Source organism: Lytechinus pictus, chromosome 9 (genome assembly GCF_037042905.1).
Source record: "Lytechinus pictus isolate F3 Inbred chromosome 9, Lp3.0, whole genome shotgun sequence".
Lineage (NCBI taxonomy): Eukaryota > Metazoa > Echinodermata > Echinoidea > Temnopleuroida > Toxopneustidae > Lytechinus > Lytechinus pictus.
In genome coordinates this window covers 12,051,253-12,192,109 of record NC_087253.1, presented here as the reverse complement: position 1 = coordinate 12,192,109, position 140,857 = coordinate 12,051,253, and the positions used below count along the sequence as shown (strand labels likewise).

Below are 140,857 nucleotides of genomic sequence, written 5' to 3'. Positions count from 1 at the left end.
GTTATGTCAGGGCCTAGCTCAGGCAAGATAACATAAAACTCCATAATTACATCATTGTGATATTTTCTACAAAATAGCCTTATCTGAAAAAAATAAATCATAGATACTTCTGTGTATTGATACAATGAGGATTTTAAATCTAAGATCTATACTAAATTAATGAAATAATATAAAACAAAAGAAATGTTCTGTTGCTAAGTTCTGAGATACAATTCTTGAAAACATTTTTTAGACTAATGAATTACTTTTTTTATTTTATAAATCTCAACTGCTTTCAAAGGAGTCACAATTACTGTAATATTACAACAGAAACTTTTCATTACTGTGTTCAGTTTAAGATTTCATACTGCTTTAACATTTCTCAATATCTCAACTCTTTAATAACCCTAAAGGGATTTCATCAGCTATGTATGCAGCTCTGGATATTTCTGTGAAAAAAAAAGGAATCACAAAATTATAATCAAACTTGCATGAAAAAGGGGGGGAAAGAGCACAACTAGAACAAAAATGCATAAATAAAGGTGAACAATTGAAGTCTTCTATTTACGTCTGGAACGACAAAAACAAAAACAAATTTTAGTCTGACCTCATTCAACTGTCTCGACATTGGCATCCATCTGAATAAGTGAAAAGGCCTAATATGAAAGCAATGTAGTGGGATACCACTCAGATTGAAATTCAAAGGGAAAAGGGTCTACTCTTTGGCCAGTATTCTGAAATGCAGTTTAACTTGTACCATGGTCTAACTGTTCTATGGTAAATGGGAAGCAGTAAACGTCAAATTTGTTTGCATTATATTATTTTGTTTACTTTGCTCTTTCACCATGAAAGCATGGTGAAAGAAAACTATCCTACTGATTATTCCCTGACAGTCATAAATAATTTGAGTGTCAAATGAGAGGATAACTGAAACTGTACTATTAGTGATTTGTGTCCCGTTTGGCTATCCATAGTTAAACCACAACTTTACACCAGAATTTGAATTAAACCTGGGTTCAGAATATGAGCCTTAGAATCTTAGAACTTGTGAACAAAGAAATGTGAGGACTTTCTTGCGGCATATGGGTCACATATCAATGTCAGCTTCTAATTATTCTTTTGAGTGCAAAATAAGCTGATAACTGAAATTTACTATTAGAGGTTTGTGTCCAAATTAGCTATCCATCGTTAAACCACAACTTTAAACCAGAGTTTACATTAAACCTAGGTTCAGAAAAGGAGCCTATACCTGCACGTCTAAAAAACCAATAAGAGCAATATTTTCATACACCGCCATCATTAAAATGGCTCAAAATTTTTAGACCATATCTCGACCAGATCAAGTGGTACAGGTTCTAACAGCACTACAAAAATAGACAACATAACCTATATGTCCTACATTATATCCTTGAATAATTCTGGCAGAATTCTGTCTTTGCATGCACTAGGAGAGTATCCAACCTCTAATATATCTGTGACCTGACCTTATGTTTGCAAGTCCAATTCCCTGGTTTTTTGGAATCATGCTGCGTAGGTCTGAGATTGAAGACTAGAAGAGAGGAATGGAGATTATGTACTGTAGCTGTTCCAACCCTGAGTCGACACAGCAAATTCGAATTTTTCTTAGACTTCACCCTAGACCCACTTGAGAATTTAAGCATCATATAGGGTCTGTGCCAGCAGACTAACTTGATCTTGCCTCATGCACACTTAAAAATAGACTGTCCTGATGTACATGTATAGGGCCACTTGCAACTAGCCAGGGAGCTACAGAAAGACCTCAAAAAGCTCATACAATATGCAGCATTATGTTTAAAGGGGAATCCAGCCTTGGCCATAAAATGTTGTGGTGGGAAGGAGAAAAATAAATTAAACAGAATGGTGAAAGTTTGAAAGAAATTGGACAAGCAATAAGAAAGTTATAGCGGCTTTAAAATTGAGATCACTAATACTATGTAGATTTCAAATTGGCAAATGAGTAAGTAAATTATGACAAGGGGCAAGGACAACTTTCCCATAGGCCATGTACTTTATTATCAGGGATTTGTGGTTTTCTCCTAAGTACCCATTCCCCTGGGGCAGTAATCTAAATATAGCCCAGGTAGTATATTGTTTCATGTCCTCATGAAAGAAAAATACAATTTGAAATAAAACTTTTGGGAAAAATGACATTTTAGCCATAATATGTATTGGAGTACATGGAAGAGTAGTCCTTGCCTTACATCACTATGACATCCCATATGCGGCCAATTTGAAGTCTCCATGGATATAGTGATTACCAATATTTACAACTTTTAAAAATTCATAACTTTCTTGTTGTTTGTCCAATATTGTTCAAACTTTCACCTACCAACTTGTCTGATTTTTCTTTTCCTTATAAAAACAAGTTTTTATTTGGGTTGGATTCCCCTTTAACTGTAATTCATAAATTCTGGAAGGGCATAGTCCAAAATGACTAGAATTCCAGGGACCTTGCCCTTTCATCCCTGACTGGTGTCAAAGGTCAATAAAGCCTAGTAGGGGTCCAAGATGAATGAACCCTGGATGAGGACAATGATCTAGACTGTGGTGAAATATGAGTCATCCCTGGCTCAAGATAAAGGGTCAATTATCCTGACTAGAAAGGTCAGTGATCCTGGCAGGGGTCAGAAGTCAATGACCTTGATAAAGGTGAAAGATCCCAGGTAGGGTCAAATGTCAATGATACCCTACAGCTGGGGTCAAATGTCATTGTCTCCTGAAGCACTTGTATAGATAAGAATACAAACAAGTTTCTTCACATATAAATAGTTTACTTTATGAACTAAGGATAGATTTAAGTTACCTATTACCTGATTGGTGATTGATACGCTGTTCAAGGCAAAGTACTCTTGCCAAGATCACTTCAATATGCTGCAAAATGTCTACAGATCTAACCTCGAATCATCAATAGGCTGGGTTATTTGGAACATGGAGAGCTCTGAGAACTTGGTCGATGTCTAGCACCCCTAAAAGACATCGGCACGCACTTCACCTATGATGATATCTACAAGAGTATAATGAGTTACTTTTTGGTACTACTTGGTACAAAGGAAAATTTCCAATAGTACCAATATCAGAAACATTAGTATTCCCTGGCTTAAGTGCAAATTCCCTGACAGAGGTCAATCAGTCAGTCAGATGCACCTGGCGATGGCTGTCGACGGTTGACGGAGCGTCGTTCTCATTGTCGAACTCTTTCTGCAAGCGATCCCCGACCTCGCAACCGCTTCCGAATTAAATGTTTAAATAAATAAATAGAATATACGTAGGTGATATAACACACATATACACACACTATATCACCCAGCTATTGCAGAGAAAGCGGCATATGGGACTGAGAGGATCGTGGAAAGGATGTCTCTTTGGGCTCAACAGAGGGCGCTACAGATATATAGAGGCTGTGATGCAGCAAAAAATATTCTGTGAAGCTGCAAGGTCTTTTTTTTTTTGCTCTGAAAAGATCAAGAATGGCTATGGCAAAGTGTTCAAATTATTGATTGTTTCCATGAGAAATTACACTTTTACCCCCGTGCCATTAATACTATACAGGGCAAAATAAAGAAGAAAAAAAATCAAGCATGTACATCCTAATTAAAGATTTCATTTTTTTTTGCCTCATAAATGGCAACCCCTATTCACAAAATGTATTTTTTAAGAAAAAAAAAGCACACTTTACAAATTCAGAACAATAAATTGCAATAACCTGCCTTACTTAAAAACGGGCTTGTGGAGCCACTACTGACAACTTCCTAGAGTATGCTCTTTCATGCAGTGCTGAAAGAGAGAGGGCTCTGGCGCTTGTTTCATAGAGCTGTTCCCAAGTTACAAATGACTTTGCGCAAGAGTGGTGATCCTTTCTCATGCTTTGACATATCCCTTTGTCGATGACTTGGCACTTAAGAACATGTTCCAGACTTGCGTAACTTTATGAACAGCTATGTGAAATGACCATCAGGGGAGTGTTTCATCAACATTTTCATCCGACAAGTTGTCAGATCTGACATCTTTCTCTGATGTAGATTGGCTGAGAGGTACTGTTACTATGGTAACTGTCGGATAAAATGGGACTTGTCGGATAAAACGTCCGACAAGTCCTTTCATGAAACGCCCCCCTGGACTACAAAGTAATGTTCCCAAGCACACAGACTATAAAGTGCCCAACCATCCTTCTATAGTGTGGCCTGCTTCCTTTGATCTCGAAGATTTCTCAAAGACTTCTGAGATTCTGGCAGACTTCTGGAATATGCTGCTTAAGTATACTACTAACTTAGTACGGAAAACACTGTAACGCAACAGTCACACTAGCGAATTCGACTCCAAACAGACTAAATATATTACGTTATTCCAGTGACATGCCATCAGTCGGTTCAGAGTCTGTTTTGTTGGCGTGATTATCTTATCACAGTTCCTAGGCTATCCCTTTTCTTCCAAGTGCAGAGAATGATGGATAACTCTGAGAGGTACAACTGACCAAGAACCCTGCACGAACTATCTTCCCCAAGCCCAGCATATAGCACCACCAACCTTTAAAGATACCTTTGCTCCTGGCTATATATTTCAGAATGGACCTTCTTGTCAGGTGTTATAACGTACGTTTCACAATGGGTGATTTCAAGTCCGGTGTTGGCCTTGGTGTTGGTGTTGAAATTTGGACTGCGTCACATAGCTCCAAAACTTATTCGGAGTTTGTAAAACTGATCCAGATCACATAATTGACATCTCAACAACTAGTGAGTGACTTTTCAGGACCATCTTCATTTTATGTTTTGTGTTATAATCGAGTAAAAATCAACACCATTACCTGCGCTACCAACGTTCACTATCAGTGCCCTGTTACACAAAGTTTAATAATCATCGTAGAAGAATATTTTCATAATTGATTGCATTGATTACAATGTACAATCAATTGCGAAAATCAAGCGTACGATCAATCACTAACTTTTGTGTCACAGGACCCAGGAGAGGCCAACAACAGGTGCACACTGCGAGTAAGGATTGAATTTTTTAAAAAGAAATACCTAAGTGAACGAGGGATCCCAAGGGCAGGAATAAGGATTGATCAGGGGAATTAGCAGAGAGATCCCTGGAAAATGGGAGGTTTGTAACTGCTAAGAATTGGAGAGAAATACAGCGATTAATGCAGGATGTGGAGTACACTGCTTGTTGACCAATCTTTCAAAACGTTCAACCTCGCATTCCACCTACATTTGAATGCGCGCAGGCCTGGTAATCACTGTTGGTAATAATGATACAAGGGCGCCCAGTAAGGACACCGATGCAGCTTTTGTGGATTAACAAAAAAATACAGCAGTTTCATATGGCTTTGGCAATCTAGCACAGTGACTTGTCAAGTCAGCGCCAACTGACCCGCATAAGAGACATCCTCCGCAACGACCAACGATCACTCCTCACACCTTACGCTTAATTAAATCTTTGTCATGGATTTGTGTTTAAGTTTGACGACGACTGTGAATTGGATGCCGTCGAGGTCGACGATGAAGATGTTGTTGACGCCGAGGTGGAAGCGGGGTTGGAGGAGAGTGAGAGGCTAATGTGGAGTGCTTCCTTGAGGTCTTCAAGCGATGCCGAGATCTCCTTCTGTTCCAGGAGTTTGAACTCCTGCGCAAAGAGAACCATGTGGGTGAAGATGGTGTTGAGATGATGGTGAAGGTCTAGTCTTGTCATCTGCTCGTAGTGGGCGAAGTAGATGTGCTCGAGGACTTGGAATAGAAGCCGCAGTATCCGCTGGATCACTGACTCAAACTCTGCGGGGAAGACATTGCCTGCAAGGTAGAAGAAAAGGAAAGTAATACAAAATTGTCAAGAAATACTGTATGCGGATGTAAAAGAAACTGGCATGCCACTGATAAAATGTATGAAATAATCGACAAGATTAAAACCATGATTTATGCAGATTGCAGGCTTTGATTATATTGAGAAAGTATCCATAAATGAATGTGCATTTTGACCATGGGACCTATCAGTATTAAAGGTTTCTTCATTAATGAGCACACTGTTTTTATTAATGCTGTCACCTTATACCAAAACTCATTTTAGCACATGTGGCAAAAGTGCGCATACATTATTAAACGCTTTCTGGATATACATGTACCCATTGAATTGAACATAATCAATGCGTGAAATCTGCATATGACCATGCTTTTGAACCATAGATTCAAAACCAAATGTTAATTTGTACAAACAGGTTTAACCATAAAGATGTCAGGCAGTCTGGGGTTGGACCAACTGGATTTCTAGACTACTCTGGTTTTAAATTCCATAGGAAGGGTTTCCTGCAATAGATAGCATGGGCCATATGCCTGCGCACAGGTCTAAAAATTTGACTTAAAGGTATTGTTTAACTTTGTGAGCAGCCGATTTAAAAAATTCTCAAACCAAGATGAAACATGTGTACAAGTGCATGTATTAGAACTAATAAACCCTGAAAACAACCATTATTGAGAATGAAAAGCTAAAACTACAAGGCAAACCCCGATTTTGTAAATAGACGTCTTATAGACGCCTACATAGTACACATAAGTGTATGGGATGAAATTAAGATGGTGTTTTCGGTCACTTTATATTTCAATTTTTGAAGCACTAAATAATTATTTTCGAACGCAATTTTTTCTGGGCTTCATTTTTGTAACATATCACAGACACAGGTGACAAGTGTGACCTTCTAGCTCAGATTTTTTAAAAGTCAAACCAATGTTAACCAATCACTTTAATATTAAACATGCATTTCTTTAACGCTTATTAACTGGGAGGGGGGAATCAATATGACCCCCCAAAATATTGTCACTTACCGCCGCGTGACATTTTTTGACGGCGCCGCTCTTCGACTTTTTACTTACAAGTATTGTGCATCTTTTGAAACCAAATTTGCGATGCCTGGCTACGCGATTCCAGGATTTCTTTAATAATTACATACCGGGTATTTGTCTATTTATTGCAGGTGTAAATTTTGCTGTTGTTGTGAGTGGTCGTTAACATTATAATCACATAGTTACGCGCAGGCGCAGACAAGGGGCACCGCATAGACTTAGGGCATAGGGAACCACGCCATACAGCTGATAACTCACCATATTTGGTTGGGAATACACTCTCATCGTCTATGTGTTTCTGTGCAAATACCATGGAGAACTCAATGTACTGTGGAGCTGAACATTTCACTTTCTTCCCCTTATCATCATGCCATTGATATATTCTATGGAAAAAAAATGAAAAAATACTGTAAATCAGTACACGTAAATGATAATTGAGAAAATAGGGTAATTATTGTATGTTAATCTATCAAGACTGTACTAGCCTACATGATGAGCAGTTTCAAAGAATGTCTTCTTTGCTATTAAAGCAAATTAAAGTGAAAGAAATGTTCCTACAAGCAGTAAAAGGAAGGAATGAACTTCAAAATCTCGCCAGGAAAGCAGCAAGTGCTTTCTCTGGAGCAAACTTTTCCACACTCTCCGCTGTCATTTGTCCACTAGAAATGTCACCCAAGTATCGGTCCACATCCAGAGATATTTCCCATAGTTTCTGCATTTAGGCATCATCTGCCCAGCATTGGGTCACTTCACAGAAAGATCCCATTTATCAAATTAATTGTTAAATTGTTAAATACCTCTATTATTTGTAAAGTTGTAACAATACAAGTAAGTCATATCTTTGGCATTCAATGTGAGCATTAAATGAAAGTGTGCGAAAGTGTGCATTCAGAACCAGAAATTTACATCACAAGAAATAAAAAAATTAGAGGCAGCCAGATTGCTGTACACAATGCCCAAGAGTGTGCCCAACCGTATTTTTATACATTGATAGACCATGGAGCTACTATAGATAGACAGCCTAAGTAAATAAATATTACAGCTATGGTTCAGTCACCAAAATAAAACAAATAATCTACAGGTCTGGAGTTCTAAATAAAAAACTTGCCACTCTGCTATTTAACCCCCTGTACTTTATACTCATTTACTTATTGCCTAGTGCCATCGTACTCAGGCACATTTCAATAGCAAAGATCTGTCCTGCTCTTACATTATATTGTCACCAAAATAAAACAAATAATCTACAGGTCTGGACTTTTGAAGGGAAAACTTGCATTGTGATCACCCCCTCCCTGTACTTTATATACATTGCTTGGTGCCATCATACCCAGGCAAATTTAAACAGCACAGAACAGTCCTGCTAGAAAACTACATGTATATTGTCAACAAAATAAAACAAATAATCTACAGGTCTGGATTTTTGAAGCAATAACTTGCCAGTGTGATAAAAACACCTGTACTTACACATTGCCAGGTACATGCACCATCATACTCGGGCACATTTCATATAGTACAGAACTGTCCTCCTAGAACACTATATTGTTCCCAAAATAAAACAAATACTCTACCAGTCTGGATTTTTGAAGCAAAAACTTGCCGGTGTGTGAAGAACACCTGTACTTACACATTGCCAGGTGCCATCATACTCGGGCACATTTCATTAGTACAGAACTGTCCTGCTAGAACACCGTATAGTAGATTTACATTGTTGAAGAATGATAGGGCTGCAAAATAGAAGATCAAAGAAAAAGATTTGGTAAAGAATGAAATAATTACTGTGAGCTACATGTACAATGTAAAATGATTCTTTTAGACACAAAACAGAGTTGGCAAAAAGAAGCTGCTGAAAACTGCTTATCTAATAAAAGAGAGCCAATGGAGTAAATTAGAAAGTCAAAAAGGGGCCTAAGCTTTCGATCCTAGCAGAATCTTCGTCGGAGGCAAAATGACAAACATATAAAGTGGAACAACCATAATATAGACCACAAACAAGCTACAGCAACACTAGAAACAAGGAGACAAAAGGGGCATTAGTGAGTAGAGAAGACCAATCAGGTTAGTGAAGGGGATGAAAGAAAAGGAGTAGGCAGACACAAAGGGAAGTTAGTGGAAGTAAGGCCAGTAAAAGACCTCAAGCCAAGAGGGATTAAAATAATGAGGCAGGCAACATCAAACAGGATCTGGAACAAAACAGTGATAATGGGATGAAAAACAAGAGAATTAGTGAGAGGTGGGTCAAACAGGTTACAAAGAAAGGCTTAATAAACTGGTGCATAAGAGTGGGGGAAAAAAGAAAAAGAATGGGGAACAACTGATAATGTGCAAAAGACATATAAGTATATATGATAAAGCATTAAACAAACTAAGAGAAGAAGGTAAGTGTAAATATGTGTCTATGAGTGATATGTATATAAATATATCCAAAAAAGAAATGTATATGAAAAAATATATAAATACACATATGGTGTAACTGATATTGTGATCCGCTAGGTGTGACGGGAAAAAAACATAAGACTATATAGTGGGGGGAAAAAAAAAAAAAAAAAAAAAAAAAAAAAAACCTGATTATGTGAAATGGAGGAAGCATATTGCCTAAAAAGGTAAAAGCAAATATAGAAGAGAGGTGGTGTATTATGAAGAAACCATATTAATAATGAGACAGCTTGGATGTAAGTTTCAAGGGAAGGAACTCTATTCTTAGGTGGGATCCATGTGCTTTTCTTGTAGAAGGGCTCGGGATCAGAAGGGGGTGCATCTAAAAAGAACTCTTTGAGACGTATCCTGTGATAGAATGTAGAGAGGTCTTGGCTGAGAGCTATCTGTTCAACTTCTGGTGGCGTGGGGCAAAACTTGAGACCTTTAGAGAGAAGAGAGGTTTCTGCTTGGGAGAGAGGGGAGGATGAGAGATTAACAACCAAATGGGGGGATACATCATTGTTGTTGGTATGTCGTCTAAATCTGTTTGACCGTTGTCGCTTCTTTGTGAGGTTGCCTATTTTCTTGTTCCTGCGTTCAGTGAGGAGAGACCTGTGTTTAGAGAGATCAGATTCAATTTCATCATTATACTGAAGCCATTGGGTTTGGGTACAGCAAGAACGTAGTTCGTCTTCCAGGCTACTGATGTCAGCTGAAAAAGAATCAAGAGAAGCAATACACTGTTCAGAGAGGATGTTAATTAATCGAACTGAAGCTCCATGTAAGGTCTGGTTCCATCGTTTGCGAAGTTCAGGTGTGAGCGTACCGAGACCGGGAGTGCAATGAAGTTGGAGGCCTGTGGGTATAATGCGATTGAGGGAATAAAATCTGTAATTGTCCTGGTGAAAAGAGGTCTTGAGGGCCTTCAGCTTGATCTTCCTGAGCTGGTGAAATAAAGATAGATGGTTAGTCATGGTAGAAAAGAGACCTAGAATAAAAAAAAGTGTAAAACAAAGAAAATGGATATTCATAACAAATCAAAATATAAAGAAGGAGAAAAGTCGAGTAGATTTGAACTGGACCTAAAACAGAATGATAATAAGAATACACAAAGTTAATTAAATCAAGCTGAAAGAGACCTAGAATAAAAAAATAAAAAAGGTGTAAAACAAAGAAAATGGAAATTCAAAACAAATCAAATATAAAGAATGAGAAAAGTCGAGTAGATTTGAACTGGACCTAAAACAGAATGATGATAAGAATACACAAAGTTAATTAAATCAAGCTGAAAAGTAAAATCGACCAGACAAAGATACCAGAAAAAAACAAAAAACAAAGTTATGCAAGTTTAACTATGGAAGGAAAGTAAACAAGAAAACACTAAAATACAAATACAAAAAATCAAACATACATGGATAAAACAAGACAAATTAGATAAGGAGGATCACATGGGAGTGATACAACAGCAGAATAGGAGATCAATGGCAAAAAGAAGCTGCTGAAAACTGCTTATCTAATAAAAGAGAGCCAATGGAGTAAATTAGAAAGTCAAAAAGGGGCCTAAGCTTTCGATCCTAGCAGAATCTTCGTCGGAGGCAAAATGACAAACATATAAAGTGGAACAACCATAATATAGACCACAAACAAGCTACAGCAACACTAGAAACAAGGAGACAAAAGGGGCATTAGTGAACAGAGTTGTTATATTTGAAGACTAAAAACTCTTAACAAGGAAAGTTCCAACAGACAATAAATTAACTGTAAGCAAGTCTTTATGTTGAGTTACTGGTACTCTTTTTGTAAGAAAGAGGTACGTGTATTTGGTTTTATGAAGCAAATGGGAGTGAACTTAATACATGTATAATCGCTTGGAACTCAACTGCAAGCAATGATTTGGACATTGAATTAAGTTCTTTACATTAAAAATTAAAGTCTATATGTTGGATTTCAAACAGATTCTTTTATTGACTTACCTTTTGTACAGAGCCATTCATTTTTATCAAGCCCGTGCGGTAACCTGACAATCTCTCGTATATCAAACTCAATAATTTGGGCCTTCACGTTCTGAGCATCTAAGTACAGTTTCGGCTCTTCCGTCGGGCTTGGGGCGGGCTTACTTTTCTCTTTGTTTCGACCAGCTTTCCTACAAAACAAGAAAAATGATACATAATGATCAATATTTATAAAGCGCCATTTATCTAGAGATATTCTACTTTGAGACTCACTATTATTTATTACCCCAGCTTTAGCTCGAGCTCCCACTTTCAGCGCATTCAAGGAATTAATCCTGCCGGTACCCATTCACATCACCGGGGTTGAGTGCAGCACGATGTGGGTACATTTCTCACTGAAGGCAAACATTCTGTGGCTGGGATCTGAAGCCATAACCCTGTATATTTGATATTTTTTTAAAAGAGTTAGAAACACCAGACTACGATACAACCACAAACAATATGCAGTGTTAATTGTTAAGACACACAAACAAATGACACTTCAAATTAGTTTCTAGTTTCACTCTCCGTTTGGATTCGGAGTGCCTTCTTTTTCTTATTTCTCAGAATGGTTTTAGGGGTTTTCATATGTGATGAATGCTACATGTAAAATGGAATAGTCACATAATTCTTTTTTGTATGTGAAAACCCCTTTTGTCAGAATGATCTGGAGTGGTCTGAATTTACAGACTACACAAGATGAATCTGGATTGTGCACGGTATATGTACCTGCTATTTGAACAGAAAACAGGGACAAATGGTTCTGACAAAAAGAGAAATTCAACATTTTCTCCCTATGAACAGTTGGTATAAAAAGAACAATACATGTAGACGATAGATAGAGTCACTCAGGGCGAAAGTCAGTCTTTCTTTACAAAAAAAGACAAAAGACAAAAAAGGGGACTGTCCCTAACATGGCTGGTTTATGTGTATCCATACAACTGTTGTCTAAGGACATAAATGTATTATTTCCTTAAAAAATAGATTAATTTGCACATTGACTATTAAAAACAAATATGTTTGCATATTTGCAAAAATGTGAACTGGACAGACACCCCAAAACATTATGTCTGATTCAATAGAGGTGGAGGCATTCATACACTGTGATGCCTATAGACAGCACAAACGTCAGACAAAAATAAATACAGACACTTTGGTCTATATTTTCTTTTGTATGTACGGCGTATTGAACATCTGCACCCGACAGGAATGGGGCTACCACGTCATTGAAAGGTGGGAATCAAATATACAATAGAGGCATTTCATAAAGGAATCTTTTGATTGGCATATCAAAATTCTTTTGATAGCAGGTGGACATCATTATCTACAATATGAAAAACTGTGTAATGTATAGATCCTACAGAACGACATGGACGGGCTGTTAACTAAGATTTTCAGCTGCCCTTTCATAACACTTTTTTATATTGCCTTTTTGCTATCACAACTTTATACAGTGTTGTCTTTTCTCAATATATGATATCAAAAGTTTGAGCATAAAATGATACCAAGTATCAAGTGCAGTAAACTGTGTTATAGAAATGGACCATATCATAATTATTATAAATAAGAAAGAAAATTTTGAAATTTCAATGTCAAAAGTACCGGTATAGAATTAAGATGTTTTAATGACATAATGACCTTGTGTATTAAAGAAAGGAATGGCTCATTAGCAATTCTTGATATTGTGTGTACTGTTTCACATACTGTACATTATCTCTGAATGATCATAAAAACAGGTTCACACTTTTCAAATACATACCAGTACATGGAAATTGTTTAGAAATACATGTATCTATTCTCACAAGCCTCAACTCTTATTGTTTGTAATTGTATTTTCTAATCTGCAATGCTGCGAGGTTTGCTAGCAGTTGGCCCAAAATCTAGGAAGAAATCTTCATTATAACTATTAGTGTCAAATTTTAAAATGAAAACATATTTGATGATTGTAATGTACACGTAGGCACATATCTACATGTACTGTATATACATACAGGTATGTCTCTGAAAACAGGTTTCCCTTTATAAAATCAGACACACTTGTGTTTCAATGTGTAGTGAATAAATGTATATGATGGGAAGAAATGCATCTGTAAAACTGTAAAGCAAATATTCACAGACCAATATTAAGCTCTTTACAACATGTTTAAATTGTATTGAGTTTAATATTACAACATTAAACTTTTTGAGCAGGTGTCATTTCTCACATACATATGTAAATGACAAACTTCATTTCCATTTTCATGTACATGTACATGTACACACAGAAAATTTGTCTCAATTTTATTATATATTTCAATCATATTTGCCCCAGAAAAATAAATTACTCACTGCATGTGTATCCCATTGGGAAAAAGGGAGAAATTCTTCAATAAAGGTAAAGTCCACCCCAGAAAAATCTTGATTTGAATAGAGAAAAATCAAACAGGCATCGGATGTAGAATAAGAAAGTTATGACATTTTAAAGTTTCGCTTGTTTTTCACAAAACAGTGATACTGGTATGCACACCTCAGTGACATGACAGTCAATGATGTCCGTCACTCACTATTTCTTTTGTTTTTTTATTGTTTGAATTATAGAATATTTCATTTTTTACAGACTTGACAATAAGAACCACCTTGACTGAAATATATAGTATTAAACAATACTAATTCCACACATTTTAATAGAGAGGAAATAATCATTGTTTCACTTGATGAGAAAATAAGAATACATGTAGTTCATATTTCATATAATGAAATACAAAAGAAATAGTGAGTGGATGACATCATCAGTCTCCTCATTTGCATACCAACCAGGATATGCATATATTACTGTTTTGTGAAATTATTAAAGCGGAAATATAAAATGTCCTCAGTTTCTTATTTTACATACGATTTTGATGAAATTTTCAGTGTTATGCTTGTTGGATTTTCCTCGTTTTATTCAAATCAACTTCTTGCTGGGGTGGACTTTTTCTTTTTTAAATTAAACAGCCACAAACATCCAAGGAATGAGGGGATGTTTCATGAAGCAGTTCACTAATTTGTTCTGAGCCAATCAGATGCAAGGATTTCAGTAGCTTTTAACAGGTGTCAGTAAAAATCAATATTAGTTTCATGACATGCTCCCCATTATAATCAGTGAAAACAATCAGACAATAAAAGAGAGAATTTTTTTTAAATCTAGATACAATTTTCTATTAATTCCATGAGTACAAAAAGCAAGCTTACAATGTGTACAATGTGTATGAAACCAAACACAGGATTACTGATCAATCTAAATTCAAAGACATATTCATCTGCAGTTTCAGTTTCAGTACAATTCTATGGGATTGAAAAGATATCAATATCAAAGCTCAATATTGGGTACATGTAGTCATTACACACATATCAACCTGTTCAAGGTGCCCTGGCAGCGAAGCTAACGACCGATTTGGTGCTCATTGCTTTTTGAGGAATTCCTTCCTGCCGTTACCAAGTTACGGTTTAGTTTAATACCTAACGTGGGTTGAGTGCAGTAGGATGAAGATGAATTTGTTGCTGAGGGAAACAATGCAATGTTTACTATCATCTTTACCATTAATTCCATGAAACATCATTCAAAAGTTTGTTGAAAAAATAGAAAAAAAGAAAGGGCAGAGAAAATCCATGAACATACATGTACAGTATACAAATAATACACGTATTAAATCGCGTGCATGCAGGGCCAAAATAAAGAACGATGTGCGAGAAGAATCAATGGATATACCGCAACGAGGTCCGCAGGACCGAGTGCGGTATATCCATTTGGCGAGTCAAGCACAGATTTCCTTATTTACGCACAAGAATGCGTGTATTGTTTTATACACCCCCCCCCCCCCCACCACCCATGTTACTGAGTTGCCCCGAATGCTATATTTGATCTAAATTCTATTTGATCTAAAATTCTAGACGTCAAAGCAAATGCACTATCCTGCACTCTGACGTACTGTAGTGCAGGATAGTGCATTTGCTTTGACGTCAGAGTGCAGGATAGTGCAATTTGCTGAATATCATGTGATCCTATTTGGACCAATAAGATTACAGAACATTCTTGGGAGTTGTATAATACGTAATAGGAGAATATTGTCGATAATTCTGGACGCATGATTACATACCTGTTAAGGATAAGTTGCAAAATGGTGGGTAATATCCCACTGCTTCGTGCTTTTTTTTCCTCTCCGATCATAACTGTTTGCTTCATCAGTTTTTAATTTCCTTTGAATGAACTCTATAATTTTCACTGGTTATTGTTTTTAAGGTATCAGAATAAGATAAAACAATATATAACAAATGTTTGATGAAAATTGATACTCCAATGTTTTGCTAATCCTCAAAGATGCATCTATTGCAGCTTCACATCACGAGAACATCCAACGAAATACAGCATGCAGATCAAAAGGAATTCTGCAAAAAATCTGACCAGTTATCGCATGTGATCTAGACAAAGAATAATTCAGTCACATCAAATGCATGTCCATTGAAGAACGATCATATGCATGTCCATTGAAGAACGATAATACTCCAGTGATTTGCTAGTTATCAAGACACAAAGATACTATGTACACCTACTGCAGCCTCGGATCAAGGGAGCACCCTACAGTACATGTACCCAAATCTGATCAAGAAATTCTGCAGGAAATCTGACCCAGCTATCACATGTGATCTACATGTAGACAAAGTATGTTTCAATTACATCTTGTCCATTGATGAACGATGATACTCAAGTGATGTGCTAATCCTCAAGACCCAAAGATACACCTACTGCAGCTTCGGATCAAGGGAGTGCCCTACAGTACCCAAATCTGATCAAGGAATTCTGCAAGAAATCTGACCAGTTATCACATGTGATCTACATGTAGACAAAGTATGTTTCAATCACATCATGTCCATTGATGAGCGATGATACTAAAGTGATGTACTAATCCTCAAGACTCAAAGATACACCTACTGCAGCTTCGGATCAAGAGAGCGTCCTACAGTACTGTACATGTAACGAACAAGTTCTGCAAGGAATCTGACCAGTGACATGTGATGTCGATTGAGGTATGATTCCATCGCATCATACATGTATGTATGTCCATGAGCTCATGATATTACAAATGACCTAGCTATGAAACTATTTCATGCTTGTGTGAAGTCAAACAAAGCTGTGTTTGCCAACAAGTTTGATTTTGCCATTGATTATTTCCGTATAAACACTTCAGCCGGATAAGTCCCTATTCCAAAGAGAACATAGGGTTCAAAGTCTACATGGGCTCCACCAATATCCAGGATATCATTTTTATAGTTTTTTTTAATTTTAATTCTTTCCATGTCCAAAATATTTGGTTTATTATTTAATAGCTAATCGTAATTGATGTTTGCTCATCTGAAATTTAATAGACAGATGGTCTTGCTTTTTATCATTCCAGGCCCTGTTTACATGAGGAGATAAAATCAATATTTACAACTGATTGATATCAATATTTAAAATTGAATGAAATCAGTGTTATTTCTTGTTAAATTACAGGTGTAACTTTAATAAAAATATCAATTCTTTATCAAACTGACTATAGTATGGGACAGCACCCTCTAGTACATCAAGCCCTGGCCGGTTCATAAAACTGTACAGTATAAAAGCAAATCAGTTAAAAGCTGCTGAAATCACTGATTTTCATTGGTTAATTTGTTAAAGTAATTTTGATTTGTTACCGAATGCATAACAGGTCTTTATAAGGGCCCGTTTAAAGTTTATAGCTAATCATAAAAGTTACAATCAATTATTAAGTATTTTATAATCAATTTTTATATCTCTTTATGTGTACATCCCTTGGTATAAGTTTTAAAACCAATCAAATCTAAACAAATATTGTAGAACTGGACCTTTGTTTGAATATGTTCATGTACATTTCCTTTGCAAAACCAGACTATGAAGTTGGGATTCAAATGAATATATAGACGGAGTTGAGGTCTCCAGAGTGTCAACTCAACTACAGGCATACTCAAATCGACTCAAAGTTGGAGAATACCAAGTACTCTCTGATCGGGAAATTTACCCTGATCTACCCTGATCAGAGAAATACATGTACAAGGTACTTTTGTCAGTGTGATAGCAAGTTACGAGTAATATTCCAGATAGAAAATTACCCCCTACAAAGTAGAAGGTTCTCATCAAAATAACAAGAAATGTCACAGGTACAGTGTATTTTCCTACGGTCACGTGTATTATTTCTTGCAGTGTGGAAGCAAATTACAGGAACTTTCTTCTCCCAGTGAGCAGTTGGGCGCACATACCGTGGCCTCGCCTCCTAATCTGGGGCCCCGTTTCATAAAGGACTTGCAACTGTTGTAACTTTGCCATAATGGCAACTACCATGGTAACAGGGCTCAGCAGCTATTAAATCAGAATCAAGGTTACCATGGTACATGTAGTTGCCATAATGGCAAAGTTGAACAGTTGCAAGTCCTTTTATTTTTTGATAAAATGGGCCCCAGATCTTACCCCGCATGCTCAGGATATATGCCCATTTGAGAACTTACCATGAAATTATCTGCTTCGGGTTGGTGTGAATGCAGAAAATTATCAGGTATTTCAAGGCCTGAACAAATTCTAGGCAGTTCCACGGTTACGGAGTGACATTCAGAAACAAGTTTTTAGCATTCAAACAAAGATATCACCCATATTTAAATAGTTATTTGCAAAGAAATGGTACCTGACAGTAGTTGCTGAAACCTACTTTTCAAAATAATATCATTTGTTATTTTGATCCACTGAATTATTGAGATATGAATATTCATAATCATGGTTACGGAGTGACGTAAAATGGACATGCATATTTGAGGAGAAAACATATTGCTCAAACTCTGTGAACTTTTATGGCTATCACAATGTTGAGTTATTGATTGGATTCTATGTTGTTCTAGCTTTAATATGCAGTATTGCATTAAAAAATTTGTGTATTTTTTCATTAATTACAACTTAAAACATAAACCCATACTCAGTTACGGAGTGACATCTGAAATATTCACACACAGGCAACGTGAAATGATCTTATTTTTTAAAATTTTCTTTTGATATGATGTAAAATGATGACCTTCAGATTATCCAAAAGAAAATTTTACAAAACAAGCAATAGCTTTCTGTTAAATTGAAATTAAGTAAAAAACAATATATGTAGTCCCATGTATAGATTTTTTTTTGTATGGTTTGGATTCTCCTATAAGGAGATGCGTAAGAAAAAAAAATTGTGGCTAATTATGTTCCCCTTTTGTATTTATAAAATTCCATATGAGTTTTAATAGAAAAATTTGATCCATATTTAAAATAGAGCCAATATAATTTTTTGGAAAATGTCCACTTTTGCTTGGAATTGCCCTTCTTGTAATTTAACAGGTATTCTGGAGATTGAGTTGGTCTGAATACACCAACCACGTACATGTACCTCCCTTGACTATAAAAACCAGGCTGGCAAGTCAGAGAGTAGACAGTTTTTGACCTTTCAGATTCATAACATATTTATATAATGCTCAATGGGAATTCCCCGAGCAGCTACATGTAGTGTATGAAGGTTTGATAAAGCATTCTAGAATATAAATGTATCATGATTTCCCTGCTTTTAATAGTGGAGTATGTGTATGTACACGCACTGATACTACATTCCTGCCAGGTCTGCCTCACCTGGGTTGAGTGCAGCACAACATGGATATTTTCTTGCAGAAGAATATGACCTGTAATGAGAACAAAGGTACACCAATATGCTTCCACTGATGGGCCTACATCGTATGTAAGATTATTGTTTATAAATCCAAAAAAAAGTTGAAACATGGGCATCAATTTTTCTGGCACCAATTACATGAGCAGGGCAGGTTTTCAAGAATTTGGAAAGCACTTTATAATTGAATGCGATATTAGGTGATATTGAATTTTAGATGTATTGGAAAAATATTGAATACTGACCTTGGTGTATAAACTGAACATGACTTGATAAATATTGACACTAGAGCAGGCCCGAAAATGGCACTCAAATCACAATCTGTCACTACTCTTTATGCATACCTGTACATGTACTCTAATAGGCAATACCATTACCTGTGAAATAGCTCCAGGATGCACTATAAGCCACCTCACATTCATCCATCACTCTCTGAAGTCTGATGACACCGGTGGCCTATATATCAATCTCAGCCATAGCCTGTTGTGTTCACACAAATATTTAATATCACTCTTTGACAATGGTGGAATGCACGTCTCAGCCATACATGTACTGTACATGTAGCTTGTTGTGTTCAAATGAATATCACTCTTTGACAATGGTGGAATGCAGCGTGTTGAGTTCACACAAGTATTAAATATCATTCTAGGACACTGGTGGCCTGCATGCCTCAAACATAGCTTGTTGTGTTCACACAAATATTTAATATAACTCTTTGACAGTGGCCTGCATGTCTCAGACATAGTTTGTTGTCTTCACACAAATATTTAATATAATTCTTTGATAATGGTGGAATGCATGTCTCAGACATACAGTTGTGTTCACATAAATATTTAATATCACTCTCTGACAGTGGTAGTATGCTAAAACCTTAATAGATGAAAGCCAATCGTCGACAAAATTATAAACTGAAATCATCGACTGATTATCTCTAGAAATTAAGTCATTTTTACTGGTCACCTGATATCTAATACCCTTGCTTTTCGAATCACGTGACATATAAATAGCCAGTAAGCTGGTATTCCGGCTATTCAGGAATTTTTTTTTGTTATATGATTTATAATTCACTTTTGTTTGTATAAATTTCTTGTGTTCTACACATACATTGTAAAGTGCTATGATATGGATTTCATGACGAGCACTACATGTATATATCATTATAAAGACTGTTATTATTATCAATATTATATTATGTGCATGCATGGTGGAGCCGGTATTCCGGCTTTTTGGGTTCAAAGGGTTAAAATAAAGTGGTGGTCAGTGAAGACCATTATCTGTGGGTATTATTTTTTTTTAAGTAGTGATAAAGAGTAAAAAAAAAAGAGAGGAAGAGGGGGAAAGTTCACACATTTTAATTGCATTTCTTGAGTGTGTTTACACTCCCAGAAGCCTTAACAGACCCCCTTTCCTAAGCGACCCTTTACACATTTTGATTGCCTTCTGAGTGTGAACACTGGGTCTGCGTTCACACTCAGATGCCTGAACACACTCCCCTCCCCACCTATCCTTGACACGTTTTGATTGCCTTTCTTGAGTTTGCTTTACATTGAACCTGTGGTCACACTGTCAATATCTTGAACAGACCCGCTTCTATCAGAAATCTTTCACGTTTTGACCGTCTTTCTTGAGTGTGCATTGCATGTACAGAGCCTGTGTTCACACTGTCAGAAGCATGAACACACCCCCTTTCCTCAACGATTACATGTCTTAATCGAGTGTTTACATGTACACTGAACCTGTGTGTGTTCACACTCTCAGGACACCTGATCAGATCACCCCTCTCTCAGCATCCCTTCACAGCATCAATCCCTAAAGAAATAGGTCAACCATCAAAATGTCAGCTGTATACTTCCACTATAGTCTGCACAGCGGAGGAAAGTGGGGCGGAGCACATTAGGGATGGCAATGCGACATTATTAAATAATAGGCATAAATACTGAGTGAACCTATTTTTACAGCATTTTACATGTGGGCATGTGGGGAAGAGGACCAATATGTTTCTTCATCCGGTCAGCTTGAAGCACAGAAAACCATAGTTGCCATCTACTATTTGTTTTCTTCATTTTTTTTTTAATTTTCAATTTGTATTTCAAAACACATGAGGGTTTTTCTTAATATATTTTGAAAAGAAAATATTGATGGGATTTGAAAGTTGATATTTTTTTTAGTTTCAGTCTTCTAGATCACCCGAACAAAAACTTGGATTTGAATAAAAAGAGAAAAATCCAACGAGCATAACACTGAAAATTTCATCAAAATTGGATGTAAAATAAGAAAGTTATGACATTTTTAAGTTTCGCTTAATTTCACAAAATAGTTATATGCACATCCCGGTCGGTATGCTAATGAGGGCAATGATCACATCACTCACTATTTCTTTTGTATTTCATTATATGAAATATGAAATATTCTAATTTTAACCCTCATTGTCCTGTGAAACAAAGTTTTATTTTTCCCTGAACATGGGGAATTACCACTGTTTAACATTTTATGGTTCAGTCAAGTTGGTCCTTATTGTCAAATCTGTAAAAATTGAAATATTGTATAATTCAAACATTAAAAAACAAAAAGATAGTGAGTGAGGGACATCATCGATTCTCTCATTTGCATGTGACAAAATTGTGCATTTAACTATATTTTGAAAAATAAGCAAAACTTTAAAATGTCATAACTTTCTTATTTTACATCCGATTTTCATGAAATTTTCAGCATTATGCTTGTCTGATTTTCCTCTATTGATTCAAATCAACATTTTTAAGAGGTGGACTTGACCTTTAAGCAAATTTCTGTACTCTAACATATGTATCTCTAAAATTTGAAATAGAAATGTTGTTTGTGTGAGTGGAAACAAAAAAATAAAAAGATAATTCAATACAAGGGCTGCCTGAAACACATCTCCCATCGTACAGTATGTGAATGAATGTCAAGAAAATAAAAAATAAAAGGGATTTTTTTTAAGCTTCATACATGTAGTTCGAGCCCTAATTTTGATAGGAAATGCTTGAAAGTAATCCTATTTTGTGTTTTTATCATACATATACACCAGAATCCTTATTTAGAACAGAAAATGTAATGTATTACTATTGTTACTACTGGGGGTATGTAATTATAAATTACATTTTCCTGAATAATCTTTCGGCAGATATCATTCATTAAGTTTTAAAATAATTCTGTGCAAGTTTATTACATTCAATTCTGTGAAGAAGTTCTGTTGTTACCAGTACCATCAGTAGTTTAGATTAACAAAAGCTGGACAAAATACATCCAAAGCGACCTAGATAAAGTGCACGGTATGTGAATAGAAGTCAAGAGAAAAGCAATCAGTCGACCCAATTTGATCTCGTTAACCAATTTGGGCAAGACAAAACGTCCTCTGACAATGTTCACTGCAACGACCATGGACCTACTTGTATGTAAAGAATACTTTATAGGTCCATGCAAGGATATGTACATGCAGTACATACATGTATAAGGGGTAGAAAATCATTTTTATTTTTAGGGGCTATTTTTTCTTTTCTACATTGGGGCGGTTGCTGAAATTTGGGGGCTATTTTTTTATTTGAAGGGCTACTTTTTTAGCGGTAAAAAGTAATTGTGCAGTAAACGCAAATTGTACATGTACAGTATATTATTCTTCTGCCAGTTAGAATATAGATTTTCTATAATAATCTCAAATTTTGTTTGGCACAGATATTGGGGCGATTCTAGAAATAATGGTCGCCCCAAAGCATTCAGTTTGGGGGAATTTTAGGGGCAATTTGCAAAACTGCCTGTCACCCTCATCGTACATGTATTTCCTACATGTACAGTGAGTACATACATGACCAGGTACATGTACATGTACAGTACTATAAAATAAGACCCATCTTTCAAGTAATACAGTAAAATTGGTTTTCATGTCTAATATGTCTTGGGATATTTGTCTTTTAAAAAAATCTGAGTGATTTTTAATCACAGTACATATTGTTTTAGAACTACATGTAGGCCTTCGGCTTCGGATTATTATTTTTTTTTTCCTAAGTTGATTGGTTTTCAATTCTACTGTTATTGATCTTCAAATCATGAGATCAAACTTCACTATCATAAAGTGTATAAAATGTAAAATGCAACCACCAAATATATATTTTTTGAAATCATAAACTTTAAATGTTACATGTATGTAACCCTAGAGCATACTGTGCGATAACAGACAGATATCAAGTCAATAAAACCATTTTTTAAATTCCATTAGATACCTGTACATTAAAGATACAACTCTGGTATTGGTAACAACAGAAAATAAAATGTTCACAGAATTGAACAAAACCTACACAGAGTTATTATAAATATATATCTGCCAAACAAATTTTAAGAAAAATATGATTACATAAATGTACAGAGTAATAAGCAAATGAAGATCTGAAAAATTCCTGAAAATGCAGTCTCTTCATAGTGTGGTCCAACATGTTGTTTCCTGTGTTAGCTACACAAAGAAAGGCATGTGGTAATGAAATTAATGTATAGATTCTAGAAAGCCTGAATTATTTAGCCTATAAAAGTATAATCAAACTTTGTTGAAAATAGGCATTCAAGCGTATAAAAACAAGTAAGGATTGCTCCTAACCATATCTCATCGAAATTTGATAAATCACTGGAACGGGAACTTACATGTAGCTTTAACTTTAAGATTGGGCCAAAGCACAGAAATAGAATTTCACAGAATAGTTCTCTTATTCTTAAATTGCAAATCAGGTCAGCAACAAATAATTTTTTTTTTCATTATTTACTATAGTAATAAAAAAATAAATTTTAAAGCTTGACTCACCAAAGAAAACTCATCATTGAAGGGAAAGAGGCCAACTATAACACCGAATCCAAAATCTGAAATATCAGTCACAATTCACTACACATCTACAGCCTTTGCATTGTACTTGAAACAGGTTACGACACAACTATAGTAAGTGATATTGAAAAGGCTCTGTGAATTTTTTTGATATCAATCGCCTAGAACTACTCATAGCCATAATGACAGTTTATTTTCCTGGCGACTTGTCTTTATATACATGTAGATTTAGAAAGCAGCGCTTTGTTTCATCACAAATTCCCCGGCAATAAAAAGTAATAATGGGCTTCTTATATCAGGTTAGAGCAATATCAAAGCAATTGACTAGCTCTATTTTTAGAACAGCCTCATTTCAGGACCACATTGCTTTTTTTTTCTCTGGAGAAAAGAAGTAAGAGAGAGTCTGAAGAGAAAGAAATAAATTTGCATAAGTTTTTTAGGAGAAGGGGACTGACAGAAGCGAGAGATAGGGAAAAATAATTTTTCTGCAAAAAATGATTTCTCTATCAGAAAAACAATTACATAATCAATTTCTTATCAATTTCTATTGCCAAAAACTCTTCTACACTAATTGTTTCACATCAGGCTGGAACCCAAACTATCAAATATATCTCGGAACATGTGCCAAGTTTTCCAAATAACTCATTGATAACTTCAGGGACGAGAAACGCAAATTGAGCGGCACATTCAATTTCCCCCACGAGAATTTGGAAGACGGAAATTATCGCTAACCAAACAGGGAATGAAAAGCTTCCTATACTTGTTTACCAAAATCAGATCAGAAGCCCCTAGGATTCGGCTTGCTTATTTAGAGTTTAAAGTAACTTGGAGTTGCAATAAAACAGAGACAAACTATTCCTTTCTCACATGTTTCATATACAGATTTGAGTTTAAAGCAATGACATAATTTGGATTATAACACAAGTTTTAACAAAATTCTATTGTTCTAAATAATTTGGATACTTAGCTATCAAAATGGGAGAAAAGTTATGTTTTTTTCCTGTTTTCCATAATTTTGCCGAAATTGATTGGTACACAATAAAATCTGGGTTATAAATATTTGAAATTGTTTTTTGTTAATGCCAAATAAATATTGATGGAAGCAGCTTTAGTATATGCACTGTAATTACCCCCCCCCCCTAAAAAAATGAACAAATTGGAAATAAACTTTTCACCTTGCCTTCCAAATATTGGAAATTTGATAAATAGTTTGATCATATCTGAGAAATATTGAGGTAAATGTTGCACAAGCAAATAGATTTGGGGGTGTCGTGGTCTAGTGGTTATGAGTCTCATCTTTCAATCTGAGGATGTGGGTTCCATTCCAAGCCATGGCGTGATTTCCTTGAGCAAGAAATTTACCAATGTGCTGCACTCAACCCAGGTGAGGTGAATGGGTACCTGGTAAGAATTTATTCCTTGAAACGCAGCACGCGTAACAGCTGCTCTGCTAAAGCCAAAAATGGTAATTATGCAGCATTACTGGAGAGCACATTATAGAGACTTCTGATAAAGTGTTAAGTGCTACAAAGTATAATAATTATTATTATATCTTATTCTCTTTAATTTCTAGAATATAACAATGATTAAAAATCAGAAGATACAAGATTGGGAGAACAAGCATGGTGAAATAAATGTACAATATATGTATTACAGCTAATTATTGTTTAACCATTCAAATTTTAATTTGAAGGTTTATAGAACTTTGAGAAGAGAGGGGGAAGGGGTTTATGAAAGATGGGGTATGGCCTTAGGGCCTAAAGGATGTTTACTTCAAATCAATATCCTTCATCATAATTTCGAAACTAAGTACATTCATATACATGTACATGTCTGTAAATTTTGGTAATTTGACCAGGGGATAGCTTTAGGTTACAAGAGGTGATTTCAGATGAATGTTGATTTTTATGAAAGATTTTGAAGGATGTTTATTTCAATCAATGTCCCTCTACTCCAAATCAAATCCTAATGAGCAGGTATCATTTTGTCCCAGAAAGTGGAACTCTCGTTTCTTGTATTTTGCCTTTGAAAATTATGATTTCTTATATTTTCTGCACAGCATTGGTGAAAAACATCTTCCTACTGAAAAAAACAATCCAAATAATAATTTGGTACATTCTAAAAATTTTTGAATTTCTTTGTATTCTCGTTTTTGGTAACATATTTTGAACTTTTAAAAATAACATTTCAGTTTCACTTTCCAATTCATCCATAATCTATAAATTCATTCACAAAGTAGTGCCCCTTTTCCATACTTGTTTCAATGTAGTTTAGAAGACAATACTGTTTCTATGTTTAAGGAGCTGGAACGAAGGATGTTTATTTCAACTAATTTCCCTCTATTTTTTCTGGGACTCCTTGTGTACAACAGGGGGCTTGCATGACAATCCATGTTTAAGGATCTGGAACAAAGGATGTTTATTTCAACTAATTTCCCTCTATTTTTCCTGGGACACCTTGTACATGTATGTATACAACAGGGTCTTGTATGACAATCCATGTTAAAGGAGTTGGAACAAAGGATGTTTATTTCAACTAATTTCCCTCTATTTTTTCTGGGACACCTTGTATACAACAGAGGCTTGTATAACAATACATGTTTAAGGAGCTGGAACGAAGGATGTTTATTTCAACTAATTTCCCTCTATTTTTTCTGAGACACCTTGTATACAACAGAGGCTTGTATGACAATCCATGTTTAAGGAGCTGGAACGAAGGATGTTTATTTCAACTAATTTCCCTCATGGACAAGTCCAATTTCCATGGTGGAGTACAAGGCAGGTCACTTTGCATTCGACCAGGAAAACGTATATCAACAGCAGCTTTGAACGGCAAAACAAGTTCTCCACAAATAACTTTTATTGATCTGGTCCCTGCAACATATTAAGCTTTATACTAAAGTAACAAAATGATCATGGGGCGAATTTTTGAGTGATCATACACAATATTCATTGCAATCAATTGTAAGAAAGAGCCCCACGAACGATCTCTATAAAAAGCTTTAAGCTTTAAGGTGAAACAATGGATCATGTTATACATGTGTATATGGGTCACTGGATTTATCAGCAAGACCGCCCTCACAGTTAAAGTTGAGACAGTTTTGACAAATCACATGTTTGCATTGGGCTTTCATTTTTTTTTTGGGGGGGGGGGTGGTGTCATGCATGCACAGCACATGGATACATGGAATGACACACATACAGTCCTAGACGTTGGATCAGACTAAAAAATCTTCATGACCATCATTTGATTTTGAGCAGTTGATTCAGGATTCTATTATGTTGGAACGGAAGGGGGGGGGGGCGGGGGTTAATACAGAAAATAAATTCACTTTTTTTCAACATTGCTTTCAAAAGAATGTGAAAATAGAGAGAGCACTTGTATTTACTATTAAATCGCATGGTTATAATTGAGGCCTCCATGTACAGTGTAGGCCCTATACAAATTTGAGCCAAAGACAGACAAGGGCACATCGATCCCCCTGCGGGTGCCTTAACACCCCGCCCCACCCCCCGATGATCAACTACCGTTATGCTCATACATGCGTGTACTTTAAATAGGGCTTATTAATTTTCTCCAGATAATAATTCTCAGTAGCCAGGAAGACACAAATCTAACACAAACACCATCCACAAACAACAGGAAGACATGGGAGCAATGAATTCACAAAATTTCAGCATTGTCAATCGTTTGTGAGTCTATAAAATAACATAAGAAGACATAAATACATCTATTTTGGGGTTGTTTTTTCCCAGAGTCTCTTAAAACATGTCTTCCTGTTTATGAATTTTAGAAGCTGACTGGATGCAAAGACAGATCAGGGAATATTATTGTGGAGCGGCAAGACAAAACTGATTTATTTTTTATCGTCCCCTTTAGATGTCCAAGGAATTCACAGGGATGATAGCTAGATGACAGACAAGTACCCCCATTCAGACAGGAGAAAACTGACATAAATGTCTCTTTTTTTTCTAGAAATATGTTAAAGGCAAGTAGCCATTCAGACAAGAGAAAGCTTGCATCAATAATAATGGGTAATAATATCCAAGTCCTTTGGAAGTGCGTAGATACATTATAATCATAATATGCAGTATACAAGAACTGTATCATCATCATTTTTATTATTATTACAATTAATATCATTATTATTAGTAGTAGAAGTAGTAGTAGTAGCACGATCGTTATTATTATCAATATCATTATTACTATTATTATTATTATCATTACACTGTTCCCCTCAAATGTGTATGTAAGGACCAGAGAAGAATGACAAAACAAAACAAAATTGGTCAAGTACATGTAACTTTATAAATTCAGGCTGGCGAAAAAAGTCAAAAACTTGTTAAGTGGAAAAATTTCTTATACAAGGACAAGTAGTTCATTCAGACTGTACAAAACTGACACAATAATGTTTACTGCACATGCATGTTTATTCAGTTTTAGAATTTGTAGGTCATGATTGCACATTGCATGCTCTACAGGGTACTGAGAATAAAGAATAAATTACAATTTTTATAACTAAAGTATCAAAATTATCTGGATAGGAGCATCTTAAGGTTGTTTATGATTGAACTACATCATACATGTATGTACGTGTATGTCACTCTACAAAAAGAATTCCTTGACGAGTGACGACATGTACTTGAGCACCTGATGATGGTGGCCACAAGCAAGAATGGTATGCATCAAGAGTGTACGTGCATGAAGTGTACAACATTCAGAACTGATAAAAATATACACTACATGTAAAATTACATCTTCCTGTTAATGATACATGTACATGGACATACAGCGATGCTCAAATGTTAGTAAACCCCATCAGAAAATCTACATGTATGGTAGTGTGACCTTAATTTGCGCGTTACCTAATTTTGCTCACGGTCGAATATCTCAATATCTAATTAATATCTTGAAAAACTGATATCACCAACAGAAAGAGCAACTTCCAATTACTCAGTATGGTAATTTTCTTGAAGGTAAGGTCTCTATTTGTGACAATATTGGCGAAACAGCAGATTTTGTTACATTTTTCGTCTGGCCCGAGTAAATCCTATCTTCTCGACAAGCATCAAGAAATCGCCAGTTTGCAAGCAGACTCTAGCAGAGGTCTCCAAATAAGTAAAATGTGACACCAACTTAATTTATGGCATTCTAACCTCCGTCTGATATAATTATCTTGCCTTTGCTTGATTTCTTTTCTAAAGCTTTGCAAAACGATCGTGCGCAAATTAAGGTCACACTTTTTATGACACTTTTTCAGCCGGGCGCGCACTAGTCAATCGCCATGGAATTTTGAAATCGCGATACCAGCAAAACCCTTGACCTACTTTATAATTCCGTCAAGTGAATTTGACTTTGGAATCTTGCCTTCCGTTTGGTATTAATGGTTTGGATTAATTTTTTTTTTGTGAGCTGTGAGAAATTTTTGATTGAAAATCAACTTTATAATTTGTAAAATGTGCGCACATTATGGTCACCCCATCATACATGTAGTTCTGCCATGAATTGTGAAGTCAAGTGATAAAATATTACATGATTCAATAAAGTTTGTTTCTCTGGGCTCACTGAACATTGTGCAGTGTAGAGTTGTTGTCCACACGCACAATCAACACTCAGCATGAAGGAGTGCATTTTGTGGTGGGCTTCACAAACTTTTGACCACATTTGTACACTGTATGCATTTATATTCAGATTGGAATGGAACTAGTACATGCATGTTTGAATGAAAAGATGCCTTTTGTTTCATTGGTTTTTTTTTTAGCAAATGAGTGCAAAATTAAAACTTTAATTAGTATCTAGACTCGAGCAAACCATAATCATGTCAACCAGAACAGGGCAGTTCTAATACTAGCTTTGGCCTCTGCAAGCAGGCATTGTCCACTGAATACACTTGAAAGAGCAAGAACTGGATGAATGTCATCCTTGATGCTTTGGTTTAATATTAGACTGCACTGCTTGGAATGTGTTTATATCCTATACGAATATGTACATGTACAGAATGTTTAATAAACATGTACCGTAACATGTACATGTACAGATAATGATATGGGTCAGTTTTCTAGCCTTCATCATGGATTGGCATGTTATAAAGCTTCTACATGTAAATGTAACTCGTTTTGTCGTCCCTAATTCCCATAAAAATTGTTTGTATCGGGTGATTATATTTCCTTGTATTCTTTTAATACCTTTAGGATGGGGGGTCGGGTGTCCGGACACTTTATATTTTTGAAGCCTTCTTTTTTGTCTTTGGATTACACTAAAAATACGAATTCAATAGTTGTAATCATCTTCTATTTTGTTCTCTATAATATTTCCTGACATTTTGTACTAAAAAATTGATGAAACTTCCCTTGTGAATGTTTCCAAATGACTTTCTAAAATTGATCGTCCGGACACACAACCTGTCTGGACACACAACAACTGGGTATAATAGTTTTATATTTCCTCCTATCTTATACATTGTACGGTATGTATGTGTTACTTTCTTAGATCTTGCATTAAAACAAAGCTTGGTGTGAAACTGTCATAATTTTGTAGATTGCCTTGCCATTCAATTATTAAAAGTGATATCAATGAGCATAATGAATCAGCTTATTACACTTCAGAACTTTTGTTACGCTACTCCACAATTACATTGTAGTTTACAAGTAGATAAGGCCTACATGCAGTCTGCAAGCACAGACTCATATTTTGCACTACATATAAACCAATTATGCCATGTATAGAATGAAGAGTAGATGCTAAACTCTCTGTCTGTGTCGAATATAATTAAAGAAGCATTGGTAGAGGCAGCCACAGTACTGTACATAGTGAATCTAGCCTCACTACTTCAGACCCTGCCCTAAGCACTACATGTAGATGCCAATTGTGTGTAAACAAAAGGTCTGTTCCTGAAGACTAGGGTAGGCTGGGGCCCATTTCAATAATGAGTTACAGTTGTTTTTTTATTTTGTTTCTTTGGGCCTGATGTTGACATCAGAAAATGATGAAAAGTGGCCAATGACTGTCATGTAAAAACCATAATTAAATTAAAAGTACAAGGTTTGACATGAAAATGAAAATTCCATATTTTATTGTTCGAAATAGACATGAAATGAAATACTCTGAAAATTTGCTTTGCCCAATTGATCGTGGGCCCGGCAGCCACTGTGCAGCACCAGATCGACGAGGCTCTATCCCTATAATCGTTGAACGCCAAACAGGGTAGCAGATCTTTTAACGTTTTTTTGTCTGACGCGGCCGGGGTTTGAACCCCCGACCTCCCGGTTGTGAGACGGACGCTCTACTAACTGAACCAACACACTGGTTGAAGCTAGTTAAATATGAGTTTAAAATAGTTATACCATTTTGGTAACTACATGTACCATGGTAACAGGGTGCAACAGCCAATAAAAATCAAGGTTTCCATGGGAGTAATTAAAACTTTAAAGTTGCATTAAATCAGTCTTCATGAAAAAGGCCCCAGTTCTCAAGGATAGTTATTCTGAATTGGAAAAAAGTGAACAAATAGAGTACATGTAGGGAAGGGGGACTCCTGGGCGCCCGTCTTACAAAGAGTTGCGATTGATCCGATCGATCACAACTACATGGACGGCCAGCAACATCAACATCTAAAATGTATGTTTGTTCAAAATATATTCTACATGATATGATGTATAAATTAATCATTCTCTTGAAACCTCACTGTGATTATTTTTGTTTACTGAGGAGATTGGGCAAATTTCCTGTAGAAAGAAAATGGTATGGATGGATTTCCATAGAGTTGAGATTGATGATTGGATCAATCATATCTCTTTTTAAGACAGGGCTTTGATCTACTTGTACTGTACTTTTAAAGGTAAATGCTAGTTTTGGTGACGATATCAAAATGAGTTTGTACAGAATCCAATGAAATGACCACCAAAGTGTCTGTTTGTATAAATAAAACGTATGTGCCAAAGGATTCTGGAAGAAATCGTGTAGTTGCTGAGAAATCAGCAAATAAGCACAGGATTCGGGTAGAGCGTCGGGCCCGACATTCAAAGCAATAATTATACACTGTCCCACGTGCGCTTATCTGTGTTGGGGATCTTCAGTCTGAACATTTTTCAGCGTAGATTTCAAGATTTCACGAAGTTCAGTTTATGTAACTGTACCAGATCTAGATCTTCGATGATATACTGACAATTAAGCCTTGTTTTACAGACTTTCTCATGAAATCAGTGTTTACTGCAACTACTGGAATTTCTCTTTAAGTGCCAATTCAGTTCATACTTCTTTTGCAAAATATGACTTACATGTAGGGTTGGGTCATTCCATTAAAACAATGTTTTAACATTATGGGCGGTTATCCACTGGATCAGTGGATTGCCTATTTTTCTTTCCGGAATTCTTCTTCTTCTTCTTCTTCTTCTCTATAAGTACAGGCCACCGTCTGGCGTATTGTCGTACTGTGGCGCAATTAGGCGCAAGGTATTTCTTCTTAAGATTAGAAAGTGTTTAATAGAGTTTTTTAGATAAAAACAAACAAAATATCAATGAAGAAAACATCTTGCTTTGTCATAAAATATAAGAATTAGGACAGAAGATAATACACTAGCTGCTAAAAGCACAAAAATAAGCTCAAAACATAATTTGTGTTTTCTCGAAAACGTATGTTTCAAGGACCTGCGTTAACGGCCTTTCTGCGGGAATTAATGTCAACGATGAATGATGTCATTTTGGATAGAGTTACTTTGAAGTTGGATACAGTGGGTCAGTGAGTGATATGTTAATATTTATAAGACAAACAATTTGGAAAACATTACTCCTGACTGTTAATGAAGTGATATTTACGGACTGTTTGAATCCACAACCACAAGCACAGCACAGACGTGCTGGAGTGGAGTGACGCAGCAACTCCTAACGCCGTTACTTTAGGCTTAGCCTTTAATAGCTCCTTTCTGTCATTGTGTGGCTGAGCCCGAGACGAGAGTGAGAGACTCTGAGACAATGAGAGCTGCCGAGTGCTTAACCCAGGGAGCTCCGGAGTCATCAGTGCATAACGAGGCAGACACGGGACTGGGGTAGATTGGGGTCGCAATAGCAATCTTTATAAAATGTGGAAACAGAAATCATGCACTTACAACGATTATATGGAAGAAGGTCCATCGTGACACACAAATCCTGACATCGAGGCACAGACTGGAACCTAAAAAAACCGAAAAGTTCTGTCGCGATACCTCTCCTTCATTCAAAATTCATAACAAAATGGCCGATCAAGACAGGTACCGAGGCTGTAGGGCACATGCGCGAATTTGGTCAAGTCTTTGCCCTAGCACTATATAGCCTCGGTCTCGATCAGAACTTTCCGTTCTTTTGAGGTTCCAGTCTGTGCCTCGATGTCAGGATTTGTGTGTCACGATAGACCTTCATCCATTTAATCGTGGTAAGTGCATAATTTTGTTTCCACATTTTATTAAGATTGTTATTGCGACCCCAATCTACCCCAGTCCCGTGTCTGCCTCGTTATGCACGGACGACTCCTGGGTTACCGGGCCGAGTGCTGTGCATTTTGTGCAGTCCCATCCCGGTGCGCGAAGCCGAAGGCGATCGGCGACCATCACGTACTCATCAGGCATGCGTGCTGAGCGGAGTTACATCTATGTTAGAACACTTGGCATAGATCAAAATATTCGAAACTAGCTGCATTATCCTACTAGTTTAAATTAAGTCACCACTCCATTCACTGCCGTTCATTTCGTCAGCGGCGGTGACTTCTTTCATCTCCCATTGACTTTGTACACAACGAGCGCACACACACACACACATTGACACACGAGAAGAGAGGTGACTTATTTCAGGATAAGGCTGCATACAGTAGCTTTTAAGCCAAAATTATGTACAATACACCTCGTCAAGCTGTGGCAAGCTGCAGCTGCCGCATGCCGCCTACGCGCACGCCAGGGCCAGGCCCATGCTAGCGCCTTGCGGCCGACTCGCTCGGCCTCGGCCATGCAGTCTCACTCTCGAGCTCTCAGTGCAATGTCAATGCAAATTCACTTTCTGCGATAGATCGCGAGCTCGAGAGCCGAAAAACGAATGAAGCAAAATATTAAAACTAAGATAAATCAAATTAAAATAGACATGATCGTTTCAGGGCAAGTAAAAAGGCATGAAATTTACCCCATAAGCCAGTCCATGGTGATATTTCTTGCAAATTCCGGTAAATAATAGATCGACTTCCTCAGCAATTACAAGTTTCCATTCACAGAACACTGGCACAATATTTTGCTGAGAAAGAAAATTAGCAGTCTGAAAATCGTGTGGTCAATCTAGTAATTATTAACGATTATGATAAATTCACGTTCATATTTTTGCTCCCATTTTCGTTATTATTATTTTTTATGATATCATCATTGTTTTTTCCATTGTATAATATTATTTTCATAATCATTATAATCTCATTTTTATTCATAGATTAGACTAATAGAGCTTCTTTTTTTTTTTCTTTTTTTTAAATTTCTCTTTGGGTTGTAGACAAATTGATGGATGAATTAATGGATAGATGAATTAATGGATGGATGGATGGATGCAGGGGGCCGCGGAACCGGGGGGCTGGGGGGCTTCAGCCCCCCCCCCCCCCATTTTTTGTCAAAAACCGTGTACAAAAACGTAGAAATTACCATATGATTGTGATTTTTAGCATGGTCAGCCCCCCCCCCCTCCACACTTTTGGCTCAGCCCCCCCACTTTGAAAACCGTTCCGCGGCCCCTGGGATGGATGGATGGATGGATGGATGGATGGATAGATAGATAGATAGATATATAGAAATAGATAGATAGATAGATAATATAGATAGATAGATAGATAGAGAGAGATAGAGAGAGAGAGAGAGAGAGATATATAGATAGATAGGTAAATAGATAGATAGATAGGTAAATAGACAGATAGATATAGATAAATAGACTGATAGATTGAGAGAAGGGGAGCAGGCGTGTTTTTAATTCTTTATTTGGGGGGCTTATGGGGGCTCTGTTTTCTTCCTTTTTTTTACGTAGGTCATAACATTTCACGGAAGCTGGCCTGTTGTGGGAAGCATTTAATATGTGGAAGACTATATGTTCTGTATGTGACTTAGCAGCTGCACAGCAAAAACTGCGGTGTTAACCGGTGTACAATATAGAGGACCACACCAGTTATTTTACACCGGTGTTAAATTGTCAGTGTTAGTTTAGCACCTATAGGTGTTATTGCAACACCTTTGGTTGTTACATGTACACTCTTTGGTGTTAAATTATATTGAATCTCTAGGGTGTAATTTTAACACCAGAGGGTGTGGTCCTCTATTAACACCCACTGGTGTCAGTTTTAACACCACAGTTTTTACAGTGTGCATGGGAACTGGTGTCTGTAATCAGACCGTACCCCCCCCCCCCCCCCCTTACCACTCAGGCCCCTGATGAATTTTGTTTTTAATTAGGCCTAGGTTAAAATATGAAACAAAATTTACATTGCATGATCAAATGTTATGTAACAATATTTGAAGATAAAATCTCTTCACTGGTTACCTGTTGTACAGCCATGGGTGTCGATCACGGGGGGGATGGGGGGGATATATCCCCCCCCCCCCCCAATATTTCAAGTGGGGGGGATGGCCTGTATTATCATCCCCCCCAATAATTTAGGGTAGAAATATTATAATAATGATGATAAAAAAATGAAAAGTTTGATCATGATGATTATAGTGATGATTATAGTATGCCCTCAATCAGTTTGTTTCCCTCGCAATTTGTGTATATTGTTATTAGGATAAAAACATTCTTTTTCAGGACTATTAAACAGATGGGTGGAGGTTCAAGATGAAAAAGAATGAAATGTTTATGTATATGATATTTTTTAACACATAACATAAAGGGACCCCAACGAAAAAATACTTTTGGTGTTCCATCCCACCAATGGTGAATAAATTAATTTTAATAAATCAATTAATTCAAAAGGGTGGAAAAATAAACGGGAGTAAAAGGGTGGCAAGATAAATCGTCTAAGGAATGACCATATAGCTATTACAGTAATAGCTCTATGGAATGACGGTAAGCCCGATGGCGCACGAGAAGCCACAAAGTTTGTAATTTGTGCTAGTCTTAATTGGTCCGAATCTGCATGTTATCATCATGCATTAAGAAAAAATATATTGCCAGTCGGGTTAGATTTAAGAGAGAAGTTGTATACACAGAGGCGTCGATCCGGGGGGGGGGGGGCACGGGGGCGATCGCCCCACCAATGAAAATATTTGGGGGGAGGATTATCGTTTTGCGCCCTCCCAATAATTCCGCATGTGCAATTAAAGAATAAAATAAGATTGTAATGCTACACTGAAACCAGCAAGCGAGACTGAGATACCTACTCGATTTTGATTTAAAATCGTGCTCAAAATGTCTGCTTTTCAGATTGGAATATAAAAATTTTCAGCTCGCGCTTCGCGCTCGCATCATTTCTGTAACAAAACCCCATACTTTTCATGATTAAATATAGGTGAATAGAATGTCCCGTTTTCAGTTCTATACCTCAAAAGAACTCCCGCTTCGATTTAGTTGGATATATATCTTGTTCTTTATTAAAAGCGTCCATTAAACTGTCTTTTTTTTTCCAGATCGAAATATCAAAATTTTCAGCTCGTGCTTTGCGCTCGCATCTACTGAACTTCTAGATACCCATCTTAATCATTGGTACCAAAAATGCTTAGAATATCAAGCTTTCACGTCAGAATAAAAAGACATTTTAGCTCGCTCTCTAGTGAGATACATGTATCTATGCTCCTCATGAGTTACTACAAACAAACCTAAACAGGTACATTTTTCCTGTTTTCATGTCATACAAAAAAATTTCAGCTCGCGCTTCGCGCTCGCATTGTTGGTGAGAGTGAGATATGTGTCTCTTTCTCATGAGTCATATATATATATATATATATATATATATATATATATATATATATATAGGGGTGTATGGGTGAGTTTTTTCGTTTTGTATGATCGAGCGCCTTTGGAACGTTGATTCATGATTTTGCCCCCCCCCCTATCTGAAAAATGGATCGACGCCCATGTGTATACATCATGCTCAATAAACAGATCACTATGGTCCAGACAACTTTTGTCATTTTTTCTTTCGTATGAGTTTAGAATAGGCTTACTTGTAACACAAATTGAATTTTCAAAAAAAAAAATTATATAAGTACACTACACTACAACAATGAAGGAATTTCCAAGAACACCATGCATATCAATCACTCCCAAATGTCTTAACTTGTGATTTTAGTGGGGGTAATGTTGAAAGATCCCCATCCACAAGAACTTTTGTGTCTATCATCCCCCCCAACCAGGAATACCGATCGACACCCATGTGTACAGCGCATTACATTTAAAATCCTCCTACTTGTTTTCCATTCTATTCACAGAACTGCACCTCAATACAACTCTTCCTTGATTACTCCATACAATCCCTCTCGCAACCTTAGGTCTTCTAGTTCATTCTTACTCGCTGTACCACAATCTCATAATTCATGGGGGGATCGATCATTTCAACATGCTTATATGGAATAAACTGCCAATAGAAATCCGCAATATTTCTTGTCTCACCACTTTCACAAGTTCTCTTAAAGCCTGGTTATTCACGCAAGCTTTTAGGTAATTGTTATTCTACCCCTCTTTTTAGTAGGTTTTCTTTCTTTCTTCCTTCCTTTCTTTTTCCTTTTCCTTTTCTTTTCTTTTCTTTTCTTTATTGCGCCATGAGCATCTTTTTATGATGGATACCGGCGCATTACAAATGTTCATATTATTATTATTATTGTTATTATAATGTAATACAAACTATATGTATAGAACTCGGTATCGTATTCCGTTTCAGATTGGCTATGCCTGTAGGGCCTACACATTGATTGATTGATTGATACGATTAAGTGAATTCCTCTTCATTTCAAACTCAAACAGATTAACTTGTACAAAGCAGAATATAAATAACAAAAATGAAAAAAAAAAACTCACTGGAATGCATCGCTTGTTTATGTGAGACCCTGCAATTAATAAACTGATACAAATAGTAATTAACAATTAAGGTTCGATAGAATACAATGGAGTCGAACTTTATATGATTGGCTATGACTGTATATAGTCAATCTTTTCGCGGGACCCCTGGTGAAAAAAAATAATTAGATTAATATAATAATTTCTCTGACAATTACAAATCAATATAAAACTGCATTAACTAGGGTAAAAATGGAAAGGGAGGAAGCGCAGCGACCGAATGTAAAAAAAATCAACTGTACTCTAAATCGCAGGGATTTATATATATATAACGTAATGTAATTAGGGACCAATCGAATTCTGGATTCAGTGTTAACCCGAATATTGAATTTATAATCATAAAGGATATAAATTCAAATCCTCGAGATTTGAATTTGAAAGTTTTAGGATTAAAAATAAATCCAAAATTTGATCAGTCAACCTGCAAATCCCTGCAATCTATAATGTATTCACACTGCTTGAGAATGTATTTATTAAGCATCACCCATTTCCATGTGTCGCGATATTAGGTAGCAACTAAGGCGCTGGCATTATAGAAGGGGCTTGTCCTCTCCAGGGCTTATACGCGAGATTCAACCCCGAACCTGTTTTTCACACCGCGTGCAGTGGTATATTTAGTTCCCAAGACCCTGTACTTTTTACCTTTTTAGTCAGTTCCTTAGACCCCCATTTCAGAGTTTCGTGAGGCACAACCCCATCAAAAAATAATTTGTGTGCCCCCCCTCCTCTGGGATTCAACTTTTCAAGAGCTAAACTTCAATATGGTATTGCAGGAATGGGGTTTTAACGCAAATGACACCCCCTACCAAAATTAAAAAGGGATTTTCATCAAGGAGAACATTTCTGGGCCCCGTCTTACAAAGAGTTACGATTGATCCGATCAATCTCATATATATGGAAATCCATCATTGTCATATTTTTGTTCTTTAGGAAATTTGCTCAATGTCCATTGAAAACAAAAAGAACCATACTGATATTTGTCAAGAAAACAGTGAATGTATGAATATACGTCATTTCTAGAAAATATTTTGAACGAACATGCATGTTAGATGTTGCTGGCTATCCATAGTTGCGATTGATCGGATCAATCGCAACTCTTTATACGATGGGACCCTGAAGTGAAACTTATAGCATTGGGCGGAGCACTCAGTTATTGCGAGCCTCAAAACAAATTTAAACATACATAAATTCATAGTCATTAATAGGATTCTCTTCAAGATGAATAGACCACTGTAAAAGAAAATTATTACACCCCGGCTTCCAGGCTTTACCAATCTGCATATAACACACGAGTCTGTAATTACTGTAGAAAATAGGGTCAAATCAATATAAAATCAATTTCAAAATAAATTTAGCCCCTTTCGGGGAGATTAAAACGATCAAGCCATTTCCCAAGAGAGAAGCAAAATACTATCATGACTTGTAAGAGATGTGGAGCGATTTTTACTAAATTAGACAAAATGGTTTAAAATAATTTTGTGAATGGATAGGAGGAGGAGGAGGAGAAGTAGGAGAAAGAGGAGGGGGTTTAATCTGAAGAAAAAATTACTTCTCATTTATTATCTACTGTTGACCTGGGCCCCGTCTTACAAAGAGTTACGATTGATCCGATCAATCGCAGCTATGGACGGCCAGCAACGTCAACATGTATTATTCATGTTTGTTCAAAATATTTTCTATGATGTATATTCATGCATTCATTGTTTTCTTGAAAATTCACTATACTTCTTTTTGTTTACAAAGGACATTGTGCAAATTTCCTATAGAAAAAATTATGACATTGATGGATTTCCATATACTTGAGGAGGTTGATCGGATCAATCGCAACTCTTTGTAAGACGGGGCACAGGATTCATATCAAACAGCTGGGTATAAACGGAAGTGTATTGCAGGGAACTCATTGGCTTACTATACTCTCACTCTGTCATGTTTGATAGAGCATGAATCATTGCATTCTGAATTTATATTTTGCGAGGGAGCGTTAATTATAAAATTTGAATGGCATGATATTTAATCTTTAATTTAGAGTACTTGAAGCAGACATTCGGTATACAAGCTATGTATACATATTCCCCCCCCCCTTGTGGTCATTTTCTTTTACGTGGGGGGGGGGGCTTAAGTCCCTCTAGCCCCTGCTCAACTGCACCTCTAAAGTGGGGGCGTCGTACGTGGTCTATAGTGGTTACGAATCTCGTCTTTCAATGAGAGGGACGTGGGTTATAGAATCTCAGCCACGGCGTGTTTTCCTTCAGCAAGAAATTTATCCACATTGAGCTGCACTCAACCCAGGTAAGGTGATTGAATATGGGTACCCGGCAGGATTAATTCATTGAATGCACCATCAAGCGCCTTTAGCAGCTATTGCGCCATTGAATAGGAAACTAGATGCCGAGAGTAGTGGCAGGGGGGGGGGGGGGACAGGTGCGTAAAAGGCCGGCGTGTTGGAGGGGCCCGAGATACACATTATAGCTTTCTTCTTCCATTAAGTGGTCTCTAATTAGTGTTTAATATTTATTAGTTTAATTAAATTGATAGTCTCCTACACCCAAGTGCTTACATTGAACCAACCACTAGCGGAATGGGAAAATATATAGCGAGGTGATACAATATGGCATATGTGGTAAAAAATATCTAAAATTCCGAGCGAACAAAGCAACTTGAGCAATACTTTAGACATTTTGAAAACTAAGTGTAATTTAGGGTATTTGTGAACATTGAAAACATGGAAAACATTGTAACATTGAAAAAAAATATACCTTCCGATATTTCTCCATCTGTATACGCCAGTGCTACAAATATCGATCAGTAAAAATTTATTGAATACTCCACGCGTACATGGTGTGTGTGTGTCTAGGGGGGGGGGGGGCATGGACCCCCCCCCCGATTTTCACAGGACTCAGGACCAAAAATAAAAGGGAGAAAATAAAAGGAAAGGGAACTGGGTTAAATGCTAATTCCTGAATATTGTGTCAAAACCTATTACTAAATCATATAGATTTTTCGCATCAAAAATGGCAAAAGTTAATTCCCTCTCTCGATCGCAGCTCGTGAGAAATCGCCACATACGACATGTCTATGGCATCCTTTTTTTTGCTCATTACATTTCTTACCCACACTCTTGCCAAATGAAGATTCTCTAAAACTTTAGCCAGTCGATGTTCGAAGGCATCTCCACCCGCGCCACGGTATATTCAGCAACTTTTAGTCAATCAGCGTTCATTATGTTGGCTGGTAAAAAGATTGTAAAACTTTCAGCCAACCAGAATCGAAAGGATTGTGCACACGGCCCCTCCCCCATTTTGGGTCGGTAAGATGTTATAAACTTTTAGCCAATCAGAATCGAGAGTCTCATGTGACTATTTTAGAATCAAGGTACACTAATTTTATTCAGATCTGAAATTATTATTATCATATTCCGATAGATGTGAATCTGAGACATGAATTTGTTATTTGTTTATAAACTGTGCTACATGAAACCAGGACATGAAATAATAATCATTGAAGGCAAAGGCAAAGTAGAAAGTTGTAGACCGGCCAAGTTTACGTTTCACGTCATCCCATCTGAATTGAATTGGAACATGTCAACAACAGAGGGCGCTTTGTCAATACACGTGCGTGAGTCTGCTCCGTCTGCAAGTTATTCATGTAAGTTCGGCATTCTTCACTGATTTCATGGTTTGAATGTAAAAATTGCAATATGTGGTTATATAATTTTGAACTGGTTTGTTGGATGGTTGTAAACTTGATATTTTTGACATTTGTTGTTAATTACAGAGTGTGAAATGAGAGCGAGGAATTGTCTTTGGTCCCATGCGCTTATATCTGCGTGCTTTTCATTAATCAAACTCGGTCTCACTGGAGCTCGAGCTTTGAATCGGGTAGACAGGAATAACCGTCGTTTCTGGGGATTTATTCAACAATTTCTGACATTTTACTGTAATCCCCATTTACCGACGGTAGGGTGTACGTGTGGGCTCGCATGTGTTCTCATTCCCTCCCTTTTGACCTCAATTCACAGTCCAAAGTTTGATGTAATTTTACACATCGAATTTACAATCTAAGGATGTATAACCAACAAACTTTTAAAACTTGATATTTCATTATCAAAATACTTTAAACGATATAGATGAAAAGGCATGAAAATTATACTTTACCGATGTTTAATTGGGTTGAACACGATAAAAATGGTCAAAATGGCAGCCAAACTATGAAATATTTACAAACGAACGGAGAGGGCGTCAACAATCACGAATGTGATATCGATATTGCTTTCGATATTATACGATCTGCTCCTTATACGATACGATACACTACACGAAGATAAACGATACTAGTTATAATCGCGATATATCGAGACATTAAAAACTTAATAACGATAATGACGTCATTCAAGATGGCAACTTGCAAGAAAAACCGTCAGGTCAGGTGAAAATGTCTTAGATGACAGATTTCTCAATCATCCAGAGGATTTTTTTCAATAACTCTGGCCCAAGGTATGCAATTACTTAAGTTATTTATATTTCCCTGATAATAGAAACCATGAAACTTTTAAATTTGCTTAAAAAACAGTTCTAAATCGCGATCTATAAAACGCTACTTCACTATACGTTGGCTGTAGGTAAGGGCCCCCATCCTCTTCAGTCTATGTATTGGTCAGTGAGCCAACGCAGTTCAGCGGAACAACCAAAATACAGAGACTGAAGCTTTTGGTCTACGAATCGGGGCGAGTTGAGAATCCGGGGTTTTACTTTTGGGTAGGGCTCTCCGGACCCCCTCTAAAAAAAGCGTCAGAGGCACTTTGTTATAATATGCATGTAAACAGAAACAAGGCCTGGTCCTGGAATTGGAAAATCATGCGCTGCGCATATGAACTTTGGCCGTGTTGGGGGTATTTGTTGAATTACCATCCTAACTGTGAAAGTTTATGGATCTAGTTCATAAAACTTGGGATATAAGAGTAATCAAGCATCACTGAACATCCCCTGTGAGTTTCAGGTCACAAAACCAAGTCAAAGGTCAGTTAATAAACTTAGGCCATGTTGGGGTAATTGTTGAAGTGCCATCATAACTTTGAAAGTTTATGGATAGAGTGAATGAAATGTGGACATGGGTGTAGTTGACAGTCTTAAGTCTCCGTTCAAATGTCATTTATGGTCAATGAACGTGGTATTATGTCATTATATGAATGATTATTTTATAGTAGTTTTCAAAGTTAGCACTGCTGCTATATTAAATTGCGTAATGCAGGCGAGACTGCCAGAGGCGTTCCACTTGTTTGTCTTCTCCATTTCTATTTTTTCTCATTTTAATTTAGCAGAATAATAAGGTTTATCAAAAAGAAATAAAAGAAAACAAAAAATACATCTTACTTTAAAAATATACGTCAAAGTGTTATTGAAGATTTTTCTTGATACTTGAAAATTAAATTTCTATATTGGAAATAATTTAAATGCTGGTCCTCTTGCTTATTTGACTATTTATTCATATTTTGCAGAGACTGCTTGACCAAGACATAGCGAGGAGTTGATTTTCAAGATGGTTCGCAAGAAGATTGATAACCGCATCAGAGTACAGATAGAGAACGGCGTGACCCAGGGTCATAGGTCATTGTTTGTGGTTGTAGGAGACAAAGGCAAAGATCAGGTTAGTTCTCCAAGGGGCTGTTGACATAGTAGATTTCCTGTCATAGACTCATGTGCTCTATTGATAATCTTGATATCTGAACTTTTATATGAAATATTTTGAAAAAAAATTTAGAATTAATTTTATAGGCCTATCGAATTTCCTACTTTGATTTGTATTTACCCTCTTCCCCTTTCCTTCTTGTCATTTGAGCCCCAAAATGCAATAATATGAAGTAAACAACAAAATAATGTTGTGAAATGGAGATTATTATAATTATCATTTTATTCTGCAAAAGAAATACAATGTAAAATTACATCTGACAATTATAGAATGCATTTCTTTGGAATGCCGGGGGACAAAAAAAAGGCTAACCTTATAATAAATGGCAGTTGCCTTCTGTCCCAAAAAGGTTTATGAAAAAATGAATTAAAATGAAATGAACTAAAAAATACAAAAGAGAAAGATCAAATTTTAATAAATAAACTTGTTCAACATTTATTCAGCCAGCCCGTAGTTCAATAATTGTACCAAGTGAGCTTGAAAGAACCTCACTTCTCTGTATTTCCTTTTTATTCCTTTTCTTGTCATATACGGTATAGGTTGTGATTCTACATCATATGTTATCCAAGGCTGTGGTGAAGGCCAGGCCATCTGTACTATGGTGTTACAAGAAAGAACTAGGATTTAGCAGGTGGGTTATTGATGATGAATATGTCATTGTACATCAGGAGGGGTTTCCACAAAGAATTAAGTGGGACTTAGAGTTATGCTTAAATACTCACCTGCACATGATATAGCATGCAATCGTATTGATTAATACACAGTAGTGCGTGTCCTCTTTCATTTGACCAATAGGGTCATGCCTTCTACATGTATCCCGCACGCAACATTTAAGTGTGACTCCAGGTCACCTTTAACTCATGTGAAACACCCCCAGAATACAAGTAATTATTTAGGAACTTTAGATAAGCAATTTTGTCTTCAAAGAGTACATAAGTACTTCATGCAGCATTTATTTCTGTTAAAGTTTGATTCGTGCCTCAAACATGAATAAAATATTTTCTAAAATGCCCTCCAATCCCATAAAGGAATACATATATGAAATACATATAAAGGGATGGACTGAGCTTTGATGATGGCAACCATCTACAGACAAAAAGAACTGGATATTAGATACAACCAATAAAAAAAGTTTGGCTTACCTTACTACAAATGTTATCTTGACATACATACCAACTGCAAACTTCAACATACAGTACCCTCTTCTGTTCTTCTATATACAACTGTAGTATGCCTCGCAATTGAGTCTTGGAACTCTTGTTTGAATACTGCCCAGGGTGGAGAAAGGACTTACATTGTTTGCGGGCATGCTGGGATCTGATGACCGGGGTAATAGTAATTACATGAAAAGTGCTTAGAAACTCAAAGTAGTATTAAAGTACTATGTAACTATTATAACTATATTTCTTTGAAATATTTGCAGTCATCGGAAGAAACGCATGAAGCAGCTTCAAAAGAAAATCAAATCGGGAATGATGGATGTGAACGAGGACAATCCTTTTGAGCTCTTCATTGCGGCTACAAACATTCGCTATTGCTACTACTCTGAGACTCATAAAATCCTCGGGAACACATATGGAATGTGTGTGTTACAGGTAGGTTTTTCTTTTTGTTTTCAATTCATTAATCGTCATCATTGTTATGTTATGAAAATTTCTTAGTCAACATTGTCATTTGTATTCAATGATGTATAAACGAGAGGTACAGATCAATGTCTTGCTAAAGTTGATGTGGCTGGGGATCAATCACAATCACGGAGTGTCATATGTCTTCTCTAGCATCAGAGACCACTGGGCACGGCACCTCCCTTTGATACATACACTGTGAGCAAAACAGTGCCAAACCGGGTTGGGTGGGGGGGTGTCAACAGCTCTGTACTGCACATCAAATGTCCATTGAGGACGCTCTGCATAGAATATGTTACCTGAATTACCGGAAATTATTTTCTGCTTATGTTGACTGCTTGCATATCATTTTGCATGGGTTTGATTTGATTTTGGCAGCACCAACCTTCGTGTATAAAAATGCAAATCTGATCTAGATGCTTTCTTACACATGATCCAAACAATGCGATAATGCATTATACATGTATAACGACACGCAATAAGGAATTTGAGTGCAAGTTTTCATCACGGTTGCGTAACACCACCATTCATGGACAGAAATGAAAATTTCTTAAAAATCCTTTTTTTTCTTCACAACATTCCTCCAGGACTTTGAAGCCATGACCCCTAACCTCTTGGCCCGTACCATTGAGACGGTGGAGGGGGGTGGTATCGTGGTGATTCTTTTGCGCAGTGTGTCGTCCCTCCAGCAGCTCTATACCATGACCATGGACGTCCACTCTCGCTACCGGACCGAATCTCATCAGGACGTCGTTGCGCGCTTCAACGAACGGTGAGTGGTAAATGTTTGACTAATTTTCATCAAGAAATGTTAAACAATTGCATCAATTTATGCCAGCTGAGCACTCAAAGCCTGTCGTCTAAGCTTTGGTAATGAGCCAATGGTGTGAATTTCTCAAGTGTCATCTAATGACCGCTACACACGTTACGACTTGTGTACGACCCGGTTTAGGGACAAACATTATATTTAAGATGTTATGATAATATAAACATGTAATTTTGTTTTGTTTTGTTTAGACACATACATGAAGATCGGAAGATCGCTGCGCTCTCTCTATTTGATTTGATTTTATCCTTCAAATTTTGAATATCTGGACTTAATATCTGGAATGTTTGCCTAGAATGTGAGTAATTCATATTCTGCACTTGGAACTGCAACTACGGATTTTATGGCTTGACGGTTCATCTGAATTAGTGGCAAGTAGTATCGAACATAATTACAACTGTGTGAGTCAGTCCCATCCAGTCAAATCCGTGTTATACTTCCAGCGAAAATTCTTGCCTGTTCGTACTTAGATCTAGCCTTCTAACGTTAGGCCTACCTCACGCGCTTGCATTCTTGCCCATTATTTATTGCGACCTTCTTGCCATCAATTGACTGCCGCATTGTATCACTATCACCATTCATTATGCCTAATCTACGTTCCAATTCAACTCAGTCATCCAAGGATTCAATTGATGGTGTGAATACAACCCAAGACAATAACATTGATCTTTTGAATAACATTGAGGTTGTGGTACAGAAAGCAGTAGAAAAGGCAATGGAAAGAGAGAGTTGCAAAATTCATGAAGAGATTGAAAGGAGAGACGCAAATATGAGAGAACTTATTGAGCAGAAACTTGGTTGTTTGAATGAACTTAAAGTTTCAATTGATAAGAAGATCCAGCAGCTTCAAGAGCTCCATCAATCTACAGTTACTGCCCATGAAAAAGTTACCGAGTTGACCCGTGATCTTCACGACCTTCAACAATATTCAAGGCGTAACAACATTCGGGTCTTCGGAATTCCGGAAAAGGCCGAAGAAGATACGGACGCTCTTGTGTGCAGCATGGCTGAAAGGATCGGAGTGCGCATCACTGCTCAAGACATTGATCGCTCGCACCGAGTTGGTAGGCGTGTCCCTCAACATGATTCCTCTGAAGGCAACACGTATGCAACAGCTGCTGCGCGTAACACCCAGAAGAATCCAGATCGACCTCGCCCAATCATTGTCAAACTAATATCGTACAAGTCAAAACTAGCGTTTATTCGAAATCGACGGAAACTGAAAGGATCTGGAGTTGTAGTTGCTGAAGACTTGACAAAGTCAAATGCCAATCTCTTGTCACTGACTTCGCGTCATGAAAAAGTTCGCACAGCTTGGTCGACAGACGGTCGAATCTTCGCAATGATCAAGTGTACAAATGGTCGAGAGATTCGCAAGCTCATTACTTCGCCAGCAGCATTAACAGACCTCTAGTCAACTGATTTGTACCGTTTATCTGTACATATGCCAACTATACCCTTAAAACTTGATGCTATCTTGACTGAGTTTTCTCCAAAATGGGCCCTCAAGCCAGATTGTATTTTAGACTAAACTTATTTTATGCAGTTTCTGGTGCAATCGTATCTTTTCGATTGTCATTTTCTATTATCTTTTTCTGTAGATGTAAGTTATTTTTGTGTGTGTTTATTATATGTCTTTCAATGCCATTTTTAGCCAATGCCCAGACTTACAACAAGTGCAATTAAATTTGAAAATCTTGCATGATCATATCTCGCCAGCCAATGTAAATGATCATAATCCAGATCAGTTTTATTATTCATCTGAATATTTTAACTCTTTAATAAAAGCAAACTATAACAAAAATGATGTAGACTCGCATCTTAGTTGTTTCCATTTTAACTGCAGAAGCCTACCTCAAAATTTTGACAGCCTGTCGTCGTTTTTATCTTTGCTTTGTATGCAATCTACAGTCATAGGGTTAACAGAAACCTGGTTGAATGAGAATAGTTTTGTTGATTTTTATAATATTAATAATTATGTATTTATCAGCAATGGACGCAAATCAAAGAGAGGTGGAGGTGTAGGGATGTACATACGCAAGGATATTCATTATGTGAGACGAGTAGATATGGATCTCAGTTCTTCTTCAGCTGAAAGTATATTTGCTGAAATTGATATTGACCATCAAAAGATTTTGATAGGTGTATTGTATAGACCCCCCAACCAATCAATAGACCAATTTTTAACTTACTTAAATGAAGTTTTACATATTGTGCAATCAGAAAAGAAATTGTTTTACTTGATGGGTGATTTTAACATAAACATTTTACATGTAGGCAAAGTGCAATATGTAGATGAATTTCTTGATACAATGCTTTCCAACAATTTGTCTCCTTTAATTAGATATCCATCACGTGTTTCATCAAATTCATTTACTCTCATAGATAACATTTTTACAAATGATCCCGAAATACGTCATTCAGGGCTTTTTTTATCGGATATCAGTGACCATTTTCCGATATTTTGTATTGCTCATAAAAATCAAAACAAACCAAGAGAGGACAATTTTATTTATAAAAGAGACATAAATGATGATAACATATTGCAATTTGCGCACATTTTATATAACAATGAGTGGGACTTTTTTAATCTGAATGCCAATGAAACTTATAATAAATTTCATGATATTTTCACAAAGGCATACGAGTCGTGTTTTCCTGTAAAAGCTGTAAGAATAAAGAAAAAGGTTATTAGTGCACCTTGGTTCAATGAAGATGTTCACAAACTCATAAAAAAGAGGAACAGGTTATATAAACTATATCTGAAGAACAAATCCACGTATAGAAAGACTGTGTATAGACAAGTTAGAAATAAAACTGTTGATAAGATTAAGCAAGCTAAAAAAGAATATTATAGAAACCAACTGAATAATGCCAAAGGAAACATGACCAAAACATGGAATGTTATTAACATGGCTTTAGGAAAAGAGAATAAAAAAACCCATGTTAGTAAAATAGTTCTTGATGATGGTAGTGTTGTTAATGAAAAGATAATTTCCGATGTTTTTAATGATTTTTTTGCCAATGTTGGATTCAACCTGAATAATAAATTTGTTTCATTTGATAATAACTATGTTGGAAAGTACATTATCAGAAATACTAAATCTGCATTTTTAAATCCTACTTCTCCATGTGAAATTTTTAATATCATAAAGAATTTCAAGAGCAATACCAGTGCCGGTTATGACGATATTAGTATGAAAGTTGTTAAGAAAATCAATATTTATATATGTAAACCATTGTCTGAAATAATTAATAAATGTTTTATCTGTGGTGTTTTTCCAGATAAATTGAAATTAGCTCGTGTAATTCCAATTTTTAAAAGTGGATCTCGAGAAGTGCTTTCAAATTATCGGCCAATTTCCGTCTTGCCAGTTTTTTCAAAGGTCTTTGAAAAATGCATATACAGTCGTCTTTTATCTTTTATTCAGAAGTGCAATATTTTGTCTTTAAATCAGTATGGTTTTCGAGCCGGGAACTCCACATCTCATGCTTTAACCAATTTTATTCGCAATGTAACAAATGCTATCGATAATGAAGAAGTGATGCTAGGCGTATTTTTAGATTTAAGTAAAGCATTTGACACGCTCGATCACGATATTTTGATTTACAAATTACAACTTTATGGTATTAGAGGAGCTGTTTTAGATTTATTCAAAAGTTACTTGCAAAATAGGGAGCAGTTTGTCACTGTCAATGGTTTTAAATCTGAAAGGAGGCATCTGAGGTGTGGAGTGCCCCAGGGGTCCATTCTTGGACCTCTGTTGTTTCTTATTTATATCAATGATTTGTGCAATACATCTGAGGTTTTAAAGTACATTTTATTTGCAGACGACACTAGCATTTTTATGTCACATAAAGATCCATTTGAACTACAAAGTATTTTTAACAATGAACTTGATAACATTTCAAACTGGTTATATATGAACAAACTCACAGTTAATGTAAAGAAAACCAATTTCATGATGTTTACAAATAGAAATGTCGATATCTATCAAATAAGCATTATCCTTGCTGGATCTGAAATCAAACATGTCTCGTCTTTGAAATTTCTTGGCGTGACAATAGATGACAAGTTAACATGGAAATCCCATCTTAACATCATTTGCAATAAAATATCAAGGAATATAGGAATATTATTCAGAATTAAAATGTTACCATCTTCGATTTTAAAAATGATATACAATGCTATCATTGCTCCTTTTCTTGATTATGGTATTTATGTATGGGGAAGTGCAGCAAAAATTTATCTCGATAGACTGTTTAAATTACAAAAACGTGCAATAAGAATAGTTAATCATTCATCTTTTTTAGCCCATACTTCACCCATTTTTTATAATCTGAAACTTTTAAACATTTATGACATATATCAATACCAGCTTGGAATCTTTATGTTTTTATGTTATCGGAAACTTTTACCCATTTCTCTATTAGAATATTTTAACCTGAATTGCAATATACATTCTTATCCTACGAGAAATGCAAATAATTTTCATCTTCCTAAAATAAGAACGTCACTGTCTCAACAATCCATCATTTATCAAGGTCCTGTAGTTTGGAATTCACTAACAGATGAAATACGCAATGCAAAAACACTTAATTTATTCAAAACACAGTTCAAAAGATACCTTCTTGAGAAATACAGTGGCTGAATGATGTATAGTTTATGTATAGCACTTGTATTATTATAATTATTGTAATATTATGTTAGGGCATGGCACTTTTTGATGTCTTGGTTCATTGTTTATGTGTATTTTTAAGTTATTTTGTTTGTTTTTAGAAATGTTTTTGCTTTATCCCTGTTATTGCATTTTCTATGTCACCTTTTCGTTTTAATAATGGGTCGGCCTAATTATAAGGATTTTTTTCCTTTTTGGCTGCCACCCCTCAGTATGATTCTGAATCATAATGCAATTTTTAGACTGTCTTTTACACTGATTTGTAATACATGTATTTTAACTTTGTATTATATTTGTTTTTTATGTAAAGGTTTTACTGAGAGAATAAAACAATTTGAATTTGAAAACAATTCTATCAACTTTTTAAGTAATTGCAAATCTTTAGAGTGTAGTAATAGCCAACTTGGCTGACAATCGGAGCTAATCCTACCATTGCTGTGACATTCATACGAGTCTTAATTTCATTCGCTTTTATAACTAGGAAGAGGAATGAAATAGCCATTAATTTTAATTTGAGTATTCTTTTGATGGTTCAAAACCTTGGAATCTAGTTAGTTCCATTACATGTATTTAATCTTCCCATCAATTGCTATAACATTTTATTCAAAATTTTAGTCGTAGGCCAATTGTAAGGTGTACGGTAGCCCTAACATTTCAATAATTTTTTTTTCATTCATGATTATGTTGTGAATATTTAAATATTGAATTTTTGAATATCAAGCTCTCTTTCTTGGTAATGTTTATTAATCTTACTGAATGGTTTTATATATGCACTCCTCGATTCTGACCCTACTTGTAATTTCTCCCTACAGATCCAACCGACACTGAATGACATGAAAGAACACGAGCATCTCTCTGAGAAGGCCCACAAATTTCTCTCCCCTACTAACGCTAAACCTGCCCGCTTCTATCTCCTCCCGAAGATCCACAAACCTGGCAACCCCGGTCGACCCATCCTCTCAGGAAATGGTTCCTCAACAGAGAACATCTCCCTTTTTGTTGATTACCACATTAAACCCCTTGTCTCACGTGCACCCTCTTACATCCACGACACTCCAGACTTTCTCAGGAAACTAAATGACATCAAGGACCAGATACCCGAGACTGCGATCATCGGCACTTTCGATGTTTCTTCACTGTACACCAGCATTCCCCACGACGAAGGTATTCAAGCATCATGTGAAGCCTTGGCCGCCAGTGGCCATTCCAGTCCCCCCATATCCGATATCAAATCTCTGATGTCTCATGTACTAACAAAAAACAACTTCACATTCATGGGCAAGCACTACCTACAGATATTCGGTACAGCAATGGGCACCCAGATGGCTCCTTCATTCGCCTGTCTCTTCATGACGAAGCTGGAACAGCAGATGTTAGATTCAGCCCCCTGTCGCCCATGGATTTGGTGGCGTTACATAGACGACATTTTCTTCATCTGGACCAGGGATGAAGACAGCCTCCATACATTCATTGACCACATCAATTCCTTCCACAGGACCATCAAATTCACTTCTGATTTCTCCCAACAGGAAACCCACTTCCTTGATGTTACAGTCCAGAAAAAGTCTAATGGTATCACCACTACCCTATACTCTAAACCCACAGATACCCACCAGTACCTCCACTCATCCAGCTGCCACCCCCGTCACTGCAAAACCGGCATCGCTTACAGTCAAGCCCTCAGACTTCGCCGTATCTGCTCCGAGGACCCTGATTTTTCCTTCCATGCCAGGAATTTGCAGAAACATCTCTGTGCCAGGGGCCACGGGGCCAGGGCAGTCCAACTGGCAATTAACAAAGTTCGTTCTCTCCCCAGATCTGAAGTTCTCAAACCAAAAAGTGACAAGGAGACCACCGACAGAATACCGCTTGTGACCACCTTCCATCCCAATCTACCCCCTCTCCGCAAAATCCTGTTTGATAACCACCACATTTTACACACTTCTGATCGTCTCCAACAGGCCGTTCCCGATACTCCCCTTCTAGCATACCGACGCCCACCGAATCTCAGGGACCTCATTGTTCGTGCTGAAGTGCCCTCCCTCACTAACCATTCTTCTCCCATACAGCATGGCACCTTCAAATGCACCAGCAACAGGTGCATCATATGTGAAATACACCTTCACGAGGGCGATACTTTCACCAGCAACTCTACCAGCCTGTCTCACCAAATCAAGGGCAACATCACATGCACTACCACTAATGTTGTATATCTCATCACTTGCAGAGTTTGTAGGGTACAATACATAGGGGAAACCAAGACCACACTCAAGAAACGATTCTACGGGCACAGATCCACCGTCAACACAGCAAAGCTGGACACTCCAGTTGGCCGCCATTTTAACCTCCCCAACCACTCCATCACTGACATGATGCTACAGGGCATCGAATCTTTAGGTACCCGTCCTGACTCAGTCCGTACTAGCAGGGAGAAGCTCTGGATGAGACGACTTCGCACCACCCAACCTCATGGCCTGAACATCCAAGAGGGGAACGACTGATTTTTCTTTCCTATCCACTTTCAATTTATATACATATAATTTTTCCCCTCAGCTCTTTTGAATAGTTACATTATAGTTTCTTACTCTACTTTCCTCCCATATCTCATACAAGCTCAGCTCCAATTTTTCCTTCCTTATTCAGGCGATATAATAATTATTATATATATATATATATATTTGTTTTTTCTCCACTCACCTCATTTAGATTTACCACATTTGCTTATTTACATGTATACTATGGTTTCTTCATAATACACCCCCTCTCTTCTATATTTGCTTTTACCTTTTTAGGCAATTTGCTTCCTCTTTTTCACATATACAGGTTTTTTTTTTTTTTTTTTTTTTTCCTACTATATAATCTTATGTTTTTTCCCGTCACATCTAGCGGATTAAAATATCAGTTACACCATATGTGTATTTATATATTTTTTCATATACATTTCTTTTTTGGATATATTTATATACATATCACTTATAGATACATATTTACACTTACCTTCTTCTCTTAGTTTGTTTGATGCTTTATCATATATACTTATATGTCTTTTGCACATTATCAGTTGTTCCCCATTCTTTTTCCTTTTTTTTTTTTTTTTTTTTTTTTTTTTTTTTTTTTTCTCCACTCTTATGCACCAGTTTATTAAGCCTTTCTTTGTAACCTGTTTGACCCACCTCTCACTAATTCTCTTGTTTTTCATCCCATTATCACTGTTTTGTTCCAGATCCTGTTTGATGTTGCCTGCCTCATTATTTTAATCCCTCTTGGCTTGAGGTCTTTTACTGGCCTTACTTACACTAACTTCCCTTTGTGTCTGCCCACTCCTTTTCTTTCATCCCCTTCACTAACCTGATTGGTCTTCTCTACTCACTAATGCCCCTTTTGTCTCCTTGTTTCTAGTGTTGCTGTAGCTTGTTTGTGGTCTATATTATGGTTGTTCCACTTTATATGTTTGTCATTTTGCCTCCGACGAAGATTCTGCTAGGATCGAAAGCTTAGGCCCCTTTTTGACTTTCTGGTTTTATATAAAAAAGTATTAGATTAAATGTGCAAATATATTCATTCTTCATGCATAACATATGTTTATATCTACACTTTTATAATAGATTCTTGTTGTCACTGGCATCGTGTAATAACTCTATGGTGTTGGATGATCAGCTTCAGATACTACCTATCTCATCACATACCCTAAACATCGAGCCTGTTCCCCATAAAACAAAGGTAAAAGACTTCTGAATTCATTTATTTATTAAAACTTGACCGAGTTAGATTTAAAGTGCCTACGACTATGCCGTGTAACCACAAACAGAGCTGGAAAGTAGTATGGATTTTCCGTATTTAGTACTGAAAAATGAGAAGAATACAGAGGGTTTCATGCAAAATACTGATTTCTTATGTTTCAGTTTTATGTGTTGTCCTACGGTATTTCTTTGAAAATGCAGCTTTAAAATACTGCAATATTCTTGTTCAGGTTGGTAACTCTGCACAAAGCTTAGTGCTTGAGTTACAGCTATGGTAACCTTGCTAGAAAGTTGGCTATCATAGTCACAGGGCTCAACAGCCAATCAAAATCAAGAATGCTAATGGTACTTGCCATAACGACAAAGTAACCATATTTGAAAATCTTTATGAAATGGGTATCTGATCGCTTTCAGGTCAATTGTAATTGCTTTTTGAATCATTTATTTTCGAATGGTATCACTCTTTGTGTAAGTTATCTATTGAATGATTCTTAAAAAACTGTGAAACTCTGTAAAGACAGTTATTGTTGTGTAATTTCTAAACATCGCACCTGGATGTCTCAAAAGTTGCGTGAGACTTGGAAGGAAAGACTCGGCCAACAGCGTGGTCTAAAAATTTTGCAGTGGTGGATTTATTGCGAAAAAATGTGGAGGGTGGTGCTGAGAAGCCCCCCCCCCTTCCCAGGAAGGTTTGGGTTAATAGACAGTTTATAAGTTGTATAGAGGTGTTGTGGCTGAGTAGATAAGTCTCTGTACTTAGAACCTAAAGGTCCACTGCATTACCCACTTCTTTTGACAAGGTGTTTATCTACATTTGCCACTCTCCATCCAGGTGTAGTAAATGGGTATTTGGTAGGAAGGAATTCTTTGAATGCATGACGCCCGATCAGGGTAGATCCACAACAGTTGGGGTAATAGCATTCAGGGCTTAGAAATATTTGTGTTATGCGCTGTATACATTTTGCATATTAATTATTATTATTGAGAATAGATACCAAACTTTTTAATGGAATATTGGTTCTGTTTGCAAATATTTTGAAATCTAGGAGGAGTCCCAGAGCCCTGCAGAGATTGAACTAAAGGAGTTGAAAGCATCGCTGCAAGATACTCAACCTGTGGGAGCCCTTATCAACTGTGCTAAAACACTTGACCAGGTATGACCTAATGCATTCTTCATTTCAATTCATATAATAATTTCATAAAATATAGATTAATGATATATACAATCAAATGTTGCTGGGGAATTGCAATAAAAGTCTATGGCTTGCAACATCGATTTCCCTTGACAAGTCATATAAAATAGTGAATTTAGAAATAAAGGCTACAAATTCTACAACAAGTTCATTCAACACAGGGAATTTTATTTCCCATTTTCCCATAAAAGTACAATGTGGTAAAATGTCTTAGGAGACCTTTTTGTAGTTTCTCTGATATCCTGAATGCTAATGATCACCTATTGAATATGATTAGTAAGAAAGAGAAAAAATGTACTGCAAAAAAAAATATGTAATACCTTTTCCAATGCAGTGTGTTATGCCATTCCTGAATAAAAGTCATTTTAATTTAGTTAAGGTTATCGTTAGACACTCTGATTTAGCAACGTGATGAAAACATAAATAAAGCAAAATCACTGTTTGACAAATCCAAAGTGGCATCTATTCCATTTAAATTGTTCATTAAGAACGATCTTTCATTTTGGCTTGTATAATGTCTATATCTCTTTTTCTCCAACGTATGAAAATGAATGGGAAATTAATGATTGTTGCCAATTTAAGGAGCAAAAACATATTGATATTTTTCAGTTAAAGCAATATACTAATCTTAAGTTAAATGTCTAAATGAATTTGGTTTATGTAGTCTTTATTTAATGTAGCCATCAACATGAAATTAATGTAGATATTTGTAGGTACTTCACACATTAATATGTTACTTCATTTATCAGTTTACATAATAATTTTTGGAAAAGTATCATTTGATTTTATAAGATCATAGATTAAATTCTGTGGATGTAATTCATTCTTCTGTCCTTAGGCCAAAGCTCTGCTGAAGTTTGTGGAGTCAATCTCAGAGAAGACTCTTCGCAGTACTGTTTCTATGACAGCAGCAAGAGGGCGGGGCAAGTCGGCTGCATTAGGATTGGCTATTGCAACTGCTGTAGCATTTGGGTAAAGTATAAAACTCAAATCCCATAGTTCAAAATAAAGAAAAAAAAATCAAAGTGCATTTCACAATACATAAATGCAATAAAAGGGATAGATAATGTATTATCTATTGATACTCTCTCAATTATTGTAAATAATCCAAAACACCTAATACATCTAAAGGAATTTAAATCGTTTGAAAAGTAATTTATCTGTATTTTCTACACTGTTCACAGGTGAACTTTTTACAAATGTATGACATCACATAAAATGATAATAGTATTGGATATTTGTAAATGGACTGTACCTCTGTGGTACTATGTTCTTTCTGATAGCATACAAGGATATTTGTTTATATCATCACCTATTTACATTTGGATGGAGAGTGGTAATTGTAGGTCTTGCTAAAGGACGTATGGATTATAATGCCTTTATTTGTTTCCGTTTTATGTTTCAGATATTCCAATATCTTTGTGACTGCACCAAGTCCAGAGAATATCCGAACCTTGTTTGAGTTCATCTTCAAAGGCTTTGATGCCCTCGATTATCAGGTACCGTAAACACTGATTCAGACACACTATTTATTATTTTGTTCATACTCCTAATTTTAGAAATTTATCCAAGTCAACCAGTGCAGAATTCATTACACATTTGGCATTGTGCTCCTTAGATCTCTGGTGTGACAATCTTAGTTACTTTACGCACAGGTGCACAATTCATTAAATATTTAGTATTTTGCTCCTAATGTTTTTAAAATCCTTTGATGTGACAACTTTGTTTTCTTGATGCACAGGAATACCTTGACTGTGATGCACAATTCATTAAAGATTTGGCATTGTGCACCTTATATTTTTAATATCTTTGGTGTACCAACCTTATTTCTTGATCCACAGGAACATCTTGACTACGAGTTAGTCCAGTCAACCAACCCAGAATTCAACAAAGCCGTCATCAGAGTGAACATCTTCAGAGAACACAGGCAGACCATCCAGGTAAAGACAGTTATAAGCTACTGAAATCCTTGCATCTGATTGGCTCAGAGCAGAATTGGCAGTGAAAAAGACCAACTATTTGTTTCATGAAATGCTCCCCTTGTTTGTTTGTGAAACCATTAAAAAAAAAATTCCCAGTGGGATGATTGTTTGTCACAGGAATGAAAATGTATGTTTCTTGCAATGTTATTGCAGGGGCCTTTGCATTTTAGACAAAGTTGCATACAAATCATGTTAAAAAATATCTGTAATTTGAAAGTAAAGGTGTATTTTGTTTGCATATGTATACATGTTCATACATGTACAGGGGTGTATATGCTTTCATGTTATGGAGATAATAATTCAAATTTTTAGCTGTATTTATAAATGAATTTGTCAAAGCTACTGAAATTTTAAATATTCACAAGATATTGTGAATATTCATACGTGAACATCAAGAAAATGTAATTGACTGCTGAAAATCTATCTTATCAAACATTATTACCTGTTTATACTATGACTTGGAAGATAAATTTAGCAATTTCCTCAATCATTTCTTTTATTTAGTACATCCATCCCGGTGACGCCCACAAGTTAAGCCAAGCTGAGTTGGTTGTGATTGACGAAGCTGCTGCCGTACCACTCCCTCTTGTCAAAGAACTCCTCGGTCCTTACCTGGTCTTCATGTCTTCGACCATCAATGGGTAAGGAAATTTGGATGGGAAGTTCATCCTGTTGTAAAGAGTTATTTTAACGATGACTGCAAGTTGAGGTAACTACTTCACAAAATAAGTTAGTACAGAATCCAATAAAATAACCATCCAAGTGTCTGTATGTATGAATAAAAACATGTGCCAGTGGATTCTACTAGAAATTGTGTAATTGCTGACAAATTATCAAAATAAGCATGACATTTAAAACTTTTGTCAGGTCTTTTTCTAAGCAATGATAATATATTGTCCCACATGTGCTTATCTGTGTTGGCGATCTGCAGTAAGATTGTTTTCAGCATGATTTCAGTAGCTTGTAATAGTATTGTTTCATGAAATACTCCACAGGTATGAAGGCACTGGTAGGTCTCTATCCCTCAAACTGCTCCAGCAGCTGAGGAAGCAGAATGCAACGTTTGGTGCGAGTAGCTCTGCTGATAACAAGCCAACCAGCTCACTTTCAACTGGGTCATCTGCTTCAGGTAAGGTCGAAGGTCAATCTTAACAGTCTGTTGTGTGTCAGCTTTTATGGGGAGTTGATTATTATTCGCTCACCCCAAACTTTACGAAAAGCATTGGAAATTCCACCAACAGAAACATATTTTGGGGCAGCAAACTTGGTTTACCAGCAAGAAATTCTTCGGCCAAGCCTTAAATATTCAATAGAAATAAAACATGGAGTTTCTCTGGGATTGCCCTTTGAACCAATTTTGTTCCTTCTTTATTTGGAGCATTTTTTCCATATTGTTATCAAAGATAAGAGACCAACATCTTAATGTTTTTGTTCAGGTGAAGAATAGAAACCAGTTGAAACAGAAAAAAAAAACATTTGGGCTTGGGGAGATTTTGCCCCCGAAATGCTCCAAAGACCCCTGAAAATCCCCATTCATTGCAATGTTAAGGCTTATTCAATGTTACAGAATAAGGCAGTAAATGGTGAAAAGTAGCCCCTGAATGTGAATTAAAAAAATTGAAATATTGAATACTTTGTACCGTTTTAAAAACTAGACCTCTGCGTTTCTTTTGTATAATCGATGCGTTACAGTGAAGGCAACAGTGTTGAGAAGTGGATCGGGGAAGTCCTGTGCCTCAATGTTGTATATATGAACTAGAGCTCATGAATAGCCACATATATTCTATATAAATAAAACATTGAGTTTCTCAGGGATCGACCTTTGGACCATTTTTGTTTCTTATTTGGAACAATTTTTTCATAGTGTTATCAAAGATAAGAGACCGACAATGTAATTTCTGTTTTGATTGTTTTTGTTCAGGTAGAGAATATAAACCAGCTGAAAGCTTGATGAATAAATTGTATGTGACTGTTTTAAAAACTAGACCTTTGCGTTTCTTGTCCGTACATGTAGGTCGGGTGTTACATGAGGTGACGTTGGAGGAGTCGATACGTTACAGCGAAGGTGACAGCGTTGAAAAGTGGCTCAATGAACTCCTGTGTCTCAATGTCGCTGAGGTTCAAAGAATATCATCGGGTTGTCCTTTACCTGCAGATTGTGATTTATATCCTTTTTCATCATGACAATAACCCTTTGTTTAAAACCGAACCCCCTCCCCTGGTTGACATTCATTACATCTAGACACCCGAGGAAGGGAGCTGTCAGATCAAATAAGCAATGTGGCTAGGCAGTAAGAATTTGTAGAAGTGTAGGCATAATCCCAAACCACCGTCTCTGGGCCCTGGGGGTGTTTAAAAAGATTTAAGTGTGACTTAAAATCGCACTTAAATTCCCAGTGGTGTGTGGTGTAAAAGACATCACAGCATTGATCAATACAATTGTGCGTTATAATTCATGTTCATGCCGGCATTTAAGCATGATTCTAAGTTACACTTAACTCTTCATTAAACACCCCCTGGTTTGAACAATCAAGGTTTGCGATGAATTGCAAATATGAAAGAACCACACTGATTGGTCCCTGGTCATTATTTTAAACCTAATGCGCGTGTAACATTGATATTGATTGGTCAGTTCATTAAACGATTGATCACTAATCTTTGTGTTACGGAGCCCTGGGCACAGAAAAAGAACAAGGAGGAGGAGGAGAAGCCATTTGGTATTCAGTATTATTGAAATTGATTGTTTTTACTAGAAGGTACAGTGCACTAGGTGAATTTGTCCCATTCGTAAAATGATTTCAAAGTCAAAATGTTTTGTTAGTTTTGTGCCTCCTGGACCAGAATTTAAACCCTTTACTATCGCCCTTGACTACCTTGCACGTATTACATCAACAGAGATACATTATTCAGCTACCACAAAGCTTCAGAAGTTTTCCTACAGAGATTGATGTCTATCTATGTTGCTGCCCATTACAAGGTAAGAATGGAACTTTATAACCAGCCTGAACTGCTTTCAACTGTTATCCTGATAAAAATCATAAGTTGAAATGTCTTTTCAAAGCCCATAGACCATGCTTTGATTCAGTGTCATTAGCCAATTTATTTACCAAGAACAACTAAATTATAGTCACGTGGTGAAAAGTTCTTCAAACAATTATTTTAATACAAAAGAAGAATGGGGTAATATGAGGATACAATAAATTTCAAATACTTGTTTGGTACATTATCTTTGAGTAGAAGAAATAACCAGTTGTCTCACGATGTAGCAAACGTTGTTATGAATATTGAAGAAGTAAGATGAAACCTATCAGTCCATAGAAGTATGGTTTAAAATTCTTGTTTATTGTGGAGACAAAACCTGAGTTTGATATTCGGAATACTTTCCTATAAGTTTGTATGTGTCCTTTGTTTTTTGTTTTATAGAACACTCCAAACGATCTCCAGCTTCTCTCGGATGCTCCCGCCCATCACATCTTCTGTTTGTTAGGACCGGTGAAACCAACGCAGAGCAGTCTACCTGAAATACTGTGTGTCTTACAGGTAAGTATAGAGAAATAAGCGTAGGATAGAGAGAGAGAGAAATAGCCATGCAGTTTGAACATACCCCCTTTTGTGTCCATCTTCAAAATCTGTAAAAGTTTTTACCTATCAGGATGAGAGTGGTTATAACTGTTTCCTTGGACCAGTGCCCAGAGAGGTCACTACCATTGGAGAGTGGACAGCATCCGCAAGAATCATCCTGAAAAACAGCACCCTAAACGAGGAATCGTGGGCAGGCCACATGAATTTTGTGCAGATGTCCCCAATTTGCACACCTACCCGTGAAAACCACCCGTTTCCATGTTTTATTTTTCTTGTGGATTCTGTCCACTCTCCAATGGCAGTGATAAAACAAAGATAAAAAGATAAAAAGGGGATATTGATAGGGGAAAAATAATGCAGAAGTGCAAAGGTAACATTATATCAGAAATGGAATGGGATATTGGTGAAGAGGGGAGGGGGGGGGGGGTAGACAAATCAAGTGGGAAGAAAAGAAAGTAAATATCACAAGAGAGGAAGAACTTCTATTTTGGAATAATGATCAAATAATCTGTTTCTTTTAGGTTTGTCTCGAAGGAGAGATTTCCAAAGAAACAATAATGAGCAGCTTGAGCAGAGGCAAGAGAGCATCCGGTGACCTGATTCCGTGGACAGTATCACAACAGGTAGGCATGTTACAGTATTCATGAGATATGATTGGTTACCAGTTTAAGTAGTCTGTTGGAGGGGTGAGAGGGAGTAATTTCAGGCTGGAAGTGGTGCAGTTTATGACTTGGTGGTGGCAGGTTGTGTTGGTTTCTGATATTGTCTGGTTTTGGAGAGCATTTGGTATGGTGAAAAGATGAAGAGCTGAGCCCAGGGAGTGGAAATACTGCAGCATCTGTACTTGGGGATGATTGTTCACAAGTATAGCCGTGAGGTTCTTCACAGGATGGACAGTGCAGAGGGGCTCGACATGAAGAGAGTAGAGTGGACAGGTTATGGGTAAACAATCGTTATGATACCAGAGACCTCAGGTCTGGCATTCTTGGGAGTCTATGGTTGCGGAAGACTGGCAGACAGGGCAAGTTAAAGGGCTGTCATCTTTGGAAACCAAACTCATTTCACCAGATGGTTTTTCTAGGTTATTTTGTTTACATGAAGTGCCTGGGTAGTGGAGCGGAGAGGCAGGGCCATTGTGAGATCCAGACATGTTACTACAGGAACCACAAGTAAATTCCTCATCTAGGTGATTACAGCGATCAAGTTCAGTTTGGTTAAGCGATGTGCAAGTAAACTGTAGCCACTTATCACAGATTGCACACTGTATAGTATCCATGCAGGCATGCTTGACACAGACTGGGCAGATGGCAGTTTTGTCAGAAGGGGTGCACAGGCAGGCGTCCTGAAAGATGTTTGGATGATCTCTATGTAGGGAGGCAGAAACTGCTGGTAACACAGTGATGGCAAAGAGATCAAGGTGTCCTCCAAGGAAGCAGATTTCTCCTGAGTTATTAAAGAACTGGATTGTGAATTGTTTCAGTTTTCCTGCCCTTTCTGACTTTATTTTATTGAAGAAGGTAATATCCAAGTATTCTTCAGTTGAACTTCCTTTCAAGGACCATGTTGGAACAGCATTCAGAGGCTGGGTGAAGTTCCTTGACTTGATCAATTCCAGGGAGGCTTCCTTCCAAGATAGGAATACCCTCATGGGAATACGGCAGTGGATTTGTTTCTCACCATTTCTTAACACTGTTGTACCTTTAAATTGACAGCTGCTTGTAGATCGGTTTTACTTCCGGACCCTGGGTCAAATTGAGAACCATTGGGGGGATACATAAAAGTAAGCAGTGGGCACACTAAGGTACAGATCAAGCTAGCAGGTACAAGGATAAAGATTGGATTTGATACTGGATGAGGGACGTAGATAAGTACGAAGATGATATAAGCGAGCACAATTATAATAGCACAGACAGACATTACATGTATATTACTACAGATGGTAGAGTAGAATAAAAGATGCACTCGGTCACAAATAGCGGACGGCAAGAGAAGGATGCCAATTACAAGTGCAAGATTTGAAGAATAAACGGAAGTAGAACATGTGCTAGCATGAAGCAAGAGGGAGGTACAGACATGTAGTGAAGGTAGTAGTAGTATTTATTTTCGTATTAAAAGCATAATTATATACAATAGAATACGGGGGATAGCCCACATTCAGCATGACTGGCACGGTCACGCTGGTCTTCTGTGGGGTCCAAAAACATTTCACATTAACATATAAGTTAGACACAATAAAACCAGATTAAAATAACAGATTTACAGAAGGTAAATTGAGATAGTGACGAATATAAATGAAAAAAAAAGGTCCGATGAGTGTATGAATTATGATATTCAAGTGGTGCAGAGAAAACAAGATGGAGGGAGAATAAGCAAATCAAAATTACATGCATGCATGAAACGGGTGGTAGGATGAAGGAAGAGAAAATAACAGTTCACACAAGCAATGTAGACAATACAACACCTTAACAAGTAGATCTACATGTACATTTGCAGCTACAGAAGTACAGAGCAACTTGGAAGTGAGAAATAATATTCATGAGGCAATGAACATATACATTTAGGTTGATAGGCTATACATGTAGGCTTCCGAAGTATAATATCATATAGAATGAAGGAAGAAAAAACAAAATATACAAATATGCAAGTTGGAGGAAAAAAACGCCAACAACATGCATGAAGACGAAGAACATGAAGAGAGAGGTATGTGCCAATAATACGTTACCCAATGTCGAGTTCTAATTGACTAGGTCAACTTGTCTTCGGTGAAGGTGGGATGCTATGGGGAACATGTTGTGAAGTGTTGTAGGTTTCCATCCATTTGAGTACTGAATAGTTGTCTGTACCATTTTCCTCTGCAGATAAATGATACAGCGTAAATCCAATTAATAATCCGGTATTTAAAAAAAAAAAAATTCTATAAACAAACCAATGGAATCACAACCCTCATAACACAGTGTGACGGCAGGTGATTCAGGGGCCCGTTGCAGAAAGAGTTGCGATCAAAAGCAACTAAAAAAATCTTGCGCAACTTGATTTACAGCCAATGAAGCACTGGTATTTTGGACTTGTGCTTGATATTTTGACTTGGGTTTAAACGCATCTCTTTCTGCAACAGGCCCCTGGCCAGTCAGAACCTTGATGAAGCCTTATGTCGAAACCTATTAATTTGAGACTCTCTTTAGCAAAATACTTGGCTGTCAAGCGGTGAATATGGATAAAACTTGCATTGTTGTGCATGTACGATGTTCCTATATATTTCCCATTTGTCAATTTCACTTTAAGCTGTGTTCTGGGTCTTTAGAATATATTTGTATTATTCATTTTCTTCATAGTTCCAGGACAATGATTTTGCTAGCCTTTCAGGAGGACGAGTGGTGAGGATAGCAACGCATCCAGATTACCAAGGGGTAAGATCTTAAAATCCATATTTTCATTGTTCGAAACAGATATAAGAAACGGAAATCCTCTGAAAATTTGTTTTGCCCAATTAAAGGCCAAGTCCACCCCAGAAAATTGTTGATTTGAATCGATAGAGAAAAATAAAACAAACATAACGCTGCAAATTTCATCAAAATCGGATGTAAAATAAGAAAGTTATGACGTTTTTAAGTTTCGCTTATTTTTCATAAAACAGTTAAACGCACAACTCGGCGATATGCAAATGAGAGAGTCGATGATGTCCATCACTCACTATTTCTTTTGTTTTTTATTGTTTAAATTATACAATATTTCAATTTTTACAGATTTGACAATAAGGACCAACTTGACTTAACCATAAACTGTTAAAATAATGGTAATTCCACATGTTCAGGGAGTAATGAAATCTTGTTTCACAAGACAATGGGGAGAAAATTAGAATTGTTCATATTTCATATAATAAATTACAAAAGAAATAGTGAGTGGGTGACGTCATCAGTCTGCCAATTTGCATACCGTCCAGGATGTGTAAATAACTGTTTTTGTGAAATTAAGCAAAATTTTAAAATGTCATAACTTTCTTATTTTACATCCGATTTGGATGGAATTTTCAGTGTTTTGCTTGTTGGATTTTTATCCTTTTATTAAAATTAACTTTTTGGTGGGGTGGACTTGTCCTTTAATCTTGGGCCTGGCAGCCACTGTGCAGCCCCAGATCAATGTAGCTCTTTCCCTTGTATTATTGAACGCCAAACAGTGTAGCAGCAACTCCTATCTTTTAAAGGAGAATGAAACCCTTGAAACCAGCTGAATCCATATCAAAGAGAAAAATCAAAGAAACATATTGTTGAAAGTTTGAGGAAGATTGAATGAATAATGAGAAAGTTATGAGCATTTGAATGTCGAGATCACTAATGCCATGTAGATCCTCCCATTGGCAATGCGACCAAGATCTGTGATGTCACGCACGTACAACTCCCTCATTACTTTAGTACTTATTTCACTTATATTCTCACTTTTAGAGAGTCTATCACAAGGTGAGGTGTTCTCTTTATGAGAGGGCAAGTACAGAGGTTTCACAACATTATATCATTGATGAATCGTTTGTCATATGATTAGAATGAGCAAAAAGAGATGTTTTGGGGTATATTTTCAGTGTCCAAAAGGGGAGAGTTGTTCATCTGTGACATCATAGATCTTGGTCGCATTGCCAATGGGAGGATCTCCATAGCATTAGTGATCTCGACATTCAAATGCTCATAACTCTTCTATTGCTAGTCCTATTTTACTCAAACTTTTGTTGATCTCATTATTTGATTTTTCTGCTTTCACAAAAGCTAACTTGCTCCAAGAGTTTCATTCTCCTTTAACGTCTTTTGGTCTGATGCGGCCGGGGTTTGAAACTCCTGACCTCCCAGTTGTGAGAGAGACGCTCTTCCAACTGAGCCAACACATCGGTTGAGGATCCTTGTGAGGATACTGACAAGGATCTATTTAACCTTACAACCAGCCTACGACTTGAATTTTAAATAAATGGTATAACAATTGATGAGAAGATTAAATCATATAAAAAAGTGAAGTCCAAAGTTTTGAAATTGAATGTGAATGCATGAATGAATATTCTCGGCTATTTCATTCCTCTTTATTGTCATAAAAGGGAATTCAATTCAGAATCGTAATGACGTCACAACGGTCGTACGATTAGCTACAATTGTTAGCCAATTTAGCCATTACTGCGAACAAAAGACTTCCAATTATTGTACATGTTGATAGACGCATTCTGATAGTTATCTGAACCTCAAAAGAGATTATTTTGTATGTTTATATTGCTAGAAAGTATTGAAAATGCTGTTTCTTCAAAAGTAGGGTTGTAGACCAGTCGTAAGGTGTGCACTTATCTTTTAAATTTAGTGTTGGGATATGAGAACTGGCAAAGATTATATGATATTATCAAGGAATGAATTGCGATAGTGATGTATACATTTAGGGGGATTTACCAAAGCGAAATACAGGCTCTAAAGATTAATACCTGTTGTTGTAGCGATTTTTAAATGAGTTCGTACAGAATCCAATAAAATGACCATCAAAGTGTTTGTATAAAATGAAAAAAATGTGTGCTGAAGGATTCGGAAAGAAATTGTGAATTTGCTGAGAAATTGGTTAAACAAGCATATAATTCCAACACGATGTCTGGTCTCTCCCAAGCAATAAAAATGCACTGAACCAGATGGCTTGTCTGCGTTGGTAATCTTCATTGTTATAATTTTTTAGCTTAGATTTCATGATTTCACAAAGTTCAGTTCATGTCACTGTACCAGACCTATATCTTCGATTACATGTACATGTACTATAGTATCAATTAACCTTGGTTTTACACACTTTCCCATGAAATCAGTGTTACTGTTAATACTTTCATTCAGAGGTGTTGTGGCTCAGTGAAATAAGTCTCGGGACCGGGCTCAAATCCCACCCCAGCACTCGCATCCTTCGGCTAGGCGTTTGTCTGCATTTGCCACTCTCCACCCAGGTGTAGTAAATGGGTACTCGGTAGCAAAATTAATTCCTTGAATGCTTGAGTGCTCGATAAATAAAGCCGTGGTAATAGTATGTAGTGCTTAGAAATATTGTATTGAGCGCTATATAAAGTTGCATATTATTGTTATTATTTATGTTAAAAATATGTTTAATTTCACTTTATTCATTTTATTCACACCTCAATAAAATCAAGATGGGATATGGAAGCAGAGCTCTTAGTCTCCTTCAGAGGTACTACCAAGGAGAGTTTCCCAGCATGACTGAAACACCTGAAACAAAGACTATCACTACAGTTCAGAAAGAGGTTTGTTTTTTAATTAAAAAAATTATGTTTCAATGTTTGAACAACGTTGTTGTGACACCATTTGTTTGAAATGTTCTGGTTCATTTAATTCTGGTTAATTCAGTAATGATAATATGATAATAGAGGGTATATGCATAGCGCATAAATACACCTTGGTTGGTGTCTAAGGTGATCCTATATTATCCCGGGTAAGCTTGGCTTCCGCTTGTGATGCTCGTAGCTTTTTGAGGAATTGCTTCTGTTTTCAATAAAGTCAAATAAATTTTTTTGGGCTGATCCATATAGATGTTTCATCTTGACTTGGAGACTTTACAAATCACAAAGTTCACCTCTGTCTTTAACAGTTTCTGTGTTCCTTTTTTATTTACCTTCTCTCAGGCTGTAGGTCTACTGGAAGAAGTGATCGTTCCGAGAAAGAATTTACCCCCTCTACTGGCCAAGCTCAGCGAGAGACCAGCCGAGAAACTAGACTACCTTGGCGTGTCGTTCGGACTAACGGCTGATTTGCTGAAGTAAGTGAAGTGGATAGACAATGTTCACCAAACATTTCTAGAATCATTGAAACCCTCTATAAAGACAAGGTGATTTTATTGGCAACCCAGTTAACACTTGGGTGGAGTGTGGCAAAGTGTGGATTGATGCCTTGCCAAAGGATGCTTCTTATCTGAATTATTTGGAGTCAGAACACAGAAAGGCATGTGTGTTGTGACAGTTATGGCACTAAATTTTGCCAAATATAATTTTGCTGTTGCATGTAGTTGTTTTCTGGAATTCGTCTTTTAATCACTTCTTTTGTTTTGTTTTATTTTCAATCCGCACAGGTTTTGGAGGAAAGCGGGATATCTTCCAGTCTATCTGCGGCAGACCCCGGTGAGTTTCTTTTTTCTGAATAGTGTTCTCATGGCATCACTGGCGTACAGATGGGGGGGGGGGGCCTTGAACCCCCAAATTTTCACGACCAAGAAAAAAAGGAGAAAAAGAAAAGGGGTTAATTATGATGTTATTTTCTGACTATTATGTAAAACTCTATCACAAAATTATATATTTGTATTGAAAAGGACACAATTTTTGCTTGCTCACTTCACTCACTTGCAACTTTTATAAATCTTGCCCCCTGAAAAGCTGGCTCATTTTGCTACAGTACTGCATATTATCAATTTGATTATTCAAGGTTAAACATAGGTGCCAGTTGTAGTAACAGTATAAAAATAAGTTCAACAGAATCCAAAAAAAAGAAGAAAACCATACTGCTTGTGTGTATAGATAAAACCTTTATGCCAAATTATTCTGGTAGAAAATGTGTTATTGCTTAAAGGAGAATGAAACCCTTGAAACCAGCTGAATCCATATCAAAGAGAAAAATCAAAGAAACATATTGTTGAAAGTTTGAGGAAGATTGAATGAATAATAAGAAAGTTATGAGCATTTGAATATTGAGATCACTAATGCCATGTAGATCCTCCTATTGGCAATGCGACCAAGATCTGTGATGTCACACACGTACAACTCCCTCATTACTTTAGTACTTATTTCACTTATATTCTCACTTTTATAGAGTCTATCACAAGGTGAGGTGTTCTCTTTATGAGAGGACAAGTACAGAGGTTTCACAACATTATATCATTGATGAATCGTTTGTCATATGATTAGAATGAGCAAAAAGAGATGTTTTGGGGTATATTTTCAGTGTCCAAAAGGGGAGAGTTGTTCATCTGTGACATCATAGATCTTGGTTGCATTGCCAATGGGAGGATCTCCATAGCATTAGTGATCTCGACATTCAAATGCTCATAACTCTTCTATTGCTAGTCTTATTTTACTCAAACTTTTGTTGATCTTATTCTTTGATTTTTCTGCTTTCACAAAAGCTAACTTGCTCCAAGAGTTTCATTCTCCTTTAACAAATTAAACATGGTATTTTGATGACAGATCTTTTTCCAAGCCATAGTGATACAGTTTGGTGTATACAAGCATACAAGATCTAGATCTGTGATATTCTTTTGACAATTGACCGTGATTTTACCGGCTTTCTCATGACATCATTGTTTACTGCAACCATTTGACATGAACTTAACTTAAACTGGTCTAAATCGGTTGCTGAACTATGGGAAGCCAGAACACCATGAATATTTTGGGGCTCTCAGGCCTCAGTGGAGAAACAGCCGTTGCAATCAACACGCTTTCAAAAACTGAGATAACAAACCAGGCTTGATTCCTCTATGTTTTTCACTTTTGATGTTCACACAATTATCAATCTACTTTGAGAAGAGATGATACCCACTGGCTTCAGGGAATACTACATTTCTCAGTTGTTGGGAGAAATCCCACTTGGGAGACCTCACAACACATGGAGGGGGGGGGGTGGAACTATCAAAGAAGACAAAAAAGTGTTAAACATCACCTACATTGACCCAAATGACAGGACAGTATGGAATAGAGCCAAGTAAAGAAAGAGTCCAACCCCGCAAAGTTGGAAAATTGACTTTTAACGCTGATGATAATTTGTATACTTGTGTTGTTTGTAATTGAGGTATAAAAGTGAAATATCTCATCTCTTTGAATATCAGAATGATCTAACAGGGGAGCATTCATGTATCATGTTGAAGACTGTGCAAGAATCAGACATAGAGGGCGTCAGTCAAGACACATGGCTCTCTGCTTTCTGGACAGGTAAATATTTACATATATCCAAAACTTGACGAAGATTCTGTATCACCACTTTGCTGGCATGTTCAAACCTTTCTTTTTCATGGAAAAAAAGAGTGAATTACAGCTCAGATAAAGCTTGATTTTAGAATTATGATACAAGTTGTAACTTTGTTTACATACATAGGGTTTTCTGCAGGAATGAGGAGACTGTTTTAGACAACATGAGGTTGTTGCAGTTGTCAAAATACAACTTTTTCTGAACTACCCTCGAAATGTTAACATTTGAGATTTTAACGCTCTAATAATTTTATTATTATTTATTACTTATTATTTGTACTGCGCTTTTCCCATTAGGCCCAAAGCGCTTACAATGAATTAATTAAATGTAATATTTTAAAAACTACAAAGTACGAAAGAGATGAGTTTTTAATGAATTTTTGAAAATTGCTAATGTTGGAGACTGTCTAATTATTAGTGGCAGGTCGTTCCAGGATTTTGAAGCCGACACTGTAAAAGTTCTGTCACCAGCTAATGTACGAGTTAATGAATATGTGAGGCGAAGGCGATCACTGGCCGACCTAAGTGCTCTAGTTGGTGTATACAGATTCAAGCAGTTACTTAAATACTGTGGAGCCTGTTTATTCAGTGTTTTGTAGACAATCAAGAGTAATTTGAACGTAATTCTCTGTTTAAAAGGAAGCCAGTGAAGAGAATTAAAGAGTGGTTGGGAAGGATGATCTCGGGAAACCTGTAAAATTAATCGTGCTGCCCAATTTTGTAGTCGTTGAATACGAATTAATTGATTAGAGGGAATTGTAGAAAGGAGCCCATTGCAATAATCAATACGAGACAGAACCAATGAACGAACAGCATTGTGACAGGCAGACTGGTCAATGAACCTTCTGATTCTAGAAATGTTCCTTAAATAAAAAGTGACTGTGCTACAGATATGAGAGATATGGTACGACATTGACATGCGGGAATCAAATATGACACCAAGGTTTCTTATTTTTTCTGATGGTCTAAAGAGTGTACCATCAACATCAAGTTGAACATTTGGAAGATTGCGCAAGTTATAAGTAGAGGCCGCAACAAAAAATTCAGTTTTTTTGTCATTTAATTTTAGCTTATTCACTATCATCCACTGTCTTATATCTGATATACAATTCTGGAGTTTAACCAGTGCATTATTGAGAGCTCCAGGAGTCTTCGGATCAAAAGAAACGTATAGTTGTATGTCGTCAGCATAAAAATGATAATTGATACAGTGATTTCGGATGATGTCGCCAACTGGAAGAGTATATATTGAGTAGCCTATGGGTCCGACTATTGACCCCTGAGGGAGTCCAAATTCTAGAGTTATGGGATTTGACAATGTGCCGTCAATATCAACTTGCGAAGTCCATCCAGACAGGTATGATTGGAACCAGGATAAGACTTTGGACCTAACGCCTATTCTATTGAATAACCGAGATATGAAAATGTTATGATCTATTGTATCAAACGCGGCAGATAAATCTAACAGCACCATAAAAACTACATTATTTGAGTCGAGAGAAAACATGATATCATTTTTTACTTTGATCAGAGCTGACTCGGTGCTGTGACCTGGCCTATAGGCAGATTGGAGAGGATCAAAATAATGATATTTTTATGGCTATATGGTTTGCTATCTAGCCATGACAATCTTAATGTTATTCTCAATAAGCAATTTGGATTGGATTTCATACATTTATTCATTTGTTCCTTCGTTCGTTCATTTGTTCATTCATCCATCCATCCATTTATTTGTTTATTTAATATACATGTATATATATTTTTCTTTTATAATTGACTTTTTCTTATTTTTCTATGGCAGATTTCAGGAAGCGTTTTATGTCTCTGTGTGCCTACCAGTTCCGAGCTTTCAGACCTTCCCTAGCTCTCAGCGTTCTCTTCTGTAAAACATATAATAAGATGAAACCGCAAGGTAAGCGTAGATCCTGTCATACCAAGCTTAGCAATCAATCGTATGCTTGAATTTTACTATTGATTGTGTAAGTAGATTTTCTTGTGCCAATATGGTGAGTTATCTGCACAAATACCTATTTATGAATGATGGCATTACCTATGAACTCTCGTATTCGCAGTTCGCTGTGGAAATGTTATTGCATAAAAATTTAGCAGAAAAGCATAGCTTTTCCATACTTTCTTTAGATTATAAGAAAATCCATGATTTTTCAATACAAATCAATGTGGCATGTTAAGAGTTAAGAGACCCAGACCAGACCAAAAGTGAAATCGACAAATCATATATCAATCAACAGCTTATAAACATCAAAACGCAGTAATGCAAGTTTTATGCATTTTCACCACTTCCCAGTTGAGTATTTTGCTTAAAGAAAACTGCCTCAGATCTGTGACATTATTGTGTGCTGTAAGCATTGTGATGCCTTAGGTTTGTTTGCAGAAAAACTGGGTGATATTTTTGCTTTTTAGATTATGCATTTGATTTTCTTTACTTCTCTCAAACAGAGATAGGATCAATATCTTTTCTTGCCAGCTTAAATTGATGAGATCTTCAGCTTCGGACTTGTTTTGGCCATATTTTATTTTCCCGCTTGTTTGGCCCAGCTTTTAAACTCTTATCTGCATTCAAATTATTTGTAACAGCTTTTCCTGAAAAATTGTTTGATGTTACCTTTCCACTTCAGACATGAATGCTTCAGAATTAGAGCTGCTCTTTTCAAAGTACGACATCCAGAGACTGGACCTCTACTCCCGCAACATGGCGGATTATCACCTCATCACCGATCTGCTGCCCTCTGTGGCAAGACTTGTCTTTCTCAAGAAGATCAACATTCACCTCTCCGCTGTTCAGTTTGTAAGAAAATTCCCGCTTTTTTATTTACAACGTATTTAGATTTACTACAAATTATAAAACTAAATTATCTATGCATTCGATCATAGGTCTTGAAATTAATTGCAAATTTGTACATGATTGCTTTTTGCGTTTTGAAATGTTCAAGAAGCCCAAATTGATTTGCTATAAATAAACTTGATATATCAATTTGCAAAAGAAATTAGCAATTGATAAAATTATATTTTCTTGTAACACCTCATAAGTCTGAGGCTACCGGAAAGAGAGAAGAAAAAAACCCATCATGGCGAGTGCTAATTTTGTCGGCTTGCTGCAAGAAGGGACTTGGGGTAATTTTTACAATAATTTGTATATTGTGCCCTTTTTGATTTGCAGATATTTTGAGTTTTACTTTAAATTTTGAAATAATTTTGCATCGTGAGATGGCCTACAATGTACTCTTTCAATATTTGAAATAAAACAAAATGATTGTGAAAATTACCCTTAAGTCCGTTCTTGCGGGAAGCCAACAGTTTATTTTTCTCTATTTTCTGCAGAGCATTCTCCTAGGTCTTGGTCTACAACACAAGACGGTTGACATCTTGGAGAAGGAGACGGAGGTGCCTTCCTCCCAGCTCCTTGCCTTGTTCAACCGCATCGTCAGGAAGGTTGTAGCGGAGCTGAACAGTATCCTGGAGCGGGAGGTGGAGAAGGGGATGGCGGAGGAGAGGATTGTTAGCATGGAGCCGACCAGACAGACGATGGCACAAGAGCTGGTAAGGAGGGATGGAGGAAGGGAGGGATAGACAGATGGGCAAATGAATGAATGGATGGATGGATGGATAAATGATCGAGAGATGGAAAAAGGGATATTAGAGGAGAGGGTTGTTAGCATGGAGCTGACTAGACAGACAATGGCACAAGAATTGGTAAGGAGCGATGGATGGAGGGAGGAGGGAGGAATGGATGGATGGATAATTATATAGATGGACGGATGGATAGATTGGAAGATAGATAGAGGAATAGAAAGATAGATAAACAGATAAATGATCAAGAGATGGAAAAAGGGATATGAGAGGAGAGGGTTGTTCGCATGGAGCCGACTAGACAGACGATGGCACAAGAACTGGTAAGGAGGGATGGATGGATGCATACGGAGGATGAATGGATGGATTAATGGATGGTTGGATAAATGGATGGGTGGATGGATGGATGGATGAATAGATGAATGGTTGGATGGTTGGATAAATGGATGGGTGGATGGATGGAAGAATAGATGAATGGATGGATGGTTGGATAAATGGATGGGTGGATGGATGGATGAATAGATGAATGGATTGATAAATGGATGGTTGGATAAATGGATGGATGGATAAATAGAGAGGTAAAGAAGGTGGTGGATGGATGGTTAGATGGACAGAATTATGGATGACTGTATGGATGGGTGTGTGGGTGGACGAATGGACATGACGGATTTTATACGTACTTAAATTTATTTGCATGTATCGTTTTGACACTTACTTTCTGTGTGAACCCTATCATATTTGTTTATTATTTAAGCTGGGTTCTCTCTCTCCCCAATGCTACCACTGATCTCTCCCCTATCTGGATGGGAACAATAACGCTGATTGGCCTATTCCGTGTTGAAGCACCGGAAGTTGGTACTTCCGCACGCCGAGTTCCCCCCAAAAAGCCAAAATCGAAGTAGAGTCTGGTTCACGGCAATCGTGTCAATTCTTAATTATACTTACCAGATCAACTCTTATTACAGCACTTTCCAATGTGAATTTATACCTGATACAAAGTTAAAGAAGCCGTCCTGTGCCTCGTATGATTGCACTAATCGGGACGACCGTGGAAACAGAGAAAAGGGGATTACTTTTCACAAATAAGACAATCTGGTGAACTGCATAGTTGTAGACTTTATGTAGTCCCATGTGCTCAAATACATGTGTGGTAATTCTAAATTACCAGAGCAAGTTTCCAAAACTTTAAAACTCCAGGGGGGGTATCGATTGTTGTGATTTCTCTGGAAGCGTGATGAATTTAAACTATGATTCAAATAAATAATCAGTTTATTAATATTCATAACTGTCACCAAGTTTTATGAGTTTATCAGTCATGTTTGGACAGAAGAATATCACGAGACACAAAAATACTGACCGTGTAGCCTGTATTCTGAAACTTGACTTGAGTTAAGACTTAAAGGACAAGTCCACCCCAACAAAAAGTTGATTTGAATAAAAAGAGAAAAATCCAACAAGCATAACACTGAAAATGTCATCAAAATCGGATGTAAAATAAGAAAGTTATGACATTTTAAAGTTTCGCTAAATTTTACATAACAGTTATATGCACATCATAGCTGGTAGGCAAATGAGGGGACTATGACGTCATCCACTCACTATTTCTTTTGTATTTTATTATATGAAATATGAAATGTTCTAATTTTTTCCTCATTGTCAAGTGATACAACGATTAATTCCTCCCTGAACATGTGGAATTTGCATTGTTTAATACTATATGGTTCAGTCAAGTTGGTTCTTATTGTCAAATCTATAAAAAATGAAATATTGTGTATTTCAAGCAATAAAATACAAAAGAAATAGTGAGTGATGGACATCATCAACTGACTTACCTAGTTGTGCATATCACCATTTTGTGAAAAATAAGCGAAACTTTAAAATGTCATAACTTTCTTATTTTACATCCGATTTTGATGAAATTTTCAGCACTATGCTAGTTTGATTTTTCTCTATTTATTCAAGTCAGCATTTTCCTGGGGTGGACTTGACCTTTAAGTTTGTGAGCACAGATCCTGACCGAAATAGACATTAGGCTACAGAGGGGGGCCGGGATGCAGGAAACAAAATTGACAAGCAAAAAGAACAAAAAAGGTTATCAACATAAATTTTGGGGGGTCTGTCCCCCCACCTAAGATTTAGGGGGGACAGGACCCCCCCCCTCCCGCTTCCGCTGCCTATACTATTAACTAACTGGGGAGAGGATAATTGAAGTCTTTGAAGAGGGTCAATCGATGTGACGGAGGGAGAGAGAGAGAGACACTCTTAAAGGGCGAGTCCACCTCTTGGAAAAGATTATTTGAATAGAGAGAAAAACCACACAATAATTCTGAAAATTTAATCAAAATCAGAAGTAAAATATGAAAGTTATGATATTTTAAAGTTTTACTTAAGCGATGAATTTTTCGGTGTTATGCTTGTTTGATTTTTTTTTTGGGGGTGGACTTAAATAAAAGGGGGTTTCAAGCCCAGTGTTATAAGCCTGCATAACCTAGAAAGTCCTCGCCCTATCCCTAAGATGTTATTTGGCAAACCTCCAAAATACCCCTAGACATGTCAAGGATTTAATCCATTCTTCCTTAGGTGAGAAAAACACCAACCCCTTCAAAATTATGTTTCCGAAATGTACTGGGAAAGAACCATGGTTTCAAGAAAATTGCAAATTCTGGCACTTTAAATATATGAAGTTTTGTATGAAAAGCAATGAGAGCTTCAGTGTGCAGCCAGCTAGCGTATCGCTCACAATGCACATGCTAGTGGAGCGATCGCGTTCCTTTTGGGGGAACTGGTATGGCGGACAATAGAACTCGCGGGCTTCAAACAAAGGACCCTCCCCGCATATCCAGTTAGTGGAGAGATCAGTGAATGCTACCTGTTAACAGCTTTATGAAACATCTCCCATTTGCCTTTCTTTTTTTTTCATTGTAGGATGAAGCTGCAGCTGAGATTGAAGCCAAACAAAAGAAAGAATTGGAAGCACTTAAAGGACTGGATCTTAGGAAGTAAGTCACTGGTCACTCCCATATTATTCTTATTATTATTTGTTTGGCGTCACCTGTGCCTGGGAGGCGAAAAAGCAAACTGAATCACTATGACCCGCAGGTCTCTCCTCCCGATATAACTGGGTGGAATGCAGGTGGACCACTACACCGGGGTTTCCCCCTTCTCTTATACGAATAGTGCAGTGGGTTCTTAACGTACAAAGGTGGTGACTCTCCTCTACACGCGGCCTCCATTTAACGTCCTATCTGAGGGACAGTGTTTTCCATTGTAACATAGCCTGCATCCATGAAACATGGAAGAGACGTTTACACACAACGCACTGGCTTCAGTCATCTGCCCGGGGTCGACTCGAACCCACGATCTTTGGTTCGACGGGCAGAGTTCTCCATGTTTATGGTTAGAGTGCTGACATTATACTGTGGACTCAAACTTTCATTAGGTGTACATTCAGTGTATACAGGAATTATTCGTACACTTTACATTAACAACTCTGGAAAATAAGTGGCCGAACTATGGTGGAAGTCAAAATTCCTAATCTGGCTATCAAAAAATCTGATGAATGGTAAATCATATGAAAGAGAAGTGAAAGAGCCTATGTTTTCCATCCAGTTGAAATTTATGATCAGTCGTGCATAAATGATTATTAATGAATGACTCATTCAGTTTGATAATGCATATTTTCATAATTACCTTTTTGTGATCATTAAAGTGGAATTTCCAATGCTTCAATGGTCATGACTTGTTTCTTTTTTTTTTTCTCCAAGAGATGATATGCTTTCATTTCATATAAAATTCTGATACTTTCATTCGTTTTATTTATTTGACTGGAAATCAAATATGAAAAATGAATCTAATTTTATACCCCTGCAATAGTCAATCAGGCAACAGCAGTCAGATATCCATTTGTTTAAAATCATTTGCGAAATGTGTACAATAAGCAATAAGAATTGTGTATCAAATGAAAGCAATAACCATTCATGGGTCATTTTTCCTCTGCTATTTTTGTTCATGTTAGGTATGCGATTAAAGGCCAAGAGTCGGAATGGGATGATGCGTTGAAGTCCGGGAAGAAGAAGAACGTTATCAGCATCAAATGGTAAAATACTTTTCATATATTTTTTTTCAATGTTTTTCAAGATCAACACCACCTCCATCACTAGCATTGCTACCAGCAGAAATCTGAATATCGTCATCATCACCATCTCCATCATAACCATAATTACAATCATTGTCATCATCATCATCATCATCATCATCATCACCATCATCATCACCATCACCATCATTATCATCCTCATCAACATCATTTTCATTATCATCATCATCATTACCACCACCATCACTATCTTTACCACTATCATCATCAATTTTACGACCATCATTTTATCATTAACAACATAATATTCATCATCATCATCATCATTATCATCAACATCATCAATTTTACCACCATCATTATCATCACCATCATTTTATAATGAACAACGTAATATTCATTACCATCATCATCATCTTCATCATAATGCGCGACACCTCCCCCCCTCCCCTCCCCCATCATCTTAGTCATATACCTTTCTTGTCAAAGTTTTCATATTTTCTTCAACAAAATACCATTGTTGACTCTATCTTCTCCTTTTTCTCCTTTGCAGTGCGGATCAAGAGAAGAGGATAGCAGAGAAGAGCAAGCAAACGGAGAAGAGAAAAGGAGAACGAGAGAGCTTTGGAGGAGAAGACCAAGAGGACGCCAAGAAGAAGAAGAAAAAGAAATTCAAGTCCGGGAAGGGATTCAAGAATTGAGAGATGAAATAGATATGGACAGATATTTTTTATACATGTATCATACATTGCAGATAATGCAGACAGCATAGACGGTGTGTGGCCGTTTCATGGTTTCGCCGTATGTACAAATACTTTTGTTGTCCACATGATTTATAGGGAAACCCATCTCTTAAGACAGACATACAGGCCCAAATTCACAAAAATGGTTTTGAAGACCATCGGCTGAACCCATGGTTTATGCAGATTTCCTGTATAAATTATGCATATTTAGTGCGTATATTAAAAAAATGTGCAATGCTGATGCACGGTTTTGACGCCTGTTGCCATGGTTTAGTAAGTCCACTGTTTTGAATTAACAAGTCCACTTTTTAAAACAGTGGACTCATGAATAAAATAGAGCACATGACCATGACAACAGGCGTCAATATGGCACTCGGTGCAGTGGCGGACCGTGACCCGCAGGAGACAAAGCATTGGAGGGGCACAGCAATGTTCACAAAGAATACAGTGCCCCTCCAATCATTTGTCTCCTCGGGGTCACGGTGTGCCACCGACTCTGTGTCAAAAGCGTGCATCAGCATTTGACATTTTTTCTTGAATAAGCGGTAAATGAGCAGAATTTTTCCAGGAAATCTGCATAAACCATGGGTTCAAACGATGGTTTTCAAAACCCCCTTTGAGAATTCGGGCCGCAAAGTCTCACTCTTGCTCATCCCCCAAGCTCTTTCTCACAGATGTATCACAGCCTATCCTCATATGCATTATGCACAATGCCCGATGAGCTCACACCAGGGGTGTGAGAGTTCAGATTTTTATCTGATTTCAGATTTTTTGTTTTGATTTTCAGCTTAATTTCAGCTTATTTTTGGATTTCCTCTGTACAAAAAGTATGGGAGCTCTTCCTATTTCAGACTTTTTCAACACTGTTCAGCTTTTTTCAGATCTTTTTATTTGTGATCACTCACACCCTTGGCTCACACGAGGTCATGGATCCCTGCCTAAGATTTTACGCATTGCAGGGGCCCGTTGCAGAAAGAGTTGCAATCAAACGCAACTCTAAAAATCATGCGCAACTTGATTTTCAACCAATCAACAGCGCGCATTTTGGACTTGCGATTGATATTTTGACTTGCGTTTAAACGCAACTCTTTCTGCAACGGACCCCTGGTCTTTGAACTTTTAGCATCCCTGTAATTACCGCCCAAGGGAGACAATTAAAGCAGTCTTTATAAGCATTAGGTTTGTATGTAAGTTTCCTACATGTATATTCAAGGGAAACCCAACGCGTGGTCGTGGTAGACAGGGGGTCATTCTGTACAGGTGGTCGCTGAATCAGGGTCCCGGTTTCATAAATACTTGTTAATGATTAATTCAATCAGTGATAAAAATCAGCCCGCATTCGATCACTAAGCTTTATGTAATGAGGCAGTGGGTGATTTCGAGTCCAGTGTTGACCTTTTCATGCTGGTGTTGGGTCAATTTTTACACGAGCATATCACCAAACATATAATGAAGATGGTCCCGAAAAGTCACTCACTGGATGTTGCGATGTCAATGTGACCTGGATCAGTTTTACAAACTCTGAATAGATTTTGGAGCTAGGGGAAGCAATCCAAATTGTGCATCCAACACCAACGCCAACACCGGACTTGAAATCACCCATTGACACTTCATACATGTATTTCATAAAGCTTATCACCACTTGCAGGAGCCCGCCTTGCTCAGGGTGTCGAAATTTCATAATGATGGAATAAAGCTATTAAGCTTTTAACCTGTAGTTCAGAGTCAATCTACGGGTTACTCGTAATCCATCTTTAAGACTGGTAGATCAGTGGCCATTTTCACAAATCTTTACAATTGATTGTTCATTTAATTTGTATGCTTGATTGCAGATACTGATCGGTGAAATGAAGCATAAAAATCAGACCTATGATAATACAAACAAAGTTTTTTTTTTTGGGGTCAAGGGCCCTGTTGCATAAAATTTATTGTACAACGCCTAGTAGCCCACTTAGCTTGTTGTACGCGAGCAAATGGGAGACTGAATGTCAAACATTCGTACCGTTGCACACATGATGTACCATCCAAAATGTACCGTTGCACTGCTTTAGGAGGTGACATCACAATACGATTCAATTCATTGCGCTCAGTAAATAATGAAGGTGAAATACGCATATAGCTTGCTGGCTACATGCGCAATGCTGCCCGAGGTCATGTGTGCTTGTGGGATTTGCTTTTTGCTCTCAATATTTTTGCTCCCTTTTCATAGATTACTGCAGGGAAAAACTCTTGTTTTTCATATTTTTGCTAAATTCCGAGGCGTTGTACAACACAAATAGCGAATATTCTTATTCGTGCAAATGTGCAAGATTTCACATTCGGTGAAAGAAAAACACTCTATTCAACTGAGCTAACGCCTCGTTGAATAGTGCATCTTTCTTTCACCTCATGCGAAATATCGCACTCATGCCTATTTGCTATTTGTTTTATCATAACTTTGCCATCCAATGAAAAGAAAAAAAGTAATTTATGAATTGACATTTCTTGGTTATTTGTAATAAAATATGTATGGTTTGATTGGACAATTTGTTAATATGGTCATTGGAAATAAATGTGGCCTAAGTGGCATTTAAAATATAACATCCTCCTTATGATTTTTCTTGGTTGTTTTGTTAACAGTAAATCGACCCGCTTTGGTTAAGGCTTGGTCCAACTGCACTTACAGATGCAGAGAGGATGTACAATGGAAAAGAATCTTGCCATTAGTTTGAAAATGTTATGTATCCATTGTGTACTCTTTGCATACGTGTTCCATACACTCTATATCCATCAAGCATCCGTCAACTGTGATTTCATTGTTCGCCCATTTTGTCCATTGTCTGGAGCGGATGAAATCGGATGGAGCCACCCCAAAATTTTGCTTGTCCGCTGTATCCGTTATGAATACGTTTCGTGTCCGTCGGCCAGTGGGACCAGGCCTTTAACCCCAACTAGGCCGGGCTTTTTTGGCTGTTCTGAGATCTCGCAAAAATTTGCACGCTGGTAGTGTGCGATGTAATCTACAAGGCTGTATGGTAAAATTTTCCAAAATAATTAGATTTTATTTTATACGAATTATGCTAATTTATGCATAAATCATACTTTTTGCTCTAATTCACTAAATTAAGCTCCTAGAATGCTAATTTTTGGTAAAAATATTCTTTGTAGCATTCTTAACAATGGCAATTGAAAAAAACTTCGGTATGGAAATCAATTTCTTATGTATTTTATTGTTTTATGAATTTCTTATGTATTTCTCAACCTTTTATTTTTCTTTGTTTTTTTAACCAGATTTATTGCACAACCTTTTTGAAGCATAATTATGCTAAAATCAATTGCTTTCAGCTGTTTTAAAGTAAAAATAATCATATCTTTATGAATAAGATGAGAAAACTCAATTTGCATTGACTTTGTACACAAAATCACGTTTTGGAACAATTTTTGGTCTGACATGCACTTACAAAATGTTGCCTAATTTCGGAACTGCGTACCCGGGCGTCGTAAATTTGGTCTCAAAAGATGCGCGAGACTTAAAAGTATAAACTCTGCGAGTGGCGCGGTCAAAAAATTTCGCGCGGCGGAATGATCGCAGAAAATGTTAAGGGGGGGGGTTGAACCCCCCCCCCCGGCCATTTTAGGGTTAAGGCAACCCCAAATAAAAGCTGATAGAGAAATCAAACAAGCATAAGGCTGAATTTAAATTATGCTGCTGCTTGATGACAATAATAAAAATAATACTATAGACCATATGTACATATATAATACTCTGACACATTTTCATTAACAAATTGATATGCACATTTTATTACCATGGAATGCAAAGAAAACTGCAAAAGACAATAATATACAATTATTTTTCACAATGCTAGCAAAGAAGTATATGGATTTCATGTAGTACAAATTACATGTGAAGACAAAAATAATCGTTTGCACAAGCATGGGAAAAAAGTGTAGCATTTTGGGGAACTTTTTGGGGCCTCAAAAGTGAGCGTTCTAGCTCTATCCAGCCTATGGATATCGATGATTTGGTGTCATATTTGCAAGATATTGTCTACTTTCGTGAGAAGAGGCAATGACATGATTTCAAAAAAGCACTTTAAATTCAAACTATATTTTCTATTCCTGTATGTGAACACGCACAAAGCATCAAGGCTAGAAAAATTATCATTCTTGTAAATAAACATAATTTTGCATAATCGAGTACATGAATGCAAAAAAGACTAATTCATTTTTAATAAATCAAGAAAAAAAAAAAGGGTTTTGTGCAATGTCCAATGATTGTGTCGGTTTCCTTTCATATTCTGGGATACAATTTACACATCGGATGGGCTCATGTATGAGTAATTTGGCCAAGAGCTGAACTTGGATCATTCTTGCATCCATATACTCCATTGCTTTGGACAAAACCTCTCTGATAAGAACTTGGAAGATTGTTATGCAAAAAGGGAAATGCATTTTCATAGCAAAATAAAAAGAAATATGCCACAAAGTGAATGGTTGGCACTTCTGCCCTAGTCATTAAAATTTTCTTGCCATGAAAATGCATTGAACAAAAATCTTGTTTGGATTATTGTGGGAGTTTGTCAGCAGATGTCTGAACAAGTCTTAAAAACAGGGAGGGGGTCTCTGAAAGTAAATCCAACTACATGTATGAAAGCATTGGCCTTGCACTAACTTCCTCAGGACAATTCCATTAAGTATTCGTCTCCATTTTGTGCTTCATAAAAGGTGTAATGCTCTCAAATTATCTTGGCTTGAGTATTCCTTAAAGGACAAGTCCACCCCACCAAAAAGTTAATTTGAATAAAAGGAGAAAAATCCAACAAGCAAAACACTGAAAATTTCATCAAAATCGGATGTAAAATAAGAAAGTTCTGACATTTTAAACTTTTGCTTAATTTCACAAAAACAGTTATCTACACATCCTGTACGGTATGCAAATTGGCAGACTGATGACGTCAACCACTCACTATTTCTTTTGTATTTTATTATATGAAATATGAAAAATTCTAATTTTCTCCCCATTATCATGTGAAACAAAATTTCATTACTCCCTGATAAGTTGGTCCTTCTTTTGTCAAATCTGTAAAAATTGAAATATTGTATTATTCAAACAATAAAAAACAAAAGAAATAGTGAGTGATAAACATCATAGACTCTCTCATTTGCATATCACGGAGTTGTGCGTTGAACTGTTTTGTGAAAAATAAGCGAAACTTAAAAACGTCATAACTTTCTTATTTTACATCCCATTTTGATGAAATTCGCAGCGTTATGTTTGTTTTATTTTTCTCTATCGATTCAAATCAACAATTTTCTGGACTTGGCCTTTAAGAGAAGAAGGAATTGAGGAAAATGGAGGTCAGACATACTAAAATATTATTTTACGGAATTGCTCTTCTACTAAACAAGAGTCTAAATGAAAGCTAAAAAAACATCACGTACTTGAATGGTCCTTACATGAACAGATTCAAGCAATAATTCCACCACAGAAAAACGTCACTTTTCAGGGGTCCGTAACACAAAGGTAAGCGATCAATCGCGAAATCGACAGACCAATCAAGATCAATGTTTCATGTGCATTTGGTTCAAAGTGCCGGCTAGGAACCAATCAGAAGTGTTCTTTCATATTTCCTATTCTTCGCTAAGCTTTGTGTTACGGGCCCCAGAAGTCACAAACTTATTTGTCACAAAATATTTCCTGCCCAAGAAATTTGTGGTTTTTACAACTTCATAGCTTCCCTGGGTAGCAATGTGGATGAGGGTTTAAGGATTTTTTTCCGCGAGATGATTCTCCAAGCATGAAGAGAATAAATAGATGATTGCAGACAAAAGGAGGGGACTGAATAGATATTCTCATGTTTCCATCTCGTCATCGTTATCTGTGAATCAAACGAAAGAAAAAAAAAGACAAAAGAAATTACTTTGACAAATGGGATACATGTGCATACATATAAGTTTTAGCTATTGTAGTTGACATCATCATCACGACCACCATGATCAAGAAAATCATGACCACCAGCATCATCAACACAACCACCATCCCCATCACTATCGTCATCATCATCATATTCATCTTCATCCCCATCATAATTGTCATCATCATCACCATCACCACCATCATCATAGTCATCCCCATCATCATCTTCATCATCCCCATCATCATCGTCGTCATCATCCCCATCATAATCATCATCATCATCATCGTCATCATCACCATCATCATCTTCATCACCACCACCAACACCATCATTATCATCATCAACACCTACACCACCATCATAATCATCACCCTCCTCTTCATCACCACCACCATCATCGCCAACCTGTGTATGAATGACAAAGAATCTCACCTCCAGCTGGGTCCATCTCATTAAACATGAAGTCCTGCTGATATTCTTTCAAGAACTGCGTCGATCTTGATTCATCCAAGAACAGTGAATACACACGCTTGATGTCGTCTACTTCTACCTCAGTACCCTACGACAACAACAAACAAATACCGAATGTCATCTACTTCTACCTCAGTACCCTAAAGACAACAACAGGCAAATACCAAAGTTATTTAATCTTTCCCTCATTTATGAACTAATCATATTCTGCAATATGGTTAGGCCTCGACATACTAGCTGCGCCTTACACTTCAGAAATGCACCTCAGTGATATCTCAATTCCGCTGAATGTCATTTGACCTAATTCGAACCAATCAGACTACAGAAAATATTTTTCGATGTTGTATAATTAACAATAAAGAAGTATAAACATATGTCTTCTCTGTGAGACAAGATTTGCTGCAGTGATAAGCTGAATATTGTATCTTGATGATATCGTCAGCGTTTCTCCGAACCGTCTTATCAGTCAATTTTGGCCAAACAATCGATTTTGGGATTTTTGCAGAAAATGAAGGTAAAAGTCCTATTCTATTCATAACTAAATTTCTAGGCAGCAATTTATTTTAGTTTCTGAGATATGAGGGGATTTTCAAGGTGATGCCATACAAATTTTTGATAAAATGCGCAAACCCGACATGAAACGTGTCAACAAAGGATACGTTTTGACTGACCGCGATTTCAATGCACGCTGTCAGCCAAACCATCGTATCGGCACTGCATTGACTTTGCAAGTGAAAAAGTGATACAACGTTTTGACTGATCGTGCGTATTGAAATCGCGGTCAGTTAAAACGTATCGCTTTTTCCCTATGGCCTTTTTGTACAGGGAAAATCTAAGCCGCTCAAACCGAAATTACATGCATGTAGGTATTTTGCGATATTTTCTCTGATCCTTGGTCTTATGTTAAAATAAGGATACCAATGTCAAGCAATTGTCTTGGTCTTTCCAACCATGTATTTTTCTAGCAATGAATATGTTGTAAGGCTGGAGAACTAAGTGTGAAAATTATAGTAAACTTTGCAGTTGATTTTCTCTGAAATAGGTTTGCACCGTCGTATGTGTCATACGAAGGTTCGGATGACCGCCGACGATATATCAAGTCCACGAATGTCATGTGACTTGATTTTTACCAATCAGATGACAGAATACTCTGACATTGTCTAATTAACAATACAGAAGTATAACTTATCTTTCTTGAGTCTAGGTTTGCTGAAGTAATAAGCTGAATAGCGAATATGTCTCACATACACTAAATGCCATGTGACCTGATTTGAACCAAATAAATTACAGAACATTCTTGGGCACTACATAATGAACAATGAAGAAGTATGACCTACCTTTCTTTTCCTTGAGACTAGGTTTGCTGCGGTGATAAGCTGAATAGCGTATCTCAACGACGTCTCAAGCCCAATCCTTGTTAGGACGGTCAACGCATCATCGGACATCTCGACATCCTCCTCTTCACATCTGACCAAAAGTAGAAAAAAAAATGAACATAGAATAAAAGTTGATCGTAGAATAAAAATTGATGGAAGAATGCAAAAGAAGAAATAGATGAAAGAAATGATGACGATTGCTCGGCCATAAATTCCACACACAAAAGGAATGACCAACTTCAAACCTGGATTTAACACTATACGCTACCCTAAACCCAACATAAAACCCTACTCAACCCTTACCCTAACCCTATATCTTATATGAAATAAAGCCAGGAGCAACTGCTGCCAGAGCAAATGTCATGTCACTGAAAGAAATAGGTGAGCGAAACTGATGGTGAATAAAAACTGGTGGATACCCAGTAAGATGCCAAAGCCTATGTAGTATGTCTTCAAACCCTTGTTAGAATGCTACCCAGGGAGTGGAGAAAGTGAACACATGATGTGTGGGCATGCCAGGATCTGATGACCTGGGTAATAATATATATGTGCAGTGCTCAGAGATGTCGTTCCATGTATCAAGCGCTATATAAACGCACAATACTATTATTACTATTATTAGCATAAAAAAATGTCCTAGTTTGTCTCCCAGGAGTTTTGTTACCTGATGTTTAAGATCTGTCTCATCTCCTTCTCACTGTACGTTGATGTAGAGATGATGAGAAGCCTGTCCAGCAAGTCTAGCGGGATTCCATGTGGACTCTGGTAGCTGGTGCCTCGAATTCTATTTAATAAACAAGGGAGTAAGCGAAATAATAATGAAACGCTTATGAAATGATGAAAACTACAAAATCACTTTCAAAGACTTCAACATAACAAAGAAAAACCTTTCATTCAAAATATTGCCATCATACCTTTCAGCTACATGTAATGTTATACCCATATCTATTTGTTTCAAAGTATGAATTAAATAGAAAATTATTCATGTGCTCGATATTAAGAGCACTGTTCATACAGTGTACTTCATTTTATAATTATTTAATCATCAATTATGAGTGCATGTCGAAAAGCTTCAGTATGTCCGTTTTTAAGGCTATTTTAAGAAAATAAATTGATGCAAATTTGAGATGCAAAAGCTGATGACTGACCTTAGAACCTATCTCTTAATTCAGGGTTCCCAGCTTTTCAAGAAAACAAAATTCCCTGATTTTTCCCTGATGAAGTTTAAAAATTCCCTGATAATTATTTAATCCCATTCCCAGTTTTGCATGTTTTCTAAGTTGTTGCAGTGAATTACATGTATTATTAGTGTAAAAACAATAATGTAAAACTAATTAGTACCATCATAACCAGTCATTCAATGGATGTTGTTTTGATATGCAACAAAATATAACAGAGTCTGACTGACTACCATGCTTGCGACTTTAGGGCTGATCAAAATTCCCTGATTTTTCCCTCATTTGAGGCATTTCCCCCTGATTTGAGGTATTTTTAAAAATCAAATTCCCTGACTTTTCCCTGACTGGAAAAAAGTAAAATAATTTTCCCTGGTTTCCCTGATGGGCTGGGAACCCTGTAATTAAACAATTTGTAATCAATTTTAGGCTGAGGTTGATTTGAGTTCCATCTCAATTCTTCGTTTACCGCACTTACCTTGTGATACCTCTATTTGTGGCCATGATAAGAACTGGGGCCATGTCGTCTTCCAACGCTCGATTCAAGAAGGAGAAACTTTCAATGTCCAACATATGGACTTCATCGATAAATAGAACCTGCAGAATAAATTGAAATATGAACATTGCTTTGAATGCAAAACAAATGAACTTCATCAATAAATAGATCTTGAAAATTATAATAAAGTATGAACAGTGCTTTAACTATAAAACATATTGTATGAACCTTCTCAATTAATAGAACCTCAAGATTAAAATGAAGTATGACAATGCTTCAAATACCTAACATATGAACCTCTTTATTGAATAGAACCTGCAGATTAAAATACAGTATGAACAGTGCTTTCAATGTTTAACACATGGGCCTCATCAATAAATTATAGAACCTGGAGATTAAAATAGATGATAAACAGTAATTTCAATGTAAAATATATGGACCACATCATCAGATAGTACCAATGGATTAAAATATTGTAAGAGCTTTGCTTTCAATGCAAAACATATGGACCTCGTCAATAAATAGAACCTGGAGAGCAGCAAAATGGTAGTAGTAGTAGTAGTAGAAGTAGTAGAAGTAATAGTTTGTAAGTATTGATTTCAGGTAAAATATACCGTATATTCAAGATTGATATTGTGAGAAAGTACAGACTTTCGGGTTTATGATGATATAAATAATATTTGGCCTCAAAATAAAGATTTGCACAATTAAGAAAAAGAATTAAAAGTACAGGTAAATTCTGATCAAACCTGAAATTCAATTATTTATAAAACCAGTTTATACCAAAGAAAGGACAAATATAAAATATGTGACTTCACAAATTAAAAACTTGAAAAATTCATAAATATATCTTATTCTTTAATGGATTTTCATCAAACTTTCACCAATACTTTTGTCTATTTTCACTGAGTATAATAAAAAACAAGTTTGAAGTAGTGGTCTTACCCCTGGTACAATGTCCGCTTTCCCTTCTTCTCTCCATTCAGCAACCTTAGCATTGATCTGCTCTCGGACCTCTGGTTTGATCTCACCAGTATCTCCTGTAACAAACAGAGACAACAAGAAACATAAGAATTCACATAAATCATAAACAGTACATATCATATTATGATATAATGACTCTATGTGAAGCGACGAAAAAAATGCCCCGAATGAATAATTATTTTCTACCCCAAAGGACATTCAATGAGATCAAACTTTAAGGCCCGAATTCACAAGGTGGTTTTTAATGACATCAGTTGAACCCATGATTTATTCATATTTCCTGTGTAAATTACGCTTATTTACCGCGTATATTAAAAAATGTTCGATGCTGATGTGCGCTTTTGTCACAGTTTGCCAAATTGACGCCTGTTGCCATGGTTAAGTACGCTATTTTATTCATGAGTCCACTGTTTTGAATGAATGAGTTTTTCAAAACCACCCTTGTGAATTCGGGCCTAAAAGGTTAAAAACAATGTGTGAATAGACCATCACGAGTGTGAACGCACCTGAGAACAGAGCAAGGAATCCCTGCGTGCGGCTATTAATAACGTCTATCTCATGTAACGTCACCGTGTGAACAACCTCTTTCCTCTTCTGAAGTTCACCCTCGGGACACTGGACGAACTTGGTCTGTGAGAAAAGAAAATTAAATACCAATCATTCTGTCACCACATTTGACACTTGAATCATTCCTAACCATCTGGGAATAATTTCCCCAAAATTACGAGGCTCAGCACTTCACAATTCAACATGGGGAATGAAGAGAACATAAGAAATATAAAATGTAAACAAAATGTTTACAATTTCAGCTACCTATAAATTTAGCATGAGATAGACTGTAGCCTGAATTAAACTGGACTTCAGAATAGTGTTTTTACCTGAGGTCCCATGGCATCATAATCCCTGGCTCTCGTAAATGACCTTCCAAGTTTGTTGATTTTACCTGTAGCCTTGTCTATTGTGATGATGTCACTGCAGATAAAGAAAAAGAAATGATATTCTTTAATGATAGTGATAACAATAATGATAACATTTATAACAACAATAACATAATTATTCTACTGATCGTTAGAATTATAATAAATTATAATAAAACTATTACAGTAATAGCAATACTGATGTTTGATGAAAATTGTCAGCACTAATGTCATTTATCTGAGAGTTACCATAGTAACATCATCAAATTAATAGAGACCTGTGCTTTTTAGCCAATCAACACCAAGGAAAGTTATCAGATAAAGATCAATACTGATCAAACACCAGCTTCCAGGGCACTGTAGCACAAAACTCAAGGATTGATCCTAGGGCTACTATTACTGAATAATCGCATTGGTTATTGTGTGAAACTGTAAAATCAATTGCTATGCTTTGGCTACGACTTCGTCCCAACTGCTCTGCTTGCAAATGGAGCACTTTCATATCATATATGCTTTTCAAATGTACACGTTTTACTTCCATTGTAGCCAGACGGCATCTCTTTATAAAGCTGCTTTAATGCTTTACTTACTGTCTCCTCCATGTTTAAAGTATCATTTCACTTTGTAGGCATCTTAAACTGAAAGCAGATAAAAAATAAATGTCATATTTACCCTGCTTGGACCTTTTCTTTTGTGAGTGATTCAATCATCTTGGTTCCAAGATCATAAACTGTTTCCATCTCTGTCGTCTTGAGAGTTAACTTCCCAACCTTGGCACCCTGTAAGAACATACACAATGCAAAATTGTAAAGACATGTAAAGTGTTTGTGAAAAGACAAGATAGACAGAAAGTAATTTGTAATACATGAGACAAGGCACTTTCATTAGTTATTCAAAATAATTTTTGCTTTTAAAGGGACTCTTGGTGCTATGTCATGAAGCTATTCTTTACTAGTGCATAAGTTTACGCATGGCTTGCATGGTCACAGGTTTCATAGGTGCTTCATCAGTCTCGATCTCTTTTTTTCCCTTATTTGTAAATATATGTATGTTGCAAATTCATTCCCACAATATCAAAAACAGGAAGAATATGGGGATTTAATTTAGCACAAGTACAGGTGCGTAACTGATAAACAGCTTTAGGAAACACCATCCTGAAATTCTCTGCCATCTATCTTTGGTTCAGCAATGCAAGACATAAGATAATACTCGGAAAACACCAGCAACCTCAACAACACCTTCTTCACAGAACTTAAGGCTCAGTTTTCTGCCCTAATTTTTAACTAAATTATCTCATGTTTTTTTGTTAGATATATATGTTGTTGGTTTTAATATTTCGCCAGGACCGGGTTGAAAAACAGTGTACCTGAACATGTTATTGTCTACAAAGATATTTTAATACATAAATGAATAATACAACAAACAAACTAACATGCGACTAATAACTTTGCTGCAGTATGTCCACAAGGTGGATGAAATCATAACAACAAAATAATAGCAAAATGATTAGGACCAAAAAGACAAGCCGAAGCTTGTTTACAGGCATTTTTTTTCTTATGACACACACAATATTTGTGAAAAGATACAATAGGAAAACTTTTGAAATAAAGTTCCATAAAATCCTCCAATAATAGATGAACTTACCGTTCCTGTGGCTGGTCTATCAATCTGAATTTCGACTACCTCTCCTTCAATGATCTCGGTCTCCTCTCTAAAAAGATTTTAAAAAACACACATTACAGGGGATAGGGTTTGTTGATCAAAGAGAACAATCAATCGAAACTTGATTTTCAATGAATCAGAGGCATGCATTTGTACCAGTAAATCAAAACGGAAAGTCCGTTTTGGTTATTTACTTTTCGTGTGAGAATTCATTGACTTGACATGGAAATGGAATAACAGCTTTTCAAACACAAAAGGCAATTTTTTAAGAACAGAAAATCAATGTCCCCGTGTTTTAGAATTGTGCAAAGTTTTCTGAGTTTTTATTTTTCCCAACTCAACTCTCTCTGCAAAGCACCAAAACTTCTGTTATTCAAAGAGGTCATGGTGCCTTCAATGTAATAATAGTACCTTGGAAAATATAATCTAAAATACAAATAAGCACTGCTTAAGTTGGCTTTTATGGAAAATGCACATGATCTCTTTGTAAACTCATGACTAGGTCAAATTTTTCACATTTTGTTAATAAGTTCCAAAAGATTCAACTAATGCCGTTCTGTAATTCAGCAATAAGTGATCCCAAAGAATGTCTTCCTGGTAGTAATAGAGATGGTAGAAAAATACATCCTGAAATAATTTTCATAAAAACTTGCTCGACTGACTAAATCAATACACGAGAGTACTGAGAGTAACATAGTCATGAAATGAAATGACTCCCCAGGGAAAACCAAGTCATGTAATACCATGATATGCACTTTTCTCTATATTTGTAAAGCACATAGATGAATACTCTGTATTAATATTATGACTTTGTAGAAGATATCTTTTTAATGTATTTAAAGGGGTGTTGAACCTACTTTATCCTGATGCCAATGGATCTCCTGAAAGCCTGTGTGAGAGCCTCTGTTTTACTCATTTCAAGTGAGAAGATTTCACTGCCGGCTATAGCTGTGAATGGCGTGTCCTGACCGAGTGCTTGAGCCATACCTGTTTCAAGAAAGTATTCAAAATGAAAGGAGAATAAAACCCTTGAAACCCAATGAAAATATGAGAAAATTAGAATTCAAAATAAGAAAGTTATGAGCATTTGAACACTGAAATCACTAGTAGTACGTACATGTGTAAATCATCCTACTGACATCTCAAATCAGTCAATTTTGACAAGTGGAAGGGACAATTCTCTCATTAATTGTGTACTTTATAGTTTTCAGGAGTTTTCTCTTTGGGCAAGTTTCTTTCAGACTTTAACTACAATGCAGTGTTAGGGACAGTGATTTTCCGTTTCAAAATATTGCCTATTCTGTTTCAGAAAATCTCAAATTCCGTTTCAGCATGTCAGAAAACGAAAATTCCGTTTTCCCATAGACTTTGCACACACGGAAAAGTGACAATTCCGTTTACACACTGAATAGCAAAATCACAACACGTACATTCCCACTGGTAAAAATTTGTATCTGCTACTGTACCAACAACACAGTAGAATCCGTTCTAATCGGATCTATGCGGGTGCATAAAATATTTTTACAAACCCATTTAGCATGAATACATCCTCACCTTTCACATTATTTGCATTATTTCACGGTGAAATGATATTTCATCGATAATTTGGGGTTTTTTGGACATCGTTATCATCAGTCAACGGCTTTTGCCAATCTGCCATCTTGGATTTTAAGACCATGATATCGTGCTGTTACATCTTCAAACGTAGAGGGCAGCAACACACGACCGTGTAGTTGAACGATATGTGTGCATGTGAAGCCCAACCCGGCCGGCCGGCTGGGTACGGTGCGGGGTACAATCGAGTGTGCTGATGTCGAGTGCAGTCACGATGTGTGAATTGTCATGATAGTAGCGAAGTGAGATCGTGTTTTCTGGGGTTTTGTGGCCATTTAATATTCTCATTTTGTTGTGATTTTGGAGTAATTTCTGTTGCTATTCTGTTTATTTTGAGGGAAAATACGTTTTCCGTGATTTTCCGTTTGAAATGCCACTTTCCGTTTCAAAAGGCCCTTTCCGTAAATTCCGTCCGTTTTCCGCGATCGCGGAAAATCACTGTCCCTACAGTGTATACTATCATAATCATTAATAATGGAAAGCACATTGTCATATGTCCTCATCAAATATTTTGTGTGTGTGTGAATTTAGCCATTTGTGCGCTGGAGGTGACATATGGATAAAATTTGTAATTCTTTGTATATGATATCACAATTGTATCTCATTTAAACACACACTACAAGCAAACAAATTATTCAACATTTGTCGCTTCCCATAATTTCAGCAGAATTAAACTATGACTTTAATAGTTGAACTAGAGCCCATTTCATGAAGAGTTATAACTTCATTGTGATTGGCCCCTAGACCCCTGGACTTAAAAATACAGGAATGGTTATTTTCTACTCACCCATGGCTATAGCTGTTTTACCAGTACCTGGTTGACCAGCAATAAGAACAGCTCGTCCTGCAATTTTACCCTCCTGTAATAAGGGGATAAATAAATACATGTAATTAAAGTTAATCCACCCATGAAAGGTCCTTCATGGAAAATACAATGTAGATCCTAAAGAAACTTTTAAAATCATATCATTTCAAATTTCACCCCAAAAGTGGGGTTTTGCTCCCTGGGTAGTATATTTATATATCATATTATGTAGCCTTTCCTTTTTGGACTCCATAACACAAAAGTTTGCAATCAATAAAAATTGCTGAATGCCAATAATCAATCCTGGGCTCTGTAACACGAAGGTTAGCAATTACCATTGCACAAACACTGACCTGGAACCAATCAAAGTGGTTCATTCATACAGCAGAATCTGCACAAGTCAACCTTACAATGTAAGTGGAAAAATCGCTTAACTTGAAGCATTAATTCCCACCAGAACATGCTAAATATCTTTTTATGAATTTTTCCCAATTTGAACAGATTTCTCTGGTCCCCAGACTTGGGCGGAGTCACCTGTTTTTGCAGTTCATTGCAACCCCTTATGTAAAAGGGCCCAGTTGTCTTTCATACCTTGATCATCTCCAGGATGACTCCTGCGGCTCTCCTGGCCGCCGTCTGGCCCACCATACCCTGGGACACATTCCTTGCTTCCAAGGCATCGTCTAGACCAAGACCCCTGATGTGAGAATGCGCTCCTATCCGCTCGATCCTTGTCACCTCACGAACCTCCTGAACCTTCTGTGCTGTTGACTGCAGATGAAGATAATAATGATAAATAATATTGAAGAAAAGAAATAAATATCTTCTCGTCTTCTCTCATCCACTGCATGAATACAAAGTTACTAGTCCAGCAGTGTATCCACTCAAGATTTTTACATCCGTTTTCGGACTATTACTTTTCTATTCTTTTATTCGAGCAAAATAACAAAGAACACAAGACCTACAATCAACATTGCAGAGACCGCCGTTTTCTGTCACAAACGGTTCATACTTTTCACTTATGGATGAATGCTCCACACTTTTTTTTATTTTTTTTTGATCAGTTTTAATGGCAAACAGTCAAACAACAATATTTTTCAATAGAAAAAACGTTATTGATCAGGTTCACCTTTTCCCCATCCCTTGAGCTCTCTCTGTTTTCCCATTTAATTTTAATGTTTCTATTTGTTGATTTTTAAAATATATTTTTCTTTAAGAATCTACTCGTCTTTTCTTTTCTGTTTCTTTATCATGTCTTCATGATCTCTTTCCTTTTTGTTTCCTCTCTTCTCTCTCTTTTAAAATCATCTTTTTTTTTCATCATCATCTGCTATCATCTTCAAAGGGCTCTGCAGCGCTACCTTGAAAATAAAATTAGAATTGGACGCACGTTATGAGTAAGCTGAGGGGTATTTTCAATTTCAACTTGATTTTGCAAGAGCTTTTCATGCTTTTGGAGGCTGTCAACAGTAGAGGCGCACGGCCAATATTGGAGACTGTCTCCAATGTGGGAGATTATCTCCAATATCAGAGACTTTTGTAAAGAATTTGGGTATCCAATTTCAGAGTCTCCAGTTTTGGAGACCAATTTCCTTTGTTTACATTTGCTGCAAAAGGATTACCTTGGGCTTGGCGGCAAATAAAAATGTGATAAGCAGATTTCTCATGAAAAATTGCCCCTTTTCACCGTCTACTTTTGTTTTGATAAGGATTTTTGTTGTCAATCACACACAAAACAAATGGGCTTCTGACCTCAAGGCTCAGTGAGACAAAATTTCGGGTGGAAAAAAATCATGTTTTTTTGGTGTTGTTTCTTTTGTCCTTTTGTAAAGCAAGTCTCCAATGTGGGAGATTGTCTCCCCTGTTATTGGAGAGAGTCTCCCATTATTGGCCGTGCGCCTCTACTGGTCAAGCGAAAAGTATTTGACATGTATATGAAGAGGGAGTTTAATATTATTCCATTCAGGGACAGACTGTTGGGCAAACAAAGTTAAAAGGGCTGGGTTTGAAAAAGCCTTTTTAAAAAAAAACACATAATACATAACATATTTTTTCCCTTCTGACAATATTCTGAGACTGAGTTTTAAATTCAAATTGTTTTATCTTTGGCTTTGTTGGTCATGTTACTTCAATACTTGTTACTTTGTTAGTTATTTCTCTCCTCTTTTTTTTACTGGATTAACATGACTCATGAGCCTGAGTTCCTTGCATTATTTTTTCTTGACTTGTCTTGGTAACTTTTGGCTCCGAGCCGGCTCTGTCGCTCAGCTCAGCCGCTTTCCTTCGCCTCGGCTTCAGCGGAGCGGTGACCTTCTATCGAATCCTCCTGTATACTCATCTTGGAAGAGATTGGTCAATTACAAAGTGAACCTGCTGACCAAACACAACACATGTCAAGGAATCCTTTCCAAGCCATCTCTTAAGTACTGGCAAGACTGTATACCTCCTTCTGCCAAACTCCTGTACCCGAAAAGTGTACTCTCTCCTGTCTTACGAAGAGCATTTGTGGTGAGAGCTCAACTCCTTACAGCCACCTACTTAACACAGTGTCGTCTCTTCACGCTGAAGAAATCAACCAGCCGCACTTGCCCTCTATGCAAATCTACCGACGAGACTGTGGAACATTTTACTGGGCAGTGTCCCAAGCTAGACCATCTCCGTCAAGTGTTTATTGGCAAAGTCAAGGACTGCCTTGTGGACTTCCCAACATGTGTCGATCTATATGTCAATGCCAACCCACTGGACTTTACTCAGGCCACCCTTATACCATTTCACTCTTGTTTGCCCAAGGAACTACACAATAGTTTACTCCTATTATCTCTCTTTTTCCTCCACAAAATTGATGTATTCCGTACTGACATGGTTCAAACCTCCTAAACCAGAATGACAGCGTATATGGAACATATCTGTTTACCTTGGACCCTAGGAATCTCCAAATAGTGGAGGGATCAGCTAAGAGTAAGAGAGAGAGTCGTCCCGAGTTAGGCCGCCGCGCCGGCTGATCCGTTGTCATGCACAACATACAAAATTTAAACACTGTGCTCTGAAATCGAGCAAAAGTCAATCAATTAAAGTAAGAATTCAAATACTACTAATTCAACTGTCACTAGTATATAATCCTCCTCAGTATCCCTACGAACAAATAAAATTCAACAAATCAATTAGGCTACAGAGTCATTTATTTCATCAAGTTACGAGTCAAATTTACAAAACCCACGCGAACTTACCGCTGCCATTTTGATCTGTGATGACAACGCTAGCTGGCGCTTTACCTCCGAAAAAACGTGCGAAGGGGAATTCCCTGCCGCTCGACAGACTATTTCTTTGTGCTTTTGGCTTGCTCGAATTTTATCCAGGTGATAGTAAATTTTGAAAGCAAGAGCTGAGCCTGATCTGTGAATTTAGGAATGCCGCTAGGTAGCTGCCAAAGTATCAAGATCGATTAGGAATGTGAGCTGAGCTAGGTAGGACCGCTGGGGATAGTCGCACAGGCCATGTGGATTATCATTTTAATGCCTCGATCACTGGCGTGCGCGATTTAGTTTGGGCGCATGTGAAGCGGGTTATAACACATTTTCTTGATACTCGTATCCTAATTGCACATAAGCTTCATCGCATGTTCCAACACATGGGTTGTACGAGTATCTTCAACTTGAGCGAGCTGAGCGTGAGTGATCTTGAGTTGGCATAATTATGCAGGGTGACCATATTTCACAAAATGAAATACGGGACAATCGACAAAACATAACAACTTAAGTCTAAACAAGAAGGATAAACAGTGTTAGACTTGTGAAAAATATATTAAATAATTGGAAGGGCGGGTGAACGAAAGAATGAAGAAGAGAAAGAAAAGATGACAGAAAAGAAATGAATTGAGAAGAAAGACTGAAACTAAGACAAAGTGAAGGGAAAAAATAAAAGAAAGTTAGAAAAAAAGAATAAAAATTAAAAGAGAAAAATGGTATCCATCATTCGATCTGTGAATTGAATATAGAAAGGAAGGGAAGATGAATAAATGTGTGAAAGATAAAATGAAGGAGAGAAAGAAAGTAGGAAAAAAAGGAGGAGGAAAGAAAGAATGAAGGAAATAATTTTTGTTCCTTCATTGAAAGAAAGGAACATACGAAGAAAAACGGGAAAGGAGGAAGGAAGGAAGGGAAAGAAAGAATAAGGGAAAAGAATTATAAGGGATAATAAAATAAAGAATTAAAGAAAGGAGGAAAGAATGAAGGGAGGAGAGAATGAAATAAAAAGAAAATAATGGAAGGAGAAAGAACGAAAAGAAAAAGGAGAGGAAGGAAGCAAAGAAAAGTTTAAGGAAAGCAAGAATGAAGGAAATTTAATAAAGAAGGCAGGTAAGAGAAAGAAGGAAAGAAAGCAAAATGAACACGGAGAGAAAGGATCAGGAAAGAAAGATAGGAAATAAAGAAAGGCGGAACAAAAAAGGCAAGGAGGAATAGAAGGATGAAGAAAGAAGGATAGAAAAGAAAGAAAGTTCAAATTTAAAGCAAACAAAAACTATCCAATCTAACAAAAATCATAATGATATGGTATAATCGTGATATAGTCCCCAAATCCAAAAATGGGGATTATTAGATTCGCACAGCTCGAGAACTTGCGAAATGATAACACACACAAATGAAACACACTTACACTTGGGTTCTCTCCCTATTATATACTCGTGATACAGTCCCCACTCTACGGGAAATCAAGTTTGATTTTCACGGCGGTGGGGACAGTTTCAACAGTATAGTATACTCGTGATGCAGTCCCTGTGCTATGGGATACACAGTTCACTTTGCACGCAGTGGGGACAGTTCCAACAGTATAGCTATACTCGTGATACAATCCCCACGTTATGGGATACACATTTCATTTGGCACGCAGTGGGGATAGCTCCAACAGTATATTATCCAAACAAAGTGTGTTTCATTTGTGTGTGTTATCATTTTGCAAGTTCTCGAGCTGTGCGAGAGTTGGGGACTGTGTTCTGGAGAAAGGAAGTGACTTTCATGCGTTCTGGTAGGTGTGATTCTAATAATCCCCATTTTTGGATTTGGGGACTATATCATTATGCCAATGATATTTGGTGTTTTAAATATATTTTAAAACTTTTTTCAAAATGAAATGTTTTAGAAATGAATAATCTGAGAATCCATAATATAATTACCGGTAATGGCAATGCAGTTTCGCACTGGCAGATTACCAGCATGCATACCTCACTACCAGTAACGTTAATTGTATGCAAATGTTGTGGCAAGGCTCTCAGTGACATATTCCAAGGTCAATGTGACCACCGGCACTGCTTTTCCAAATATTACATTCAGGAACGGTTGTATTTAGCTCCGATCTCGACGTTATTGTTCAACTTCTCAGTCAGACTTCGCTTGGCTTGGCTTCGCCATAATTTTGATATGAACTGAAGTTGGCGACCAAAAGATTTGCCTGGCCTGCGTGTGGCATGCGGCAGCTCACCAGCCCGTTTGTGTGCCGCCACATGTGCGCATGATTTTGGTTGCCAACTTCAGTCCAAATCAAAATTACAGCAAAGCCAAGTGAAGCAATATCTGACTGAGAATTTGAACGACGTCGAGATGCATGGAACCCGAAATACAGCCGGTCACGATATTTGGAAAAGTGGTGGGCATACTGACCTTGAAACGTGATTGAGGGACTTACTATGACATTTGCAAGCAAGTTCTGTGGTGAGGTATTCTGGTAATCGGCTGGTGTGAAACTGCATTAGTGCTAATGGGAGTTACAAAAACTTAAAAAGGATAGTCTGCCCATATGGCATTTATAATAAGTACCTTGGGTTGATACGAGTCGAAGGGCAGGGACAGGTTCATGAGTTTGCTAGGATTATGAACAAGGCAGAGGGATTCTTGTCAACACACCCTCCGGCCTGCCCTATTAAAAGTGAAAGAAAAGGAAACAAAATGCTAGGAAACAGGGAAAAGAAGAGGGGAAGAAAAAATAGCTGTGCTGAAATGAAAGCCCTGCTTCCGCTCCCTAGGATATAATCAGTGGGATTAAAAAAAATTAACAAAAATTGCATTGTTACCCTAATGCAGTTCAATTTTCATCTGTATCACTTCATAGGTTTGAGAAGATGTCCAGCCAGGATCACCACCCAATTCACTCCGGAGATAGAGGGTCTCGTCCCCATCAAGGGGGGCGTGGCAAGAATCATCGTCAAAAAAAGAGGGGTCACATGAAAGGTCAAGGGAGAACAAACGAGGGGCAGAGCGAGATTGACGCATTATTCAACAAGGCGTTCACTTTTCAGAAGACTGATGATGCCTTGTGGAGATTACCATCCAAGGATCAATTATTCTGCAGTGCTCCAGAATCTAATTCACAAACACAGGTAAATTTTGATCTCTCTTATGGCGTGTTGCAAGAAACCTGCCAGCAATTACAAGTAAATTTTTGGTCCCTAAATCAATCATGTCATGCAGTTAATTGCAAATTAGTGACTGATTGCTAATTTGCTCCTTGAAACAAGAAGTTTAATCTGATTTGCTACAGCTAATGGTGATCTATCAATTGTAAAATTGCAACAGAATATTTGCAATTGATCGCAAATATTTTTCTTGCAACGCCCCCTATGAAATGACTTCAAAGTCCAATGGGCATCAGCTTTCATAGGTCATGCATTGCTTATTTGCTGACCCCAGACTTTGTGAAAAATATTGAAAATAGCTGTAACAGAGATATCTTTTGGGAAAAGCTAACTTGGTGAAGGTAATTGATCAGTTACGTAATTAATTACATTTTTTAATTGTAATTGTATTTGAAATCTGTAGGGAAAGTAATTGTCATTGACCTCAATTACTGTCAATAACTTTTAATTACATTCAGTTACTTAACAATAAACTTAATTATGATTTAATTCAATGACCCTTTTCATGTCAACTGCTTCAGCTTCAAAGAGTGTAATAGGCAGAATCTGTGCTCTTTAACATAAACCTTCATCTTGTCAGATTCTCTGTAACCTAGAATTGTTGAAATAGGTGGTGCTAGATTGCTAGTACATACAGAATACAAAGTGATTTCATTTATGACTTATAGAAAGTAATTGAAATTGTAACTGTATTTGACAAAAGTAATTGGTCATTGCAATAAAAAAAAAAGTGATTTAATTGAAAAATAATTGTAATTGAACATTTCTTCAATTAAGTAATTGTATTTAAAGAAAGAAATTGAGCCCAACCCTGGCAGCAAGAAAATTTTCGGCCAAACCTGCTTAATCTCAGGCTACTGTCAGGCCAAAGAAAATGAGATAATGAGTTTACAATAGGGCAGTTTTAAAATGGTATTACAGAATGTATTCTGGGCCTTATTCTCTTTCTACTTTTGGTAATTTATATGTGATTGATGTCTAATTCCCCATGAAAACAGACAATAATCCCCTTTTTTAAACATGAACAGTCCATCATTTAATTCTTTTGAAAGAAAACTGAAAACCTTTGTACTCGAAACATGTATACCTAATCGGTCTTTACTTGATGAAGGTGTGAAGGTTGTGTGAGATCATACCTCGCAAGAATTCAAGAAATTTTTGTTCGACCTTGGTTACTAACATATGTAAAATAGTCTCTGTTATTTGTTCTTTCAATGCCAGGATGGATGGAATAGATGCTTGAGTGACCTGGGGTCAAGGTTGAGGTCAATTCAGGGTGATCTTAGTGACAAGGACATTCTAGAATGGCACGATCATACGTCATCTACGCATCGCGGTGGTCTGGTCATGGCTGAACTCAAGAAGAGATTTCATATTGAACTTGGTACACAGGCTTGGTGCAAGTTTCATGAGATACTCGCAACAAGGTAGGAAAACTGCGTAGCCTATCTTTACTTTTGGTAAATCTCCCGAAAGTGCTTGTGACCATTCCAAATCATGACTGGACTATATGAATGTGCGTGCCCTAATACGGTTATGATGTGAGGAATGTAAAATAAAAATGTACTTTATTAGATGAATCTAGCAATTTTACAGTGCCCGATCAAAGTAAAAAAATCTGAATATTTTCGTCTTTTTTGTTTCAAACCCCTTCTCAAGTCCTGTCAAGCATGGAATGGCCGGAATATTTAATGATATGTAATCTTTTTCTGTAGCTTTCTTCTATCAAATATCTAAATCAAATTGCTAAATTTATAAATCTCGGCTGGGCCATTGTGATATATTTTGTGCTGATTTAATCAAGATAAAATACATTTTTGTATCTTGTCTCCAAAGTGCCTCATTCTGGTTCTTGAATAATAAGAAACATCCTTTGCTTTATATGCTTGTAGGCACCTAATCCCTGACTCAAACCTGAAATCGGGAACTCTTCATACGCTTCATATTTGTGAGGCCCCAGGAGCTTTCATCGCAAGCCTCAACCACTACATTAAAACTCACAAAGACAGGGGAATTACACAGTGGAAGTGGCTGGGAACGAGTCTAAACCCACACTATGAGATGAACACACCTGACAGCACCATAGTGGATGATAGACTCATCCTCCAGACTCCTGGATGCTGGTACTTTGGGGAGGATGATACGGGTGATGTGATGAGTGCCGCTAACTTGGCTGGGCTGGGAAGACTGGTACAGGACAAGATGAATGGAATTGTCCATATCGTAAGTAATGAGACTTATTGCGAGCCACCACCTAAAACCATAAGTCGCCAGGGAAGGTTCCCTGTAAATAGCCAGATAGTAATTTCTCTTGAAAAATAATGAAAATTAGCTTATCTGAAGCAGTAATTCTTATTTAACCCTAAACCTGGGCTATTTTTTTAGCTTTATATCAAAGACTCTATTCATTTATATATTCAGAAAATACGCAAATTGGGATTTCTTTTAAAATTTGATCATAGACTTTTCGTAAGGTGTCCATTGGTCTTTACACTTTTGGTCTTTTGTGAAACACTCCCCTGTTTTAATCTCTCTTTGGTAGGTGACAGCGGATGGCAGTGTGAACTGCTAGGATGATCCGGAGCATCAAGAACGAGGAGTATTCCCTCTCATATCCTGACAAGTCCTTACTGCTCTAAAAATCTTGGCTCCACATGGCCAATTTATAGATTTGTGAAAATGCCTACTCTTGCTTGGAATCGTCCATTGGGTTAACCAATTAGACAGACAGAATACATGTTTGTATGTTGTCTCCAAAATGCCTGTTTCATGTAATTAAATGATCAGTTCCAAACTTGTTTTAATCTCTCGTTCCAAGGTGGCAATCTATAAACTTTCTGTTCCCATTGTGAAATCTGCCCGTACTGGTAAAGGGCAGCAGTTCTAAATCAGTTGTAATCTAATACCTCCTCGGCAGGTGACAGCGGATGGAAGCGTGAACTGCCAAGACGATCCGGAGCATCAAGAACAACGAGTATTCCCTCTCATCTACTGCCAAGTCCTTACAGCACTACACATCTTAGCTCCACAAGGGACCTTACTCATCAAGATGTTCACCATGTATAACGCCAATACAGCTTGTCTTATGTACCTGCTTAACTGTGCTTTCAAGCAGGTACCATATTTTTTTTGGGGGGGGGGTTCTGATTGTATTGATTTTTCCATTCTCAGGATATTTCTACAGTGAATAAATTTCAATTTAAGTATAATCAAGCTATGTGGTAGAATGTAAAACACTTGTCAGATAGTGATTATGTAGTAATGAAGTACAATACAAATAAATTTTTTTTAATTGACTATTATCAAACTATTTGATAGAAAATAACAACAGTTGTCCAACGATAATTGTGTGGGTTTGAATTAAAAGTGTAAGATACACATGCAGTTATTGCATTATTTTAGTTCAGTAATAATATAGTTCCATCAAGACTTCAAAATTCTTCACCCTTTGATTTCTAAAGCATTTTGATTTTATATTCTCTGAAGGATTTTATTTTCTCTGTATTCCTTTCTTTATCAGGTTACCGTCGTAAAGCCAGTATGTAGTAAAGCTGGAAACTCTGAGGTGTACGTCCTGTGTAGATCATATATCGGCAGAGACAACTTGCAGCCACAGCTCCAAACACTGCTACAACATTTCGGTAAGAAAATAGAATATATGACCTGCCGCCCCTGAACCAACAATAAATCATTTGAAATGTATTCAGTTTGAAAAAAAATCATATATCCTAAACTTTAAGATGATTTGACTTATCAAACTTGATCAACAATAACCCTCACAAGAAACTCAGTAAGAGCTTTGAAGAATAAGGAGAAAAACCAGTTTCAAAGTTAGGGAGTTCACACGAGCATGAGATGTGCACACGGCGCAATCTCTGTGAATCTTCCAACCATACATGTATTCTTCGACTTCAAATTTTGACAGAAGATGAATTATTCTTTCAGATTCTTTCGAGTTTATACTGAATACTAAATCACTATTTTGGCTGTTTACAAAGAACCTTTCCTCGCAACTTTTTTTGGGTTTTGGAGTGGTGTGTCATATATACAGTGTATTGAAAAAGGGCAATTCCCGTAAAGTATTTATAAGATATTCAGAAATGATTGAATTGAACCTTTTATTCAAACCTGAATATGAAAGAGCAATTCTTAAGATTTTAAAAGGCACCATGTACCTCCACCTGAAAAAATGTGTGATTTAACTTTCCTTTGTGCAATGGTTTGTTCCACATTTTGAAATAACGGTAATGGGACGTTTGCTCAGGCGACAAACGCTCCTTCGCTAAATCCTCTGAAGATTTAGTGTGAAGGTAAGGATTGTGATCGTATAGGCGTTTCAGAATGGGGTGAGGATTAAGATTAAGATTAATGTTAGGTTTGATGTTTGGTTTAATGTTTGGATTTTTTGGACAAACAATTGTCACACAAATCTCATGGAACCCAAAGGACAATCGGTTACAATGATTAATTATCTGATCATCTGGCCAATAACCATGAGGGCCAACCCAAGCCTAAACTGTATAGCCTCAGTCACATGAGGGCCCCGTCTTACAGAGAGTTACAATTGATTAAATCAATCGTAACTCTATGGAAATCTATCAGTGTCATAATTTTTTCTACAGGAAATTTGCACAATATCCTTTGTAAACAAAGAGAAGCACAGTGAATTTTCAAGAAAACAATGAATGCATAAAAATACATCATAGTTAGAAAATATTTTGATCAAACATGCATAATAGATGTTGACGTCGCTGGTCATCCATATTGTGAATGATCGGATCAATCACAACTCTTTGTAAGACGGGACCCTGTTCCACCCCATTTCCGATCACTGCTAACAATGAACGTGGGGTCAAGGGGAGTAGCGCCCTCTGATTATCAGGGCTTATATAGTAAGCCTTGAATACCCCTTTAGCAAAGGAGGGTTCCTTGGATAAACAGGTAAAACCTTGCCCTCTACATGTATGTCTCATTTGCTTGCAGGCCCTAATGTTGGAAAGACTCCACTGTTCAGTCCTGCCCTTCTTCCCAGCTCCTTCGTTACTCAGCTCGAGAAATGCAGTGAGAAGTTCACCAACCATCAAATGGTGGCCATTGAAGAGAATCTGAAGCTGTATACCAACAAGGATCCGTCGCCACGGCAACACATCGACAGGGTGAGGAAGCAATGTGTCGAGGTTTTCATCAATAGATGTCGTCTACGGGTTGCTAGGAAACCGCAGAAGCTCATGCCAAATTATGGAACGAAGGTAAGATCATCAAATTTTGAAATCATCGTTGCTTCATAATGCCTTTCTCTCACATGCTTATTCAATGCTGCTTTAATTTTTATTTTTGGGTTTGAAGGCATGCTATTATGACAATTTGGCCATCACAACTGCCATGGATCCTTGATTTTTATTGGCGACATAGCACTTTTCCATGGTAGGTACTACATGTATAATGACAAAGTTTGCAAGGACACCTGGGGGCCATTTCATAAAGCTGTTGGTAAGTTAAGAGTGACTTTAATACCGACTGGTGATCCGTTCTTGTGGTAAATGATATTCAATATCAAGTGTAGTTTCTGAGTATCTGCTTGTTCACTCTCTTTCTCTTTTTCTCTGGTCAGACTTGTTCAATGTTTTCCAGGAACATGCGTCATCGCCTCCATGGTAGCTTGGAAGAAAGAGAAGAGCTAGGTCATCGTTCATGGAAGGAGCAGCTGCTTGCAATCCTCAGGAGTCTCCACGAACAAGGATCTAAGTCTGATCTAGGTGAAGATAGACAGAATAGGTTCTCTCTTATTATCATATGCATTGTTGGTCTGATATATGACGGAGACCAGGATGATAATCCCTGAGACAGTCTTGAGATGTGACAATTACTGAGACCTTGAACCTTGAAGAAGTTCTCTCCCTAAATGCATAGATGCTGTCCTGCAGAGGGTTGTGCTGTGCCAGGTGCTACTCGGGGAAAAAAAAATACATGTGGCTAATTGGCCCCTAAAACACCCCAAAGATTCCTGGAAAACTAAAAAAAGAAACCCTGATATTCGCATAGGGTCCAGTGTGAAATTTTACATTGTAGCAAAGTAAGGCTGATGAGCTAAGAAAGTAGCCGCGGAAAGAAGTTAATTTTTCGGCTGGTGCTCCGTGTGATGTCCTTTGACTAGACCCATGCAAGACCGAAACAGAGACAAAAATCACCAAATCAGAGACAGAGGTTATAGAATTTTAGAAGTTAGGTGTGGAATGTATTTCTAATCTGGCCTTACAGATGCATATAAAGTATTGACTGTGTGCTGTCTAGAATCAATCTAGTTTTACTTTAAATTTCAGAAATGGCTCACATCCCAATCTATGTTTACACTAATGTTATCAAAATATAAGTTATTTTAGATGTTGTTTTTTCTTCATCCTAATGAATAAAAAAAGGAAAGGTTGTATTGCTATCATTTGTTTTCTTTTAGGGGGATCACGTCCAAAGAGAAAGCGCAGTTCGATCTCCGTTTCTGACCATCAAGATTCAAGAGAAGTTGAACGATGTGGCACCCATCAGACAAGCCAGACAGAAGCAATACCACGAGGTGCCAGAGATGGCCATTTTGAATCAGAGAGAGAATTAGGATCAGGACTTCCCATACAGACCACTGGTCAAGAAATGGAAGCCGTTGATGACCAACAGAGCTCTGCCGATTGGTGCCACGGTGACGGCAGCTATTCTGGAATCAGCACAAGTGCAATACATCATATAGACATGTGTGAAAATGAACAAGGGGTGACAGAATCGGTCCAGGCTCTATCTGTGCAAACGAGCATAAATGTGACAGGGACTGATGGAAGCCATTCTGGTGTCAGCAGAAGTGCAGTAGATCATATGGACATGTGTGAAAATGAACAAGGGCTGACGGAATCGGTCCAAACTCCATCTACGCAAGCAAGGGTTAATTTGGGAGGGATTGTTGGTCATGTTGCAGCAATGGAGGTAGGAACTGAGGGAACATCGGGCAATAGTTCTTCTGTCGAACTCTCTCACCTCGAACAATCCCATAGTGCTTCAGTCAGTCAACTCAATGTCTTTCAAACAGAACAAGATAGACTCTTGAAGAGTGAACAAAGTGTAGACCTAAACCCCCCCATCTCTACAAGACACCCTGCAGCTGGAGACTGTTACCATGACAACTCGCTAAAATTATCAGAACCCAATGGATGTGTTATCTGGATCGGACAGTATGACGGTACCAATGATAAAAACTGTAGTATTTCGTCAAGTCAAGGTGATGACTGCTATCATGCCGACTCACCAGAACTTAACCAATGGGATGGAGATTGTGAGGATGGAGGCAAGAAAGCGATTCAGCAGAATGGAGCACTTGGAGGTCAAAGGTCAACTATGACTGAGTCTCATAATGGCACTGCATCTGAATTATTTACAGTACAAATTCCATGGGTGAGTATCCATTATCTCTATCTCAAAGTGCATCCACTCTCCATCTCAAATAAATTCCAGAAAGGTTCACTTGCAGTTTGATAATGAACGATTTTGCAAAGCGCATACAGGTTCTTGGATATCTTTAAGACATGTTATCTGCAAATTTAGCCTTAAGTCCTTTTCCAGGAGAGGTATAATTATAATAATATAGATTGTTTTGCCTTGTTACAGTTTTACAGATATGGATATATATATGCACTTGTCAAAATGAGCAAAACTGATTTTTTTATTTTTTTTATTTGCCAATTTGCTATTTTGTTAATTGCTCTTATTATGTCGCCAATTATGAGAGCATAATGATTACCTCCTGTTAAACATTAAGGAATGGAATCTAATACTGCGCTAGAATTTTTTTTCCATTTATAAATTCTTTTACTATTTATACCCTATATGTTATTGCCAGCATATTCAAGAGAAACTGCAAAAATGGTTCCTAAAGGAGACACTTGACCAGTATGTGGAACAAATCTTATCTTGTATATTTGACCCCAAAATGTTTTACTCCAACACTGCCACTTCAATATAATTTTCTTACTATTTCCGTAATAGTTCAATGAAACTTGTATGTAACGTTTCCTGCAGATTGCATCAGGAAAATATGATCTAGATAGTCAAGGGTTGTGGAAAATAGTTACGGGTCACCCATTGAGGGCAGTGTTCATGTCACCATTCTGTCAGATGCAATTGCTGAATAATTGGAGTAGTGTCAGGACCAAAGCTAAGGTTGGTTGATATTTTTTTCAAATCTTCTTTTCAATGGTTTTTCATCAATCACATTTTATTACATGTGTTTAGGTCAAAGTCTAGGGAATTAATTTAAAACATTTATTCATCAAGCATAATTGTTAATACAGGCATACCCCTCCCCCATCTACATTGTAGCTTTATGGTTTTTTTGTTACACCAAACCTATATATCGTGTTATGGGGTTAGCTAATTCTCGCTACCCCAAATAGGAACAAAAATCTTCAACCACAAAATGGATAAAAATCCGTTTCGGAACTTTAAAAAATCTTAACTGACAGAGGAATACCGTGCAATGGAAAGCGTCGGGCAGAATTAGTGACTTTAGCAGAGAAGGCCGTTAAACTGTATCGTGAAAGAGAGGGTTGTGATCACAAACTTTCCGAGCGAAAGCGACGTTGTGTTGTGCATGACGGCACTGTTGATCTGAATGGCAAAACAGTGCATTGGACTTCCGAACAGGAAGTTGTAATACCGAAAAGCTATCCCATAATGCAATGCGCGTTACAGGGATTTTCCCGGATCTCGGCGAAATCGCTATTTGGGGTAGCGAGAATTACACGGCTTGTTCTTTTCTTGCTATCCCTTACATGTTAATCCAATGTGTACTTTATTGTGGTGTGTGTGTGTGTGTTTTTTTTTTTTTTTGGTGTACATGAATTTGCCTCTTTGTATACATACATGTATGCTTGTATTTTATGATTGTTTATGAGCAAATATTGGAATATTTATTTACTTATTTAATAATTAATTAATTTATTTGTTTATTTATCAATCTATTTTTTTATTTATTCATTCATCCATTCATTCATTCATTTATTTATTCATTCATTCATTCATTCATTCATTCATTTACTTGTTACATGTTAATCCAATGTATACTTTATTGTGGTGTGTGTGTATTTTTTTGGGGGGGTGTACATGAATTTGCCTCTTTGTATACATACATGTATGCTTGTATTTTATGAATTTTTTTGAGCAAATATTGGAAACTGAAACCATCAAGACTTGAACCCAGCCTATTATCCTGCTCTCATTCACAGATTTTTCAACATTCTGCTACTACTACTACACCTGAGGTCAAAGGTCATCATCAGTGTGACCTTTCACCTCAGGTCTTAGAGGTCATTGAGAGGTTCATCTCCAAGAGAGCTACATCAAGTTCAGATCAAGAGGCCTGGTTCTGCTCAGGAATGGAAGGAGAGGAGATGGAGTTACTTTGCAGGCTTGCTGCCACCCACAACGCTGTCATTGTAAATACTTTATTTAGAATTTATTTAGAATTTCTAAAGCACCTTTTTTTTTAGCCATTGAAGTAAACCCAGTGTTGCCAAACAATTGAAATATACATGTAAAAGTACAGATGCAGGTACAGTACCATGAATGAGTCAACCTTCCATATGTCAAATTTCCACTCAAGTTGTTGCGTTTTTTTCTGACCGCAATATGCAAAACATGTTAGGGCTGAGTCACTATAATTTTTTTCTTACTGGTGACCAGAGGTGATTTTTCAACAGATCTGTAAAATAAAGAATTATGCATACATTGTAGGAAATTCAGTGTCCCCAAGACTGTGAGTAACAATCATTTAGAAATTTTCCTATCTAGATATATGTATGTCAAAACATTCACTTGACATTAAATTTCAATCCGTTAATCAACCCAGTATGTTGATCTATGGTTGTTGAAGTAAGAATACCGAGCAGGATTTCTCAATTATCTTGCCTGAATTTGATATATAATCCAGTTGTGTTGGCATAGCCATTTTTTCATTCTGTCTGTTTGCAACTCTTATCTTATACTCCTTTTGTAAATCAAATATCTTTGGTAGATTCCTGTGGTCCCGGTGAATTAGTCAATGTTTATCTTGTACGTATATTTATTAATCTTACTATAAAACTGCTGATATGTTCTCAGGGTAGCCACAGTGACCATGAACCTAAACAATGGAAACTAGAAGATCTCCAGCACTTGCTTGAAAGGTGAGAAATCTACATCTATTTCATGCATACATTGTTTTTGTATTCCCACACTTTGCATTCTCAATTTATATGAGACAAGCTGAAAGGAGTAGAAAGATTGCAAGACCTTTTCCCATCATGCTTTGCTTAAAAGTACATTACATGGGATTACGCTCCTTGTCATATTCTCATTTTATATCAGAGGAGCGTTCCATGATCGGACTTATCAGATGTTTTATCAGACAGTTACCATAGGAATTGTGCTTCTCAGCCAATCAAAATTGAGGAAAGTTGGCAGATCAGACTACTTGTCAGACAAAAATTTTGATGAAAATGCTTCGCAGACAGTAGAAGCAAGACCTCTTTCTTGACATATTCCCATCATGCATTACTTAAAATATAAATGTTCATCCTCTTTATATTTTCCTTTTTATATTAGGGAGGCTGAAAGGAGATTCAAGTCCTTTTTCTTCAAGCTTCTCCCATCATGCATTGCCAATGTGATGGAACCTACATCTGCTGAAACCGAAATAAAGAAGCCGTTTCTCTCTGCTTGTCTTCTCGCCATGAAGGTAAGATAATTTTGTATCACTGGTGATGTCAGCCATTTTGTAGTGGGTAGAAAAATTAATTATGGTGTATGTATCATCTTATTTGTGCTTGAAATTTGGGCATCATTGCCCTCTTTTGCCAACTTTAATTAATCTTCTTACTTCTCCTAAAACATGTTTCAACCAATTGTAGAATTAATTTTATGTTCCCTTTTGTGAAAAGTTGGTGTCCTTGGTTTTATGAAAACTTGGCATAAAGTATAAATGCCAATATTAAAATGTTTGTTGGTCCAATATTTATTTATTTACTTATTTACTATTTAATTAATTTATTATATTTGTTTTTTTATCAATCTATTTATTTATTTATTCATTCATCCATTCATTCATTCATTCATTTACTTATTTACTTATTTATCCTTTTTTTTTTTTGGGGGGGGGGGGGTTCGATGTTCCACATCTCCTTTCTAGATTCTCTGACTGAGCTTTTACCTTTGCATCTACCAGCTTTTCTTATTCTACCATTGTCTTATGCAGGAATTACTAACAGGTGGATCCCTCCACATATGGGTCCCAGGTCTCCTCACAAGGTTCTCCGCCTGCATCATCTATGCTGTATCACAGACCTTTGATTGTTTGACCCTAGTTAGGGGTCATCGGTCAACCGAGTTCAAACCACCTCAAGTTCTTATCATCTGTACTGGGTTTCATCACAATCCTCAGATTGAAAAGGTTTGTTTACTTTTAAAATTGAATTTATGTGATGATGATGATCGGTTCCTGTAAAGCGCCGGTATCCGCCTCAGCTGGGCGCTCATGGCACTTGCTCAAAAATAGGAAATATCTCACAAATTTCAATGTCTTCAAACAGTGCTTAGGATCATCATTCAGTTCAAGTACTGTCGTAGTAATGCTACAATTTAGTTATTCTTGCGATAATGTTGGAGTGGGGAACACAAAGGTCTTCAGGTAAGACTCAATGGTTGATTGGGTCTCTGCTCTCCTGATAAATTGGGGAAGGCTATTCAACAGCTTTGGTCCACAGATATAGAAGGCTCTGTCACCCCAGGTTGTGTGGCTGAGAGATTCAGTCAGCGATGCTTGATCTGCTGATCTGAGACTGCGTGTTGGTCTATGCTGAGATAAGAGCTATGATATGTAGGGTGGAGATTTATTGTTAAACGCTTTAAATACAAGTACCCCAAGGGTCCATTATTTGTAAGGCAATTTGCTAAAAGCCAGAGCTGGCACAGTGTCTTTCCTGTGTAAATCCCACAAGTGGCTTTTGAATATCAATTCTCACATTCCATCATGCAAATCAATGGGAATGTTGGAATGCCGTTATGAAAAGATGCATAGTGCCTGTAATAATAATAAAATAGGATTTGTATAGCGCACGTATCCACCTTGCTAGGTGCTCAAGGCGCTCCTATATTACCCCGGCCAAGCTCGTCTACCGATTCCGGTGTGCACAGCTTTTTGAGGGATTACTTCCTGCTGGTACCCATTTACCTCAACTGGGTTGAGTGCAGCACAATGTGGATAAATTTATTGCTGAAGGAAAACATGCCATGGCTTGGAATCGAACCCACGTCCTTCAGATTGAAAGACGAGAATCTTAACCACTAGACCACAACGCCCCCTTAATAGTAGAATTCCTGCTAAACGATAGAAAATGGAATTTTGACAAGTTGGAAATTATTTTTCAGAGCGGATTCTGTTAACATCATTTGATATATAAGGGTTTCATTTTCACGAATTTTGTGAAAATTGCTTTAAAATAAGTGAGTTAGACAGCATACAAAAACATTAGCATGCTTTTCAAGCAGTGCCTAATTGACCAATAGCAAAGCATAGATATCTATAACATGCTGTGCAGTTATGGATATTTATGTACATGAAGTTAAGGAGAGAAAAGTTGATTGGATATTCAGAAAATTTGCTAGATCTACATGTACACTGTATATCAGCCCCGGAAAAAGATCTACTAAAATTAAACAAACAAAAGACAGTAGGGAAAATTGAAAATTTAGAACTGGAAAGCAACATGCCAAGGCTGAAAATAGGAAACTAATCGAGAAATATTAATTATTGTCTGTATCACTTTTCTTACAGAATTTTCAGAGGGTGTATGAGAGAATGAAGGAACTGCATGCAGAAGGCAGACATGATGTCTTACAATTCATTCCAATGCTCAGCCTATTCAGTAAGTTCTATTATTCATGTGAATAGCATTTTGCTTCAACTTTATTGTTGTCACCTTTGTCATTTTCAAAGTGAAGTCTACCCTGACATCAATTTGGTTTTCAATGAAAAATCTGTTTAGATCGCTGCTCGAAATTATAATGCCCATTACGAATTTGATGAAATGACACATGTATTTTTGTATGTTTTTCTAGTTGTGTTGAAATTTTCAAGCTCATTTCATTTTTAAATATCTTTGTTTCTATTTTCATTCGCTTGTAGGTCCAGACTTCGACAAGGCCATGACAAGTTTCACTGAAAGCGTGTTATGTGATGACCTGCTGCATATTGTGGAAGCCGAGCTTGCCTTGCTTGATCAGGAGGTCAAAGGTCAATGTGAAGATATGTCTTCCGGGATGGTATAACTACCATCCTTCATTTCATTAGTTATGTTCACACGATGTCGCTAATACACTTAAGATTGATTTAAAGATCTAAACTTGTAGTTTAGCCCTGTGTAGAAACACTCCAAAGTTAAAACATGTCCTTCATTTATCATCAGTTTGGTTCACATGATGTCGCTAAATTTAAGATTAATTCGAAGATCTAAACTTTGATGATAAGCTTGTAGTTTAGCCTTGTGTAGAAACACTCCTTAGTTAAAAATGTCCTTCATTAATCATTAGTTATGTTCACACGATGTCGCTAAACTTAAGATCGATTGAAAGATCTAAACTTTGATTATTACATGTACCTTGTAGTTTGGCCCTGTGTAGACACAAAGTTAGAAATGTTTGAGTTTTGGTTGAAGATTAAAACTACAATATTTCTCATGGTTTACACTCTCTCCATGACCGAGGTGGGGGGCACTCAAAGTTCTGAAAAACACTGTACCGAACAAACTCAAAATTTAGTTTCCTGGTACTACTGGGATCCTAGCGTCACTTCTGGTTCTGTTATTTAGCTATCGGGTGGGACTCTCTCTTCTCAGTATGAAAGTTCATATGGTGTTATATTTATGGGTATAGAGTGATACATGTACCTGCCTTCACAGATTAATTATAGGGGACCATCTGCTTTTTATAATCAGGTGGGCCAATATTAACCAGAATCAGAAGAAAGAATATTCTATCCTTTGTTCAGGGGGGGGGGGGACATCTATTGATGTATCCCCCCCAAAAGAAATTCCTCTGAATTAAAGGTTTTGTGGGTCAGCACTCACTTCTGTTTGCAAGGCATTCATCTCCATTTGCCACTCTCCACCCAGGTAGGAAGTAATTCTTTAAGCGCTCGAGCATCCGATCAGGGTAGCCGTGCTAAAGCCCGGGTAATAGTATGCGTTGCTTAGGAACATTGTATCAAGCACTTTATGAATGTATATAATTATTATTACTATTATATTAATACGTAGAATTGAAACCCTAAACCTAATTAACTACATGAAGTCTGACCTTCATGTAGATCTCCAGGAAAATCCAATGGTCGCTTATAATATTGGTTGACTCTGATGGCTCCGTTGCAGAGTGCTCAGTTGTTGTGTCTATGATTGTCTCAGGCAGCTATCTTGCTCGATCTGACGGGGTATGCTATATTCAGCGACCGGCATTTGGCTGTCAAGCTTCAGAGATCCATACATATACACTCATTCGCTCTGTGAACTATCTTTTTATACACAGCCTTTAATACTATTACATCTCTATCAAGCTCTAGTGAGCAAGGCATGATACAATAGACCTCTAATATAATGTACTCACCTGCCCAAATGATGCAGAAGAGCTAAAGGCTATAATAGAAGGGAATGTGCATTGTTTACATAACATTACTTGGAGTCAAGGGAGAGATGTGTTCGCATGATAGACTTTAGTGCCTGTCACTACAATTGTCCTAATAATTTGCATCACTCTCCGCAGAGTCAAAAGAATTGCAAGCTGTTCTTGAATGTTCCATAAAAATATAAATGATAGCTCTTTTCTGGTTACTTTCAAAGTCTCATCTTTGTACAGAGTCATAAAATACCCCATGTAGTTTATATAAGAATGAAGAGTTTCCAGATATGCCATACCGTCACCTGCAAGTACCTCTAATCTGCCTTCTTTGCGTCGAGAAAGCATTCCTGTCACTTATCTGATAAATCCATGCAGGCTATCAACAAAATTAACCAAGTCTCCCTGCAAAACGTGTTTCCCAAAGGGCATTAAAGAAGACTGAAGGCAAAGACAAAGTATCACAATGGTCCTGCTTGCGATCCTCACACTTATGCCTCCCATTTTCTCGTCACAGTATCATATCTTTTGTCCAATATCAGGTGTCTCTATCTAGAGCTCTCTGGAGAATACCAACAATAGCATTAGCTCAAACCTTGAGATTTTCAAAAAAAAAATTGTGACCCAATGAATGAAGGTTCTTATGACTTTATGTGCGCTTATTCAGTTCTGTATGGCCACCTCAAAACATGTGTACATTGTACTTGTCAATAACAGGCCTGATGAACAATAAGAATTTACTCAGAGGTATGAAATTATGATTTACCAACTGAATTATCGTTTCTAGGGAACAAGAACTTGTATAAAAAAATGATGTCCTGTCCAAATCTCTGCTGCCTTACCCAAAAAGTAAAGCCACCATGCAGCATATCATAACCCCATTTGTTATGGTACTGTACATGTACTTTAGGTGCCAAGTGTTGTCACTCTCCTACGCATTTTAAATTTTTGAGATACAAGGTTTTGTTGCTTTGCTTCAACAGTGATGTCAGTGATGAAAAAATTATGCTCCCTCCCTCTTCCTCTGCTGATCCAGAACAGCAACTTTCTGCATATTAGTATTTCTCAATGACTTTGTTTATCAATTGGCATAATCAATACAGTTGTATTGCTACGATAATGGTTGGAGGAGGCAGTTGGTGTTTGGAAAACCGACTGATCGTTGCTATCTGAAGAAGAGCCGCTAGCCGCTACTGCCTATGGCGCGCCGTTTGACCAATAATTCAGATAAACACTGTTTATCTTGATAAACAGTGTTTATCGCCGAAAAACACTGTTTATCGCCGATAAACACTGTTTATCGAGAGAAACTGTGTTTATCAGTCGAAAAACATAGTTTCTCTCGATAAACACTGTTTATCGCTTGATAAACACTGTTTATCGCCGATAAAGACTGTTTATCAAGAGAAACTGTGTTTTTCAGTTGATAAACAGTGTTTATGATGCAGAAGAGCTAAAGGATAACATAACAGAAGGGAATGTGCATCGTTCACATAACATTACTTGGAGTCAAAGGAGAGGTGTGTTTGCATGATAGACTTAGTGCCGGTCACTATGAATAATAGTTCGCAGCATCCTCCAGCAAAGTAACAAGATTTGCAAGCTGTTCTTGAATGTTCCATAAAATATCAATGATAGCTCTTTGCTGTTCACTTTCAAAGTCTTTTCCCTGTATAGAGTCATAACATTGGTTGTTTTAAAAGTATGAAGAGTTTCCAGATATGCCATGCCGTCTCCTGCAAGTACCTCTAATCTGCCTTCTTCACGTCGAGAAAGCATTCCTGTCACTTATCTGATAAATCCACGCAGGCTATCAACAAAATTAACCAAGTCTCCCTGCAAAACGTGTCTCCCAAAGGGCATTAAAGAAGACAGAAGACAAAGTATCACAATGGTCCTGCTTGCGATCCTCACACTTATGCCTCCCATTTTTCTCGTCACAGTATCATATCTTTTGTCCAATATCAGGTGTCTCTATCTAGAGCTCTCTGGAGAATACCAACAGTAGCATTAGCTCAAACCTTGAGATTTTCAAAAAAAAAATTGTGACCCAATGAACGAAGGTTCTTATGACTTTATGTGTGCTTATTTAGTTCTGTATGGCCACCTCAAAACATGTGTACTTGAACAACAGGCCTGATGAACAATAAGAATTTACTCAGAGGTATGAAATTATGATTTACCAACTGAAATATCATTTCTAGGGAACAAGAACTTGTATAAAAAATTTGGGTGAAAATCACTCTTTTTATTAGGGGATGTCCTTTCCAAATCTCTGCTGCCTTACCCAAAAGGTAAAGCCACCATGCAGCATATCATAACCCCATTTGTTATGGTACTGTACATGTACTTTAGGTGCCAAGTGTTTCCACTCTCCTAAGCATTTTAAAATTTTTGAGATACAAGGTTTTGTTGCCTTGCTTCAACAGTGATGTCAGTGATGAAAAAAGTATGCTCCCTCCCTCTTCCTCTGCTGATCCAGAACAGCAACTATCTGCATATTAGTATTTCTCAATGACTTTTGTTTATCAATTGGCATAATCATTACAGTCGTATTGCTACGATAATGGTTGGAGGAGGCAGTTGGTGTTTGGAAAACCGACTGATCGGTGCTATCTGAAGAAGAGCCGCTAGCCGCTACTGCCTTCTCTTACGTTTTTCTTTTTTCATCTGTTTGTTTTATTACTAACCACAGACCAATCTCCACCACTATTTGGACCTATATGATCAGAATCCATCATTAAAGTGAAGACGCCTTGGAGCATATATGAATTATTTTGTTTCCACGTTGTGATTGTGGTCCAGGATAGCAAGCTGGGCAATGCCAAACATTACTGGGTACCTAAAGTGAAGATGCTTCAGAGCTTATTTAATTATTTTGTTTCCATATTGTGCTCATGGTCAAGGACAGTAAGCTAGGCCTGGCCAAGCATCGATGGGTACTTAAAATGTAACTGCTTTGGAGCATATTTGAGTTATTTTGTTTCCACGTTGTGATTATGGTCAAGGACACCCAGCTGAGCACTTCCAAGCATTTGTGGTAAGCCTCTATTATAGACCCTGTATGGCAAGCCTGGGTTAGGTGACACATGTCCTTGACCAACCTAGTGCCAAACAGGACTTCCTGAAGAGCTGAAGTGAAGATGCTTCAGAGCTTATTCGAATTATTTTGTTTCCACGTTGTGATTGCAGTCAAGGACAGCAAGTTAGGCAATGCCAAGCATTACTGAGTACCTAATGTGAAGATGCTTTGGAACTTATATGAATATTTTGTTTCCACGTTGTGATTGTGGTCCAGGATAGCAAGCTTGGGATGGCCAAGCATTGCTGGGTACTTGAAGATGCTTTGGAGAATATTTGAGATATTTTGTTTCCACATTTTGATTATGGTCAAGGACACCCAGCTGAGCACTTCCAAGCATTTGTGGTAAGCCTCAATTATAGACCCTGTATGGCAAGCCTAGGTTAAGTGACACATGTCCTTGAACAACCTATCGTAAAACAGGACTTCCTGAAGAGCTGCATGGGCCTTGGAAACCAGGATCAAACCACTTTCTCACTTCCATCTCCTCTTCAGCAAACTCTCTTTGCGCACAGTTATGGTATTGATCACAGGAATTCCACTGATGGATATTGCAGATGTAATAGATGATGGACTGGATCATCTCATTTCAATATGGGACTCGAAGGTTTGGGAACCTTGTCCACTGCCGTTTCGGTTGGAATGTCAGAAATATTGTCCGTGGAAACTGATTGCGTTTCCAATAAACGGTTGGCTAATTTGGCTAAATCACGTAGAGGTAGCGGGTCACTAATCAATGCCAAGATTAACCTTATGTTAACCGGTAATCGCTGGAATAACAACTGTTTTAGTATGCCCTTTTCTAGCTGTTCCAATCGATTTGGTCATGTGCCACACATCAAACTGGCGGATGATATGTGGGTATACCTCTTAAAGCATCTTGCGGATCCATGTTTAACGGTCAGAGTCCATGGACCAAACTCGCTGCATCCCTTCTGTTTTGACTTGTGATAAGCTGTCTTCTTATAGATTTGGTCATGTGCCACACATCAAACTGGTAGATATGTGGGTATACATCTCGAAGCATCTTGCAGATCCATGTGTGATGGTCAGTTGCCACTTTTGATACATTCATGCCACCTTCTACATGTATGATCTTGTCTAATCGATGGCAAGTTGCGGCCGACTTTAACTCCGCCACGATCCTGATGAGATCAAGAAACAGGACTTCCTGAAGAGCCGTATGGGCCTTGGATCCAGGATCACACCGCTTTCTCACTTCTATTTCCTCTCCAGTGAACTCTCTATGCGCACAGTTATGGTATTGATCACAGGAATTCCACTGATGGATACTGCAGATGTGATGGGTGATAGACTGGATCATCTCAATTAGCAAATCTGGATCCCCTCTACAGTGTTGTGGAGCCCACCAGATGCGATTATTGACTGCCTGAGTCCACAAACGGAGCTCGCTGCATCCCTTCTGTTTTTACTCTGTTATCAGCCGTTTTCCAATTGATTTGGTCATATGCCATGCATCAGACTGGTGGATGATGTAGGGATAAAGGTCTCTAAGCGTCTTACGGATCCATCTGTGACAGTCGGTTGCCACCGTTGATGCATTTATGCCGACTTGTAGCATTTTCTTCAGTGTCCGCTGACATCCAATCTTTTCCATTGCAACAGAGCTTGTTGCCTCAGTTTCCTGGACAACTAACATGTCCAGGATCTTGTGCGTCTTAATGTCTATGAATGTTTACGTACAATACTTTGCATTATATCCCGGACAGTCACACCTCCCATCCACATAAGACTAACTGGTCACTTCTACTCTTTACTTCATCTTTTAGAGGAGAAATATTTTCCTCACAGAAGTGGTTTATGGTTAGAAGGAGAGCTGCATTTTAGATAAAGTTGAAAGTTGTTTGAGATATGAACTGGAGGTTCAGAGGTTTGGCGAATAATCGTACTTGTTTCAAAGCCTGTGCATAGCGTAGACTGTCACATTGACACCATAGTCAAGGATCTTTTCTTTAAAGATGCAAAAATGGTAACTTTGGTAATAATTCTAGTCATGCCTCTTGGGGTTGAACTTACAGAAACTTTGGAGATACCCCACTTCTGATCCGAAGCATGTTGAGCATGTTTGACTATCGTCACTGTCACTATTGGACAGGTCGCTATAATGGCTTGCTAATGTAACCTCAGCAACTTTTATGCCTCTGTCTTCCATGTCTTTCCTCTTCTTTGTTGCTACATTGATGCCGACTTGTAGCATTTTCTTGTAGCTGACATCCAATCTTTTCCATTGCAACAGAGCTTGTTGCCTCAGTTACCTGGACAGCGGATAGGTCCAGGATCTTAGTGTGTCTTAATGTCTATGAATGTGTACGTACAATACTTTGCATTGTAGCCCGGACTGTCACACCTCCCATCTCCACATAAGACTACTGGGTCGCTTCTACTCTTTACTTCATCTTTTAGAGGAGAAATGTTTTCCTCATAGAACTGGTTTATGGTTGGAAGGAGTGCTGCATTTTAGAAAGAGTTGAAAGTTGTTTGAGATATGAATTGGAGGTTCAGAGGTTTGGCGAATAATCGTACTTGTTTCAAAGCCTGTGCATAGCGTAGACTGTCACATTGACACCATAGTCAAGGATCTTTTCTTTAAAGACACTAGCAAAAATGGTAACTTTGGTAATAATTCTAGTCATGCCTCTTGGGGTTGAACTTACAGAAATGTTGAAGATCCCCCACTTCTGATCCTAAGCATGTTGAGCATGTTTGACTATCGTCACTGTCACTATTGGACAGGTCGCTATAATGGCTTGCTAATGTAATCTCAGCAACTTTGATGCCTCTGTCTTCCATGTCTTTCCTCTTCTTTGTTGCTACATTGATGCCGACTTGTAGCATTTTCTTCAGTGTCCGCTGACATCCAATCTTTTCCATTGCAACAGAGCTTGTTGCCTCAGTTTCCTGGACAACGGACATGTCCAGGATCTTGTGCGTCTTACTGTCTATGAATGTGTACGTACAATACTTTGCATTATATCCTGGACTGTCACACCTCCCATCTCCACATAAGACTACTGGGTCGCTTCTACACTTTACTTCATCTTTTAGAGGAGAAACGTTTTCCTTATAGAACTGGTTTATGGTTGGAAGGAGTGCTGCATTTTAGAAAGAGTTGAAAGTTGTTTGAGATATGAATTGGAGGTTCAGAGGTTTGGCGAATAATCGTACTTGTTTCAAAGCCTGTGCATAGCGTAGACTGTCACATTGACACCATAGTCAAGGATCTTTTCTTTAAAGACGCTAGCAAAAATGGTAACTTTGGTAATAATTCTAGTCATGCCTCTTGGGGTTGAACTTACAGAAACTTTGGAGATACCCCACTTCTGATCCGAAGCATGTTGAGCATGTTTGACTATCGTCACTGTCACTATTGGACAGGTCGCTATAATGGCTTGCTAATGTAACCTCAGCAACTTTTATGCCTCTGTCTTCCATGTCTTTCCTCTTCTTTGTTGCTACATTGATGCCGACTTGTAGCATTTTCTTGTAGCTGACATCCAATCTTTTCCATTGCAACAGAGCTTGTTGCCTCAGTTACCTGGACAGCGGATAGGTCCAGGATCTTAGTGTGTCTTAATGTCTATGAATGTGTACGTACAATACTTTGCATTGTAGCCCGGACTGTCACACCTCCCATCTCCACATAAGACTACTGGGTCGCTTCTACTCTTTACTTCATCTTTTAGAGGAGAAATGTTTTCCTCATAGAACTGGTTTATGGTTGGAAGGAGTGCTGCATTTTAGAAAGAGTTGAAAGTTGTTTGAGATATGAATTGGAGGTTCAGAGGTTTGGCGAATAATCGTACTTGTTTCAAAGCCTGTGCATAGCGTAGACTGTCACATTGACACCATAGTCAAGGATCTTTTCTTTAAAGACACTAGCAAAAATGGTAACTTTGGTAATAATTCTAGTCATGCCTCTTGGGGTTGAACTTACAGAAATGTTGAAGATCCCCCACTTCTGATCCTAAGCATGTTGAGCATGTTTGACTATCGTCACTGTCACTATTGGACAGGTCGCTATAATGGCTTGCTAATGTAATCTCAGCAACTTTGATGCCTCTGTCTTCCATGTCTTTCCTCTTCTTTGTTGCTACATTGATGCCGACTTGTAGCATTTTCTTCAGTGTCCGCTGACATCCAATCTTTTCCATTGCAACAGAGCTTGTTGCCTCAGTTTCCTGGACAACGGACATGTCCAGGATCTTGTGCGTCTTACTGTCTATGAATGTGTACGTACAATACTTTGCATTATATCCTGGACTGTCACACCTCCCATCTCCACATAAGACTACTGGGTCGCTTCTACACTTTACTTCATCTTTTAGAGGAGAAACGTTTTCCTTATAGAACTGGTTTATGGTTGGAAGGAGTGCTGCATTTTAGAAAGAGTTGAAAGTTGTTTGAGATATGAATTGGAGGTTCAGAGGTTTGGCGAATAATCGTACTTGTTTCAAAGCCTGTGCATAGCGTAGACTGTCACATTGACACCATAGTCAAGGATCTTTTCTTTAAAGACGCTAGCAAAAATGGTAACTTTGGTAATAATTCTAGTCATGCCTCTTGGGGTTGAACTTACAAAAATGTTGAAGATCCCCCACTTCTGATCCTAAGCATGTTGAGCATGTTTGACTATCGTCACTGTCACTATTGGACAGGTCGCTATAATGGCTTGCTAATGTAATCTCAGCAACTTTGATGCCTCTGTCTTCCATGTCTTTCCTCTTCTTTGTTGCTACATTGATGCCGACTTGTAGCATTTTCTTCAGTGTCCGCTGACATCCAATCTTTTCCATTGCAACAGAGCTTGTTGCCTCAGTTTCCTGGACAACGGACATGTCCAGGATCTTGTGCGTCTTACTGTCTATGAATGTGTACGTACAATACTTTGCATTGTAGCCCGGACTGTCACACCTCCCATCTCCACATAAGACTACTGGGTCGCTTCTACACTTTACTTCATCTTTTAGAGGAGAAACGTTTTCCTCATAGAAGTGGTTTATGGTTGGAAGGAGTGCTGCATTTTAGTTAGAGTTGAAAGTTGTTTGAGATATGAATTGGAGGTTCAGAGGTTTGGCGAATAATCGTACTTGTTTCAAAGCCTGTGCATAGCGTAGACTGTCACATTGACACCATAGTCAAGGATCTTTTCTTTAAAGTAGCTAGCAAAAATGGTAACTTTGGTAATAATTCTAGTCATGCCTCTTGAGGTTGAACTTAGAAACTTTGAAGATACCCCACTTCTGATCCGAAGCATGTTGAGCATGTATGACTATCGTCACTGTCACTATCGGACTGGTCGCTATAATGGCTTGCTAATGTAACCTCAGCAACTTTTATGCCTCTGTCTTCCATGTCTTTCCTCTTCTTTGTTGCTACATTGATGCCGACTTGTAGCATTTTCTTGTAGCTGACATCCAATCTTTTCCATTGCGACAGAGCTTGTTGCCTCAGTTACCTGGACAACGGACATGTCCAGGATCTTAGTGTGTCTTAATGTCTATGAATGTGTACGTACAATACTTTGCATTGTAGCCCGGACTGTCACACCTCCCATCTCCACATAAGACTACTGGGTCGCTTCTACTCTTTACTTTATCTTTTAGAGAAGAAATGTTTTCCTCATAGAAGTGGTTTATGGTTGGAAGGAGAGCTGCATTTTAGATAGAGTCTTGCTGTGAAACTGCCTTCTCCAATATTCAATCTAAAGTAAGCACAACACCCAAAGGCTGCTTCTGAAGCATCTGCAAAGATGCATAGCATTGGTTTCTCCATGGCTCCTCCAGGTGTCAAACAACATGGGAATTCAACAGCTTCTCCATCCCCTCAAAGAGTGTCTGCCACTTCTCTTTCTCTTCATGGGGAAGCTCCTCATTCCCAACCAATTCCAAGCTGCCATAGCCTCAGGATACCAATCTTTGCTGCTCTGACCATACTCTGTCTATCTTGCTTTGCTGCTTTGACCATACTCTTTTTATCTTGCCGAGGATCTTTCATTTTGTGAACTTCTTTTCACTGTTGGCTGATTTGTCTCTACCAGACATGTCAGAAGTTACCTTGTAGGAGAATGAATTGCCGCTTTGATTCCAGACAACTCCTAAAACCTTTTCCTCTCACAATTTCTCCAGCAAGTTCATTTCGTTGTTTTGGCTACCAGGTTTTAGCTTCTTGTTCGACAACCACCTTGACATGAATCACTCGAGTTTTATATTTAAGCAGTCTTTAACCTTCTGCATAAGCAGCCATTCTACATTGATGTCAATCAGAAATACATACTTGTCGAATTCAATGACGTCAGCAATCTGATATTGGAGTGCTTTTTTTTTTGTTCTTTTAAGCTGTCTTTATCCTCCATTAGCAGCAATTTGCTCAACATTGATGTCATTCAGAAAGACATATTTGTCAAATTTAATGAGGCATCATCTCCAATTTTGTTTTAACACTGGCTATATTTTTGTCCTCTGTTTAGACAGATCTCGCTGTCTCGTCACTCTTCTTTATTGTATGCTATCTCCTTGAGTATCTGCGCTTGATTTTTAAAGATCATGCATTGTAGGTCCAACATTTGGTGGAGCATTGGCTCTATGTATCCAATACACCAAGGTTCATAGATTTTTTTTTTTCTTATTCTATTTGCCAACAATTCGACAACAATAATTAAAAGCAGAACAAAGGACACCCTTGTCTTACTCCTCGTTTAACATAAAATGATTCAGATACCCACCCATTCACTATAACGCTACTTTGAATGTTTGTATACAGAATCTTCACCAAGTTTCGGAAGGATGGTCCCAAATTAACCTTTTCTAAACATAAGTTTAGAAAATTTAAGTTCAGACAGTCAAAAGCTTTAATTTGTAAGATCTACTTAGCATAATGGCTTCATAGAATTTTCTTGATGGGTAACCAGTTCATTGGTCGTAGCTACGGTAGTTGGCCGGTTGGGGATAATTGGTTCTAAGCGATTCTTTTCCTTGCACTGAGCCATTAAAGCTGCAGTTTTGTAATTGCTCCTTGGTGAAGTGGACTGACATTAGTTTTAAAACTAAATCTTTAGCGCATTTTGATGATTCAAATGCGCCAAGCTACTGAGCATTTGACATGAGTGCTTTGTGCTCATCTGAGCTGATGGATATAGCATTATCTCCGGGTTGGTGAAATACTGGCTCTGTTTTAATAGTGTCGTCTTATTCCTGCTGCATGCCAGTCTTCATCACATCGACGTTGCACAGGTTTCACAGTGTCTCTTGGAAACAGAACTGGCACCAAGTGATTGTTTCATTTTCCAGTTTGGTAGCATATTTTGAGCTGAGATAAGTTCCCGATATGCTGGATTGTTAACTTCATTAACCTTGTCTTTCTTTATCCGTACATTTTCTTCTGCATTGCTCCATTCTTGCGTTGAAAGCCTGCTGGGTTTCCCACCACACCTTGCATTCCACAATGTCAATCGCAAACAAGTCAGATCTCGTAACTCTACAAATGTTGAAACATATAGATTCAGGGTCCCGTAACACAAAGCTTAGCAATGATCATAGAACACTTTTTTTTACGATTGATTTCATTGACTGCAATGTGTAACCAATCTTGAAAATCAAGTGTGTGTCTCTGATTAATCTCTATAATAACCTTTCTGTTAGGGGACCCAGATGTCTTTGTAAAATGTTCTGTATATACTAATGCCAGTGTAAAACTCTGTAAGAGCAAATGGCAGTGTATTTCTTCCTAATTTTATTCTCTGATCCTCGACCCTTATGTAATAAACTGGACCAGATCAGGCTCTGTAACACAAAGCTTTAATAGCAATAATCGTTGAACAAATTTTCACGATTGATTGCGTTGAATACAATGTACAATCAATCGTCAAAATCAAGCGTACTATCAATTGCTAACCTTTGTGTTACAGGACCCTGGTCCGTCGTAAGTAAATGATTTGTTTATGCTAAAATCCAGAATTCAGACACGGATTTAGGAATGCACAAGGGCCTGTACCTGTTGCAAAATAGACCGCGTGCTTTCTCTTATTGTCCTTCTTTCCCTCTCCTTTGCTCTTCAGAGAATCATGCAAAAAGAAATGTTTCCAAAACTTTCTATGAGAACTTTCTTCCTTTCGTATTTATTTTGTTGTTGTTGCTTGCCTGCTTGTTTGTTGTGTGGAAAAGTGTACAAGAATTCCGTTTTTCCTTGTCACAGAAATTTCTGTGACGCGGTCGTTGGATGAATTAAAAGCTTGATATTATTGTCACAATTGCTTCCAACACCATGACGAAGGGTAGTAGGGTCAGAACAAGGAATTTAATTGAAATGTACTGGGAAAATTGTTTTATTTGGGTGTTTTCCTTAGCTTCAGCTTTTCTGTATTCAAGGTCCGCATTTTCCAGATATTCCTTATTGTCGGATTTCCCTTTCACACATATCTCTTAAATGAGTAAAATACCGGTAAGAGAAATCTTAATGCACATCTAAGCAGGAGGGGATGAGTGCATGGTATTTGGTTCTGTTTGACATCGTTAAAATTATTATTATTTTTATTTAAATCTAATATAATGTATAATAGCCCGGATGATGACGCCATAAAATAATAAATCGCGATTCTCGAGAGAATACCAGAATAGACAGGACTTTTGTTCGAAGGTCAGCGAGAGCTAGTTGTTTAAAGAATGATTAAAAAACAACAAAGAAACAAATTGGTTTAGATGCACCGTTGAGTTATATTAGATTTGTATGAGACATTTAAGACAGGGGAAGTGACCTGCATGTCATTCCTCAACACCATAGCATCTTTAGTGCATTTTAATGATTCATATGCGCCAAGATACTGGGCTTTTGACATTAGTGCATTTTGCTCATCTGAGCCAATGGAGATAGCATCATCTCCGAGATTGTGAAATACAGAGCTCCTTTTTAGTGTTGTTTCGAGACAGCTCGCAATTCCTCCTTGATACATGCTATCTCCTTAAGTATCTGCTCTTAATTTCTCAGGACCATGCACTGCTGATCCAACATTTGATGGAGCATGGGTTCTAAGACTATGTAACCAGCATACCAGGGTTTGGGTTCATAGAGTGGTCTAGATGGGTAGCCAGTCCATTGATCGTAGTCACGGTAGTTGGCCGGTTGGGGCATAATATACCCTTCCTTCACCTGCGATGTAGACATATTTTGTATTTTAATAAATCAAAATTTTGTCTTTTCAGTTAAAATTTTTTTAAATGTCAATGTTCATGGTTAAAACAAACATTTGTATCATTAGAAATGGATCAATGGAAAGTTTGTGGAATTAAGAACAAAGAAATTGAAAATTATCAAAGTTTAGTTCTCCTAAATATTCATATAAGATAAATAGAAAATCTTTTTTTTTTTTTTCAGTTAAAAAGAAGCCATTTTGAAAGACCTCAATGTCTATCGTTAACATCAACATTCCTATCATCGATTCCAGGTATCCTTTAAGCTTTATAAGTAAAAGAAATTTTAACCATCAATAGTTTGTCTTCAGTATCAGGGTTTGATGTGATTGAACATCAGGATATGGAACTGCAACTTTGCTGGATCTTCTCTGCTCTCTCCAAACTCCTCCTCCTTTGTGGGTGTGAGTTCTATTATACAATATTCCTTTTTCTCTGTTATCATTATAAGTGTTTCTCTAATGTTCTCTCCATTTCTCTCTCTATTTTAAGTATACTTTCCTTTATATTCTCTCCATTCTGTGGCTACATGATGGAGATGACCCTACGTGGGTGATTTCTTGTATATTCCTTGATGTTAGATGAGTGTCTTTTGTATTATCACTTTAGGCCAAAGTACCATCATCATTATTATTATTATTATTATTATTATTATTATCATCATCATCATTATCATTATTATCATTATTATTATTATTATCATCATCATCATCATCATCATTATTAGTATTATTATTATCATCATCATCATCATTATTATTATTATCATTATTATCATCATCATCATCATCATCATCATCATCATTATTGGGATTCTAATTCTAAGACTCGTAATCATATTTTTTCTTAAGTATGTGGACGAGTTCCCTAAGTAGTCCTACTTCCTCCTTACGTACTTCCAAATGTTCCCTATGAACCTCCAAGATCTGCCTCTTGATATCTACTATCGTTTCCTCAGATTGTGAGATTGCCTTGCTGACTTTTCGTTTAGCTGGGCATATTTTTAGGGGAATTTGGGGTAGGGTGGACATCTTTTGTGGGAAGTTGGGATTCGGGCGATTCTGAGGGTTTAGGACTGGTCGGAACATCGATCATTGTGGACAAGATCTTGGTCCATGCTTGTTTCTTGGGAGCTTTGAGAGCTCATCCCAACTTCCTCCTCGCTACCAAAAATACTGCCCCTCGCTTGGGGAGCCATTGCCTCCAATACCGCCTCGTATCGTGCATTCATACTCGGGGCATCTCCACCACCTAAGAAAGACAAATACATGAGAATTAAAAATAATAATAAAAAAAATTGACGTGGCCATGCGTCTTGAACTCGCCACTTTTTTGTTACATCATCAAAATCGAATAATAGTGCATCCATCGATATAAAAATGGTCATAACTTTAAAAATATTTACCCTATCCATACAAAAGTCTACTTTTCTGAAAGGAAAAATTTCATGAGGATTCCAAAAATGGCATTAACAATTTAGGTAGGGTGATCTGCTAACATCTTATAAGAGAAAATCTTGATTTCTTTCGATCCCTAATAAACTTTATTTCAAACATCCATATTTTTTTCTCTTAGGCCATACTCTTAATTACTTATCATTTTTTGTATTGCTTATGAAATTCCCTTTTAGATGATATATAACTTAAAGGGATTCATTCATTTCATCAAGATTATTTTGATATGCAAATTTTGAATATAGAAAATTGACATTTTTTATCAGATTTTGCTTTAATTTCTAATAAATCATAAGTAATGATTCTTTGATGTGTATAGTGGTGCGTTATTATTCACCAAAATCAAAGTTCCAGCCCCTTAAAAACCAAAGTTATGCTTGTTTAATACTAGCATTACAACAATCCCATAGAGTCACAGGCTATGTGTATCGCTTCCACCACCCCTCATTTTATTTATTACATGTAGTTCCAGGTCTGCATCTGGTAAGTCTAGGGATAGGGGATACTCTGTGCATATCCTTGATGGCATTCAACATAGCATTTTATGAAAGGCTGATGTTATCTGTGACATTCTCTAGAGCATGCCACCCTCCAACATGGTCCTCAGACATTTGAGTGCAAGCAAAGATGTTCTTACAGTATTATCGGATCTTATCCTTGCTGCCCGGGGACAGTACACATTCCAATGTCGCCATGCCCATTTCTGTCCTAATTGCCCTCTCCGAAAAATGAAGCAATTGACTGCATGTGTAGTAAAAAGATTGAACCCCCATGAAAAATAAGTTGGCGACCTTATGCATCATAATTTGAAATACATATTGGATCACCGGAGAAAGGAAACTTTCAAGCTCAGAAGTTAGAAGTACTGATAATTGTATAGGTAGATTTTATTCAATCTGCATAATCAGAAAAATAAATGAAAATGTAAGTATGCTGCAAAATACACTTATTTTGTCAAAAAACATTATTTGACTCATTTTGTTTACGATTATGCAGATTGAATAAAATCTACCTATACAATTATCGGTACTTCTAACTAGGAGAATTTTGTCCTAGCTCTTTTACGTTGACCTTGTATTCATTGGTAATTACCTCCTCCCAGCTTTGATATCACAACAGTGGTTTCTTTACCTTCTAGCTTTAACTCGTCTGCAAGTGACTGCTTGATGATTGATACATGTACTTGTGCACCACGGTCAAGTAGCATATTACACTTCTTCTGAGCTTGAAAGTTTCCTTTCTCCGGTGATCCACATATCGTGTCACTTGTTTACAACACACACTAAAACTGAGGAAAAACAAAGGAACCTTTTTTTTTTGTCCAATGAGAAAGCTCGATGTACCCTGATTGTAAAACAACCCTTATATTAAAATCAGTAATTTGGAGTGTGATTTGATTTCGGATGGGTGTTTTGTGTTTACTTTTTCATGAGGGCCCTGTACTTATTTCTACAGTAAGAATCAATTGACTGTTTGATTGTTCTGAATGCCACCGTTCTCTCTTCAGCAGGGACACCGTACATTTTGCATGCAGTGTCCATGCAAGAAGACAGAACGGTGGGGTCGATTGGCTGCACGTCTTCACGTTGTGATAATTTGTTACTCTTCCCATACAATTACTCTGGATGAGGATTTCATAAGGAATTCGACACTTCTAAAGCTCACCGGCGATGACTGTCATGCTACTGCACTGACTTTTCAGTAGCATGAGTTCTTCGCCAGTGAGCTCTTTTGCTTCATCCGTTCCCACTCCATCCCCACTGTCCCCCCCCCCATTCCCTCTACCTTCCCCACCCCCAACTGGCCCCCTCCCACCCTCCAGCAATCCAACAATACAGGTCAGAAGCCTCTTTATCTTTATCAGCTCACTCACCATATCTGGCTGATCTTCCACCTCCTCTTTGGAAATGTGTAAAATCTGTCATTTGGAGTGTGATTTGATTTTGGTTTGGGTGTTTTGTGTTTACTTTTTCATGAGGGCCCTGTACTTATTTCCTACAATATGACTCTACGGATTGTTTGATTGCTTTGAAAGCCACCGTTCTCTCTTCAGCAGGAACACTGTACAGAACGGTGGGGTCGATCGGCTGCACTTCTGTGTGCCCTGGCTTAACTTATTTGTTTTTCCTGTGCACTTGCTTTGGATTAAGATCTCATCCGGTATTCTGACTTTTCAGTAGCATGAGTTCTTTGCCCGTGAGTTCTTTTGCTTCATCCATTCCTATTCTATCCCCACCGTCTTCCCTGTCTCACTACCTTCCCCGCCCCCAAATGGCCCCCTCCCACCCTCCAGCAATCTAACAATATGGGTCAGAAGCCTCCATATCTTTACCAGCTCACTCACCATATCTGGCTGATCTTTCACATCCTCTTCGTAAATATGTAGAATCTGTAATTTGATTTTGGTTGGGTGTTTTGTATTTACTTTTTCATGAGGGCCCTGTACTTATTCTACAATATGACTTTACGGATTGTTTGATTGTTTTGAAAGCCACCATTCTCTCTTCAGCAGGGACACCGTACAGAACGGTGGGGTCGATCGGCTGCACTTCTGTGCGCTGGCTTAACTTGTTTGTTTTCCCTGTGCACTTGCTTTGGATTAAGATCTCATCCGGTATTCTGACTTTTCAATAGCATGAGTTCTTCGCCCGTGAGTTCTTTTGCTTCATCCGTTCCTACGCTATCCCCACCGTCTCCCCTGTCTCACTACCTTCCCCACCCCCTACTGGCCCTCTCCCACCCTCCAGCAATCTAACAATATGGGTCAGAAGCCTCCTTATCTTTATCAGCTCATTCATGATATCTGGCTGATCTTCCACCTTCTCTTCGTAAATCTTTAAAATCTGTAATTTGGAGTGTGATTTGTTTTTGGGAGGGTGTTTTGCTTACTTTTTCATGAGGACCCTGTACTTATTCCTGCAGTAGGAGTCTATTGATTGTTTGATTGCTTTGAAAGCCACCATTCTCGCTTCAGCAGGGACATCGTACAGAACGGTGGGGTCAATTGGCTGCACTTCTGTGCGCTGGCTTAACATGTTTTCCCTGTGCATTTGCCTTGGATTAAGATCTCATCCGGTATTCTGACTTTTCAGTAGCATGAGTTCTTTGTCTGTGAGCTCTTTTGCTTCATCTGTTCCTACTCCATCCCCACTGTCTCCACATTCCCCCTACTTCCCCACCCCTAACTGGCCCCCTCCCACCCTCCAGCAATCCAACAATACGGGTCAGAAGCCTCGATTCTTTATCAGATCACTCACCATATCTGGCTGATCTTCCACCTCGTCTTCGTAAATATGTAAAATCTGTAATTTGGAGTGTAATTTGATTTTGGTTTGGTGTTTTGTGTTTATTTGTTCATAAATGCCCTGTACTTATTTCTACAGTAAGAATCAATCGACTGTTTGATTGTTCTGAATGCCACTGCTCTCTCTCTTCAGCAGGGACACCATACATTTTGCATGCAGTGTCCATGCAAGAAGACATAACGTTGGGGTCGATTGGCTGAACTTCTTCACGATGTGATAATTTGTTACTCTTCCCTGTACAATAACGCTAGATGAGGATTTCATCTGGAATTTGACGCTTCAAAAGCTTACGAGCGAAGACTGTCATGCTACTGCACTGACTTTTCAGTAGCATGAGTTCTTCGCCGTGAGTTCTTTTTCTTCATCCGTTCCCACTCCATCCCCACTGTCTCCCCTGTCCCCCTACCTTCCCCACCCCCAACTGGCCCCTCCCACCCTCCAGCAATCCAACAATACAGGTCAGAAGCCTCTTTATCTTTATCAGCTCACTCACCATATTGGGCTGATCTTCCATCTCCTCTTTGTAAATATGTAAAATCTGTAATTTGGAGTGTGATTTGATTTTGGTTTGGTGTTTTATGTTTACTTTTTCATGAGGGCCCTGTACTTATTTCTACAATACGAGTCTATGGATTGCTTGATTGATCTGAAAGCCAACGCTCTCTCTTCAGCAGGGATACCATACATTTTGCATGCAGTGTCCATGCAAGAAGACAGAACGGTGGGGTCGATTGGCTGGACGTCTTCACGTTGTGATAATTTGTTACTCTTCCAATACAATTACTCTGGATGAGAATTTCACCAGGAATTTGATGCTTCAAAAGCTCACTGGTGAAGACTGTCATGCTACTGCACTGACTTTTCAGTAGCATGAGTTCTTCGCCCATGAGTTCTTTTGCTTCATCCGTTCCTACTCTATCCCCACCGTCTCCTCTGTCCCCCTACCTTCCCCACCCCCAACTGGCCCCCTCCCAGCCTCCAGCAATCCAACAATACGGGTCAGGAGCCTCCTTATCTTTATCAGCTCACTCACCATATTGGGCTGATCTTCCACCTCTTCGTCAATTTGTAAAATCTGTAATTTGGAGTGTAATTTGATTTTGGTTGGGTGTTTTGTGTTTATTTGTTCATAAATGCCCTGTACTTATTTCGACAGTAAAAATAAATCGACTGTTTGATTGATCTGAAAGCCACCGCTCTCTCTTCAGCAGGGACACCATACATTTTGCATGCAGTGTCCATGCAAGAGGACAGAACGGTGGGGTCGATTGGCTGCACATCTTCGCGTTGTGATAATTTGTTACTCTAATTATTCTGCAGTGACTTTTCAGTAGCATGAGTTCTTTGCCCATGTGCTCTTTTGCCTTATCTGTTCCCACTCCATCCCCACTCTCCCTTGTCCCCCTATCTTCCCCACCCCCAACTGGCCCCTCCCACCCTCCAGCAATCCAACAATACGGGTCAGGAGCCTCCTTATCTTTATCAGCTCACTCACCATATTGGGCTGATCTTCCACATCCTCTTTGTAAATATGTAAAATCTGTAATTTGGAGTGTGATTTGATTTTGGTTGGGTGTTTTGTGTTTATTTGTTTATAAATGCCCTGTACTTGTTACGACAGTAAGAGTCAATTGACTGTTTGATTGATCTGAAAGTCACCGCTCTCTCTCTTCAGCAGGGACACCGTGCCATTTGCATACAGTGTCCATGCAAGAAGACAGAACGGTGGGGTCGATTGGCTGCACATCTTCGCGTTGTGATAATTTGTTACTCTAATTACCGGTACTCTGCACTGACTTTTCAGTAGCATGAGTTCTTCGCCCGTGAGCTCTTTTGCTTCATCCGTTCCCACTCCATCCCCACTATCTCCCCTGTCCCCCTATCTTCCCCACCCCCATCTGGCCCCCTCCAGCAATCCAACAATAAGGGTCAGAAGCCTATTTGTCAGCTCACTCACCATATCTAGCTGATCTTCCACATCCTCTTCGTAAATATGTAAAATCTGTAATTTGGAGTGTAATTTGATTTTCGATGATTGTTTTGTGTTTATTTGTTCATAAATGCCCTGTAATTATTTCTACAATATGAATCTATGGATTGCTTGATTGATCTGAAAGCCACCGTTCTCTCTGATCAGCAGGGATACCGTACATTTTGCATGCAAGAAGACAGAACGGTGGGGTCGATGGGCTGCACGTCTTCACGTTGTGATTATTTGTTACTCTAATTACTCTGCACTGACTTTTCAGTAGCATGAGTTCTTTGCCCGTGAGCTCTTTTGCTTCATCCGTTCCCACTCCATCCCCACCATCTCCCCTGTCCCCCTTCCTTCCCCACCCCCAACTGGCCCCTCCCAGCCTCTAGCAATCCAAAAATTTGGGTCAGAAGCCTCTTTATCTTTATCAGCTCACTCACCATATCTGGCTGATCTTCCACCTCGTCTTCGTAAATATGTACATGTAAAATCTGTAATTTGGAGTGTAATTTGATTTTGGTTTGGTGTTTTGTGTTTATTTGTTTATAAATGCCCTGTACTTGTTACGACAGTAAGAGTCAATTGGCTGTTTGATTGATCTGAAAGTCACCGCTCTCTCTCTTCAGCAGGGACACCGTACATTTTGCATGCAGTGTCCATGCAAGAAGACAGAACGGTGGGGTCGATTGGCTGCACATCTTCGCGTTGTGATAATTTGTTACTCTAATTACCGGTACTCTGCACTGACTTTTCAGTAGCATGAGTTCTTCGCCCGTGAGCTCTTTTGCTTCATCCGTTCCCACTCCATCCCCACTGTCTCCCCTGTCCCCCTATCTTCCCCACCCCCATCTGGCCCCCTCCAGCAATCCAACAATAAGGGTCAGAAGCCTATTTGTCAGCTCACTCACCATATCTAGCTGATCTTCCACATCCTCTTCGTAAATATGTAAAATCTGTAATTTGGAGTGTAATTTGATTTTCGATTATTGTTTTGTGTTTATTTGTTCATAAATGCCCTGTAATTATTTCTACAATATGAATCTATGGATTGCTTGATTGATCTGAAAGCCACCGTTCTCTCTGATCAGCAGGGATACCGTACATTTTGCATGCAGTGTCCATGCAAGAAGACAGAACGGTGGGGTCGATGGGCTGCACGTCTTCACGTTGTGATTATTTGTTACTCTAATTACTCTGCACTGACTTTTCAGTAGCATGAGTTCTTTGCCCATGAGCTCTTTTGCTTCATTCGTTCCCATTCTATCCCCACCGTCTCCTCTGTCCCCCTACCTTCCCCACCCCCAACTGGCCCCCTCCCAGCCTCCAGCAATCCAACAATACGGGTCAGGAGCCTCCTTATCTTTATCAGCTCACTCACCATATTGGGCTGATCTTCCACCTCTTCGTCAATTTGTAAAATCTGTAATTTGGAGTGTAATTTGATTTTGGTTGGGTGTTTTGTGTTTATTTGTTCATAAATGCCCTGTACTTATTTCGACAGTAAAAATCAATCGACTGTTTGATTGATCTGAAAGCCACCGCTCTCTCTTCAGCAGGGACACCATACATTTTGCATGCAGTGTCCATGCAAGAAGACAGAACGGTGGGGTCGATTGGCTGCACATCTTCGCGTTGTGATAATTTGTTACTCTAATTATTCTGCAGTGACTTTTCAGTAGCATGAGTTCTTTGCCCATGTGCTCTTTTGCCTTATCTGTTCCCACTCCATCCCCACTCTCCCTTGTCCCCCTATCTTCCCCACCCCCAACTGGCCCCTCCCACCCTCCAGCAATCCAACAATACGGGTCAGGAGCCTCCTTATCTTTATCAGCTCACTCACCATATTGGGCTGATCTTCCACATCCTCTTCGTAAATATGTAAAATCTGTAATTTGGAGTGTAATTTGATTTTGGTTGGGTGTTTTGTGTTTATTTGTTTATAAATGCCCTGTACTTGTTACGACAGTAAGAGTCAATTGACTGTTTGATTGATCTGAAAGTCACCGCTCTCTCTCTTCAGCAGGGACACCGTGCCATTTGCATACAGTGTCCATGCAAGAAGACAGAACGGTGGGGTCGATTGGCTGCACATCTTCGCGTTGTGATAATTTGTTACTCTAATTACCGGTACTCTGCACTGACTTTTCAGTAGCATGAGTTCTTCGCCCGTGAGCTCTTTTGCTTCATCCGTTCCCACTCCATCCCCACTGTCTCCCCTGTCCCCCTATCTTCCCCACCCCCATCTGGCCCCCTCCAGCAATCCAACAATAAGGGTCATAAGCCTATTTGTCAGCTCACTCACCATATCTAGCTGATCTTCCACATCCTCTTCGTAAATATGTAAAATCTGTAATTTGGAGTGTAATTTGATTTTCGATGATTGTTTTGTGTTTATTTGTTCATAAATGCCCTGTAATTATTTCTACAATATGAATCTATGGATTGCTTGATTGATCTGAAAGCCACCGTTCTCTCTGATCAGCAGGGATACCGTACATTTTGCATGCAGTGTCCATGCAAGAAGACAGAACGGTGGGGTCGATGGGCTGCACATCTTCACGTTGTGATTATTTGTTACTCTAATTACTCTGCACTGACTTTTCAGTAGCATGAGTTCTTTGCCCGTGAGCTCTTTTGCTTCATCCGTTCCCACTCCATCCCCACCATCTCCCCTGTCCCCCTTCCTTCCCCACCCCCAACTGGCCCCTCCCAGCCTCTAGCAATCCAAAAATTTGGGTCAGAAGCCTCTTTATCTTTATCAGCTCACTCACCATATCTGGCTGATCTTCCACCTCGTCTTCGTAAATATGTAAAATCTGTAATTTGGAGTGTAATTTGATTTTGGCTTGGTGTTTTGTGTTTATTTGTTTATAAATGCCCTGTACTTGTTACGACAGTAAGAGTCAATTGGCTGTTTGATTGATCTGAAAGTCACCGCTCTCTCTCTTCAGCAGGGACACCGTACATTTTGCATGCAGTGTCCATGCAAGAAGACAGAACGGTGGGGTCGATTGGCTGCACTGCACGTCTTCGCGTTGTGATAATTTGTTACTCTTCCCGTACAATTACTCTGGATGAGGATTTCACCAGGAATTTGACACTTCAAAAGCTCTCTTGTGAAGACTGTCATGCTACTGCACTCACTTTTCAGTAGCATGAGTTCGTCGCCGTGAGTTCTTTAGCTTCATCTGTTTCCACTCCATCCCCACCGTCTCCCCTGTCCCCCTACCTTCCCCACCCCCAACTGGCCCCTCCCACCCTCCAGCAATCCAACAATACAGGTCAGAAGCCTTATCTTTATCAGCTCACTCACCATATTGGGCTGATCTTCCACCTCCTCTTTGTAAATATGTAAAATCTGTAATTTGGAGTGTAATTTGATTTTGGTTGGGTGTTTAAAGGAGAATGAAACTCTTGGAGCAAGTTAGCTTTTGTGAAAGCAGAAAAATCAAAGAATAAGATCAACAAAAGTTTGAGTAAAATAGGACTAGCAATAAAAGAGTTATGAGCATTTGAATGTCAAGATCACTAATGCTATGGAGATCCTCCCATTGGCAATGCGACCAAGATCTGTGATGTCACACACGTACAACTCTCCCATTTGGACACTGAAAATATACCCCAAAACATCTCTTTTTGCTCCATCTAATCATATGACAAACGATTCATCAATGATATAATGTTGTGAAACCTCTGTACTTGTCATCTCATAAAGAGAACACCTCACCTTGTGATAGACTCTATAAAAGTGAGAATATAAGTGAAATAAGTAATAAAGTAATGACGGAGTTGTACGTGTGTGACATCACAGATCTTGGTCGCATTGCCGATGGGAGGATCTACATGGCACTAGTGATCTCAATATTCAAATGCTCATAAATTTCTTATTATTCATTCAATCTTTCTCAAACTTTCAACAATATGTTTCTTTGATTTTTCTCTTTGATATGGATTCAGCTGGTTTCAAGGGTTTCATTCTCCTTTAATGTTTACTTTTTCATGAGGGCCCTGTACATGTACTTATTCCTGCAGTAAGAATCAATCGACTGTTTGATAGTTCTGAATGCCACCGCTCTCTCTCTTCAGCAGGGACACCATACATTTTGCTTCCTCCTCTTCATTCTCCTCTTCTGTCTTCTCCTCATCTCCCCCTCTGGCCACTCATAACCCCCCCCCCCCCCATTTGGTACCATGGATGGTCTGCCTGCATGGTATGATGTCGCACTTGGGCTGCTACCTTCGACATCTCCATGTTCAACGTCTAACACTTCCGCTTCCTACAATCATGCACATCCTTCCTCTTCCGAGTGGAGTTTACTTCTACAAACTTGATGATTTCATGCTTCTCTTTGTACGTTTTATTTCTATAGAAGACATGGTTGGTGGATGGGTTACAACAAGAGCATTTGTGAAAGTGATTATTCACTAACCTTAACATACATGTAGTTGGCCTCACCGGGCTGATTTGGTGCATTTCGCAGCTCCTCCCCCATTTCATATAATATATTTGTGGCCTTGCAGGGCTCGAAATTAGCGGTTGCCCGGGTGCCATTGGCAACCAAAACTACCGGCGGGCAACCCAAAAGTCCCGCCATGGTTGCCCAGATGGCAACCAAGAAAATCCCGGATATTTTTTTTCTCAAAGAGAATAAAATTTTGCGGCAAGCAGTAATGCTTTTCCAGTCCAAAGTTCACAACTTCGGGAGCAGGAAAAACATCTTTCAAGACCGCATTGGCGCAAAGTTTCAGCTCCGAAAGATCGCCCAAATCTAAGCACATTTTCTCGATCTAGCCATGTGCTTTGCGATCTCATGAAGCCAAAACTTTGCCTGCCATTGAGGTTTGAGATAAACTGCCTGTCTAAGTTTGGCTAAGTCCTCGGTGAGAACTGTTCAGCTTAAAACTTTGACATAAGAAATGGGGCTGTTGCAAGTTTATGTAGAAACAATATAGCACTTATGTTATGGTTAGTGATTATGCACAAAATGTAGAGGGCGCAACAGTTTGTCCGTCAATATATATTATCAGATCAAGATTGTGGAAAAGGGTTTCGGGACTAAACTTTACTGACTTGCGCAGTTGTTACATCTTCATTTTTTTAAAGACAGAAAAATTGACATATTTTCATTTTTCCTTGCTATTTTATGAACGTGCGTGATCTTACTCATTAATATGCATGAGGCATGATTGCCTATTCATGTAGATTCATGAATATTGATGAGCAACTCAAAATCTGGCAATTTCTAAAGAAGATTGAGGATATTTTGAATGCCAAGTTGTAATAAGAACTTGGATCATGTGTACATATCGGAGTGACAATGATCTGATTATATTTGCGCATCATGAGGTCTAAGGTCATAGAGTTCAAAGGTCATAGAGGTCATATTGCTATACATGGAAATATAGCTATGTAAAAAAAATCGAATGAATGATATACTTGAAACTTGGTTCCTACATTCATATCAGATGGACATTGTCCGAGTAGAGTAGACGTTGAGGTTACAAGGTCAAAGGTCATAGAGGTCATTACTGTATATATGGACATATCTCATTCTCTGGACAACTGTAGGTCCGTTTGAGGAATCTTCTTCAAACTTAGATCATAACCATGTATGCATGTCGGCTGACAATGAGAAATTGAGAAGTTTTCCTTGACAAGTTGAAATGTGTCAGAGCTTGCTCGAGACTTGACAGACATAGCATCAAATATTTACAATCTGGTTCTAACCGAATGGGAGTTAAGAAAATTACATAATGTAGTCCAATTTCATACATGTATGCTTTTTAAACAATGGCTGCTTATTGACAACCTGAACATTGTCAGAGGATTGACAGACATAGCAACAAGTAGTGTGCAAACTAAAGTAAATATACATGTATTACATTGCAAATAGACCTTCAGCCTTAACACATACATTTGTACATGTGCTCACATATATTCAAATTTTATACTTCCTAAATAATGGCTGCTCTACACATCCTGAATGCTTGTCAGAGATGTGACTGACATAGCAACAATTAGTGTATGCAAACTGTATTCTATGGTTTGTATTAAATACCAAATTACACACCTATTCAAATATCACAATACTCATTTAATTCTTCATACAAAAATAGCTGTGCAAGCCAACTTTAATTTTTATTTTTTTTATTTTTAATTTTATTAATTGATTTTGACAACCTGAAAGTTTGCTGCTGGCTTTCCAGAGCAACACATTTAGTCTATGGTGCAGACGCCAGGTCCAAGTTTTCATGAAATTATTTACTGATTGGTTGGCAAATCACATAATGTTATGATTAATACTTTTCATAAGTTGACTATATTAAACACAGGAGTAAAATAGCTTGAAATACCTTCCTCTCTAGTAGTTATTTGTCTGAAGGAAAACACAATTTGCCTCACTCCCGTGCTCATTGATTCTGTGAAAATTTGAATGCTCCCTTTGGCATGAGCTTATTTATATCAAGGAGTAGCCGGTTAAAAACAAAAGGTTTCACAAGGTCTTGTATGATTTCTCTGAATTTCAGTTAATTATTACATTTAATAATAATACATGCAACATTTAGAAAGATTTGCTATCGATGGTTCACACATTATGTGTACAATCATCAGTTATTACCTGAACTTCATTGTGGCAACCTAAAATGCCATTTGGCAACCTAAAAATTGGTATAGGTTGCCCGGCTGGCAACCAAAGAAAAAAGTTAAGTGAGAGCCCTGCCTTGTATTTTCCATTTGAGCACCTAAAACAAATATGTTGAAGTTGATAGAAAATCAATTCTCAAACATACATGTTTGACATTTTCCATCATATACGTACCATCTAAAACCTTAGGATGTTTCGCCATGTTTTCATTTCCTTTTAAAAACA

General features: G+C 37.6%; 4 protein-coding genes across 5 annotated transcripts; 2 read left to right on the top strand and 2 right to left on the bottom strand.

Annotated features, from left to right (window-relative positions):
• Positions 1 to 1,278: 1,278 nt before the first annotated feature.
• Positions 1,279 to 16,366, bottom strand: LOC129268790 (MOB kinase activator 2-like). The gene is made up of 5 exons (XM_064104707.1): positions 15,349 to 16,366; positions 11,216 to 11,385; positions 8,452 to 8,551; positions 7,086 to 7,210; positions 1,279 to 5,783 (listed from the first exon to the last, which is right to left on the bottom strand). Exons 1-5 carry the CDS (start codon positions 15,432 to 15,434, stop codon positions 5,437 to 5,439), a joined length of 828 nt encoding a protein of 275 aa, XP_063960777.1. The 5' UTR covers positions 15,435 to 16,366; the 3' UTR covers positions 1,279 to 5,436.
• A 24,997-nt stretch (positions 16,367 to 41,363) lies between these two features.
• Positions 41,364 to 81,064, top strand: LOC129268274 (RNA cytidine acetyltransferase-like). Its single transcript, XM_064104704.1, has 27 exons — positions 41,364 to 41,428; positions 43,278 to 43,426; positions 44,008 to 44,099; positions 44,892 to 45,063; positions 45,681 to 45,865; positions 54,204 to 54,318; positions 55,385 to 55,492; positions 56,370 to 56,503; positions 56,937 to 57,030; positions 57,373 to 57,471; positions 58,018 to 58,154; positions 58,509 to 58,642; positions 59,528 to 59,678; positions 60,394 to 60,490; positions 60,937 to 61,053; positions 61,617 to 61,718; positions 64,428 to 64,502; positions 67,241 to 67,351; positions 67,730 to 67,863; positions 68,173 to 68,221; positions 69,919 to 70,021; positions 71,859 to 71,969; positions 72,694 to 72,863; positions 73,397 to 73,615; positions 76,571 to 76,644; positions 77,661 to 77,741; positions 78,295 to 81,064. Exons 2-27 carry the CDS (start codon positions 43,319 to 43,321, stop codon positions 78,440 to 78,442), a joined length of 3,120 nt encoding a protein of 1,039 aa, XP_063960774.1. The 5' UTR covers positions 41,364 to 41,428; positions 43,278 to 43,318; the 3' UTR covers positions 78,443 to 81,064.
• A 1,179-nt stretch (positions 81,065 to 82,243) lies between these two features.
• On the bottom strand, positions 82,244 to 97,417 carry LOC129268275 (ruvB-like 2). 2 transcript variants are annotated; one of them, XM_064104706.1, is made up of 14 exons: positions 97,112 to 97,417; positions 94,476 to 94,655; positions 93,867 to 93,939; positions 92,323 to 92,452; positions 91,448 to 91,514; positions 90,476 to 90,582; positions 89,765 to 89,858; positions 89,393 to 89,516; positions 88,848 to 88,942; positions 87,885 to 88,003; positions 86,896 to 87,015; positions 86,193 to 86,322; positions 84,817 to 84,943; positions 82,244 to 84,345 (listed from the first exon to the last, which is right to left on the bottom strand). In XM_064104706.1, exons 1-14 carry the CDS (start codon positions 97,118 to 97,120, stop codon positions 84,320 to 84,322), a joined length of 1,401 nt encoding a protein of 466 aa, XP_063960776.1. In that variant the 5' UTR covers positions 97,121 to 97,417; the 3' UTR covers positions 82,244 to 84,319. The 2 variants fall into 2 exon arrangements, with proteins under 2 accessions (XP_063960776.1, XP_063960775.1); XM_064104705.1 differs by lacking the exon at positions 97,112 to 97,417 and adding an exon at positions 96,328 to 96,402.
• LOC129267757 (uncharacterized) lies at positions 97,155 to 115,573 on the top strand. Its single transcript, XM_064104703.1, has 16 exons — positions 97,155 to 97,348; positions 99,987 to 100,254; positions 101,512 to 101,717; positions 102,183 to 102,513; positions 103,208 to 103,405; positions 103,811 to 103,931; positions 105,274 to 105,539; positions 105,902 to 106,046; positions 106,742 to 107,721; positions 108,346 to 108,486; positions 109,551 to 109,760; positions 110,425 to 110,489; positions 110,908 to 111,040; positions 111,557 to 111,751; positions 113,135 to 113,225; positions 113,486 to 115,573. The coding sequence occupies exons 2-16, from the start codon at positions 99,997 to 99,999 to the stop codon at positions 113,626 to 113,628; spliced, it is 3,483 nt and encodes a 1,160-aa protein (XP_063960773.1). The 5' UTR covers positions 97,155 to 97,348; positions 99,987 to 99,996; the 3' UTR covers positions 113,629 to 115,573.
• The last annotated feature ends 25,284 nt before the right edge of the window (positions 115,574 to 140,857 follow it).

Coding starts and splice junctions, on each gene's coding strand:
- LOC129268790 (XM_064104707.1), bottom strand. CDS start 15,434: ATGAAGCAAACAGTTATGATCGGAGAGGAAAAAAAAGCACGAAGCAGT. Junction 11,386..15,348: donor TTGCAACTTATCCTTAACAG/GTATGTAATCAT, acceptor CTTGTTTTGTAG/GAAAGCTGGTCGAAACAAAG. Junction 8,552..11,215: donor TGAATGGCTCTGTACAAAAG/GTAAGTCAATAA, acceptor TCTATTTTGCAG/CCCTATCATTCTTCAACAAT.
- LOC129268274 (XM_064104704.1), top strand. CDS start 43,319: ATGGTTCGCAAGAAGATTGATAACCGCATCAGAGTACAGATAGAGAAC. Junction 55,493..56,369: donor GTGCTAAAACACTTGACCAG/GTATGACCTAAT, acceptor TTCTGTCCTTAG/GCCAAAGCTCTGCTGAAGTT. Junction 61,054..61,616: donor AAATACTGTGTGTCTTACAG/GTAAGTATAGAG, acceptor TGTTTCTTTTAG/GTTTGTCTCGAAGGAGAGAT.
- LOC129268275 (XM_064104705.1), bottom strand. CDS start 96,387: ATGCTCTTCGTAAGACAGGAGAGAGTACACTTTTCGGGTACAGGAGTT. Junction 94,656..96,327: donor CAGGAGTTTGGCAGAAGGAG/GTATACAGTCTT, acceptor CTTCATCTGCAG/TCAACAGCACAGAAGGTTCA. Junction 91,515..92,322: donor TCCATTGGCATCAGGATAAA/GTAGGTTCAACA, acceptor AAATCTTTTTAG/AGAGGAGACCGAGATCATTG.
- LOC129267757 (XM_064104703.1), top strand. CDS start 99,997: ATGTCCAGCCAGGATCACCACCCAATTCACTCCGGAGATAGAGGGTCT. Junction 111,752..113,134: donor ACAATCCTCAGATTGAAAAG/GTTTGTTTACTT, acceptor CTTTTCTTACAG/AATTTTCAGAGGGTGTATGA. Junction 113,226..113,485: donor TCCAATGCTCAGCCTATTCA/GTAAGTTCTATT, acceptor ATTCGCTTGTAG/GTCCAGACTTCGACAAGGCC.